The following is a 144,179-nucleotide window of genomic DNA, read 5'->3' as shown; positions in this document are numbered from 1 at the left end:
CCCCAAACCTGTCCCTCTGAGTTACATGTTGGTTCTGGGATCGAGATGCTGACCTCTTCTGCTCCTCGGACCTGCTTGATCCATCCTGGTGCCCTGTGTCTGGTTGGAGTCTCATCACATCGCTCCTGTGGAGGACAACCCCATGAGGACAGTTGAAAGTCACACCTGGAGGATGCTCTGGACTCTTACAGTAATGCTTTTATGGCTGAGAACTACAGTTGACTTGCTAACTTTAGGACTGCAGTTGTCATGAACAGTTTTGCACTCAAGCTTCCATCAGTGAAGAGTTTATAACATCAACGAAACTGACTTCATGTTAGTCATGTTGTCTGTTGTTGCCCAAATGAGGATGGGTTCCCTTTTGAGTCTGGTTCCTCTCGAGGTTTCTTCCTCATGTCGTTTGAGGGAGTTTTTCCTTGCCACCGTTGCCACAGGCTTGCTCATTGGGGATAGATTAGGAATAAAATTAGCTCATGTTTTAAGTCATTCAAATTCTGTAAACCTGCTTTACGACAATGTTTATTGTTAAAAGCGCTATACAAATAAACTTGGCTTGAATTAGCTCATGTTTTAATTCATTCAAATTCTGTAAAGTTGTTCTGTGACAATGTCTATTGTTAAAACCGCTATACAAATAGACTTGACTTGAATTCTTCAAGGGCCAGTTTTATCGCAAGTACCTCCCGATTCCCCCGCATCATAATTCCTTTCTGCTGATGAGAGTTTCTTAGAAAAGGCTACTGGATGAAGTTTCTGTTTCTCCCTGAAGCAATGGGATAGGACTGCCCCTACTCCCATGTCAGAAGCATCTACCTCCAGGGTGAAGGGCTTGGAAGGATCAGGTTGCTGTAAGATGGGAGAAGAGGTGAAGGCTTGTTTGAGACAACAAAATGCTTCTTCTGCCAAGGGGTTCCACTGAAGGTGTTTTGGTCCCTTCTTGAGTAGTGCTTTCAAGGGAGCGGCAATTGAGCTGAACCCTCTAATTAAACCGGTGATAGAACTTTGCAAAACCCAGAAAATGTTGAAGGTCTTTAATGGACGTGGGTGTGGGCCAAGACATAACAGCAGAGACCTTGGATGAGTCCATACTCACTCCCTCGGCACTGATGATGTATCCTAGGAAGGAGATACACTTCTGATGGAACTTGCATTTCTCTGCTTTGATATAGAGATGGTTCTGAAGCAGGCATTGGAGAACTGTTCTTACATGCTTTTGGTGACTTTCCTCGTCTGGAGAGTATATCAGGATGTCATTGATATATGCAATAGTATATCTGCCTAGCATGTCCCATAGCACATTGTTAATAAGACGCTGGAACATGCTAGGCACCAAAGAAAGGCCATACGGCATTACCCGGTATTCAAAATGGCCAACGGTAGTGCTGAATGCAGTTTTCCACTCATCGCCCCTTTTAATCTTGATGAGGTTGTATGCATTACCTAAATTGAGCTTGGAGAAGATCTTTGCTGATCTGAGGTGTTCCAGGCCTGTGGGAACAAGAGGAAGTGGATAAGGGTATTTCACTGATACCTGGATCAATCCCCTGTAATCAATATATGGGCATAGACCCCCGCCTTGTTTCTCCACAAAGAAGAAGCCAGCTGAAGCTGGAGACTTAGAAGGATGGATGTAGCCCTGCTTGAGGGCCTCCTGAATGTTCTCCTCCATAGCTGTTTGTTCCTTCTGAGAAAGAGGATAGATACACCCATGACAACATTCGGGAATGTTGTCCAGAGTGTCAGGTTGAGGGCTCTCCACAGAGGTGGAGGTGAGAGTTATTTGAGGATGAGAAATGCAGCCTTGAATGCATGTGGGTGACCACTGTAGAATGTCTTTGTTTTGCCACGAGATCAAGGGGTCATGAAGCTGGAGCCAAGGATAGCCAAGGATGAGATTGTGACTAATGGTGGTGGTGACATAGAGTGAGATGAGCTCAGAGTGGATGGCACCCACTTGGATCCATAGAGGAGCTGTGCATAAGGTGACAAAACCATTGCCTATTGGTCCTCCGTCGATGGTTCGAATGCTGAGCGCACTTTGAAGAGGGGTTGTTGGCAAGTTGAGCTTCTGAAGGACTGAGTTGCTGATAAAGTTCCCCTCTGCACCGAATCAATGAAAGCAGAGAGGATGTGGGTAGAAGCCGCCAACTTTAACAATACTGGAACCTTGAACAATTTGGAATTGAACTGTCTTATTGGACTTACATTGCATGGAGGACCCACTGTAGGAGATGAATGGGAAGGATAAATGGGACAGTGATTGAGCTGATGTTCAGGGCTCCTGCAGTAGAAGCAAAGCCCCTCCTTTCTTCTCCTAGCACGTTCAGAGCAAGTTAACCGGGTGTGTGAGACATCCATGGCAGAACTGTCCTCCATGGCTGGATCCAGTTTTCCACTCTCCTGTAGGGAGGGTTGATGAGCCAGGAGATTACCAAGATGAATCGCAAGGTCAATGAGAGAATCCAGCGTTAGTTGTTCATTTTGGCAGGCGAGTTTCCTCAGAATCTCTGGATACAAACCTTGGCAAAATACAGCTTTCAGAGCAGGATTATTCCATCCACTAGCGGTCAGAAGCGTTCTGAATTCCAGGGCGTATTCAGCCACACTTCTGAAGCCCTATGATAAGGTGAGTAAACTTTCACCTACTTCAATCCCCTCGGGTTCATGGTCAAAAACCCTTTTAAACAGAGTGAGAAATTGTTCATAAGACTTAGTCAGCTCGCCGCCCTTACTCCAAACTGCACTGGCCCATTGGAGGGCTTTGCCCATAAAAAAGGAAATAAATTTAGCAATCTTGTGCTCATCAGACATGCTAGACATAGCAGCGAAGTACATGGAGCATTGGAGAAGGAAGCCTTTACAGGCGAGAGGATCTCCAGCGAATTTCTCTGGAGCCGGAAATTTTAGCACTGGGCTCGTAGATGACTCAGAGCGTATTACGAGGGCCTGTGACATCACAGTTGCTAGTTGGGCCATTCTTGTGTTGAGGTCTCCTAATAGGTGTCCTTGGGCATTCAGAGCAGTTTGCTTTGCCTCTTCCGCTACATCCATGGAGGCAAAGTACCCTGTCATGGTGCAGGCACTTACGGATGTATGTGCAGAAGATTAATGGGGAGTAAACAGTGATGGAGCCAAAACATGAGATGAGAATCAGAGTCTAGGTTTCAAGTCCTTTTAGCATAATCTTGCCAAATAAACAGAATGTAGAAATCTTTTTTTTCTAATAGCATTAGCTACCCAATACGGTTTCAAGTTTGAAAAGAGTTTGCTAGCATGTCAGGTGGAGCTTCATTGACTAGCTAGCTTAATGTTAAACCACCATTATGGCACAGGATGTGTTCATTTTGTGAATTCATATTTCTGTCTTTGGTAATGGCATTAGGTTTTGTAAGCGCTGTGGCAATAATACAATGATGTGTTGACAGAAAATGTACTTTTAATACTTAAGTATTTTTAAAAGCAACTACTTCAGTACTTTAACTAAAGTAAAAATTTGACTGTACAACTTTCACTTGTATCGGAGTAACATTTGACCAGTGGGATCTGTACTTTGTCAGTAATCCCAGTGTGAAGGAGCAATCTACAAACACTCAGGACTACAATTCCCATGACACACAGCACCCTCTGTCCCCAGCCTACTGAACTACAGCTGTCACGCATTTCCTTAATCACCGCTTACACTATTTAAGCCGCTCATTCACACCACTCCAGTGCGAAGTATTGTCCTGCCATTTCAGTACATACCGAGTCTTGTATCTTTTCTGACTGTCTCGAGCATTTCCTGACCTTTTGCTATTTCCTCTCCATTTTTGCTCTTTGTCTTTTCCACGTCACATTGTTCGCCGATCGCCTGACCCTCGCTAGTTTACTGACACCAATTTCAGTCACACATTTTGGCTTTGTTGACAGTCTGCTGATCTGCTTCCTCCACGCATACATCAGTAAGTGTCTGCACTCTCACAGGCTACTTCACCATAATGGATGTAGCAGAGGGTTCTAAACAGACTGCTGTAAACACACAGGAGAACATCAACAGATGCTCGCCGACCTCAACACTCGGATGACGCAGCTCACATCTGTGATATTGCAGGCCCTTCTAGCACACTCTAAGCCTCCTCCTAGCCCAGCACTTCAACTCCCCACTCCAGAGAAGTTTGCTGGAGATGTCATCGCATGTAAGGGTTTTTTTACTGCAGTGTTCGATGTATTTTTCCACTTTGCCACATTTATTGGAGGAGTACAAGATAGCAAAATTTGTATCTTTTCTCTTGGGCAAAGCACTTCGCTGGGCCACTGCAGTTTGGAATAAGGGGTGAGAGCAAACCAAGTCCTATGAACAATTCCTCACCATGTTTAAAAGGGTGTTTGATCATGAACCAGAAGGGACAGAGGTTGGAGAGAGTCTTCTCGCCAGTTCCCAAGGCTCCAGAAGTGTTGCTGAATATGCCTTGGAATTCAGGACATTAGCAGCTACCAGTGGGTGGAACAATCTGGCACTGAAAGCGGTCTTTCGCCAAGGCCTACATCCAGAGATCATTAGTAAGCTGGCTTGTAGAGATGAGAACCTCAATTTGGACTCCCTCATTGACTTAGCTATTCGACTCAACCAATTGTTAAAGCACCAACCATCTATCCACTTCAACAGCAAATCTGCCCAGTCTATGGAGGATGGTTCACCCATGGAGGTCTCACGCACCCATCTAACCCACACTAAATGCACTAGGTGGCACAAGGAGGGGTTATGTTTCTACTGTGGGAGCCCTGAGCATAGCATCCGGCAATGTCCCGTACAACCAGGCCAAGAGACCCCAACAGAGAGGCTTGTAAGCTCCACAAGTCTGGTGAGAAAATTCAGTTCTAAATCCTTTACCATCCCAGTCTTACTCAAGGTAGAGTCCTCCACACATGTCTTATCTGCCTTTGTTGATTCAGGGGCAGAAGGGAGCTTTATCAGTAGTGCCATTGTGCAGAACCTTGACCTACCTACCACCCCCCCTGCACAGCGCACTCAGTATCAAGACCATCAATGGAGGACCCATAGGCGATGGACTGGTCACCACTCACACACAACCAGTACAGATTCAAATAGGGGCTTTACACCAAGAATTCATATCACTCTAAGTAACCACCACCATCAATCATGACATCATCCTTGGCTATCCCTGGCTGCAGCTACATGATCCATTGATTTCATGGCAAAACAAGGAAATTCTTCAATGGTCACCCACATGCTTCCAGAACTGCCTCTCTCTCCCTCAGATCAGAGTAGTTTCTACCGCCATAGAGAGTCCCCAATCTGACTCATCTCATCTCATCTCATTATCTCTAGCCGTGTTATCCTGTTCTACAGGGTCGCAGGCAAGCTGGAGCCTATCCCAGCTGACTACGGGCGAAAGGTGGGGTACACCCTGGACAAGTTGCCAGGTCATCACAGGGCTGACACATAGACACAGACAACCATTCACACTCACATTCACACCTACGGTCAATTTAGAGTCACCAATTAACCTAACCTGCATGTCTTTGGATTGTGGGGGAAACCGGAGCACCCAGAGGAAACCCACGCGGACACGGGGAGAACACGCAGACTCCACACAGAAAGGCCCTCGTCAACCACAGGGCTCAAACCTGGACCTTCTTGCTGTGAGGCGACAGTGCTAACCACTACACCACCGTGCCGCCCCCCAATCTGACTCCATAGACAATATTCTGGATTGTTACTTAGACCTTGCAGAAGTCTTCAGTAAGGGGAAGGCCTGCGGGTTAGCTCCTCACAGGCTGTATGACTGCTCGATTGACTTACTGCCAGGTATGTCTCCTTCACGTGGTCGTATTTATCCCTTGTCCCAAAAGGAACAGGCAGCCATGGAGGAATATATTCAGGAGACTCTCAAACAGGGATAGTCACCCACATCGGCTGATTTCTTTTTTGTTGAGAAACAAGGAGGTGGACTGAGGCCTTGCATTGACTACAGAGGCTTAAACCAGGTCACTGTAAAGTATCCTTATCCTCTTGCCCTGGTTCCAGCAGCTCTTGAACAGCTTCGATCCACTAAGATAGTTTCAAAGCTTGATCTAGGAAGTGCAAACAACCTGATCTGAATAAGGAGGGGTAACGAATGGAAGACGGCCTTCAGCACGACCGTGGGGCACTTTGAGTACTGGGTCATGCCGTATGGCCTTTCTTTGGCACCCAGCATGTTCCAGTGCTTCATAAACAACATGCTATGGGACATGCTGGGCAAATATGTCATCGCCTATATCAACGATATCCTGATTTACTCTTCAGATGTCCAGAGTCACCAGGAACATGTCAGAACTGTTCTCAAGTGACTGTTAGAGAACAACCTCTATGTAAAGGCCAAAAAGTGTGAGTTTCATCTAAACAAGATTTCCTTCCTTGGCTATGTCATTAGTGCTGAAGGAGTGTGCATGGACTCCTCCAAGGTAGCAGCCGTCATGTCCTGGCCTACACCCAAGTCTGTAAAGGAGCTCCAATGATTCCTAGGCTTTGCAAACTTTTATCGCTGGTTCATTCAAGGTTTCAGCTCTCTAGCAGCTCCCCTAACCACACTGTTGAAGAAGGGCCCTAAGCGCCTACAGTAGAACTCTGCTGCTGAGGAAGCCTTTGGTCGGCTTAAGCTTGCATTCACCTCAGCCCACATACTCCAACACCCTGACCCCGCTAAGCCTTTCATCATGGAAGTAGATACATCCAACACTGGGGTAGGGACCATCCTGTCACAATGCTTTGGGGAGAAACCAAAGCTACACCCCATAGCCTTTTTTTCTAAAACATTAACTTCAGCAGAAATGAATTATGATATGGGGAACAGAGAGCTCCTCACTATTAAATTAGCCCTCGAAGAATGGCAGCACTGGTTAGAGGGAGCCATGCACCCCTTCGTCATCCTCATGGACCACAAGAGCCTTGAGTATCTCAGAAAGGCCAAGAGGCTAAACCCCAGGCAGGCCAGGTGGGCATTATTCTTCACCCAGTTCAATTTCTCAATTTTTTTTCTGTCCAGGTTCCAAAAACACCAAGGCAGATGCATTATCCAGAACTTTCAGTCCTTCTCAACAAGACTCTAGCTCTCATCCCATCACACTGTTTTGTGCAATCCATCACCTGAGAACTGGGCAAAGAAATAAGCAAGTCTCAGCCCCAGACCCTCCTCATTCATCTCCCACCTGGTCTTCTCTATGTGCCCAAGCACCTACACAGTCAACTCATCACCTGGGATCACTCATCTCCTGCCACTGGATATCCCAACAGCCGACGTACTCACCAAATGCTAAGAAACAGGTAGTGGTGGTAGAATATCTCATCTCATCTCATTATCTCTAGCCGCTTTATCCTGTTCTACAGGGTTGCAGGCAAGCTGGAGCCTATCCCAGCTGACTACGGGCGAAAGGCGGGGTACACCCTGGACAAGTCGCCAGGTCATCACAGGGCTGACACATAGACACAGACAACCATTCACACTCACATACACACCTACGGTCAATTTAGAGTTACCAATTAACCTAGCCTGCATGTTTTTGGACTGTGGAGGAAAACGGAGCACCTGGAGGAAACCCACGTGGACACGGGGAGAACATGCAAACTCCACACAGAAAGGCCCTTCTCGGCCACGGGGCTCGAACCCGGACCTTCTTGCTGTGAGGTGACAGCGCTAACCACTACACCACCGTGCCGCCCCGTGGTAGAACATGTTGTCCAAAATCAATCAGTTCATCACCTCATGCTCCGAATGCACCCAAGCAAAGGTCCTGGGATACCAATTCTGCAAAGACCCTGGTCACATCTGGTGATTGACTTTATCACAGATCTCCCAGCCTCTCAAGGGAATACCACCATAATGGTAACTATCGATCGATTCTCAAAAGCTCTGAAACTCATCCCTTTACCCGGCATCCCCACAGCTTCTCAGACCACTGAGCTGTTATTTCAACAGGTCTTCCAATACTATGGCATCCCTGAAGATATAGTCAGTGACTGGGGTCCCCAATTCATCTCACAATTCTGGGCAAGTTTCATGGAAAGGTTGGGAGTATCAGTAAGTCTCATGTCCAGCTACCACCCCCAGTCTAATGGCCAAGTGGAGAGAGCAAACCAGGAGATTGGCTGCTTCCTAAGAATATATTGTATGCGCAACCAGGGGGACTGGGTGTGCTTCCTATCTTGGGCCGAGTATGCACAAAACTTGCTCAAACACTCAGCCACCCAGCTAACACTGTTTCAGTGCAAACTCTGCTACCAGCCGCCCTTGTTTCCCTGGGATGACGCACCCAGCCAAGTACAGGTGGTCAATGACTGGCTTTGATAAAGTCAAACCATCTGGGAGGAGGTCCACCAGTGTCTGGAAGCAGTCAGCGCAAAGTACAAGGAGTATGCAGATAAACATAGAGGTGAGACTCCCGACTTTCTCCCTGGCAACAGGGTGTAGGTAGCCACAAAGAACCTGAGAGAAGTGAACACCTGCAAGAAGCTCTAGCCATGCTACATCAGGCCCTTCAAGGTCTTGCGCCAAATCAACGACGTGTCATACCGTCTTGAACTCCCACCTCACTGTCGAATATCCCCTACATTCCACATTTCACACCTCAAATCTGCTATCCCAGGGCCCCTTGCCCACAACTCACCAGACCAGGAACACTCTGCACTCAATCTTGAGGGAGACCCAATCTACCAGGTAAACAAGATCCTTGACTCCAGATGACAAGGAGGCCAAATCGAGTACTTGGTAGATTGGGAAGGATATGGACCTGATATGGAACAAAGTTAGGTTAAGTCCAAGGACATTCTCGACCCACTCTTGAAGCAAGAGTTTCATGCCCAGTATCCTAACAAACCAGCACCCAGAGGTAGAGGTTGTCCTAGAAAGAGTGTAGTTCCCAGAGGTAGCTCCTCGGGGGGTTCTGTCAGTAATCCCAGTGTGAGGAGCAGACTACAAACACTCAGGACTACAACTCCCATGACACACAGTGCCCTCTGTCCCCAGCCTACTGAACTACAGCTGTCACGCATTTCCTTAATCACTGCTTATGCTATTTAAGCCGCTCATTCACACCACTCCAGTGTGAAGTATCATCCTGTCATTTCAGTACATACCGAGCCTTGTATCTTTTCTGACTGTCTTTAGCATTTCCTGACCTTCTGCTATTTCCTCTCCATTTTCGCTCTTTGTCTTTTCCACGTCATCTTGTTCACCGATCGCCTGACCCTTGCTAGTTTACCGACACCAATTTCAATCACACGTTTTGGCTTTGTTGACAGTCTGCTGATCTGCTTCCTCCACGCATACATCAGTAAGTGCCTGCACTCTCACATTGGCTTAAGTAATGAAGTTGGGTACTTTGTCCACCTCTGGTCATTTCATCCAACTTTACATGAATATCAGAGACTTTCTTGACAAAAAAATCATCCATTTCATTAGCCAATTGCAAATTTTCTTTAAAAGGCAGAAACAAGGCATCATTATCCTGCTTTAATAATTTCCGTGTAGCATTGAACAGATCTCTTTGATTTGAACAGTTATCATCAATAAAACTTGTATAAAACTGCTTATGTGCCTCATTCATTAAGTGAGTAGCATGGTTCTTCTTCACCTTAAAAATAGCTAAATCAGAAGAACTCCTTGTACAACGGCATTTGCACTCAGCCCTGCTTCATTCTCTCCTAGCATCTTGAATCTCATCATACCATGGTACAAGAGGTCTAGCTGTGATGGTCGTTGTCAAAAGTAGTGCATGATGATCAAGCACAGTAGATAAGGTGTTATTATATAATTCAACCAGATCATTTAGATCATTAGGACTATCTTGACAAAGAGGCGAGCAACGCAAATCATGCATGTATGATTCAATGTCAATTCCCTTAATTTCCCTGTAAGAGATTTCCTTTCTAGTGACTGATGGCCTCTTCATGAAAAGATCACAAATCACAGTAAAGTGATCGGAGAAAAGATAATCAGCAACAGGTGTTGTGGAAATCAACTAATCAAATTGCCTTGTGATTACCAGATCGAGAGTATGACCATCCACATGAGTAGATTTATCAACATGTTGCCGTAAACCCATGGATTCCAACAACTCCAACAGGTGTATGAGATCACCATCACCACAAACATCCACATGAATGTTAAAATCCCCTATTATCAACAATGGCTCTGATGACATAACAACTGATTCCAAATAGCATGTAAACTCATCAAAAAATACACTTGTTGTGACTGGATGATCAGAAGAGTAGGGTATTTGATTAAAAAAATCACAATCCTCAGTCTACGAGAGCTACATTCCACAGTCCATTCCAAAAATTCAAACAACGTTTTCTCACCAGCGTCCACTTTCTTGACATGCAAAGAATCTCTGACGAGAAGAGCTGTCCCACCTCCTCTACCACCCACACGAGAATGATCAACCAGTTTAAATCCAGGTGGGATAGCTTCAATTCGATGAGTAATATCACGTGAGAAAACCAAGTTTCCATAACAGCAAACATATCCGCTCCAGTTGTGGCAGCATAACAAACAAAATTAGCCGACTTATTCTTAAGTGATTGTGCATTTAAATAACACAAATTGAGCTGATCAGACTTCCCACAAATAGCTGGTACTTGTAAAGGCTGCTGAGGAACAAAAATTAATTTATTTACATTAACACCAGCACCCATACGCGGTGAAATGAAGCATGTCGAGGTAATTCTATCCAAAATAACAGCTCTAATTCTTCTGCGACCAGCTCTCTTCCCACTAAATTTCAAGATTCCAAAATACTTTAATGCCTTAAAAGTAGACATAGACAGCTTGAGGAAACTTGATGCACGTATGTCCATCAAATGGCTTCAAGAATATGAAATCACTGAAGCAATTGAAGTAGTTTGTTCATGATAGTTATGCAGATTTGGTGACCTCAGCATAGCTGGCAGTAGAGTTAAAATCCAAAGTTTGAGATAACACAGGCCCCGGAATAGTGGAAGTATTGACAAATACAGTTATATCCAGAGGCAGGTCATGGCCAGGAATCGCCAAAGATGTGAATCCTCGATTAGAAGGCTTGTTGAGCACTGTACTCATTTTGCTAAAACCAGTTGAATTAGTTAGCTTGAGTTTAGCAACTCGAAGCCGAAGTTGACATGAAAACTCAGCACAATGGCCAGAATTTCCAATATAAGTACCCCAATATTCCCACTGACAGTTACATTGGTATTCAGATAAATTCTGAGCGTATTTTCTTAATATAAGAGAATAACGTAAAAATAAAATCAATCACCGAAACAACTGAAATTTCATGGCAGCCATTTCTGGCGCCTGCAGTAGACACATCCCACTTTTGACTGAAACTGTCCATATACATATATAAAGCAGCAGCAATGGACAGATTGGAATGAATTCAGTCAGCATACATTGTGTGATGTTCCACTGTATAAAACACAGCTATAACTATTTTCTTCTGTGGCTATTAAAAACAACATTTTCTCAGTTAGATTTATATTTGCTCCAGTATCCATCCTAACCAGTAAATTTAGATCTGAAAGATGTTGATTGCATTGTGGTTAGTTGTTCAAATGTATGCACATCAATTGAACACTGGATTCACAATGCACTGTGGGTAAATAAATTGTGCAATTTTCATGGAATATAAATGTTGTTTCCACAGTCACTAAAAAGGAGTCACAGCCAAATATTCACTCCTGGAGCAATTACTGTACTAGAACCCATATGACCACAAATTAGATATTGTCCTCCCCCCAAAATCATCTCATCTCATTATCTCTAGCCACTTTATCCTTCTACAGGGTCGCAGGCAAGCTGGAGCCTATCCCAGCTGACTATGGGCGAAAGGCGGGGTACACCCTGGACAAGTCGCCAGGTCATCACAGGGCTGACACATAGACACAGACAACCATTCACACTCACATTCACACCTACGGTCAATTTAGAGTCACCAGTTAACCTAACCTGCATGTCTTTGGACTGTGGGGGAAACCGGAGCACCCGGAGGAAACCCACGCAGACACGGGGAGAACATGCAAACTCCGCACAGAAAGGCCCTCGCCGGCCCCGGGGCTCGAACCCAGGACCTTCTTGCTGTGAGGCGACAGCGCTAACCACTACACCACCGTGCCACCCCCCCAAAATCAAATCAAATCAAATCAAATCAAGTTTATTTGTACAGCGCCTTTAACAATAAACATTGTCGCAAAGCAGCTTTACAGAATTTGAACGACTTAAAACATGAGCTAATTTTATCCCTAACCTATCCCCAATGAGCAAGCCTGTGGCGACGGTGGCAAGGAAAAACTCCCTCAGACGACATGAGGAAGAAACCTCGAGAGGAACCAGACTCAAAAGGGAACTCATCCTCATTTGGGCAACAACAGACAGCCTGACTATAATACTAACAGTTTTAACAGGTATAACCCTCAACTGTCCTCATGGGGCCGTCCTTCACAGGAGTGGGGCGATAAAACTCCGACCAGACACAGGGCACCAGGATGGATCAAGCAGGTCTGAGGGGCAGAAGAGGCCAGCATCTCAATCCCAGGATCAACATGTAACTCAGAGGGACAGATTGGGGGGGGGGAAGAGAGAGAGAAAGAAAACACATTGTTAGGTATGCCCTAAAAATGACAAGTATTAAATCTGTGTGGTAGGCTCACAGAGACGAGAGTCTTTACATCAGGCATAACACACAATGGCATGTTAATATGGTAAAAAATATATCATGACCTGCTCTGGCTGGATGCTTGATTGGGTGATGGGAGCACACTCCTCAGCAATGATGAGATGCAGATGGGACCCTAAGGGCTGGCCAAGACAATTCAGTTACATTTCACCGGGTCTGGGACATGCGACAGAATGTCTGACGGCCGATTCCCTGCAGGCTACGATAGCCAGTCGAGGTCTCCACCGTCTCCACCAAAAGATTTCCTGTTGACTCCATGTAACTCAGAGGGACAGATTTGGGGTGGGGGGGAGGGAAAGAAAACACAGGTGGTTAGGTATGCCCAATGTCACCTGAATAAGTAGGAACAGTACACATATTGCACCGAGTACAAGCAGGGACTCCGGCAACTAACTATGACAGCATAACTAAAAGGGGAGAGCCAGAAGGTAACACAGGCATGAGGGAGCCCCGGGACATAAAGCAGCCAGCCACTACACTGTCAACAAACTCGAGTGAGCAAGCGAGTGGGGACTGACAGCATCCATACATCCCAGTTTACCAAAACACTCTATGTCTGAGGACCCTCCAGATCTACTCCTTTACCTCATAAACACCATTAACAAAAGGCTTGACTAAACAGATATGTTTTCAGCCTAGACTTAAATGCTGAGACTGTGTCTGATTCCCGAACATTACCTGGAAGGCTGTTCCATAACAGTGGGGCTTTGTAAGAAAAGGCTCTGCCCCCTGATGTAGCCTTCACTATACGAGGTACCAGCAGATAGCCTGCACCTTTTGATCTAAGTAGGCATGGCGGGTCATAGAGGAGCAGAAGTTCACTCAGGTACTGTGGTGCGAGACCATTTAGTGCTTTAAAGGTCAATAGTAGTATTTTATAATCAATACGAAATTTGATTGGGAGCCAATGCAGTGTGGATAAGACAGGCATGATGTGGTCATATTTTCTAGTTCTAGTAAGGACTCTTGCTGCTGCATTTTGAACTAACTGGAGCTTGTTTATGCACTTATTGGAACATCCAGACAGTAAGGCATTACAATAATCCAACCTGGAGGTAACGAAAGCATGGACTAGTTTTTCTGCATCATGCAATGACATTAAATTTCTTATCTTTGCAATATTTCTGAGATGAAAGAAAGCTATCCGGGTGATGTTATCAATGTGAGTTTTGAATGAAAGACTGGGGTCAATAATCACTCCGAGGTCTTTTACTGCTGCACGTGAAGAAACAGAAAGGCCATCCAGAGTTACTGTGTAATCAGAAAACTTACTTCTAGCTGTATGTGGTCCTAGCACAAGTACTTCAGTCTTGTCAGAGTTAAGCAGAAGGAAATTAATAAGCATCCAGTGTCTAATGTCCTTAACACATTCCTCAATTCTATTAAGCTGGTGTCTCTCATCAGGTTTTGCAGAGACATACAACTGTGTGTCATCAGCATAACAGTGGAAACTAATACAATGTTTACAAATAATATCGCCCAGAGGTAACATATATAGAGAAAAAAGCAGTTGACCCAAGACAGAACCTTGTGGAACACCAAACTTTACCTCAGTCCGTCTAGAAATATCACCATTTATATCAACATACTGATAACGATCAGTTAGATAAGACCTGAGCCAGGAGAGGGCCATTCCCTTAACTCCCACAACATTTTCTAGTCTATCCAGAAGAATGGAATGATCAATGGTATCAAATGCTGTACTAAGGTCAAGCAACACAAGTAGCGAGACACAGCCCTGATCAGACGCCAACAGTAGGTCGTTCACTACTTTAACCAGTGCTGTCTCTGTGCTATGATGAGGTCTAAATCCTGCCTGATACATTTCATGGATGTTATTCCTATGTAAATATGAGCATAACTGCTGTGCCACAGCTTTTTCAAGGATCTTGGAGATAAAGGGGAGGTTTGATATTGGCCGATAATTGGACAGCTGACAGGGATCAAGGTCAGGTTTTTTAATCAGGGGTTTGATAACTGCTAGTTTAAAGGATTTGGGTACATAGCCAATCATAAGAGAAGAATTTATTATTTTTAGAAGTGGTTCAATTACTCCAGGCATTATCTGTTTGAATAGATGTGTCGGTAAGGGATCTAGTATGCAAGTTGAGGCTTTTGATGTAGAGATTAATGAAAGTAATTCAGTTTCTTTTAGGGGAGTAAAACATTCTAACTGATGATCTGATACAGTTATATTGTTAACTACAAGGTCACTTTGATTGTCTAACCTTAAATTAGTAGTTTGAATTTTTTGTCGGATATTCTCAATTTTGTCATTAAAAAAATTCATGAAGTCGTTGCTACTACATACTGCAGGTGTGCATGTGTTGATAGTGGACTTATTCCTGGTTAATTTTGCTACAGTATTAAATAGGAATCTAGGATTATTTTTGTTATCTTCTATTAGGGAGGAGAAATATGTTGATCTCGCAGCACTAAGAGCTTTTCTATACTTCAGGAAGCTCTCCTTCCAAGCTAATTTGAACACTACCAATTTTGTTTGACGCCATTTTCGTTCCAATTTTCGAGTGGTCTGTTTTAATGTGCGAGTGTCATCATTATACCAGGGTGCTAATTTTTTGTCTCTGACCATTTTCCTTTTTAGAGGAGCTACATTATCTACAGTATGGCGGAATGTTGACTCTAAGCATTCAGTTGCCTGATCAAGTTCTGCAGGGGCTGACAGTGACCCAGTCAAAGTTGACAGCTCTGGGAGATCATTTATAAAGCTCTGTGCAGTAGTTGACATGAAAGTATGTTTAATACAGTAGCGTGGTGAAGTGCATATATTATTACTCAGACATATTTTGAATGAGATGAGACAATGTGAGATAACTTCAGACTGTGGAAGTATGACTATATTGTCTACGTTTAATCTGAATGTTAGTATTAGATCAATGGTGTGACCACCATTATGGGTAATTACTTATTCCAAAAATAGCCAATTCTAGAGGAGAATGCTTACATATAAATGGCATTTGTGCAGTGCATGGCTATTGATTAAAAAATCCTGAAAACATTTGTGCATCACAATCACAACTGTTGATTTAAGGGGGGAAAAAGCACCGGTGGTTTTCTAGTTAATGTAAATCAAAATCCAAGATTACCCATTTTGCACCAGACATTGTAAGCCTGTGAGCACTGCATTTATTTATGTATTGCTGTTCTGGTACGTGTTGTATGCATAATATGTGTTTTCTAGTAGGAAATAATACAAAATACAGATATCCAGTATGTTAACCTATAGCTATAAAGTAGCAGCACATGCTCTGGAGTTAATTAAAATTCAACCCAGACAGCAGAGAAATCACGGCCACATGGACATGTTTAGGTGTATAAAGGCATAAGGGCCATGGCAAGTGTATTATGGGTCATGGGTGAGCAGCTACATTTAAAGTTTTCAACAGCAGCCCCAAATTATAGTCAATTCACTAAACCTCAAGTCCTTGTCCGGTCTCGAGTCCCCAGTGTTCAAGTCTGAGTCAAGTCTAAGTCATTAAAGAAAATTATCGAGTTTAGTCCGAGTCGAGTCCACTATTGATCCGAGTCGAGTCCAACACTCCAACCGCACCATTTGACAGTGGCTGTTTTAGCGCCATTAACATTAGTTTGTTCCTGAACATGACATATGAACAGGTGAATGTGCATTCTCTTTGTCAGGGAGTGTGAAGTATTCTGTCAGAGATGGTTGAGAGATGGATGTAAGTGCAGAAGGTGTGTTTATTAATACAAGTGAAGACAGAAACAATCCAGAATGGCAGGCAAAACAGTGAAACAGGCAATAGGTCGAACGAGACACAGACAGGCTATCATAATGTTAATGTCTCAGCAGAATCAAAGACAAGACCCAGGAAATCAAACAAGGAAATAAGGCTCGGTAATGTGTCAGCAACGCAACTCAATACTTTGCAAAGTAAGTGCATTTTCACAGTTTTTATATAAGCACGTTGATTGCGCCTTAATCCTGTGCAGGTGTGAGTTGTTTACAGTGCATGCGCAAGAGTCTGCTTGGCGCATGCGCTGTCTGGAGTGCACCAGAGAGTCTATCTGATGCACATACCAAGGCATGCAGGTGTGAAACTCTTGCACGAAATTAGTACAAAAAAGAATGTAGATATAAATATCTCATGCCAAATTATTATGGCATGTTACAAAAAATAAAGAAAAAAAATCCGAGTCCTCATCTCCAATTTACGAGTCCTAATGCAGCTATAATGCACGAGTCTGAGTCCAAGTCCGAGTCATCAGTGCTCAAGTGCAAGTCAAATCACAAGTCCTTAAAATTAGGGCACGAGTCGGACTCGAATCCAAGTGGCCCAGTTATTAACATATTTGGATGTACTGGACTCGAGTACTACAAGCCTGCCCAAATGCAACAAATGATTATGAAGCATTTAAATTTTGGGCTAAAAGTGGCCCAGTTATTAACATATTTGGATAAATGTATTGCCATTATTGTGTGGCAAAACTGTATGGTCCAGATGAAGTGGTAAGTATAGGGATCACTTGGCCATTGCTCATTACATATGAGACAAAGTTGTTAAAGTGAATGAAAGAATGAAGAAAAATCCCATTGCATTAACAATTTTTTGTGGCCATATACAGTTGTAATGGATGTTTATAATACGTTCAGTATAGATATTTCCATTAGTAAACCACATGTCCATATTTTTTTTTCTATTTCTACCACATGCTGCATATTTTTTTTTCTTGGTAGAAACAACACAGAATAAAATTTTCAAACTACAGTATATTGAAAAAAATAGTAGGTTACTTCATTAATGCAAGTATTGTGCAGACTTTTTTAACTGACCTTAAACTTATCCACTTTTCTGCCTTTCTTTTCATGAGTTCATACTTTGGGCTGGAGATGGGCTGACTGGTTAAATAAAGTTTGATGATTTTGAGATCATTTTTGAAAATGGGCATAAATTTAAATAACATGACAAAGAAAGCAAAAATAAATACAGCATTACTTATAACTTGTACTGTACAAATGTCTAAGGAAATACTGTAAACCAAAGATGTTTCTGGAAAGGTCATTTTTTGGATGTTTCTGGAAAACGCATCAAGTCAGATATACCACTTTGTTATCAAATATTTAAAAGAAACAGAAATAGCTAAGGGCGGCACGGTGGTGTAATGGTTAGCACTGTCGCTTCACAGCAAGAAGGTCTGGGTTTGAGCCCCATGGCCGGCGAGGGCCTTTCTGTGTGGAGTTTGCATGTTCTCACCATGTCCACGTGGGTTTCCTCTGGGTGCTCCGGTTTCCCTCACAGTCCAAAGACATGCAGGTTAGGTTAACTGGTGACTCTAAATTAACCATAGGTGTGTATGTGAGTGTGAATGGTTGTCTGTGTCTATGTGTCAGCCCTGTGATTACCTGGCGACTTGTCCAGGGTGTACCCTGCCTTTTGCCTGTAGTCAGCTGGGATAGGCTCCAGCTTGCCTGCGACCCTGTAGAACAGGATAAAGTGGCTAGAGATAATGAGATGAGATGAGAAAAGAATATAGGTATTTCCCCCCAAAAAAATCTCCTGTTCCACACTCCAGCCCAGTTGGTGGCAGTAATGCACCTTTAAGTTGGTTTGCCAAAAAAATAAATAAACAAACAAAAAAAGCTCTGTTTCTCAAAATCCAGTGAATGTGGATAGAATAAAACAGCTATTCCACTCAGTTTCATCATATACACACACACACACACACACACACACACACTGTGTGTGTGTGTATATATATATCAGGGCTTTGAACCGGTTCAAGGAACGAAAACGAAAACCGGGAACTTTTTCTATTTCACATGGAACAGAAACGAAACCAGAAACTTTATTTTTTATGTTCCGGAACAGAAACGCTTATTAAAAATAATGGTAACCAGTTAATACCAGTTTTTATTTCGTTCCTCAAAGTTTCCGTAGCCTACAAATAAAAAAGTAATTCTTCTCCTGCACAAGTTTCTATGACCCGCTGGGGTTCACTTCCTGTGTGACGTTCACTGACTGAATGGAGAGAGCGCGAGGGTGGACTACTATCACATCTCCACATCTTAAATAAGAGGTAAATATTGCAGTCTGTCGTTATTCGAAAACGTCAATTTCAAACACGATATCAATATATTTGTCTACGTTAATGAGAGGCTCGCGAACATTAAATGACGTTAACCTCTGTTAGCCTATCAATGCATAGGGCCTGACTAGCCTTTGGCAACACACTAAACGAATTATCTTTCATTTTTGGCACTTTTTCTGTTTGTGTAGATGGGAAGACATACTGAGAATCCAAATTGCCAACATTTGAAATAATAATTGTTTTGAATTATTTCTTGTCTTATTTAATGAAGGTTGTAATAGAATTAGCCTACATTTGGCTTAAGCTGGATGAGACAGAGACATAATTTTATAGCCATTTGTTAAACAGCTGACAGGGAACATAATTAACCATTCCGGGAACGAAATTTTTTTTGTTCTAACCGGTTTGGGAACGGCTATTTAATGGTGGAACCCAAAACCGGAAACGTTAAAATTCCGTTTCTGTTCAGAACGAACCAATAGGAAAAAAATTCTGGTTCAAAGCCCTGATATATATATATATATATATATATATATATATATATATATATATATATATATATATATATAAAAAATATTTTTTTTCCTTTATTGACACACAAATAGGCATTTAGGACAGCATTTATATTTGGGGGAAAAAAGGTATCAGGCACGACTAAGACTTTTGCACAGTGCTATAGCTGACTGTGCTGTAAATAATAGAGCTATTCTACTTTCACTGTATTTGAATGGATTGCTACACATTTTAAACTTCACTTAATTTTGCATAAAAAATGCATGCGCATGTCTTCACAGCACAAATAAAAGGAGAATTCTAGTGAAAATGAAAACTCAAGTGTACATAAAAGCCTTCAGTGATAATTGGTAGTTGTTTGTTCTCATTTGTTACAGATAAAATAATTACGTCTGTTGTACTGAGCTCATATTTGGGTGAAGTCATCTATTTATGTTGAAGAGTTCTCATCTCATCTCTAGCCGCTCTATCCTTCTACAGGGTCGCAGGCAAGCTGGAGCCTATCCCAGCTGACTACGGGCAAAAGGCAGGGTACACCCTGGACAAGTCGCCAGGTCATCACAGGGCTGACACATAGACACAGACAACCATTCACACTCACTTTAGAGTCACCAGTTAACCTAACCTGCATGTCTTTGGACTGTGGGGGAAACCGGAGCACCCGGAGAAAACCCACGCGAACACAGGGAGAACATGCAAACTCCGCACAGAAAGGCCCTCGCCGGCCACGGGGCTCGAACCCGGACCTTCTTGCTGTGAGGAGACAGCACTAACCACTACACCACTGTGCCGCCCCATGTTGAAGAGTTGTAATCTAAATATGTATATACACAAAACTACACTTTAAGTAATGGACAGAGTTTACAAAGCTTCACTTGAAGTCTACACGAAGAACAGGTTCAAAATCTGTAAATCAAAAGGGTTTAAATTACCACTGCACAGACAAATCAGTAACCTGTCACTTGTTTCATGTCTCCACCTTCTTCACTGCATTCACTGCAAAAAATGATATCTTAGCAAGTGAATATATCTTGAAAATAGTTGAAACGATCTAGAATTTCCTATTAGAAGAATACAAGACACAAATTCTGAGATTATTAAACCTAGTTCTAGATTGCAACCTACTTATTCTAAGATGTCTTATCAAGTAAAAATATCTGCCCATGCAGTAAGATAATTTCACTAGTATTAAGTAATTTTCTCCTCAAATTCAGTTTTCAATTTTTTGCATTGTTCATCCTCATTTATGCCCACAAGAACAACAATCGACAAAAAATAGGTTGGTATCCTATAAAAATAGAAATAAGCTGATGTTATTGAGCAAATAAACTTTGAACTAGAATACTTTTATCTAAAATGGAAAGAATGAAAACTGAGTCATTATTATGAAGGTTATTTTCCAGAAAAAGATGTTGATGGACAACATAATATCATGATGCTAATATCTGCTGTCAAATGTGAAACTGGAACTAAACCCTTGGGTTAGCCTTCCACAAGATTCCCACAATACATTCTCTCTGACAAGAATTTGTGCTCATTCCTCCCAGAAGAACTGGTGAAACAGAACTCAGGCAGGTTTGTGGGCCTTCTTGCTCAGACGTGCTTTTTTTAGTTTAGTCCAAGACTTTTCTCTGGGATTCAGGTCAGGGCTTTGTGATGGCCACTCCAATCTACTTTCATGTTGTTGGTTTTAAGCCATTTTTATGGTTTAAATCTTCATATCTGTTTTCTAAAATATACCAGTCCCCCTTCCCCACAACATGATCCTGCCACCTCCATGCTTTACAGTAGGGATAGCATTCTTCAGATTAAAAGCATCAATTTCCGGACTCTTCCAGATTGTTTAATGAGACAGTAAACTTGAAGTATGTAAACATTTGACCCACTGGAATTCATATAATGAATTAAATCTGAAATAAATATGTCTCTAATCAATTGTTTTTAATTTACCTCTGATGTGAATGAAGTAGAGGCCCTAATTGACTTGTCCAAAGAAATATATAGTAAACATATAATGTGTGGAGTTGAATGTACGATACAGTAGTTGAATGTGAGATTGAATATATTTAACCTGGTTGTATGTAAACTTTTGGCCTCAATGGCACCTTTTCTACTGCAATGTAGTAACAAGATAAAAACAGAGTAGGGTAACTCAACACCAAGTCTAGTCCTGATTGTTATCTATTTATATACCTGAAATATCCTTAAAAGAAAACCCATTTTTAAAATTCAGTTATGAAGATAGCTTATTATATAAACTAATGATTAATTTGAATAATTGAAAATAAGGAGCTCACACAACTAAGATATCCATCTCCAAAAGTCAGCTTCTATGCAGAATGGACAATTTCATGGAGGCTGCCATTGAAAATATTTTAACCAATCAGAACCCCCCCGATCGTTTCCGGCAGTGCTCTGACATCATTTGGGCACAAGACATGGAAGCTCCACATAGCGAGTAAGACTTGAAGCTACCTTTGGCTGGAGATTATTTAATTAAAAGTTTACATGAAAAAAAAAGAAATTCCATTTCTCTAGCAAAAAAGTGGAGGGGGAAAGATAATAGTGATGTCACTGATAAACAGTGAGGGAATAGTGAACAGCTGATCTACTCCTATGTGACTGAATGGGGGAGGTAACTTTTCATATTTATATCCCCGGTAAAAGTAGTGCTGCCATGACAGCCTCATTCTGTAGACTGTAACCTTGCTAGACTACCTACAAACAGATCTGCATATGATCTGACTTACCTAAATCTGTCCAAGAGGCAAGTGCACGAGTTTTTACACATTCCTGGCAGCATAAGCACTCGTTAGCACGCTTAGTATGCTCTCGACTCATCTCATCTCATTATCTCTAGCCGCTTTATCCTGTTCTACAGGGTCGCAGGCAAGCTGGAGCCTATCCCAGCTGACTACGGGCGAAAGGCGAGGTACACCCTGGACAAGTCGCCAGGTCATCACAGGGCTGACACATAGACACAGACAACCATTCACACTCACATTCACACCTACGGTCAATTTAGAGTCACCAGTTAACCTAACCTGCATGTCTTTGGACTGTGGGGGAAACCGGAGCACCCGGAGGAAACCCACGCGGACACAGGGAGAACATGCAAACTCTGCACAGAGAGGCCCTCGCCGGCCACGGGGCTAGAACCCAGACCTTCTTGCTGTGAAGCGACAGTGCTAACCACTACACCACCATGCTGCCTGCTCTCGACTCATTCTTGAAAAACTTCATCAAGACGTCACCAGGCTAGCCTACTGTAAGTATCGTGGTAGACAGTCCAACCCCTGCGGCAATGCAGAAAGAGGGTAAACAAACACTGCTTTACGCAGCTCATGTGCTCGGCACATTTTGAAGAAAATTGTTTCACTCAAACAACTCGGATGCATCGAGCATTAGGAATACCGTATAAGCCAGCGCTGAATCCAGATGCGGTTCCCATAATCTTTGGCCAAAAAGTGGATAAGACAAATGAGACAACACAGTCAGTAGTCCGCAAAAGAGAACTTCAAAGGGTAATAAAACACTTTTTATGGCTTCCCTAACTTTTTATTAAGTGTGATATGTTATTTTGAGTTCCTTTGGTCATAAACATAATAATTGCTGATGCAGCTAAGCGGCTTGATGTTTGTTGGGTGTCTTGCTTTGATTTAGTGCTGTCAAAAAAGCCTTGGTAATGACTAACTAAAACAACTCTATAAATATTGTTCACTTGTGTGTAGCTAATTGATATGGTAATGCTTGTTTTTCATGATTATCATTGTTATTCATGTCATTGTCTGAAATACTCAAGGAAATCAGTGAAGAAATGTCACTGGCGCTATGGTCCATTTTGTCAAATACAGCCGTGTATTGTAAGTGACATCACACTTTACGTAAACCATTCAGAGTTATTTTAGGTATAGAGGAATTTGTTTGTGGAATAGCCGACCTTGATCACTGCAGTCTAGTCAAATACTTGATAATTTTAAGAAACAGCTGAAACAATTTTTATGGAGTAAATTCCAAACCTAGTTTTATGATGTGTATATAACTAATTTTTAATCATTTTGGTGCTATTTCTGTAATCTACTTGTACTCTGTGATAATTACAATTAGCATTTTTTTTTGTTTATGACTTTTTCATCATTGTTTATACAATTGTGTCGATTTATTATTGTCTCTTATATTTTATTGCTTCCTACCGTCATCAAGAGGACCACATTGGAAATAAGTGTATTTTATACTTTGTGTTATCCTCAGTGCTATTTATACTGTATCTTTTACATGTATGAATTTTACCAAATAAATCCATACCAGCAGCTTGGGTGTTTCTGGCAATATTTCCGCCTTTTTTCATACAAGTGCATCCTGCTGTAATGTTCACATGAATCCTGTATTGAGGTATTTCACTCACGTGACCAAGTCATGTGATGCTGCCATTTTGGACGGCACGGCTCGAATCAGTTTGAATGCGAGGAAGGCGACAAACGAAAAACATAAAAGAAAAAGGAGCGAGATGCAGAAAACACCTTCACTATCCAGCGACGTAGGGCATTTACAGGGTGAGCAGAGGGAGAGGTATTTGCAAAAATTGAGGTTAGCAGGCTTAGAGAACGACGTTTACCTGCTTCCACCAGGATTGTTCACTGACATACGGAAGTACACGAAGCCCTCGTCTTTACCTGACTTCGGCCCACATGATCTGTATACCTATGTCGTTAAAAACCCATCGCCATACACAGGTATTGATCTGAAAGCGTATACGAGTTTGGATACCTACAAATATTTTGTGTCAGGCTGGGTAACATGCCTACATCAGCGGGTCGTCCCTGGAGCCGGTGGTCACCATCTTATTACAGCTAAGGTTTGTTCACATTTTCATTTACTTTCGGTCCTCAGGATAAACAAAATGTTATTAAATGTCATTGAAATAACTTCTTAGTCTGTTGAGACATGGCCCGTTATAAATTTGCTGTTACCAGACAATGACCAAGAACTGTATTATTAGGGTCGGTGTAGTTGTAGCAGTGTATTAGCAACTAGCTGTTAGCACTAGCTAATGTCAACAACATCATAGCTGGTATGTTACTGTAGCAATGTTTACATTCAGTCATTTGGATGACTGTTAAAACCTTTCAGTCTCAAGTTTTTCCTTTACTGGATTTACTAGTTTACTGAGCTAGCGCGCTCAGGCAAGCTGGGAGCTAGCGCGCGCTAGCCTGCCGGCGGCTGGCGCGCGCTAGCTCAGTAAACTAGTAAATCCAGTAAAGGAAAAACTTGAGACTGAAAGGTTTTAACAGTCATCCAAATGACTGAACGTAAACATTGCTACAGTAACATACCAGCTACTGTTGTTGACATTAGCTAGCTTGACGTTCAAAATGGCGGACACTGGGGCGTCACGTGACCCTGTGACGTCAGGTGAAATACCTCAATAGTAAAGCAGTGTTTGTTTACCCTCTTTCTGCATTGCCACGAGGGTTGGACTGCCTACTACAGTAATTACGGTAGGCTAGCCTGGTGACGTTTTGAGGAGGAAGCTTTTCATGAATGAGAGCAGGCTAAGCGTGCTAACGAGTAGTATAACACAGTTTCAGCCTCGTTTTACAGGTAAAGAGTTCAGGTTTCTCCATAAGTCAGGGTTGCAGCTCATTAATACACTATTTCAGATGTATAGTGAAAAAATCGACATTGTCACCTTAGTAGACCTTTCGCTTTGCGTGCTAACGAGTAGTATAACACAGTTTCAGCCTCGTTTTACAGGTAAAGAGTTCAGGTTTCTCCATAAGTCAGGGTTGCAGCTCATTAATACACTATTTCAGATGTATAGTGAAAAAATCAACATTGTCACCTTAGTAGACCTTTCGCTTTGCCCCTTTAGTACTGAAGAGCTACACTTAGCCTTGCACCCAAATGATGTCACGCATAGCCCTTCCAACAGGTAACATGGCAGCCTCCTAGTGGCATTAGAGTAGCGATACAAAAACGCTCACAGCTTTCTTATAAATGGTCAAACATTTCTTACAGGCTCTCAATATTAGAAGCTACCAACCCATGCATGTATTTACTTTACATTTTCTATTCCTTTAAAATACACTTCAAAGAAGAAGAAAGCCATTAAAGAAAAAGTATTTCAGACATTTGACCTTTCTTTGACCTTGACCCTGTTTGGATGAAGTCCATCAAATCAGTTCATCTTCTAGTTACAATAATAATTCCCTATTAATCTGACAAACATTCAACCACTTGTTCTTGACATATTGTGCATAATGAGCATGTCGGCAGACAGATACACAGAGAAATGATGGACAGACAGACGGATAAATGGATGGACACACAGAGGCACTGGCAACCCACAAATGTAAAAATAACTTGATATGAAAAACTTTGACGAATAAAACGAATTATATTTTATATGACCAAGTGTAAGTACTGGAAAATCAATATAATTATAATGGATACAATCCAGACTGTGTGTGTGTGGTGTGTGTGTGGTACATTTGAACAAATGAGCATGTAAACAAATCAGAAAGCTCTGGGAGAGGTCAGGCCCTTTCGACCAATCACTGCTCACAGTCACCGCCAAGGTAAATCAAGCGTGGGACATTCCAAAGCCTAATTACCAGGTACATCTCAGCAAAAAAGAAACATTTATGGGTAATTATCAGCAGGTGGGGTACTTAATATGGTGGACTAGTGGCCAAAAATGATTTATGCAATTTTTGCCAAGCCAGAAAAACAACCAAAATTGTTTTTCTTGGAGATGAAATGCGATAAATGCATTGGCCCAAGACCTTTGCTTCCATTGCTGATGAGGAGCTGCATAATAGCTTAGAATTGTAATGATATTGAGAATTCTTGAAAAAGGTATTTGTCATGAAGAACAAGATGTTGATATGAAAACAAATGGAGATCATGTCATAGTTTCATCTTTCAAGATGAGTGTGCTGTAAAGAAGAGGAACAGTGGGGATGGTTCCAGGGGCCCAAGCAGAACACCAAATATTCAGAAGAAGGTCAACTACTGGGAAGAATTCCAATGATATGCCTGTTTCATCTCAGCAATCTGATTAATCATTATTATTCTGCCCATGTGATTAACATGGGCAGAATAATAATGATCAGGGATGCAACAGTACTGATATGAGTATTGCATATTGCTCCAATACCATGACCATTTATGCATACTTTGTGCTAATGAACAGACACAAAATGAGTGAGATCTGGACATATTTCATGATTGATGTGGGCAATCAAAGCAGGCAAATCATCGTGAAAATCCCAGGACCAGGTGATACAGCATCTTCCTACAGTATAGGTGACCTGATAAAACATCTTTAACAGAAAACTTAACATGAGGATTCAATTAGAGAAATTAATTAAAGAGTAGTCTAAAGACCACCCTATAGTCCTTACCTAGTGTTTTGGTCTTACAGCTATACAGAAGCACTTTTTCAAACACTGTGCCAAAACTTCAAGAATCCGGAGATAGCTTTGAAATTCTTGCAAGAATCTGGATCATATCTGGAGGACATCTGGAGAAATTTTCACAGTGCCATGATCAGAGAGTACCCAATATGGATTTCATCACATATACTCACTGGCCACTTTATTAGGAACACCCATACACCTGCTATTTGATGCAGTTCTCTAATCAGCCAATCCCTTGACAGCAGCACAGTGCATAAAATCATGCATATACAAATCAAGAGCTTTCTCTTAATGTTCAGTTCAAACATCAGAATGGGAAAAAAATGTGATCTCTGTTACTTTCACTGTGGCATGGATGTTGGTGTCAGATGGATTGGTTTGAGTATTTCAGAAACTGCTGATCTCCTGGGGTTTTCACGCACAACAGTCTCTAGAGTTTACACAGAATGGTGCGGGGGAAAAAAACACTGAGTGAGCAACAGTTCTGTGGGTGGAAACAAATGCCTTGTTGGTAAGAGAGGTCAGGGGAAAATGACCAGATTGGTTCGAGTTGCCAGGAAGAATATTGTAACTTATATAATCATTCTTGGCGGCACGGTGGTGTAATGGTTAGCACTGTCGCCTAACAGCAGGAAGGTTCTGGGTTCGAGCCCAGTGGCTGACGGGGGCCTTTCTGTGTGGAGTTTGTGTGTTCTCTCTGTGCCAGTGTGGGTTTCCTCCGGGTGCTCCGGTTTCCCTCACAGTCCAAAGACATGCAGGTTAGACTAATTGGTGGCTCTAAATTGACCATAGGTGTGAATGTGAGTGTGAATGGTTGTTTGTCTCTATGTGTCAGCCCTGCGATGATCTGGCAACTTGTCCAGGGTGTATCTCACCTCTCATCCATAGTCAACTGGGATAGGCTCCAGTTTGCCCATGACCCTGCACAGGATAAGCGGTTATGGATGATGGATGGATGGATGGATGGATGGATGGATGGATAATCATTGTGCAGATACACAGAACCTTTATTTTTAAATAAATTTCTGAGTGGATAGTATCTCCATCCTTGACTCTTGCATGCTGCATAAATGGGAATAAAAAAATATATATTTTTGAGAGTTAAAATCGACCGCAAAGTTGGCATTTGATCTGCCCCACTGAGCCAGCCATGCCTGAGTCCCTGACGTCACTGCGGTAACCGGTTTTAAGGCCGAGGCCTTTTACAGCTATAGACCAAAGTCATATAAATACAAATTTATGGTGAAAGTAAGAAATACCATTACCGACTTGCTCAACTAAGACTGATTTGACTTCATTGATTGTGGGTTGACTCTCATTAAAACAGGATAGGTGTTATAACTTATGCAACATCCATGTACATGCATGCATTTTCACTGATAAAATGTAAAAGGCTAATTAAATAATCAGATGAACTGAGACAATCACATTCTGAAACAAATTAAATAATCTTATACCGGTAACTTAAATACACAATACATGTTACATGTATTAATCTAAATGCATGTAAAGAACGTGTTGTTTTTGTTGTTTTATTATCCAAATGAGAGTCGGAGCTTACCTGTCTGTGTTCTTGCTTCTTGAAGGCAAATCTTGAGGGTGATTGTTTTGAAACAATCTGACTTTCAGTTGTTCGTTCAGTTCTCCGTTCATTCACTTCTTCCACATAAGGGCGAGATGGCAGCAATATCTACTTTAGAAATAAGACGGTTGCTACACTCATTCTCTCCATACTGTGTATTCCACCATTACTGCTCAGCTCAGGCAATTACTAAAACCCAGGACAGAACGGGATGTCACCGGTTTTAGCAACAACCCTCAGCTCATGCTCCAGGAGGACTGGTGCAGCTGAACTCACACACATCACATCACATTATCTCTAGCCGCTTTATCCTTCTACAGGGTCGCAGGCAAGCTGGAGCCTATCCCAGCTGACTACGGGCGAAAGGCGGGGTACACCCTGGACAAGTCGCCAGGTCATCACAGGGCTGACACATAGACACAGACAACCATTCACACCCACATTCACACCTACGGTCAATTTAGAGTCACCAGTTAACCTAACCTGCATGTCTTTGGACTGTGGGGGAAACCGGAGCACCCGGAGGAAACCCACGCGGACACGGGGAGAACATGCAAACTCCGCACAGAAAGGCCCTCGCCGGCCCTGGGGCTCGAACCCAGGACCTTCTTGCTGTGAGGCGACAGCGCTAACCACTACACCACCGTGCCGCCGTGCAGCTGAACTCACTTTAAAAAAAAAAAACTTTCCTTTTCTTGTTTTATTTTTCTTTAATTGTTGGGACTGCACCCTCTTTCAATACGGGCTTATAGCCAACGCTCCTCAACAGAGCAGAGGTTTCTTACAAGTCTTCAGTAAAATGTGCAGAGCAGAGGAGAGACCACTTCATAGGTGCCCAATGTGCCTGTGAATTTCTCACAAAACGCATCTAAATCTTTGCAGTTTGAACATTCTTGGGCCATGAATGCAACGTAAATCCACCTTCTGTCATGTTGCTGCACCGGCCAAAAACACATCTATGTGGCATAAATTAGCTCAAAATGGAGGATCGGAGTTGCAGTCAGCTCTGTGTTTTAGTATAGCAGAAATGGCAATGAGACTGATAGACTTCCTGGTGTGACATTACGGACGTCAAGGTCATTCACTCAGACCGCTACCTATATAAATCACTTTAATCATAAAAATTACTATTAGATTTATTGTTAATGCTTAAAACTATTCCTGTGCCATTCTTGAGGTCTTAAGGCATTTATAAACAAAAGTGAGGCCATGGCTCTGAATATATGCTTTTACATCCATGGTGAGCAGAAAAGCATCTCAGCATGCAACAGCAGAAGACCACATTGGGTTCCACTCCTGCAATTGATAACAGGAACCTTAGATTCAAGAACAAGTTCCCATTAAAATGGCCAGTGAATATTTGGGTCAGAGTTTGAAATATCTCCCAATTCTGGGGTATTTTGCACAGTGAGACAAAACCCATTCTTCTCCAATGCACCCTTACTCAATCCAAGGTCATTAACATATTAACATAACTAGACAATACATTTCATTTTAAGTTAACTAGCTAATTCTATAAGAAACAAGCAGTGGATGTGTATGGATATGCATTGGCCATTATATCCAACCAGGAAAGATAAACAGAGCTAGACAAAATGTTTCAAGATGCCCTTGATTGATTAATATTAAATATGTTTCTAATTTTCATACCACTATTGGTATCAATATCAGTGAGTAACAGAAACCATGTACTTGTACCCATATCCATGCATAACTAATAATGATGTCAGCAATGATGCTATACTGTATGTAGCTTGTGGAGTTTAAGTTATGTCATAGACTTAACACACAAATATTTTTTCCCTTTTTATTCTTGTTCTTGGCACACATGAACCATATTGCACCATTATTGGTAATGCATATGCAATAAGTCCCTGATGTGGGTGGAGTACAGAAGCATGGCAGGCAAGAGATGACATTCACACACACTTTTATTTTTCTTTCACTTTTCAGCTTTAACGTCTGTTTAGCCACAGATAGACACATCCACACACACAGCTGTGTTCTGGTCTGGGGAGAGTCCTTCTTTCTTCTCTCTCCCTCCTCTTCTGTCCTCCACCATCACTGCAACACACACACACACACACACACACACACACACACACACACACACACACAAACAACATTAATTGACAACAGGTGTATTGACTTTGTCACTCACCTTCCCTGGCCCCACCCTCCATTCACAAACTTATGCTAAGCCATGCCCTGGCTGCTACATACCCCCACCACCCAACTCAGGCCGGGGTGCTGTCCGGCCTGCAGCAGACCCCCCCCCCCGATGGACCAGGAAGTCCGCCACCACCATCTGTGCCCCCGGCTTGCAGACCACCTCGAATTTAAATGGCTGGAGGGTGAGATACCAACAGGTGATCCGCTCATTAGCATCTTTCACTTGGTGGAGCCACTGGAGGGGCACATGGTCTGAACAGAGGGTGAAAGGGTGCCCCAGCAGGTAGTATCAGAGAGTGAGGACCACCCACTTGATGCATCGAGAGCTTGTGGCTGATGTACAGCATGGGATGTTCCTCACCCTCCACCTTCTGGGACAAAATGGCCCCCAGCCCTCTGTCCAATGCGTCTGTCTGCAAAATAAAGGGGAGAGAGAAGTCAGGGGAGTGTAAAAGTGGCCCCACACACAGTGCAGCTTTTACCTTAGAGAAAGCCTGTTGGCACTACTCCATCCACTGGACTGGATCTGGTGCTCTCTGTTTAGTGAAATCAGTCAGCAGGCTGGTGACATCTGAATAATTAGGTATGAACCTACAATAATAGTCAGCCAGCCCCAGGAACTGTGTCATTTCCTTTTTTGGTCTTGGGCCTCAGGCAGGCCACAATTGCTGCAGTCTTGTCAATTTGGGGACACACCTGCCCATGATCCAAGTGGAAACCCAGATACCATACTTCCACCCACCCAAGTGCACACTTTTTCGGGTTAGCTGTGAGACCCACATGCCTCAGTGACTCTAGGACAGCCCTAAGGTGTTCAAGATGGCTCGGCCAATCATTGCTGTACACAATGATGTCATTGAGGTACGCTGCCACATAGGTGGTGTGGGGATGGGGGATCTTGTCCATGAGCCCCTGGAACATAGTGAGAGTCCCAAATAACCTAAAAGGAAGCGTGACAAACTGATGTAATCCAAAAGATGTAGAAAAGGTCATTTTCTCTCGGGGTAGAGGAGTCAAGGGGATTTGTTAAATCCAGTGTCAAATAAATGCAAGCAGCACCTAACCAATCAAGCAACTCATCAATGCGAGGCATTGGGTATGCATCAATTTAGACACCGCATTGACATTTTTATAGTCTACACAGAACTGGACCAACTTGTCAGTCTTGGGTACCCAGACCATTGGGCTGCTCCAGTCACTGTGTGACTCCTTGATAATGCCCATGTCAAGCATAGCCTTGAGTTAATCCCAAACCACCTTTTTTTTGTGTTCGGGTAAGCAGTAAGGGTGGCTATGCACCCCCCCCCCGGGGGGGGGGCATTATGCAATGGCATTATGGGCATCACTCACTTGAGGGGGAGAAGACACAGACATGGAAGAGGGAGATGGGAGGGCACCACGAGTGCAATGGGCTGGCTGGGGAGGAGCAGTGGGGGAACGGGGTGGGGAAGGGATGGGGAGGAGAAGAAATGAGAAGAACCACCACCAGATGGTCATCCGCCAGCTCAATGGTGGACCCACTCTGCCATTCCTTCCAGAAGTTGAGCAATAAACTGTTCCAGTGTCACCAGGTCGATGATCCCCTCAGCATTGCAGTTGTCTGCCCTCAGCCACCACCAGCAGGCATCCCGGAGCTGTTGGCCAAATGCAAACAGCCGGCCGAACTCCTCCAACATCAGCATCCGGAAGCGCTGGCAATGTTGTTCCAGGGAGTGGCCGACATGCTACAGGATGGCTCTCTACAGGTCAGAGTATATGAGCCAGCTGTCAGCGGGGAGCTGCTGCACAGTGAGCTGCGCCTCGACAGTCAGGACCGGGAGTAGGCATGCCGTGCACTGCTCGAGCGGCTACCCCCACGCTTTGGCTGCTTGCTCAAAGAGAGTGATAAAGGCTTCTGGATCATCATGCGGGCCCATCTTTGTGAGGGTGATGTGGGGAGGATCCACTGCAGTGGCAGTTGATGCCCCCGCCGACACAAGCAGATGCCAGAATGCCTGGCGATCTTCCTGCTGGGCCAGATTTAAGGCTTCAAAGAGTTGCTCTTGCTTCTTCCAGTGTGCGTTTGTTGCAGTGACGGTGGAGGATAGAAAAGGAGGGCGAGAGCAGAGAGAAGGAATCACCCCAGACCAGAACACAGCTGTGTGTGTGGATAAACAGATGTTAAAGCTGAAAAGCGAAAGAAAAATAAAAGTGTGTGTGAACATCATCTCTCGCCTGCCATGCTTCTATACTCCACCCACATCAGGGACTTATTACAGTGGTATAGTGTGTGTGTGTGTGTGTGTGTGTGTGTGTGTGTGTGTGTGTGTGTGTGTGTGTGAGCCTGATTCCAAAAAAGTTGGGATGCTGTGTAAGACATAAATAAAAACAGAATGCAATGATTTGCAAATCCTTTCCAACCTATATTCACTTGAATACAATACAAAGACAAGTGTTGCCAGGCAAAACAAACCTTGCCCGGTAGCACTGATTATGAATATGAAGGAAAATATTGTGAAAAAATAGGTACCCTATGGGTACATGTGGTTATTGCTTATAAATAAAATTGTTTTCTGTGCTCGAAATTCTTTTTTTTTTTTTCACCAGCCAGCTGGACTAGTTACCTTCCAAAGTAACTAGCCAAACAGAAAATCAACTAGCCAAAATTTGTTCATGTATGAATTTTACTTCTGTCAAAAATAACGCAAAAGAGAGTAGTTACCATTGTTCATGACCAATGTGCATTTATTTCAAGACCCAAGTATTTTGATACTGTTGTTAAATACATAAATGAGAACAACACAGAGCACCATAATATAATATCAACAAATAATAATATATTGGAAAACTTGGCAACTTGGTGTATGAGTATTGAAAACAAATATACTTACTATCATGACTATAGCACCCAAAATATGTCCAACATGCTTTCTGTATTTAACCATTTATGAGAGAGAAAGCATTAGGGACCAGACAGGAGAGGAGATCAAATGCACTCAAACCACAGTTTATTAATAACAGGGGAAAAGGGAGTTGGGAGAATGTGTGTGAAGTTCAGTGGCAAGAGGACTGAGAGGCAGGTGGGAGCGTGGTGGTGACATTTGAGGTCTCCCATCCAAGTACTGGCCAGACCTGACCCTGCTTAGCTTCTGAGATCAGGCATTGTCAGAGAGGTGTGGCTGTAGGCTAACAGCACTTGGGTTTCAGGCAGTCTTCCAGCAGTAGTCCCTCAGCAGGCTGGAGATCAGGCGAAGGTACAGGAGAGGCAGGCAAGAGGCAGAGTCGACAGGACAGAAGGCAGATCAGGTTACCGGGGCTAGAGAGCAGACAGAGTCAGATGGAACAGAATATCATCAGGAGTCAGAGTAGTAGGAACACAGAGCAGGTTATCACGCTGGAAGTTGCAGATGATCTGACACAGAAGCTTGGGAGGACTGCAGCTTACATACACAGAGGGGGGAAGCAGGTGATCGGCAACAGCCAATGACAGCCACTGGAAGTTAATAAGAGGAAGTGAGTGCGGGCATGGCCGGTAATGCTGAGTGGAGATGTTACCTGAAGAGAGAAGCCCACAGGTAGGACCATGACAGAACCCCCCCCCCTCAAGGGACGGCTCCAGAAGTCCTTAGCCACAGATCCACCAAGACAGGCGGGAGGAGGGGGAATACCGGTGGAGGGTCAGAATTCCTCTGACTGGTCCATGTCCAAGGCCTCAGGATCTGGTTCAGAATCAGACTCAGGGACAGTAACGGTTGGCGCATCGTCATTCCGACCAGGGCCCTTTGGTCGACCCCTCCGGTTGGCTGGCTGGTACGGATGCAGGTGATGAAAGGTGCTGATGAGGGTATGGTCTAAGATTCTCCCAGCAGGAACCCACATCCTCTCCTCAGGACCATAGCCCTCCCAATCCACCAGGTATTGGAGGCCCCTGCCCCTGCGTCGTGACTTCAGCAGTCACCGGACGGAGTAGACCGGGTCACCATCGATGAGACGAGGAGGAGGAGGAGAAGGTGCAGCTGGGACCAGCGGGCTCTCGTGCACTGGCTTAATCTTTGAGACGTGGAAGGTGGGGTGCACTCTCATAGACTTGGGCAGTCGGAGCCGGACAGCAGACTGGCTGATTATCCTCTGGATCGGGAATGGGCTGATGAACCGAGATGCCAGCTTACGAGACTCCACAAGGAGGGGCAGGTCCTTGGCTGACTACCACACCTTCTGGCCCACCCGGTAGGTGGGCGCAGGCATCCTCTGCCGGTTGGCTCCAATGGAGTAGCTGGTGACTGACTTGAGGAGTGCAGCACGGGCTTGAGACCAGGTGTGGCAGCATCGGTGTGCATAGGTCAGGGCAGACGGGCAGGTGACCTCTCCCTCCTGGCTGGGGAACAGGGGTGGTTGGTAGCCATACACGCAGTGGAATGGGGACAGTCCAGTTGCTGAGCTGGTGAGGGAGTTGTGGGAGTATTCCACCCACAGCAGGTGCTCACACCAGGCCCTAGGGTTACGTGACGCCATGCACCGAAGTGCCTTCTCCAACTCCTGGTTAGTCCGCTCTGACTGGCCGTTGGACTGGGGTCGGAATCCGGAGGTGAGGCTGGCAGTGGCCCCGAGTAGGTGACAGAATTCCTTCCAGAACGAGGAGGTGAATTGTGGCCCCCGGTCCGAAACGATGTCCCTGGGCAGCCCATGGATGCGGAAGACCTGCTGCAGGAGGATCTGGGCGGTCTCTTTGGCCGACGGTAGTTTAGGGAGGGGAACAAAGTCTGCCATCTTACTAAAGCGGTCCACAATGGTGAGTATAACAGTCATCCCATTAGAAGGGGGCAGACCTGTAACAAAATCCAGGGAAGTGTGGGACCAGGGTCGCATTGGGACGGGCAGAGGCTGGAGCAAACCGGCAGGAAGCCGGCTGGAGGACTTATTCTGATTACAGGTAGGGCAGGCTCGGACGAAGTCTCGCATATCCCTGCTCATAAAAGACCACCAGAACCGTTGGGCGAGCAGGTGGTAGGTGCGAGTGGAACCAGGGTGGCAGGCTAGACGGGAGTCGTGTCCCCATTGTATAACCTGGGATCGCAGGTCTTCAGGAACAAAGAGGCGACTTGCAGGGCATGCACTGGGGCTGGGTTGGTCACGGAGGGCTTCCCGCACTCGTTCTTCGATGTCCCAGGTCAGAGCAGCAACGATACAGGGGTCAGGTAGGATGGGAGCCGGATCCTTGGAGGGGGCATCATCCTTCTGGAACTGGCAGGAGAGTGCATCAGGCTTGGTGTTGTGAGATCTGGGCTGGTATGAAAGGGTGAAATTGAATCTGGTGAAAAAGAGAGCCCAGCGGGCCTGTCTGGGGTTGAGTCGTTTGGCGGTGCAGATGTATTCCAGATTCTTATGGTCTGTCCAGACCAGGAATGGGACTACGCACCCCTCCAGCCAGTGACACCATTCCTCCAGGGCGAGCTTGACCGCCAGCAGTTCCCGGTTGCCTATGTTGTAATTGCGTTTGGCCAGCGATAGCCGGCGGGAGAAGAATGCACAGGGGTGGAGCTTGTTGTCATCCGCTGATCTCTGTGAGAGCACTGCCCCAACTCCCACATCCGAGGCGTCCACCACAATGATGAATTGCCGCTCCGCATCTGGTATCTGGAGGACGGGAGCAGTGGTGAACCGAGCCTTGAGGGTGGCAAAGGCTTCATTGGCAGCCGGAGTCCAGGTGAAGGGCTGTTTGGTGCTGGTCAAGGCGGTGAGGGGTGATGCAACAGTGCTGTAATTACGAATGAATTTCCTGTAGAAATTTGCGAAGCCCAGGAACTGCTGAAGCTTCTTCCTGCTCTCTGGTACTGGCCATGAAGTCACTGCTGAGACTTTGGCAGGGTCCATCTGGATGCTCACCTCTGCCACAATGTACCCCAGGAACCCCACAGACTTGGCATGAAACTCACACTTCTCTGCCTTGATGAAGAGGGAGTTTTCAAGGAGACGACAGAGCACTTGCTGGACATGCTGGGTGTGTTCGGACAGGGTCTTTGAGAAGATCAGGATGTCTTTGAGGAAAACGAACACGAACTTGTTCAACATATCTCACAGGACATCATTCACCAGAGCCTGGAATACTGCTGGCGCGTTGGTAAGGCCAAACGGCATCACTCGGTATTCATAGCGACCGGTGGGGGTGTTGAATGCGGTCTTCCACTCGTCTCCCTCCCTTATCTGAACCAGGTGGTAGGCATTCCGGAGATCAAGTTTGGTGAAGACCGTGGCTCCCTGGAGCAGCTCGAAGGTGGAGGTAAGCAGTGGGATAGGGTATCGGTTCTTGACGGTGATGTCGTTGAGACCCCTGTAATCGATACAGGGGTGCAGGGATCCATCCTTCTTTCCCACGAAGAAGAACCCAGTGCCGGCGGGAGAAGAGGATGGACGGATGATGCCGGCAGCCAGAGAGTCACTGATGTAGGCCTCCATTGCCTTCCTTTCCAGGGCGGACAGAGAGTAGAGACGGCCCTTGGGTGGTGCAGTGCCTGGGAGGAGATCAATGGTGCAGTTGTAGGGCCGGTGAGGGGGCAAGGAAGTGGCCTTGGCTTTGCTGAATACCTCCTGAAGGCTGTGATAACACACTGGGACATTAGTGAGGTCGGGGGCAGAGCTGGCAGGTGGAGTATGAGAGGTTAGAGTGGCGGCTCGTAAGCAGGTCTGGTGGCAGTCCTTGCCCCATTCTCTTATCGCTCCAGTGGCCCAGTCGAGGTGAGGACTGTGCTGGCGGAGCCATGGATAGCCCAGGATGAGAGGTTGGCTGGGGGAACGGGGCAGGTGAAACTGGATGGTTTCGTGGTGGTTACCAGACAGAGTCATCGGGACAGGGGCAGTGAGGCGGGTGACGGTGCCAAGGAGATGGCCATCCAGCACCCTGGCTGGAACGGGAGAGGATAAATGATGGCTTTGCAGACCCAACTGGCGTACAAGCTCGGTGTCCATGATGTTAGCCTCAGCGCCAGAGTCAACCAGGGCGGCCAGGGTGTGGGTGGAATCCGACAGACGAAGGCAAACTTGGAGCATAGGTTTCTGGCTGGTGGAGGATTGGAGGATCATTGAACCCAGCCGGGCCCCTCCTATGTCTGGCGAGCTTGGGCTTCTCCATGCGCTGATGACTGACTGAGTCTGGCGGGCCCTCTCTCGTCGATGGGTCTGGACCCGGTGGTCAGTGCGGACGGCCAGGGCGATGGCCTCATCGAGTGTCAACGGTTGTTCGTACGAGACCAATTCGTCCTTCATGTAGTCAGCCAGGCTGTGCAGAAAGGAGTCCACCAGCGCCTGCATGTTCCGCTTGCTGCGCTGGGCCAAGGTCCGGAAATCGATCGAGTAGTCAGCCACTGTACGTCTGCCTTGGCGAATACTCATCAGTCCTCCGGATGCCTCTACTGATGACAAGCCCAGGTCGAAGACCTTAATCATCTCCGCTGCAAACAGGGAGAAGGAGGCACACACTGGTGTCTGGCATTCATACTCAGCAGTCCCCCACAGGCGGGCGCGGCCAGTCAGATGAGTGATGACGAAGGCCACCTTCGCTGCGAAGGTTCTGGGCTGCAGGTCGAACAGGAAAGTCCGTGCTTGGTCAGGAAAGCACGGACTTGGGAGGAGTCACTGTCAAAACGCTCCGGACATTGGACCTTGGGTTCCGGGGCATCGAGTGCAGCAGGATCACCTCCCGGAGCTGGCAAGTCAGCGGCAGGTATGACAGGGGCTGATGCAATGAGGGGTGGTTGACTCGGAAGCACAGGGGGTGCTAGGGCAGTGAGCAGCTGGAGTGCTTGGTCCAGTCGTTGTTGCTGTTGACCAAGCTGGATCAGGGCTGCAACGTCGACAGACATCCAACTGACATCTCCTTCGGTGCGCTGCAGCCGGTCTAGGGCAGAGGGTTCAGGCGCTGACTCCATGTCTTTGTCAGATCGTTCTGTCAGGGACCAGACAGGAGAGGAGATCAAATGCACTCAAACCACAGTTTATTAATAACAGGGGAAAAGGGAGTTGGGAGAATGTGTGTGAAGTTCAGTGGCAGGAGGACTGAAAGGCAGGGATGGCTGGTGGGAGCGTGGTGGTGACGTCTCCCATCCAAGTACTGACCAGACCTGACCCTGCTTAACTTCTGAGATCAGACAGGATCAGGCGTTGTCAGAGAGGTGTGGCTGTCAGCTGACAGCACTTAGGTTTCAGGCAGTCTCCCAGCAGTAGTCCCTCAGCAGGCTGGAGATCAGGCGAAGGTACAGGAGAGGCAGGCAAGAGGCAGAGTCGACAGGACAGAAGGCAGATCAGGTTACCGGGGCTGGAGAGCAGACAGAGTCAGATGGAACAGAATATCGTCAGGAGTCGGAGTAGTAGGAACACAGAGCAGGTTATCACGCTGGAAGTTGCAGATGATCTGACACAGAAGCTTGGGAGGACTGCAGCTTAAATACACACAGGAGGGAAGCAGGTGATCGGCAACAGCCAATGACAGCCACTGGAAGTTAATAAGAGGAAGTGAGTGCGGGCGTGGCCGGTAACGCTGAGTGGAGATGTTACCTGAAGAGAGAAGCCCACAGGTAGGACCATGACAAGGAGCTTCATATTGTCTAGGGATCAGCTTGAAAAAAATAATTTATTCCATATAAATCATATCGCAGCCAAGGTCTACCCTGCTCCCACGTTTGCTTATAAGTCCTTTGTCATTTCTCCTCTTCAGACTGAGGTCGCTTTGTCCCAGTCTCTGGCGGTTTCTGTACACCTTTCAGAAAATTCCACATCGCAACGTAGCTTTGGCAGATGTAGATGTAAACAACAACAAAAACACGTGTTTAAATGGGTGACAATGTGGCCACATCTATTGAATTTAATAACGTGATGTGGCAGCAGGGGCGTGGCCAAGCGTCAGTCTGTGAATGGAGGGCGGAGTCAGGGAAGGTAAGTGGTGGAATCATTGCACCTGATGGGGATTAACCTGTGTTTGTGTATCTTCCCCAGTGACTGCACCCTTTAAAAGGAGAGAGAGAGAGAGAGAGAGAGAGAGAGAGAGCAGAGAAAGGGAGCTCTCTCCCCAACCAGAACACGTGTGTGCGTGCGCGCAGCTGGGAAGTGATAAAAGGCTGAAAAGTTAGAAATAAATAGTTCATTGAGAACTCAGTTCTGGCCTGCCATGCGCAGTAGTGAAAAAACTGACAGCCTGACTCGTACACGAGATGATTCGGAATTCTTTGGTAGTTTCCGTCCTGCCGATAAACACATCGATTAACACAGATACGGCACACGCTTAATATGTGGCAGCTTTAGTTAACGGTGTGTCTGAATCTTCGCTTCATATATATTTTTTATTTTCAACTAGCCAGCCGGGCTGGCTAGTGACAGGAATTACCCGCCAAATGAAAAATTAAGTCGCCTCGGGCGACCGGACCACTGCGAATTTCGAGCCCTGTGATACCATGTCCATACAGTAAATATTGCATATATACAGTTAGGTCCAAATATATTTGGACACTGACACAAATTTTGTTTTTTTTACATGTTTACTGAAACATATTCAAGTTATAATTATATAATGAGCATGGACATAAAGTCCAGACTTTCAGCTTTCATTTGAGGGCATTCACATTAAAATTGGATGAAGGGTGTAGGAGTTTCAGCTCCTTAACATGTGCCACCCTGTTTTTAAAGGGACCAAAAGTAATTGGACAATTGACTCAAAGGCTATTTCATGGGCAGGTGTGGGCAATTCCTTCGTTATGTCATTCTCAATTAAGCAGATAAAAGGCCTGGAGTTGATTTGAGGTGTGGTGCTTGCATTTGGAAGATTTTGCTGTGAAGAAAACATGCGGTCCAAGGAGCTCTCCATGCAGGTGAAACAAGCCATCCTTAAGCTGCGAAAACAGAAAAAACCCATCTGAGAAATTGCTACAATATTAGGAGTGGCAAAATCTACAGTTTGGTACATCCTGAGAAAGAAAGAAAGCACTGGTGAACTTATCAATGCAAAAAGACCTGGATGCCCACAGAAGACAACAGTAGTGGATGATCGCAGAATGAAGAGAAACCCCTTCACAACAGCCAACCAAGTGAACAACACTCTCCAGGAAGTAGGCGTATCAATATCCAAATCTACCATAAAGAGAAGACTGCATGAAAGTAAATACAGAGGGTTTACTGCACGGTGCAAGCCACTCATAAGCCTCAAGAATAAAAAGGCTAGATTTGACTTTGCTAAAAAACATCTAAAAAAAAGCCAGCACAGTTCTGGAAGAACATTCTTTGGACAGATGAAACCAAGATCAACCTCTACCAGAATGATGGAAAGAAAAAAGTATGGCGAAGGCGTGGTACAGCTCATGATCCAAAGCATACCACATCTGTAAAACACAATGGAGGCAGTGTGATGGCTTGGGCATGCATGGCTGCCAGTGGCACTGGGTCACTAGTGTTTATTGATGATGTGACACAGGACAGAAGCAGCTGGATGAATTCTGAGGTATTCAGAGACATACTGTGTGCTCAAATCCAGCCAAATGCAGCCCAACTGATTGGCCGGCGTTTCATAATACAGATGGACAATGACCCAAAACATAAAGCCAAAGCAACCCAGGAGTTTATTAAAGCAAAGAAGTGGAATGTTCTTGAATGGCCAAGTCAGTCACCTGATCTCAACCCAATTGAGCATGCATTTCACTTGTTAAAGACTGAACTTCAGACAGAAAGGCCCACAAACAAACAGCAACTGAAAACCGCTGCAGTAAAGGCCTGGCAGAGCATTAAAAAGGAGGAAACACAGCGTCTGGTGATGTCCATGAGTTCAAGACTTCAGGCAGTCATTGCCAACAAAGGGTTTTCAACCAAGTATTAGAAATGAACATTTTATTTACAATTATTTATTTTGTCCAATTACTTTTGAGCCCCTGAAATGTAGGGATTGTGTTTAAAAAATGCTTTAGTTCCTCACATTTTTATGCAATCATTTTTGTTCAACCCACTGAATTAAAGCTGAAAGTCTGAACTTCAACTGCATCTGAATTGTTTTGTTCAAAATTCATTGTGGTAATGTACAGAACCAAAATTAGAAAAATTTTGTCTCTGTCCAAATATTTATGGACCTAACTGTATTTACTCTATGAGGCAGTAGCCTCAAAAATGAAGCATAATCCAAAAATGAACAATTTAAAAATCACAAAAGTAAAATATACCAAATGTCTGTACTTTATATTATTCTACCTCTTACAGTTTTCAAAACTGAAACCTCCGAACTGAGGCTGACATACACACACTGTTGCCATGACTGAAACTCTTATTTCCCAGAAATGGCCTGGTGCTAAAGCTCAGTGGAACGCACTTTCCCTCTGTAATAAGCATAAACATGTCTGAAAACGATTTCTTTAGTCTAGTCCATTTTTTTCGAATGGTGAACCGAATTGTATACACTCACCGGCCATTTTAATTGGAACACACGTATGAGCATGTGGAGTGCGCGACTGTTACACTCTTACATTCTAACAGCACAATGACATAGTGGCTAGCGCCTCTATATGAGGCCATAGCCACAACAAAAAGGATTTTGACCTTTTTGGTGACCTTGACCGGATGACCCTCAAAATGTTGGAGATTGTATTTGATACCAATGCCCATCTATCCTGAAAGTTTCATGAAGATTGATCCAGCCATTTTCCCATAATATTGTTAACAAAAAAACAAAGAAGCCCAACCGAAAACAATACCTCACCCACTTACTCTATAGCGGGTGAGGTAACAAGATATTTAATGTTCAAACTGATAAATGTTTTTGTAAATATACACTCATTCAGAATTTGATTTCTGCAACATAATAGAGTCCAAAATATTTAGGGCAGGGGCATGTTCACCACTGTGTTACATCACCTTTTCTTTTACCAATATTCAGTAAGCCTTTGGGAACTGAGGACACAAACTGTTGAAGTTTTGAAAGTGAAATTCTTTCTGTGGTGACATACTGGCGACATTTGCCTCCAAACAGGCAAGTGCTCCTCACCATGATATATACTGCTGTTATATACTATTGACAAGTCTGGTTTACCTGGCAGGTTCAAGGTGTGGATATACCAGCATAGCATCTTGCCCCATATCCTCTGGCCTCTGCTGGTGTATGAGGTGACAATATAGAGATGACAGTAGAGGTGACAGCAGAGACCCTGGAGAGAAAGGTCAGCCGTTACCGCCACAGATGGCTGGGTCTGTCACGCAGTCTCAACAGTGCAGCACTGTACAGTAGGAGCAACCTGGAGGAGGAGTTCAGGGTCTCCCACACAGGAGAGACACTGGTGTATTGGGACTCCAGTGACTCCAGAGTGGCATCGGCAGGCATTGAGGTGGGGACAGGCAGGAAGTGGAGAGCTCAAGAGGGGCTGGAGCTGGCAGAGTCTCGGCTGAGACACAAAGCTCTGGTGAGCACAGTGGCAACTGGGCGTGCCGGGTTGGGAACCATCTCACAGCCTTGATACGACAAGGCCTGTTGCAAGGACAAATGCCATCTCATCCTAGAGGAGGTGCTGGCAAGTGTCGAGGAGGTGAGGACCAGCAGGATGGTGAGCATGAGGCAGCAGGGGGCATGGACAAGGTGGGAAGGAGTGCTGGAGAGGAAGCTGACCTGGAATGACCTATTCTTCTACAGCCACTCCTTTGTAATGTGTGCAGAATGTGGATTTGCATTGTCTTGTTGAAATCTCCCTGGAAAAACTGTTGTCCAGAAGGCAGCATATGTTGCGCCAATATTTCAATGTACTGTTCTGCATTAATGCTCCATCACAGAAGTGTAAGTTACCTTTGCCAAGGGCACTTACACAACCCCACACCATGACACACCCTGGCTTTTGGACTTGTTGCTGGTAACAGTCTGGTCCTTTTTGTCTTTGGTCCGGAGCACATGGTCTCCATTTCTTACAAAAAAGACTTGTAACACTGATTCATCTGACCACAATACATGTTTCCACTGTGTGATGGTCCATCCCAGATGCTTCCAAGCCCAGAGTAATCGATGGCACTTCTGGACACAGTTAACATAAGGCTTCGTTTTTGCACAGTCAAGTTTTAACTGGCATTTGTGGATGTAACTCCATATTGTAGAGCTTGACAAAGGTTTGCCAAAGTAACTCATTGCCCATGTGGTTACATCAGCTATAGATGAATGATGGTTCTTGATGCAGTGCCATCTGAGGGATCGGAGATCACAGGTGTTCAGCTTAGGCTTGTGCCCTTGCCCTTTATGCCCCAAAATTCTTCCAAATTCCTCAAATCATTTAATATTTTTATTCACTGTAGAGGGTGAAATATCTAAATCCATTCCTATCTTTCTTTGAGGAACATTTGTTTTTAAACATTTTGATAATTTTCTCATGCACTTGTTGATAAATTGGAGATCCTCAGCCCATCTTTGCTCATCAAAGACTAGGCCTTTCCTGGATACTGATTTTGTACCAAATCATGATTACAATCACCTGTTGACATCACCTGTTTCAAATCACATCATTATTTAATAGTTTTACCTCATTATTAGCCCTAAATTGCTTCTGTCCCAACTTTATTTTGGAAAGTGTTTCAGGACTGAAATGCAGGAATGAATGTGTATTAACATATGAAATGAAGTTGACCAACAAAACATGAAATATATTGGGTTGATTCTGTCTGCAATGAAATACAAGTCAAAGTAAAATTAGAAATCACTGTTTTCTTTTTTTTCGCCCGTAGTCAGCTGGGATAGGCTCCAGCTTGCCTGCGACCCTGTAGAAGGATAAAGCGGCTAGAGATAATGTGATGTGTGTGTGATGTGTTTTCTTTTTTATTTGCATTTTCCCTACCATCCCATCTTTTTTTCTGATTCCAGGTTGTATACCATCAGGTTTATAACTGTTCATATTTGTGACTCTGTACACCAAAGACTGTAGCGCAAGACCGGAAGAAGTGGAGTCGACTTGTCGCCCTATGCACAGAACAGCACAGGAGGAACTAAGTAAGTAAGTCTAAGACACCACCACAATGGCTTTGAAATGAAGCCATCAAGATGTGATTGAAGTGTAGACATTCAGCTTTAATTCAGTGGGTTTAACAAGAAAATATTGCATTAAATATTTAGGAATTACAGCCACTTTTTTTTAGAAAGCCCTTCCATTTAGGGCTACTCAGAGTCTGAATAAAGATGGTGGCATGCATAGATGCAGCGGTTCAGCGCTCTCACTTTCAGTATTTTCTTTGGTTGTTTGTGTATGTATTGTTTCTTGTTTTAACTACATTATGTCGGGCTAACAACATCTATAGTCGGCACAATCTCCTAAAAATAGGAGTTTTGAGCGAGAGGAGTGTTACAGCAGAGTTTCTCCACTCACACGACATTCTGGACGAGATAATGACGAGTCCCGGCTCTCCATGGATCACCATCCCCACAAGAGGGAAGCGGAGGCAGTGCAGGGAGAGAAAGCAGAAGTGAGACTGCAGGGCTGGCGTGCTAATGAGGCTACGGAAGCAGCCACACAGACCATCTCTTCCCAGCCTTTTCCTCAGCAATGTAAGATCACTCGCTAATAAAATGGATGAACTTAGGCTTCAGGCAGCCTCAAACAATTTAATTAAGGACAGTTACGTGCTACTCCTCACTGAGACCTGGCTACACTCATCCATCCCGGACTCTGCTATCGAGCTAGCAGGCTACACAGCACAGCACCATGACAGGACCAGCGACTACAGTAAGAACAAAGGAGGGGGACTGTGTGTGTACATCCATAGCAACTGGTGTACCAACACAGCGACGGTAGCCAGCCACTGCTCCCCAGACCTGGAGTACATGACTGTTAAATGCCGGCCATTTTACAATCCTAGGGCGTTTACTGGGGTCATGATTACTGCTGTGTACATTCCACTAGATGCTAATGCAAACTCAGCTCTCGGACTTTTACAAAGCAGCGTTAGCTTTCAGCAGAGCATGTATCCGGATGCTGTGCACATCATAACAGGGGACTTTAACCATGTGGATTTAAAAACAGTACTCCCCAAACTCCACCAGCATGTAGAGTGTGCTACCAGAGGAGCTAACACACTGGACAAGATCTACACAAATATTAAGCAGGGCTTCAGGGCCAGCCCACTACCACACTTGGGCCAGTCAGACCATATGTCCCTGCTACTAATCCCTGCATACACTCCCCTCCGGAAAACTGCACTTACCACCATCAAGACTGTTAAAACCTGGCCTGATGGAGCCTCTTAGCAGCTGCAGGACTGCTTTAATAGCACTGACTGGGATACTTTTGGGCATGAGGACCTGGAGGTGTTCACAGACACTGTTCTGTGCTATATAAAGAACTGTGTAGACATGGTCACAGTGGACAAATGCATCCGGGTCTATCCCAATCAGAAACCCTGGACGACCATGGAGGTACAGCAGCTGCTAAAGGAGAGAAACACCACCTTCAGGTCTGGAGACAGGGCTTTCTACTGCACGGCCCAAGCCAACCTGAAGAGAGGCATCAGGAAGGCCAAGGAGGACTACAGGAGGAGGATTGACAACCACCTGAACAGCAACAACAGCAGGCAAGTGTGGCAGGCAGTCCAACACCTCACCAATTATAGGCCAGGCCTCAGGGCTGCTGAGGGTGATGCTTCAATGGCAGAGGAGCTGAATATCTTCTTTGCTCAGTTTGAGGTGGAGTCATCAGAAGCAGCCATGCCACTACCAGCAGCTGGCAGCAACTTAACCCTCACAGTGGAAGAGCATGAGGTGAGGCACACGCTGAGGGCGGTTAACCCAAGGAAGGCAGCAGGCCCTGATGATGTCTCTGGGCGCATGCTGAAAGACTGTGCAGACCACCTTGCTGGGATCTTCACTAAAATTTTCAATAGGTCCTTGTCCCAGTCTACCATCCCACCCTGCCTGAAGACCTCCACCATAGTCCCTTTACCCAAAAAACCCTTCATCACCAGCCTCAACGACTACCGGCCAGTAGCACTTATGCCGGTGGTGATGAAGTGCTTTGAAAAACTAATAAGGAGTCACATTATGACATTTCTACCCCACACCTCTGATCCACATCAATATGCATACAAGGCCAATAGGTCTACGGAGGACGCTGTAGCCACAGCTCTCCACATGGCGCTGACCCACCTGGAGCAGCAGGGGAGCTACGTTTGACTTCTTTTTGTGGACTACAGCTCAACGTTTAACACCATCCTCCCCCATAGACTACTGTGCAAACTGCTGAACATGGGACTACCTAACTCAATATGTCTCTGGATCAAGGACTTCTTGTCAGAGCACACACAGAGGGTCAGAGTAGGCCCCCACATCTCTACAGCTCTCAGCCTCAGCTCCCCTCAGGGCTGTGTGCTGAGCCCCCTGCTTTACACCCTCTATGCATCTGACTGCACTCCTGTTCACTCTGTTAGGGTTTTGCTGGGATTCGAACCTGGTTCGTTGGTGTGATAATCCAGCAAACCCCCACTAGGCCACCAGGGGGATGACTCAAATGCAGAGGCATGAGGCGGAAGTAGAAAAAGTATCAAAAAGGTTTATTTACAATATGTACAAAAAATATCCAAAAAGTAAAAATACAAAAACGCTCAGAAGATATAAGGGAAAAAATAAAAAATCCAAAAGTACAAAACAAAAGCCAAAAAAACAGAAAAGAAAAGGCAAAAATACCAAAGCTCAGAAGATCCAAAAAACACAGTAACTACTAGGTCCAAAAGAAAAGCAAAATGCAAAATAAAGAACACGGTACAGAGGAAACTGGAGATAAACATAACAGCACAAAGACTCCGTGACAAGAGGACTGAACTCAGGGGGTATAAATACACAAACTAAATTGAACACAGGTGAAGGTAATCAGGACTAAACAGGCAATTAACACAAACACAAAACACAGGAACAGTGGCGGCCTCTAGAGGCCAAAATAAACATGACATGAAAAGGAAATAACAGCGGCCTCTAGAGGCCAAAACAGTCCTAGTCCTAACAGGACCCCCCCCCCCCTCTAGGAGTGTCTCCTGATGTTCCCAGGGCGATCCGGATGGGCCGAATGGAAGTCCCGACACAGTTCTTTATCTAGGACATCCCGAGCAGGAACCCAGCAGCGCTCCTCAGGACCATAGCCCTCCCAGTCCACCAGATATTGCAACCCGCCGCGGACCCGGCGGGAGTCAAGCAGGCGATGCACAGTGAACACAGTCTGACCCTGGAAGATGCGGGGGGTGGGGGGTTCCTAGGGGCAGGGGCATACGTAGATGTCAGTACGGGCCGCAACAGGGAAACATGGAAAGTGGGGTTGATCCTCAGAGTCCGGGGCAACTGGAGCCGGTAGGAGACAGGGTTCACCCTGCGCACCACCTTGAAGGGGCCAATGTAGAGAGGAGCAAGCTTGCGGTTCTCCACCCGCAGCGGAAGGTCCTTAGTGGACAGCCAAACCCGCTGCCCAGGGCGGAAAGCGTGTGCAGGTCTTCTATGGCAGTTGGCCTGAGTCTGGTTGGTTCTGGAGGTCTGTATGAGGGTCTTCCTGACCTTGCTCCAGGTCTTGCGACACCGTCTCACATATTGGTTGACCGAGGGCACCCCCGCGTCCTCCTCCTGGTCCGGGAACAGAGGTGGCTGGAACCCGAATTGGCACTGGAATGGCGACAGCTTGGTGGCCGATGACTGCAGGGTGTTGTGGGCGTACTCTGCCCATGGCAGCCAGGTGCTCCACGATGTCGGGTTATCCATAGCCAGGCCTCGCAGGGTGGTTTCCAGGTCCTGGTTGACCCTCTCCGTCTGACCATTGGACTGTGGGTGAAACCCAGAGGAGAGGCTGGCAGTGGCTCCGATGACCTTGCAGAACCCGTGCCACACTCGGGAGGAGAACTGGGGCCCTCAGTCTGAGACGATGTCCTGTGGAAGACCAAAGACTCGGAAGACATGATTAAAGATAAGTTTCGCTGTTTCATGAGCAGAGGGGAGTTTGCACAGTGGTATGAAGCGGCAGGCCTTGGAGAATCTGTCAACTATGACCAAAATGACCGTGTTACCTTGTGACTCAGGGAGACCCGTGATGAAGTCGACTGCCACGTGGGACCAGGGACGCCGGGGAATGGTCAGAGGATGCAGGAGACCCTGGGGACGCTGTCGTGGGTTCTTGGTTCTGGTGCAAACCTCACAGGACAGGACAAATGACCTTACTTCCTTCTCCATGTTAGGCCACCAGAAGTGTCTTTTCAGGAAGTCCAGGGTCCTCCGAGCTCCCGGGTGGGCGGTGAGAGGGGAAGAGTGACCCCACTGGAGAACCTTGGCCCGGGCTTGATGTGGGATGTACAAGAGGCCCGGTGGCCCTGTCCCAGGACCGGGGTCCTGGCGTTGAGCTCGTCGGACAGCCTCCTCAATACCCCAGCGGACAGGGGCCACAATCCGGGACACAGGTATAATAGGCCCGACTTCATTCTCGCTGTTAGTGGCAGAGAACAGCCTGGACAGTGCGTCAGGTTTGGTGTTCTTGGAGCCGGGGCGGTACGAGAGGGTGACGTCAAACCGACTGAAAAACAGGGCCCACCTAGCCTGTCGAGGGTTCAGTCTCTTGGCTTGCTGGAGGTACTCCAGGTTCTTGTGGTCAGTCCAAACCAGGAATGGATGTTGCGCTCCCTCCAGCCAGTGCCTCCACTCCTCAAGGGCCAGTTTGACCGCTAGCAGTTCTCGATCCCCCACATCGTACCGGGACTCCGCAGGACTCAGGCGGTGGGAGAAGTAAGCGCAGAGGTGCAGCTTTCCTTCCAAACATTGAGAGAGCACCGCACCGACACCACTGTCCGAGGCGTCCACCTCCACGATGAATGGTTGGGAGGTGTCCGGGAGGACCAGAATGGGTGCCGTGCAGAAGTGGTCCTTGAGGTCTTTGAATGCCTTTTCTGCCTGAGGAGACCAGACATAAGATCCACCTGTCCCTTTGGTAGGGTCTGACATGGGTGCTGCTACAGAACTGAAGTTCCTGATGAACTTGCGGTAGAAGTTAGCGAATCCTAAGAACCGCTGAACCTCCTTAACGGACTTGGGAGTAGGCCAGTCCCGGACAGCCAGGGTCTTGGCAGGGTCCATTTGGAGTTGGCCTGTCCGTACAATAAATCCCAGAAAGGAGACCTCGGGAACATGAAATTCGCATTTCTGGGCCTTGGCGAACAGATTGTTCTGTAGCAGCCTCTGGAGAACCTGGCGGACATGGTGGCGGTGCTCCTGCACGGTCTTGGAAAAGATAAGGATGTCGTCGAGGTAGACAAAAACGTACAGGTTAATCATGTCCCTTAAGACGTCGTTGATTAGGGCCTGAAAAACAGCTGGTGCGTTGGTGAGTCCGAAGGGCATCACCTGGTATTCGTAGTGCCCAGACGGGGTGTTAGAGGCAGTCTTCCACTCGTCTCCCTGTCAGATACGGATGAGGTGGTATGCGTTCCGTAGGTCCAACTTGGTGAAGACGGTGGCGCCTTGGAGCAGGTCGAAAGCAGTGGACATCAGCGGAAGGGGATATCGGTTGCGCACAGTGATCTTGTTCAGGCCCCTGTAGTCAATACATGGTCGGAGCCCCCCATCCTTCTTGCCGACAAAGAAGAAGCCGGCACCAGCAGGTGAGGTGGAGGGTCGAATGAACCCAGAGACCAGGGCGTCTTTGAGGTATTCCTCCATGGCCTTGCGTTCTGGCTGAGAGAGGGAAAACAGTCTGCCACGAGGAGGGGTAGTCCCAGGGAGCAAGTCGATGGCACAGTCGTAGGCCCGGTGCGGAGGAAGAACGGCAGCCCTGCTCTTGCTGAATACCTCCTTGAGATCCCAGTACTCTGTGGGAACTTGAGATAACTCGGTGAGATCAGGGGGCTCGGCAGGAGACACAGGAGAGCTAGAGAGCAGACAAGAGGCATGGCATGCAGGGCCCCATTCCACAACCTGGCTTGTTACCCAGTCTATGCGAGGGTTGTGGCGAGTAAGCCAAGGAAGGCCTAGAATAACTGGGAACTCAGGTGAAGGAATCAGGTGCAGGGATATTTATTCCTTGTGACCTTGAGACTGGAGGAAGACTGGAGAAGTAACTTGGGTGACTCTTCCATCACCTAATGCTTGGCCATCGAGGGCAGACACAGACAGTGGGACTTCAAGAGGTGCAGTCGGAATATTGATGCTTTGGGCGAAGTGAATATCCATAAAGTTCCCAGCCGCCCCTGAGTCTAACAAAGCTTGACAAGAGTGGACAGACTCACCCCAGGAGATGGAGACCGGGATGTAGATTCCTTGGCCAGGGAGTCCGGGAGAGAGGGTAGGCCCCGTCACAACCCTCCCTCGGCTGGACGGGGTGGTCCTTTTCCCAAGAGTTCGGGACATGATGCTCGGAAGTGACCAGGCTTGCCACAGTAGATGCAGCACTTGTCCCTCCTTCTGCGCTCCCTCTCAGATGCGGAGAGGCGAGTACGACCCACTTGCATGGGTTCTGGACAGTCACTGAAGGAGGTAGACGGTCTCCAGGTAGAGGTAGGGAGGCTGGGGGGGCTCAAGGCTTGGTGGCGTTCTCTCATCCTGTTGTCCAGACGAATAGCATGTGAGATGAGGGTTTCGAGGTCACTTGGGCATCCAATAGAGGCCAGACCGTCCTTGATGGGGTCAGACAGACCATGGTGGAAGGCTGACACCAGGGCACTCTCGTTCCATCCACTTACTGCTGCGAGCATCCGGAACGAGATGGTGTAATCTGCGACACTTCCTCCTTGCCGGATGGACATGAGCTTTCGGGCTGCGTCGGTACTGATGTCCACCTGATCGAAGACCCAAAGCATCTCTTCAGAAAACAGCTGGAAATCAAGGCACTCAGGTCCCTGTCTTTGCCAGATAGCAGTAGCCCAGGCTCGCGCCTTACCAGCTAATAAGGTGATCACAAAGGCAATCTTGCGGCGATCCGTAGTGTAGCTCAAAGGTGATTTGACACTGGGTAAGGAACTCTCGGCACTCACTGTGCTTGCTGTCGTACCTCTGTGGTGCAGGAAGGCTGGGTTCGCGAGGTGAAGAAGGCAGCATGGCAGAAGGCACAGGAGCAGGAGCTGGATCAGGAGCTGGATCAGGAGATGCAGGCAGAGATGTCAGCTGTGCCAGGGTTTTCCCAATTTGCTGAAGCAGTTCCTCGTGGTGAGCAAGGGCCTCACGTTGGCTGGTGAGCGTACGTCCATGAGCGTCCATGGTCGCTCCAAAGCGTGTCAAAGCTGCCGTAATTCCCTGAAGGTTGGCCGGGTAGACAGTTGAAGCAGCCTCTGCTGAGTCGGTCATGACGGAGTCTTTCTGTTAGGGTTTTGCTGGGATTCGAACCTGGTTCGTTGGTGTGATAATCCAGCAAACCCCCACTAGGCCACCAGGGGGATGACTCAAATGCAGAGGCATGAGGCGGAAGTAGAAAAAGTATCAAAAAGGTTTATTTACAATATGTACAAAAAATATCCAAAAAGTAAAAATACAAAAACGCTCAGAAGATATAAGGGAAAAAATAAAAAATCCAAAAGTACAAAACAAAAGCCAAAAAAACAGAAAAGAAAAGGCAAAAATACCAAAGCTCAGAAGATCCAAAAAACACAGTAACTACTAGGTCCAAAAGAAAAGCAAAATGCAAAATAAAGAACACGGTACAGAGGAAACTGGAGATAAACATAACAGCACAAAGACTCCGTGACAAGAGGACTGAACTCAGGGGGTATAAATACACAAACTAAATTGAACACAGGTGAAGATAATCAGGGCTAAACAGGCAATTAACACAAACACAAAACACATGAACAGTGGCGGCCTCTAGAGGCCAAAATAAACATGACACGAAAAGGAAATAACAGCGGCCTCTAGAGGCCAAAACAGTCCTAGTCCTAACACACTCTAGCAACAGATTTGTCAAATTTGCCAATGACACCACAATGGTGGGGACCATCTCGGGGGGGCAACGAGTCCGCCTACCAGGATGAGCTGGAGCAGCTGACAGTGTGGTGCAGAGACAACAACCTGCTCCTAAACACTACTAAAACAAAGGAGCTGGTCATCAACTTCAGAAAGGACAAAACGGACATACAACTCATTATCATTGGCGGAGTCTGTGTGGAAAGGGTCATGGACTTCTGCTTCCTGGGAGTTCACATTGAGAAGAAACTGATCTGGGGTGTGAATACCACAGTGCTGGTAAAGAAGGCACAGCAGAGACTCTACTATCTGAGGGTCCTCAGAAAGAACAACATCAACCAAAGACTGATAGTGTCCCTCTACCATGCCACCATAGAGAGCATCCTCACCTACTGCATCTCTGTTTGAGCTACTACCATCAGGCAGATGGTATAGGGCCATCAAAGCTAGAACAAATAGACTCAAGAACAGCTTCTACCCAACTGCCATACGAGCTCTAAATTAAACACATCAGGTCAGGGTTTACTAACCTGCTCTTAGTGTCCATGTCTTTTATTCTGTGCAATAAGGGATTTGTGCAATGTTTCTAGTTGAATGTAGTTGTGTGTGTGTGTTTGACTGTTTTTATAATTTTTACAGTGTTTTTAAGTTTTAGGTTTTTTTGTTTTTGTTTTATATTAGTTTGTTAGTTTATTAGTTCGTTAGTTTACTTGTATCTGTGAGTTTGACTGTTTTTATAATTTTTATATTGTTTAAGTTTTAGCTTAATTTAAATCCTTTTATTAGTTTGTTTTGCACTGATGAGGATTGCACTCCAGTTTCGTTGTACATGTTACAATGACAATAAAGATATTCTATTCTATTCATTTTCACAGGCTCAAAAGTAATTTGACAACCTAATATAATTTAAAAATATGAGCATCATTTTTAATACTTGGATGTGAATCCTTTACAGTCAATGTCCGCGTGAACTCTGAAACCCATGGACATCACCAAATGCTGTTTCCTCCCTAGAGATGCTTTGCCGGGCCTTTACTGCAGCTGCCTTCAGTTGCTGTTTGTTTGTGAGTCTTGCTGTCTTCAGTTTTATCTTCCATAAATGAAAAGCAACTCAGTTGTGTTGACTGGCCATTTAAGGACATTCCATTTCTTTGCCGTAAGAAGCTTTTAGCTGCACTGGTTCCGTTAAAGAAGGCCACGAAACATACTGATGTCTTTTTGTCTTTTATTGTCTCTCTCTCTCTCTCTTAGACACCGTGTAAACTAAAAGGTAAAAAACAAAATTAAGCTAACATATTCATCTGACATATTAAAAAAAACACAAACATATATACATTAAATAAATTTACATTGTTCATGCCTTAACCAATAAACAGAAATATAACCAAATAAAACAATTACCGTGTGCGCCTCAATGAAACCAGTGAAGAATATTTTCATGTTACGCAGCACACCATCTTCTTCTCAACGGCCACACCCATCTTCTACCCATAAGGCCGAGGCCGTGACCCTTAACCTTGGCACGTGACCCAAAGCCAACCAATGTTTTTATGCACATATATTTTACATTTTATACATATTATATGCATTCACAACAAACCTCTTCTGCAAACAAAAACAATACATTTTCCATAAATTTGTAACCCTTTGTTTTCTTAAACTTGTGTTGCCGACTGCTACACTCCCACCAAATTACTAGGATTTATGATGACCTTTGTGTAACATCTGAATGAATCTAGTAATTTCCAAACTAAAGTGGGCTTTCTTAGAAACTCTCAAATCAAACATAAACCTTTAACCCTCTACACATATTAATATCTCAACCAAAGTTCCACTGGAACACTTCCTAGTTGTTTTCTACAAGCACAACTAATTTATGAATAGGGCGTTCAAGAATGGTTGGGCTAATGAGTCGTTGACCCTCCTTTCCAAGCTTCTTGTTTCCTATTTGTACTTTGACCTTTCGCACTAGTCCATCCTCATCCTTACAAACATCGAGCACTCTTCCAAGTCTCCACTCATTTCGCGGAAGCTCTTCCTCTTTAAGAATGACAACATCTCCATTCTTAACATTTCTTCTTGGAGTTTGCCAGCACTGTCTGCGGGTGATGTTTGCTAGATACTCTTTCTTCCATCGACACCAGAATTGCTCTACCAGGTACTGCACTCTGCGCCACCGTTTCCTAGCATACAGATCTGCTTCTACGAATTTTCCTGGTGGAGGAAGTGGAACTGAGGATTTCAAGGTAAGTAAGTGATTTGGAGTAAGTGGCTCTAGACCTTTAGGATCGGTAATGCAGTCAGTGGTGAGTGGGCGGCTGTTTACAGTTAACATGGCTTCATAGAAAAACGTTCTCAGCGAAGCATCATCTAGTTTTCCGGCACTCTTGGAGAGAACCCAGTTCAGGACGCTACGGACTGTCCTGATTTGCCGTTCCCATACACCTCCCATGTGACTAGCACCAGGCACGTTCATAGAGAAGTCACAATGTTTTTCAGCCAGAAAGGCAGTTAATCTGTCTTTGTCTACTTCCTGCAATGCCTTTGTTAGCTCATTTCTTGCCCCAACAAAATTTGTTCCTTGATCGGATTTGATTTGTCGTACAGTCCCACGGATAGCTACAAAACATCTCAAGGCATTTATGAATGCATCCGTTGTTAGATCTTCTAACAGTTCTATGTGGACTGCTCTTGAGGAAAGACAAGTGAATATGAGTCCATATCTCTTCTGGTCTTTACGACCTTGCTTTGTGTGGAACGGTCCGAAGCAATCCATCCCACAGTATGAGAATGGTGGCGAAGGGTTGACGCGACTAGTTGGCAAGTCAGCCATTTTCTGCGTTTCTGTTGGCCTGAGGGCTCTCCTGCACACGACACATTGCTTTATGTGGTTTGCCACAACTTTGCTGCCACCAACAATCCAGTACCCGTTTGCTCTCAGCTCGTTAAGTGTTTGTCCTCTTCCTTGGTGCTGTGTGTTTTCATGGCAGTAATCCAAGATCAAATTTGTAATTACACCATGTTTTGGCAGGATAATTGGATGTTTCACGTCAAGCGGTAAGGAGGCATTTTTCAGTCGCCCTCCCACCCTGAGAACACCATCTTGCAACACTGGGTCCAGCTGAAACAATGGATGACCACGTGGCAGTTTACCATTACTCAGTAACTGTATCTCCTCGCTAAAGGCATTCCTTTGTGCCAATTTCACGAGCACGAGGCTAGCCTTTCTTCGGTCCTCCACATTTATGGGTTCCGCTGTTTTGACTCTCTTTGCCAGTCGTTGTATCCTAGCCACAACTTTCAAGGCTGTACTCCATTTTGAGAATCGTTCAAGTCTCTCCAAGAAATTGTTGTCTTCCACAACCTTTGTTTGTAGTGCTTGTGTTGTCTTGACCTCTGGGTCAGCCACCAGAAGTTCTGCGGTTGATTCTGGTGTTACAATCTCTCGTTCCCAGAGGAATTTCGGTCCAGTTAGCCAATTTGAACTAACCAGCTCTGACACCTTGAGGCCTCTTGAGGCATGATCTGCCGGATTCTGATCCGTATCAATGTAGTGCCACTGTGTTGGTTCTGTTCTTTCTCTGATTCTTTGCACTCTGTTCGCAACGAAGACATGAAATCTTTTAGCTTCGTTGTTGATGTAGGCCAGGACGACCTGTGAGTCAGTCCAAAAATATTCTTGGTTAATCTTGAGCTGTAGCTCCTCTCTTAACATACAACTGACTGCTGAGGAAACTACTGCAGCTGTCAGCTCCAGCCTTGGAATGGTTACGACTTTGGAGGGTGCAACCCTTGCCTTGCCCATTACCAAAGAGCAATGCACCTTGTCCTGACTCACCACTCGAATATATGTGCACTGGCCATATCCAAAACTACTGGCATCTGAAAAGTGATGTAGCTCAACTCTCTGGACCTTTGCCAGGTCTTCAGGGATAAAGCACCTTGGGATCTGAATATTTTGCAGATTTTGGAGGTCATTCAACCAGCTCTCCCATTGTGGCTTTAGTTCTTCAGGCAATGGTTCATCCCATCCGACACCTTTTTGACACATCTCCTGTAGTATTTTCTTCCCCAGTAGGAGGAATGGCGCCATGAAGCCTAGTGGGTCAAACACCGAAGCTATGACTGAGAGAATTCCCCGCCGTGTTACTGGTTTCTCATTCAGAGTAACCTTAAAGGAGAAAGTGTCGCTGCTTACATTCCACTTCACTCCGAGCACAGTCTGGACTGGGAGCTCATTATGGTTGAGATCCACATCATGAACTCCACTGGCTCTCTCGCTGTCAGGAATTGACTCCAAAACATCTCTGTTGTTAGAGATGAACTTGTGGAGATGCAATCTTCCATTTGCACATATGTGTTGCGCCTCTCTTACCAGTCTTATGGCATCGTCCGCAGACTCCACACTGATAAGGCCGTCATCCACATAGAAATTGTTACTGATGAAGTTGGCTGCTTCTGGATAATCCTTTTCATTTTGGCTTGCAAGATACTTCATTCCATAATTTGCGCAGCCAGGAGAAGATGCTGCTCCAAAAAGATGAACTCTCATACGATATTCCTTTGGCTCTGAGTTCGTATTGCCATTTTCCCACCACAGGAAGCGTAAGTAGTCTCTGTCATCTTGGTTTACATGAAACCTGTGAAACATCTTCTCTACGTCACAAATAACTGCTATTGGATGTTTGCGAAATCTGCAGAGTACTCCTGTCAGACCATTTGTGAGATCAGGTCCAGTTAACAAGTGATCATTCAGAGCTGTGCCCTCATATTTGGCTGAGCAGTCGAACACGACTCTAATTTTTCCAGGTTTTCTCGGGTGGTAGACCCCTTGGTGTGGGATATACCACACATGTCCTGCTTTAGGTTGACTTTCAGCTTCCTCTGCGTCTCCATCCTTGAAGACGCCTTCCATAAACTTGGTGTAGTCATCTTTGAACTCGGCATTCTTCTCAAACTTTCTTTTCAGTTGATTCAGTCGCACAAGAGCCAGTCGTTTGTTTTCTGGCAGTTTTGGACGTGTCTTAAAGGGAAGCGGCATTTCCAGGTGCCCATCTGAATCATGATGTATTGCCTCATTTAGTATTTTCATGAACTGTATGTCATCTTGTGATATGCTCTTTTCTCTAGGATTGGTATCCTTGAAATCTGACTCAAGAGCTTTGATGACCGTAGCCGGTGTCAATGGAGGAAGTTCTTTCACGGACACACGGTGACACAGACCTGTCACCTCTGATGACTTTGCTACTTGTGGTGAGCTGCCGACAATACTCCAACCCAGATCGGTTTTGACAGCATATGGCTCATCATCACCTCCTGTGATGACTTGACGAGGTGCCAATGCTCTGGAGCAATCATAGCCGATCAAGAGTCCGACCCCACAATCCATCAACTCTGGTATTTCCTTGGCTATGCAGTTCAGATGTTTCCACCTTCTGGCAGTTTCAGTGGTAGGTATGTGAGAACGTTCAAGGGGAATAAAATCCCTGGTATAGGCTGGTAGCAAGTTAATGAAGCTAGGTGAGGAAAATCCTCGAACTCTAAGACCACTTACTCTGTCACTCTGAACGATGGCATCTTTGCCAATCATAGTGGTTAACTTCAACTTGACTGGCTCTAAACCGGCTCCCATTTTCTCACATACTTCTTGGTCCACAAAGGTGCTGCTACTCTGAGTATCCAACAGAGCATAAACTAATGTCTCCTTTTCGGGTGCGCTAGTGGATGAAATCCATACAGGCATGATCATGGATGTACTCCCACCATCGCCTTTGTCCACAGAGCAAGAGAGAGATGACGTGTTCTCTTCCGCTTGCATGGCATGGGAGGAGGATGTGTCTGTAGCAGCAACAGAACGGTTTTCATGAAGTGGTGTTGGATGAGGTCTCTTACATATTCCACATGTAGCTTTGTTCTTGCAGTCCCTTGAATTGTGTCCTCTCCTAAGACAGCCAAAGCACAGGTTATTGTCATGTATGAACTTCCTCTTGTCTTCTACAGGTTTGTTGGTGAATATTTGACATTTGTGAATGGAATGAGTCTCACCACAGCACATGCATGTGACTGCACTTGATGTGAATGATGGGTTCACTTTCCTTGCTCTGTTTGAAACCTTTATGCTGTTCTCTGCAGCACTGCATTCCAGCTCTGTACTTGTCTTATCAGATGCCTTCACATTTGTGATGAATGCATTAGCCTTTGTGCGTTTTATATCCCTAGACTGCTTTTCGTCAGTGGGTTTCAAGGCATTGAGTGATGTCACAGGATTGCAAGCAATTTCTGCTTCTGTGGCCAGGAAATCTGCAAACTCTTTGAATTTGGGATATTCTTCTGTGTGTCGCAGCTGCTGTGTTACATGTCTGTTCCAGCGGGAGGTCACCCAATCAGGGAGTTTTTGTAGCATCTTTTGGTTCTCCTCACAATCATTTAACACTTGCAGGCCTTTGACATGAGGCATAGCATTACTGCAGGCTGTTAGAAAATCACTAAATTGTCTTAGTTTAACAGAGTCTCTTGAGCCAATTTTTGGCCAGTTTTTCAGCTTTTCTCTAAAGGCACGCTGGATTACAAAGTGATGGCCATAACGTGCGTTTAGGGCCTTCCAGGCTTGTTCATAAGCTTCATCGTCTTTTCTGTAAAAGGTTCCTTCTAACACAGATCGTGCCTCACCACTGATGTATTTCTGTAAGTAGAACAACCTATCAGCGGGATTTGTACAATGTCGCTCTATCAAAGTCTTGAAACTTGTGCTCCAACTTATGAATTTAAGTGGGTCTCCTGTGAAGACTGAGGGCTCAGGTGCTGGAAGTCTGCTCAAAACCATTGTGTCATGTACGGCTTGTGTTAGAAATGCATCATTGATAGTGTTGTTTGGTTGTTCATTTTTACTGTTCTTACATGTTTGATCTCTTTCCATTTGTTTAGGAGGGGCTGGAGAACAATTGTGCATTGGACTGTATGCAACTGAATCCTTCTCACAGTTCTCTCCAGAGTCAGCATCTGAGTACGCCTTTAGCTTTGCAGATATTACTTCAAGATCTCTCTGATTTTCCAGTTTTTTGAGTTCTTGCCTTTGTGCAGCAATTGCTGCTTCCATCTCAATTTCAGCCTTTTTTGCAGCAAGCTGTGCAGCACAGTCCGCTCTTTTAACTGTAAGAATTTGCTGTTCTGATGGGCAGCTTGAGCGATGACTATGTTCAGTAGATTTAGAGGCTGTTGACTTCCCAAATATGGATTGTGCATATTCTCTGTCAAGCACCATATGAAGTCTGGCACGTTCTGCCTTGGCATTAAACTCCTCTTGACCAACCTCACTCATGCGTACTTTCATTAGTCCCATTAGGTCTGTAGTTACAGCTGAGCAAGAATCCATTTTCCTTCTAATTTCAGTAGAGGGTGCCGAAAGAGATCTCACATTATCATAAAGATCCCTCACTTGTGTTTCCAGCTCTTCCACAATGTCCATCATATCACACAAGTCCTTATCTGAGCACTCATCTTTAAGTTTTGAGCGTATATCTCTAACTTTTTCTTTCCAGCATTCATATTTTGTGATGAATTTGTTCTCCTTCTGAGAAACCTCCTTTTGCTTTAGCTCCAGCATTTTTGGGGTTAACTTCTTCTCACGTGAAGATGTCCTAGGTATAACACTCTTAACGGTGGTTGAGGTGGGTTCTACTGTTACTTTATGTATTTCAATAGTGGCATGAATATCACCTATGAGTGTCTCCAATCTTTCCCTTTCAGCATCATCAGTCTGTGATTCTAATAGTTCACTTAACCTAGTCAGCTCAGCTTGTAAGAGCTCAAGTTCCCCACTCTGTGACTTTTCTCCATGATCTGACATTATGCTTACATTGGAAATGATGCAGTATCAGTAATATCAGTTATTGCTTTAACATTTGCAACCATGCAATTACTGGTGTGATTCAAACCTTAATGTTCTGTGGTTATCTAGTCAAATCTAGGCAAACCTCTTAATAACTGCTTAAAACATGCTTTAAACTCTCAGATTAAGAAAACCATTCAAACCTTGATAACAATAATAAAGTAGAAAACTTTCAGCAATACCATTAAATCAGTTACTTTTCACCATAAGCCAGTCTTAAACAAATGTCCGTTTAGTTGCAGAGGTAACACAGTCAAACCTGGTGCCGTTTGCAGTCCCGTTGTCTCCTGCTTTCCCCGCAGCGGTGAATGAATCAGTCCTGCACGCTGAGCCTGTGGTGAGGATGTTTGCAGAGCTGAATCTGATGCTGATGAACGCTGCGCTCTGTTGCTGAAGTTGCGCCGCTCTCGGCCCGACGGCAGGCGATTCCCGTGACTTTTCCCGTGTAGTCTGTCAGTAAGCTCCGTCTCCGACGTCTGCTCCGGCGACCGGCTACACGCTCCTTTGCGGCTCCGCCTCTTTATGGCTGTGCTTCCCCGCGGACCGGCGGTGCTCTGCTCTGGACTCTCGGCCGTGTTGGCGTTACGTTTACACTTTAGCTGCACTGGTTCCGTTAAAGAAGGCCACGAAACATACTGATGTCTTTTTGTCTTTTATTGTCTCTCTCTCTCTCTTAGACACCGTGTAAACTAAAAGGTAAAAAACAAAATTAAGCTAACATATTCATCTGACATATTAAAAAAAACACAAACATATATACATTAAATAAATTTACATTGTTCATGCCTTAACCAATAAACAGAAATATAACCAAATAAAACAATTACCGTGTGCGCCTCAATGAAACCAGTGAAGAATATTTTCATGTTACGCAGCACACCATCTTCTTCTCAACGGCCACACCCATCTTCTACCCATAAGGCCGAGGCCGTGACCCTTAACCTTGGCACGTGACCCAAAGCCAACCAATGTTTTTATGCACATATATTTTACATTTTATACATATTATATGCATTCACAACAAACCTCTTCTGCAAACAAAAACAATACATTTTCCATAAATTTGTAACCCTTTGTTTTCTTAAACTTGTGTTGCCGACTGCTACAAAGCTCTTGGGGGCTGTTTTCATGGTATGTTTTGTGTCATTATCCATTTGTATTGTGAAGTGCCATTCTATCAGTTTTGAAGCATTGACTGAATCTGACAGAAGGTATAGCTGTATATATTTCAGAATTCATCCTGCTACTTCTATCAGCAGTTACATCATCGATAAACCCCAGTGACACTTCCCATCATTCTAGTACAAGTTAATCTTGGTTTCATCTGTTCAAAGAATCTTGTTCCCGCATAGGCAAGTTTTCTCATCTCATCTCATTAGCTCTAGCCGCTTTATCCTGTTATACAGGGTCGCAGGCAAGCTGGAGCCTATCCCAGCTGACTACGGGCGAAAGGCAGGGTAGACCCTGGACAAGTCACCAGGTCATCACAGGGCTGACACATAGACACAGACAACCATTCACACTCACATTCACGCCTACGGCCAATTTAGAGTCACCAGTTAACCTAACCTGCATATCTTTGGACTGTGGGGGAAACCGGAGCACCCAGAGAAAACCCACGTGGACATGGGGAGAACATGCAAACTCCGCACAGAAAGGCCTTCGCTGGCTACGGGGCTTGAACCCAGACTTTCTTGCTGTGAGGCGACACTACACCACCGTGCCACTACACCACCGTGCCGCCGGCAAGTTTTCTAGCAAAGAATAATCTGGCCTTTCTGTTCTTCAGTGTTCTCATTGATTTGTGTCTTGAGGTAAACCCTTTGTATTTACATTCACGAAGGTGTCTCTTGATTGTAGACTTTGACAGTGATAGGCCAACCATCTCAAGAGTGTTCTTGACTTGGCTAGATGTTGTGAAGTGTTTTTTTTTTCTTCACCAAGCAAAGAATTCAATGATCATCTACTTTCATTGTTTTCCATGGTCTTCCAGGCCTTTTGGTGTTGCTCTGCTTGCAAGTGCATTCCTTCTTTTAAAGAATGTACCAAAGCATTGATGTGAACCTGCTAGGTCTGTTTTGTTTCTTCAGCCTAATTATGGCCTCCTTCACTTTTATTAACACCTCTTTGGACCGAGAGAGACAGAGAGAAAGAGAGAGAGAGAGAGAGAGAGAGAGAGAGAGAGAGAGCGCACAAAGATATAGACATCAATATACAGTGGTGCTTAAACAGGCAGTTATTGCTGCACAAGGGGGTCACAACAGAAACGACTGAAAGCAAAGATTCACACACTTTTGCTACTCACTGATATGTAATATTGGATCATTTTGCTCAATAAAGAAATGACCAAGTATCATTTGTTTAATTGGGTTCTATTTATATTCTCTTAGGACTTGTGTGAAAATCTGATGTTTTAGGTCATATTTATGCAGAAATAGAATAAATTCTAAAGGGTTCACAAACTTTCAAGCACCACTGTAGTATATGTAAGGGATGATGTACAGTGATTCAGTTATTATCACAAAATAAACATTGACTGGGTGATGCAAGACATGAAGCAAAGGGGACATGAATCACCTTGAAGGGGTTTATTTTGCAATAATGACCAGCTTGCTGTACATTCATCTCATCTCATTATCTCTAGCCGCTTTATCCTGTTCTACAGGGTCGCAGGCAAGCTGGAGCCTATCCCAGCTGACTACGGGCGAAAGGCGGGGTACACCCTGGACAAGTCGCCAGGTCATCACAGGGCTTCGCTGTACATTATCCCACTTATTAAAGTAAAGAACTATTTGACACAACATATTGATCTAAAAATGATTTTATTGCTTTAGCTAATGACGTAGTCCATCAAGTGCATTCTGAAAAAGAAGGAATGTACTTGCAAGCAGAACAACACTAAAAGGCCTGGAAGACCAAGGAAAACAATGAAAGTGGATGATCATAGAATTCTGTTATACTTAAAAAGACCCATTTCAGGGGTCCATGGGTATGACCCCTGGAGATTTTGTGAAAAGGCTGTTTCACATGAATTTTACTGTATGTGCAAGAGACATACCAAAACAACATGATATACAGTGCCTTGCAAAAGTATTCATACCCCTTGAACTTTTTCACATTTTTCCACCTTACAACCACAAACTTAAAAGTTTTTTATTGAGATTTTATGTGATAGACCAACACAGAGTAGCACATAATTGTGAAGTGAAACGAAAATGATAAATGGTCTTCAAAATTTTAAACAAATAAAAATCTGAAAAATGTGGTGTGCATTAGTGTTCAGCCCCCTGTACTCTGATACCTCTAAATACAATCCAATGCAATCAATTGCCTTCAGAAGTCATCTAATTAGTTAATAGAGTCCTACTGTGTGTAATTTACTCTCAGCATAAATCCACTTGTTCTGTGAAGGCCTCAGTGGTTTGTTAGAGAACACTGAAGAACAAACAGCATCATGAAGACCAAAGAACTCACCAGACAGGTCAGGGATAAAGTTCTGGAGAAGTTTAAAGCAGGGTTAGGCTATAAAAAAATATCCCAAGCTCTGAACATCTCAAGAAGCACTGTTCAATCCATCATTCAAAAATGGAAAAAGTATGGCACAACTGCAAACCTACCAAGACATGGCCGTCCACCTAAACCAACAGAGCGAGCAAGGAGAGCACTGGTCAGAGAAGCAGCCAAGAGGCCCATGATCACTCTGGAGGAGCTGCAGAAATCCACAGCTCAGGTGGGAGAATCTGTGCACAGGACAACTATAAGTCGTACACTCCACAAATCTGGCCTTTTTGGAAGAGTGGCAAGAAGAAAGCCATTGCTGAAAGACAGGCATAAGAAGCCATGTAGGGGACACAGCAAACATGTGGAAGAAGGTGCTTTGCTCAGATGAGACCAAAGTTGAACTTTTTGGCCTAAATGCAAAGCGCTATGTGTGGCGGAAAACTAACACTGCTCATCACCCTGCACACACCATCCCCACTGTGAAACATGGTGGTGGCAGCATCATGCTATGGGGATGCTTTTCTTCAGCAGGGACAGGGAAGCTGGTCAGAGTTGATGGGAAGATGGATGGAGCTAAATACAGGGCAATCCTGGAAGAAAACCTGTTGGAGGCTGCAAAAGACTTGAGACTGGGAAGGAGATTCACCTTTCAGCAAGACAATGACCCTAAACATACAGCCAGAGCTACAATGGAATGGTTTAGATCAAAGAATATTCATGTGTTAGAATGGCCCAGTCAAAGTCCAGACCTAAATCCCACTGAGCATCTGTGGCAAGACTTGAAAATTGCTGTTCACAGATGCTCTCCATCCAATCTGGCTGAGCTTGAGCTATTTTGCAAAGAAGAATGGGTAAAAATGTCAGTGTCTAGATGTGCAAAGCTGGTAGAGACATACCACAAAAGACTTGCAGCTGTAATTGCAGCAAAAGGTGGCTCTACAAAGTATTGATGCAGGGGGGCTGAATACTAATGCACATCACATTTTCCAGATTTTTATTTGTTTAAAATTTTGAAGACCATTTATCATTTTCGTTTCACTTCACAATTATGTGCTACTCTGTGTTGGTCTATCACATAAAATCTCAATAAAAAACATTTAAGTTTGTGATTGTAAGGTGGAAAAATGTGAAAAAGTTCAAGGGGTATGAATACTTTTGCTAGGCACTGTACATATCCCAAGTAGTGCAGTGGAATAGCATAAAATCATTCACTTTGTGATAAAAGCAACAAATTTGTAATCCATCAATTTGTTGTTCCAGTTTCCATTAATAAAATGGATATTTATCACTTCCTGAATGCATCTTCAGTCATGTACTAGTTATGCCACAGTTAAACAGTACTTAATCCCAATTGTTCTATGATAATTATTGCACCATTGATAGCTACTAATTGGGTAATTCCAAAATTATTATTTGTTAACAATGCCACAGAAATAATCAAGACAATCACAACTAGCTAGTAGGTATGGTCTGATTTAAAGTGGTCCGATTGTATGATGGCTAGTCTAGCTAACAGCTCACCTAACACAATGAAACCACAGCAACTCTAGGACTTTCATTCTGTTATTTGTCTCATGAGTGGTAGCACCATTACAGTAGCATACCTCCTGTTGGGAAGAGGTTGGTTGGTCTTTTGTTGCAAGTTTTTTTTTCATTTTGTATGCCAGGGATTGCTACCACTCACGAAGGGAGACAAAGATGAAGGGAGAGGAGGATGGGTTGGATGCAACCAAGTCTTAAACAGGGACGGACTGTGTGTGTGTGTGTGTGTGTGTGTGTGTGTGTGTGTGTGTGTGTGTGTGTAGGGGTGGAGGAATGTCATTCTTGCTTGCAAATTACATTGAATGGAGAAAACCAACCACTTTATTACGTTTTATAGCAGTTACCCAATTTTTCATTCATCATGACGATATGATTATTTGGGGGAGCTGTATTTTACCGGTTTTGATTATTTGGGGTTACAATCCTCCTGTAATTTACACCCATGCATGCACACAAGGCATGTGGTTTTGTTTTGTTTTGCTTTGTTTTGTTTTGTTTCAATCTTTGACTGGCCAGTTTTGGTGAACCTGTGCCCCTGTTGCCTCAGATTCCTCAGAGTGTAACCTGATGTGGTCTTCTCCTATTGTAGCCCATCCACCTCAAGGTTCAACATGTTGTGTATTGTGAAATGCTTTTCTGCTCACCACATTGTGAAGAATAGTTATTTGAGTTACTTTAGCCTTCCTTTTAGCTCAAAACAGTCTTGCTATTCTCCTCTGACCTCTCACAACAACAAGGCATTTTCACCTGACACTGCATGTTCATGTTTTTTTTTTTTTTTTTCACCAGTGTCTGTAAACTCTAGAGACTCCCAGGAGATCAGCAGTTTCTGAAATACATAGCCCATCCAAAAAGCAGCCCATCTGGCACCAACAGCCATGCCATGGTCGCTGAAATTACCCCCCCCCCCCCCCCCCCCCCCATTTGTCATGGTGCTGTTGCTGCTACTGGGGTGTGTGTGTGTGTGTGTGTGTGTGTTTCATACATGAGTTTATGAAAATAAATTAATTTCATATTTTAGTGAGTGCCAAGGGGGGAAAAAACAGTTTCGTTGTTTTCCCATCTTCATTTTGAAAAATAAATTAACTCAACATCTCAGCAAACATACCCACACATAGATACAAATCCAACTGGCTGAAGCTCTCCCCAAGCTGGCTCCATTCTACAGAGAAGTCACTGAAGGAAGAAAAGGCAGATAGGATTGTTCACTTAACATGCTGCTTTAGTTGAGTGCACTGGTGTCTGAAGATCTCTGTTCGAGCTGGAGGCCAGAGGAGCAGTAGGTCTAGTGTAGGGCCCTGCAGGCACTAAGGCACGAGGCCAGGCTCAGTTCTCTTTCCTCTGCCAACTTGCCTCAAACCCTGACTTAACAGCCAAACTCAACAGGGGATTGTGAGACAATGTGTGCAATTTTGCCACAGTGGCTCACTCATTCAAGAAGATTATCACAGCTTATCACAGCTGACAATGGTGTGCTGTTATGTATTTTTAGACCACTGCTTTAAATGTGTATTAAAAATGCAGACACTATAGGCACACTGCTTTTCAACTTGCATTAACTTCATTTCCCTCTGATGTCTATTGTAAGTATTATTTCCCACTACATATTGATTTTATATTTAGTATAAATACAGAGGTGATTATGGGAAATCACACATGTTGATTGGTCAAGAAATTCAGACTATTTCTCGATAATCACCTCGAGTGACTCAGCAAAATGGCAGCCAATCACTTCATCATCGTAAGTGAGGAAGAATTACAAAATATGAAAGAAAATGCTGTTCCTAAAAGCACTAAAGATGCTATGAAGTTTGGTCTAAAACTATTCAAAGGTAAGGTGGAATTGTGATTTATTTTATCAATTTCAAAACAAAGTATTTTATGTGACTTGGTGTAGATAAATGACAAGTCTGCACCATGCCTTTATTACATTTGCATGCAGCCTTTGAAGCTTGAAATAAATTATTTTTTTTAAATAATCCCCTGTGTATTTATACTAAAACAATTATCTGCCTCAGGCTCAGTGAATATTGGTGAACAATAACCTCAACTTCATTTCGGTGATTATTCACCGATATTCACTTTGCCTTCAGAGGGTAATTGTTAAATATATTTATATTCATATCTCTCACTTATTGAGAATATACTCTGACTTCTGGAACATTTGTGATATTAATCTATCCATAGCTTGAGACTGTTTTGCTTGTTTATTATTGGAAATATAACACTCAAACCTCAAACCTGGAACTTAGGTATACACAACAGGCAAGAACGTGCATGTACTTTAGTATTTATTTTGGACCAAGTGTTCTTGCCTGCATGCCCTTTTACCTGTACTCCTTTGCCCCCACGTGACTGAATTTGGTGAGGCACTGGCTCACATTACAATATCATTTTCACACATTCACCCATGGTCTTACAGCATGTCATATTGTCATGTTAAGTGGGTGGGTTTTTTGTTCCTTTTGCGTACCAGGCCCCTTAAACATTGCCCACTTTCAGTGGCACATCCTTTTTCCTGAAGACCCCCAAGACCCTTCTGAAGCATAAGAGCTTTTAGGCAGCCTGCGCTAATGTGTGGAATAATAGCTACCCCCTGAATCTTGATAGCCCCTCAAAAAGCTGTCCACGAGAGCATCTACAGCAGAATATTATCCTTCTTTTTCTATCTATTCTTGTGCACTTCCATATCTAATCTTATCTTATTATATCTCTCCCCTCCTATTATCTTTCCCTCATGTAACCTTTCTGTCATATCATTAGTGAGGTGGAGGATAATATCTCCTCACAGATATGATGGAATACTACGAAGTGAGAATAATATTACAATTATGTTGTGCTTTGCAATTACAGACAATAACACAAGAGGTCTCTCAGCAAAGAGCTTTTAAGTGAATTGTTACATCAAGGGTTGACTTACATTCCCATTATATGTGGTTAGAAAACAAGCTAACATAATATAAAAGTTACACTTTACAAAGTAGGATAAATAATTTGTCCTTTAAGAGTTTTTGGGAGTTTGTGCTGTAAGTATGAATTAAGAAGTGCATCATGTAACACAGTAAAATCCACCAGGATGGATAATTGCTTGCATCTATCTTTTTCCAAAATATGATTATAAAACAATAGCAGCAATGATCATCAAGACTGTAACTCTGCTTATTTTAATCTTTTGCTACTGTATTTTGTGATTTGTGATCCCCTCTTATGTGTAGTTCCAGTAAGTGTTCAGTGTCAAATATATCATAGGCACTCGTGTGTGTGTGTGTGTGTGTGTGTGTGTGTGTGTGTGTGTGTGTGTGTGTGTGTGTGTGTAATATTCATGTCATAAAGAGATAATACATCATACAGTACAGCCAAGCTGGAGCACAGTATAGTGCAGTAAAAAATACGGCATCCAGAACAAAACTGAAAAAGATTACACACAGCATTGAGAGTGCAAATCAATTTCAAAATCAATAAGCATTCAGAGTGCAAATCAATTTCTGTATGTGTGTGTTATTCATCTTTCTATATCTCTTAGCCTTCATGTGATACACCATGTGTACTTCAGACCTGGTGGAAAAGAGAAAAAAAAAAGATAAAAATGCATTGTAATGCAGGACAATATTTAAAGTCACTACTCTCACTTAAAAAAAACAATCTCTTTTTCTATTGATTCAATAAACAAATTCTTCATGAATAATGATAAAAATTGATGGTTGAGGGTCTGTAATAGCCCATTTCTAGCTCTGTCACTGCATTCCACTGTATAATATATTTTTTAAAATGCATAATGTATAATATAACAATAAATAACAATATGATATACAGTATAGAAGCCCTTTTTAAAGGACAAGTATGTGCAGGAATTTGCTCTTTTGTGATACTCTTTTTCTTCCTTGTATAGAGGTTTACAGGAGGCCACAGAGATCATGATGGTGTGGGTGTACTGCTGCGGAGCAGCTCAAATCACAAGCACTAAAGGATCAACTTTTGCCAGCCGTCGCTTCTGATGCCTTGTTTATTGTGTCTGTTGTAGATGGAGGAGATGTAATCCACTGTGCATCAGAGACACCAAGACAAACCCTGGCTGATTGTTTTATTGTGTGCCTTCATTCTACAGAATCACAGTGAAAGATTTCTTATTTCTTTTCAGTGATGAGACACTTGCGTACATAAAATGAATGGTGTCTGTTAGGATTGCTAGGTGTTGCACTGACAATGAAATACGCTTTATAGTCTTTAACACCAGAAAGGATGAGTGTGCTTTCAACTGTTTCACCTCCTCTGTTTTCACAAGCACTGAGTCTACACAGCAAATGAAAGACTTTTTCCAAAACAACAATTTTCTCTGGAACACTTTGGGTACATGTTGCAGTTTTAGTACTTTTACTTTTCTGACTGAATTAAACTGTGTGGTATAATAATAATAATAATAATAATAATAATAATAATAATAATAATAATAATAATAATAATAATAATATTAATAATCGATTGGTCCACATTTCCAGCAGCTCTGTCCTGTTTATCGCAGCATCTCACTGATCTACAGACTGCGGAGCTGCTCACGGGTTTAGATGGACTCACTTCAATCGTGAAAGGTGTGTGAGAGCCACAAGATTGTCTATTCTCCTGGAAATGTAAATTGAGAGATTTTAACAATTTACATTTCCAGGAGAATAGACAATCTTGTGGCTTTCACACACTTTTCACGATTGAAGTGAGTCCATCTAAATCCGTGAGCAGCTCCACAGTCTGTCAGTCTGTAGATCAGTGATATGCTGAGATAAACAGGACATTTCATCTATCTATCTATCTATCTATCTATCTATCTATCTATCTATCTATCTATCTATCTATCTATCTATCTATCTATCTATCTATCTATATATTTTTTTTTTACTTGGCATCACACATACAGACATGGGTTGAGAAAATACAGAGCAACAGTGTTGACCTTTGTCAGTGTCTGCATGCAAATATGAGTGATATTAGTGTGTAGAGACAGTTTGGATGTTTCAGGTAGGAACAAGAAAGTCAAACTACAGTGAGACAATAAAAAAATAATAAAAAACACATAATGAAAATAAACAACCAACAAACTGATAAAATAATAATAACAAGAAGAAGAAGAAAGTACCAGTTAAAAGTTTAGACACAGCTTCTACTTCAGTGGTTTTTCTTCATGATTTTTATTAATTAAAAGTCACTTCATGTCTTAAAGTAATGTTGAATGTTGTTTCTCTTTACTTAGTTGTTTGGTTCTTGTTATAATACACTCTAAAAAATAATGGGGCCAGTACCGGTTCTTCAAGGCGATGCCATAGAAGAACCTTTTTCAGGGCTTCAAAGAACTGTTCATGCAACAGTTCTTTAAAGAACCATTTAAACCATTTGTTTGAGCAGTGAAGACAGATTTGTGTAAACATAGCCTATGTGCATTGACCAGCAAATGGTAAGAGAATGCCAGGCTCTGAAGAACCATTTCCAATGTGAAGAACCTTTCGCATAATGTAATGGTTCATCACAGAGTTTTGACTCTCCATGGAACCATCCAGAGATTTGAAGAACCACTGAAGCACCTTTATTTTTTAGAGTGTACTGTATGGATTATTACAGTTGTGGTGTTGAATAGGGCTATTTACTGATATTATTTTTATTATTTACTACTTACTGTTTGATCTCAAATGCATTAAGAAGACAATAAATTAATCCACTAATTGCCTTTTGATGAGGCACACCTGTTAATTGAAAAGCATTCCAGGTGACTAGCTCATGAAGCTGGTTAGGATAATGCCAATAGTGTGCAAAGTATCATCAAGGTAAATGCTGGATGCTTTGGAGAATCTAAACTATCAAACATATTTTGTTTTTAACACTTTAAATAATTTCACATATGTTAGATATGTTATTTCATAGTTTTGATGTCTTCAGTATTGTGTAGAGAATGTAGAGTCAAAATACAGAAACAAAAAATACTGAATGAGTAGAGTCGGGGTGTACAAACTTTTGACTGATGCTGTCATTTTCTCCCACATAATTCACACCCCAGAGGGACAACTGAAGAATCCTTAGTGTGTGATTATGAGCTTAACTGTAATCAGCAGCACTGATGTGCAACTGCAGATAAAAAGATTTATACTATAGGTTACTGCAAATAAATAGAAAGAAAGAAAGAAAGAAAGAAAGAAAGAAAGAAAGAAAGAAAGAAAGAAAGAAAGAAAGAAAGAAAGAAAGAAAGAAAGAAAGATTAATAATAGTAATAATAATGAGAGAGAGAGAGAGAGAGAGAGAGAGAGAGAGAAAGTGTGTGTGTGCGTGCGTGCGTGCGTGTGTGTGTGTGTGTGTGTGTGTGTGTGTTGGATAATTGTCGTTGTATACTAAATAGAGGTTACAGGTGATGGTGTGAGGATATTTTTTTTAAACCCAGAGAAGAATAAGGTGTGTGAGATAAAGAGATAAGATTGTGAGGTGTCAGTACTGTTTGCTCCTCCCCCACCCCCCGAGTCACTTTCAAACTGAAGTCAGAGATACTCTGCTCTACACTCACAGATTCCTCGGCTCTGTGCGCTGATGTATTTCCGGTCCAATGCGCGTTTGGGGAAAGTGGTGGTGGCGGCGAGCGGATTTCAAACCTGAAATAACGTCTGCGACTTGAAAACAGATTTTAAGTGTGTTCCTGTACGGGGTAAAATAATGGAAGTTGGTGGAAAGAGTAGAGCTACTCTAAATTCTGTTATCACGTGGGGAAAAAATGTGTATTCAGTTTTAGTAGAAATAATTTTTTATCGTCTGTCATCATTGTAGATAATAATAATAATAATAATAATAATAATAATAATAATAATAATAATAATGCGTGTTATTGTGATTGATTGATGGATATATTTATATATTTGGCCTGAATGATACGTAAAATCATTTTCTTTTTCTTTACAGACTGTAGAAATTAGAACCAAGTAACAAAATATGGGAATTTTATCTTCCTGCCCGTATTATGCGCAATAATAATAATAATAATAATAATAATAATAATAATAATAATAATAATGCTGTGTTGGGGAGTCTCCATATCCTTGGGAAAGTTCTTGGTGGGTTTGACTAGGCAGCGCTTCCTGGGAGCTAGTCCCATTCGCTGTCTGGGCTGCGTGTAGAGGGGGCAAGGGTCCCTGAGCTGATGATGCACCATACCAGCCTGATTGCAGGATCACCCGACCCCTCTCTGCTGCGCTTTTTACTTTAATCTGTATAATAATAATAATAATAATAATAATAATAATAATAATAATAATAATAATAATCTATTTAACACCGCTCTTTGCACCTTGTAAAAATTACACGACAAATAAAATGAAATAAAATACAATAGCCTAACAATTAAAAAAGGGGATTTTTTTTTAAAGAAACTCTGATGCACCTGAAGCACCCTGTTGTATAATGAGAATAAAAATTAGAATAAGCTATTAAAGGTTTGTTAGATTTATTTTTCTTTCTTTCTTTCTTTCTTTCTTTCTTTCTTTCTTTCTTTCTTTCTTTCTTTCTAAGTATGTAGTTGAGGAGTGTGTATACATATCAGAATCTGATGAAGTATGCTGTCGAGTTCTGGGATTCTGTCACTTCCCCAGCTTTATTCATTCAAATTTTCACGAATTATATATATATACACATTTAAAAAAAACTCATAAGGTTTAAAAGGAAACAATTTCCAAGCAGATACACATCTAGTAAATAAAAGGTCGCCTATGAAACGGTGAATTTACAATTTCGAAACTCTAAATTGTCTGATGGCTCAGTGCGTACACACACGCACACACAGGAGGAAAGAATTCACGCGCCGCACAATGTCGAGTTGCATAAACGCGTGTGCTGACAGTTTATGCATGGTTCAGATGCTGAGCTTAAATTATGTTTTCATTGATGACCGAAAGATTCGACCTCCGAAATTCTGACTTTTAATCAGGTTTTCTATAGACCGTGATTAAAACCTAACACTCAATCATATTTACTTGAAAACACTTTTCATATGACAGGATGGAGATGATTAAACATCAGCCTGTAGTTGATGTTTTAGAGATTTGAAAAGTTTTGAAATATGATCAGTGATGGTGGAAGAAATAGCAAGGAAGAAAAGTCCGAGTCTTTCATATATCTATATAGTTTCTTATATATATATATATATATATATATATATATATATATATATATATATATATATATATATATATATATAGTTGAGTAATACAGGTGACTTTAATTACCCCCTGGTTTTCTTTGATGCCTTTGTTGGTCACTGGGTGTCTGTCCACAGCGGAGAAGTTCAGTGTTTTGTATTCCTCTAAATCCACTGCTCTGCTCTTATTGGTAGCTGAAGTCGTTGCATCACGATGATCATGACGCGCGTCTTCCTGCTTCCTTTATTCGCGTCTTAAAGTCGATCTTGTCGGTGTGAGCGCGCGCTACAGCCTCGCCTCGTCCTATTAGTGAATCGCTGAGACCGAGGACAGTTTCCAGGTAGAGAGAGAGGAGAGGCGCACAAGAGCTCTCTCTCTCTCTTTCTCTCTCTCTCTCTCTCTGAGAAATGACAATATTCATGCAGGAGTGAGCAGCTCTCTCGCTCTCTCTCTCTCAATCCTGTTCCTCTACTCCAAAGAAGCTCATGTTCAGAGTAAGTACAGTAGCTTGTCCTATCCGTGCAAGTTGCCTTCTCTCTCTCTCTCTCTGTTCCAGTTTAGTTGATTATTTATTTCATGTGCAATGTAAACCTACCGCTTTATTAGTAAATAATTCTGATGCATTAATTGATGGTTTACTGCGAGGCGAGCGCGTGACATTTGAAAGAAACGTGTCCAGTCTTAAAGCTGTTTCACAATGTAGCCTAAACAGTGTTAAACCAATGTACAGTGTCAAACCAATCGCTCAACTAATGAAGACTGTACATTTGCCAGCCCTTTATCTCCAAGCAAGAGCCTGTTTTGAATCATTGCGGCTTTAATGTCTTGGCCGGTTGCGCGGATTGTGGCGTCCGTGTGGACCTTTTGAGTGTGCATATGTTCAGTATGCGTTTGCTTTCAGTTTGCGTGGAGCGCTTTTCAGTTGCTGGTTCGTTTTACTTTGTTAACAGTTTGCATAGTCTATGTGACAAACAAACAAATAAATAAACAGTGTTGTAAGCATTGTTGTTTAAGGTTGCGTCATTACGCATGGACAAAACGTGATCGTGTTTATCACGCTGTAAAATGTAGTGGGAGTAAAAGTGACTACTGAGGGACTGGGGGACATTCCCAGTGTCCGGGGTTGATTTGCTGAGAGTCGGTGTGCAGGTGGACAGCTGACAGTGTATTTATCTGACATCCTGCACATGTGTTTCCTGTTTGTTCTTCAGAAATAACAACAATGAAATATACTTGCCTGATATTGTGTTGTTTATTTCAATTTGTCATATTATACGCCACTGTAACTATTACTTGACTTAAATATTGTACTCACATTGCACTATCAGTCAGCTACATTAATCTGATATCAAATGATGAGAACTTTTCTTTGAACTGAGGACAAGTTGTGGGGCTGTTTTTCTCTTTCAATCAGCATTTTTTTTTTTACTGGAGAAAAACAAACTGATTATTTAATATTTTAGTGTCCTATAAAACAGGAATGGAACGACTTTATGCATTGTGTATCAAGTGTGTAAGAGTGTATCAAGGAAGTGGCTTGGCTAAATATGATGGTGATGTCTAAAAAATATATATAATTAATTTCTTTGATCAAATGAAGACTTGAACGACACTTTTTTAAATTAATTGATAAAATAGTTTTAAAGTACAGTGAATATACATTTTTATCAGGCCAAATCAACGTCATGAAAATATGTCTTGTTTTATGTTTAAATAAAATTATTAGCTGAAAAGTAAATGGAGACGATCAAGTGAGCGTTTTCTGTTAAACTATACAATACGTGATCCTGGTGTTTATGTCAGAACGCTCAAGTGATATTTAAAAATGTATTTTATCTGTAAAAACATGTCTTCTTGAGTATCACATTAAAAAGGCATGATACACTTAATGATAATATGGTTAAATATGTATGAATTATGTCCCTGTAATGTTGTGTGACGTAGAAATAACTTTATTCAAGCGATTATTGAATCTTTCTTCCCCTCACCTGTCTCACAGGGATCTCAAGCTGTGTCCAGCTGGCAGGCTTTTAAAATGGCGTAACAACATTTCCAGTGATGCCGGACCATGACAACGCATCCCTCTTAAACAGACAAACTAAGAGAAGAAGAGTTGACATTGGAGTGAAAAGGACTGTAGGTACAGTGTCTGAAGCTTTAGCACATTTAAAAACAAGCAGATTTAGTGCCATGAATCCCCACGGAGCTGAGCAGGATGTCAACTGTTCAGTGGTGCAGCACACAGACAGTGAGAAGTCCAATGTGCTTCACAAGCTGCTGAAGCGGGCCAACTCTTATGAAGACACCTTAGTGACCTTTCCTGGGGCCACCATCATCTCCCAGCTGCTGAAAAACAATTTAACCAAAAATGGGGCAAACGAATCTGACTTCCAGAGCAATGGTCTCTCCAGGACAGGCTCAGAGGTCCACCACGAGGATGCATGTAGCAGCTCATCACAGGACAGCCCTCAGGAGTGTGTGTCCCCTTTCAGCAGGCCTTCCATGGCAATATTTGACAGTGATCGGTTGACAGATGAGCACTTGAAGGCTAAACGCGCCAGAGTGGAGAACATAATCCGTGGGATGAGCCACTCTCCAAATGTCATGCACCGTATAGGTGAGTCTGAGCGTGACGGCATGCCCCAACCCCTAAGCCCTCGAGAAAGTTATAGGGAAAATAAGCGTAAGCAGAAACTACCCCAGCAGCAGCAGAGTTTCCAGCAACTCATTTCTGCTCGCAAAGAGCAAAAGCATGAGGAGCGCCGTCATCTCAAACTACAGCTCGAGGACATGCAAAAGCAGCTCCGTCAGCTCCAAGAAAAGTTCTTTCAGATTTATGAGAGCACTGATTCTGAGAATGATGAAGATGGGAACCTCTCAGAGGACAGCTTGCACTCTGATGGAATGTACAATCATATCTCTGACTCTGTTACAAACCGCTCAGAAAATGAGATGTCTGACCTAGACCCAGGACATTTCTTGGACCCAGCCAAGTCACTTATTTGTGAGCAAACCATGATGACTGACGGAGAGAAGCCCAAACGGGAAGACTCTCGAGGAAAAGGTCATAGATCAATGTCCATGCGTGCAGAAGGGAAACAATTAGCAGAAATGCTGAAACAGGAACTAAACACCGCGGTGACCCAGGTGGTGGACACAGTGGTAAAGGTCTTTGCAAAAACCCTGTATCCACTTCCCCAGGACTTCCCAACTGTGCAGACACCCTCTGACCACTTTGTAGGGAATCGCGAGAACCGAAACTTTCACACTACTAACCAGCGTTTACAGTGCTTTGGTGATGTCATTATTCCCAGTCCCCTCAGTTCATTTAGCAACATGCGAGTGCCCAACTCAAATGACCAAACAGAGGCCCTGCCTCTAGTGGTGAGAAAGAACTCCACAGACCAGCCTGGATCTCTACCCACACCTGCAAATCACCACCCTGGTCTTCACCCATCACCATTATCCTCAGCTATGGCCTTCAGTCCTCCATCCTTCCGACATCCTTTTCCTCTTCATATTATGGGTTATCCTTTCCAAAGCCCTCTCGGTGCCCCAAGTGGGCCATATCCAGGCAACGACAGATCTTCTCCTGAGTCTATGGACCTGTCCAGAGAAACCACTAGCCTACGGACCAAGATGTCATCCAACCATCTGAGCCTCCATCGTCCTATCTCACCAACACATCCAGGAAACCCTGAAGGCCTTTCAATATCTCTCATCAAGTCTGAATGTGGGGACCTCCAAGACATGTCTGATATTTCTCCATATTCAGGAAGTACAATATCCTTTCACGATAATTTATTCCCTGACACATTCATGTATTATGCGGTTGCTATTTTTTTTTAGAACTACAGTAATTCTTCTCCTTGATTATTTTTGCAATTTACAAATGTACTGTAAATGATAAATCTGTATAAACAAGCTTCAGAAAGTTTGCCTGTAGAATTTACAGATTTTATATACAAGATATTTTGTAGGATGGTGAAAAATGATTAAATGGCGATTTGGCTTGAAGAATTTCAATCTATGTTTAAATCCCGTGTTTATTCATGGTCTAAAAGAGTTTATAAAGGAGCTCTCTGCTTGGGGCTTTTAAGTGTGCACTATAGGGCAAAGTGCTGAAAAGCTTTGCCATGACAAACATACAACCCATCTTCTCTATTCTCACATTATCATAGAGAGACTCACAATTCCCCGCCCCTTTCATCACAGGCCATGCGAGACTTTGTACATAAACGCTCAAAGCAAATCATATTTCAAAGCCAGGAAGTAAAAGGCCAAGTGCGATCCTTTGCCAAACGATCTTAGCATCTTGTGTTTTGAAAGATGAGAAAATATATCTGCCAGGGAGTGAGCATTTTGTTTCAGAGAGATTTTGTAAACCTTGTTTTCACTGTGCTTCCCCTTAATTCACATCTAGTGCTTCAGAGAATATCTGCAAATTGTTGTATTCTTTCTGATCATGAAGAGCTCACTATAGTCGAAAGCACTTCCAGCACTAATAGCTGTTGCCTGGCAGCAGGTCCTTTCTTTTCATCTTTCTCTTTTTTTCAGATGTGAACAGGTGTTTGCAGGTAGCTGTTTATCTTTTATCCTTTCCTTCTTTACAATCTTTTTTTAACCAAAAAGCTGCTGGATGTCTAACAAGCTTCAGCTATCTATTTTTGTTTAAGAATCAATAGAGCTGAAAGAGTAGTTCGGATATTTGTGATTATGAATTATAGATTAATTTCTATCAAAATCTAAATCTAACTTTGAAGTTTGAACACAGAATTAAAATGTTATTATTATTATTATTATTATTATTATTATTATTATTATTATTATTATTTGTCCTCATGCACATGTTATTAAGCAGCAGCAACATCTCAATATTTGCAGAACAGGACTTAAAAAAAAAACTTTATACAGATCCCTTTGAATGTCTTTGACATTTTTATCCTGGACTGAATGATGCTCCTTGTCACGCATCCTCTTTGCATCTCAAGACAAACAGCCTCGTTCATGTTGCCTGTAAGATTTGCATGTAGAGAAAGAGAACAGCTCTGACACGGTGCGCTTGTAATCAGTTGTAGTCTAATGCACTCGACAGAGCTGAAGTCAGCTGATTTCCGAACAGTCATTGCTACGTCTTTTACTTCAAAGCACAGACCTCATATATGTTAAATAAATATGAAAGTTTTTTTTTTTTAAAGCATGCACTTACCTGGTCATTTACTTTGTATTCATTATTATAATGGGAATCATCTTTATTTAATCATCTATTTTTCCACTCAGTTATTAAAAGAAAGCTTTGTTTCCCCATACTATTTATTTATTTTTAATAAAATGCTAGGTTGAGCTGTCTAATCTTTCATGTTGATGAGCAGATGTCTAGCATTAATTTATGGATTTATCATCCCTATGTTTTCTCTCCTTACACCTGGCAGATGGATCAGATTTCAGCAGTTATAGTCTCCATTTCATGCAACACTGTGAATCCAAATCCAAATTCAGAAAAGACCAACGATGCACACGATCCATGGTTCTGCTGTTTTTCCAGTATCTCATTTGTCTGTATAATGCTCTCACCCTTTCCCCCAGTCTCCTTCATATTCATGTTTGCATTATTTCCTGGCTGACCTTGTTAGTGGCCGGGCTTGTTTTACCCTGAGTCGGGTAATGTTTACCTGCTATTTTGTCATTGCACATATTTGCGTATCCTAGAAACAGCTGTGTGGATGAGAGGTTTCCTTGTAGGAAATAGGCTTTTGTTGATGTAGTTGTTCAAGACATTAATGCTCTATGTCAGAGTATTAGATTTTTTTTTAGATTAAATAATGAGAGTAGATGGAAATAAAGCTCCTTGACCAAGACAGGTGATTACACTTGCATCTGGTAAGCCTCAATACTTAATTAAGGGTTTTTGGGGTTTTTTTTAGCATTTTCAGATGGACATTATTCCAAAGGAATGATGATTGTGAAGCTAATAATAATGAAGCTGATGATTGTGTTTCCTAGTACTTTATACTCCTAATATGAGCCAATTTGTATTCCTGTACTCATTTGTTTTTCTACTTCATTTGCTGTGTTTTCAAGAAATGCTTTGAGAAGAGGCCTTCACTTGAGGAGCCATGCTTCTGAATAGGCCTTCACACCTCTCTCTCTCTCTCTCTCTCTCTCTCTCTCTCATCCTGTTACCCAGTCATTCATTGCTATTCTTTGTTGTATAGATTATGACAGATGGCAGAAGAGAGAAGCCTAGTGCTCTTTTCGTCTTTCCTATCAGCTTAATGGAGGGAACACCTCCTCTCCTCACCTTGTACAAGGAGGATGTCGGTCAACATGGATTGCATGAAGATTTCCTGCAACACAAACGGCATCAAGTCAATTTCAGTGTACTTATCATGGAAATCTGAATTCTTCATGGCCTTTTTGGTGGATGTAATGCATTCTGTCATTCTAGACAGTTCTGTTTCACGCCTGTACTGTGAAATGGAAATTGTAAAAAGTGCCACACTGACTACATAAACTGACTTGAAGGCACCACAGTGATGAATTAGTGCCTCCACTGCACATCACAAGGAGGAGGTAGGCCTATGTTGATCAAACCTCTTAATTGACCTTGCATGTGTTCATTGATTGAGCCCCACATGCATCTTCATTTTGATTAATTATAAAGCCATTAATCTGTCAAGGAAATGGCATGGAGAGTCTACATCGCAGATGTGGCTAAAGCTGGAAAAGCTGGTGACACACTGGCTGGGCCAAGAGCCTGTAGGGGCAAAGAGTTATTTGGTTGTTAGGAGTGAAATGTAATGGGAAGATAGCTGCAGAAGATATGGCTCATCCTGGGACTCGTCACAACACCCATTTGCTTATCAAACTATTTAACTATTTATCTAGAATGGACAGGCAATGCAAATTCTACATAAATAGAGTTTTTTTATTAAGATAAACAAGCATGTATTGGGGTGGCACGGTGGTGTAGTGGTTAGTGCTGTTGCCTCACAGCAAGAAGGTCCGGGTTCGAGCCCCGTGGCCGGCAAGGGCCTTTCTGTGCGGAGTTTGCATGTTGTCCGCGTGGGTTTCCTCTGGGTGCTCTGGTTTCCCCCACAGTCCAAAGACATGTAGGTTAACTGGTGACTCTAAATTGACTGTAGGTGTGAATGGTTGTCTATGTGTCAGCCCTGTGATGACCTGGCGACTTGTCCAGGGTGTACCCCGCCTTTTGCCCGTAGTCAGCTGGGATAGGCTCCAGCTTGCCTGCGACCCTGTAGAATAGGATAAAGTGGCTAAAGATAATGAGATGAGATGAAGCATGTATTGACTAGTAATGGTGACAAAAAGGACTGGTCTTCTTTCTGGACTGTTTAGGATCTTAATGAATGGGTCGGGGAAACAATAAGGGTTTTTTTTTGTTTGTATTGTATTTTAGTATTTTTCTGCATCTTTATCTTTGACTCAGTATTTGCAAGTACACAAAGTCTATTTCTTTCTACATTATTTTAAAAATACTGTAAATGCATATTCTTTTATATTAACACACTTTCCTTGACCACTAACTCTGCAAATCCAAGAAGGCTTATCTCCTAACCACTTGAAGAAGGCAAAGCTGATGTTCTTCTACACACGCTATCCCAGTTCCAACATGCTGAAAATGTTCTTCTCTGATGTGAAGGTGAGCATTTCTTTAACCACATACACTATCATGAGCTGTGGTACATTTGATAGGTTTTGAACAGATGGTCAACTCTCCCGTCCTTCTTTCTCCCAAATAAAAAAACTGGCTTTAATCTCCTTGAGTAGGTCAATATTAGAGAGCTGAGGCTGAAGCCCCATCTTTCCTTTCACTTACGTTCATTGAGAACATGGCTTGTGAGAAGAAAAAAAAGACTAAATTACTGGACTATTAAGCGCTTGGTGGCCGGGCCTTTGCCCATGGGGCCCGGCCGGGCTCAGCCCGAAGAGGTGACGTGACTATTAATAGCCATTTAATAGTTATGGTCCTTTAATGGGTTCCAGTTTACTCACTTTTAACCCCTATTGATAAACTCATGATGTCAGTTGAATCAGGGATAGAAAATGCGGATTAAAAAAAGCAAACAGCATTTTTTTTTACTTTGCTTTCAAATGTAATATGATGTATTATAAAAAGCAAGAGACAATTTCAAAATGAATAATAAAAAGTAAATATGATAACATCAGTGAGAAGATGGCAAACACCGAAATGCACATCTGATAGGAGTCTAATATATTGCTGCGTGAGTTTTCCCTTTGTAGTTATAATTATCACAATCATTGCAAATTTTTCTTAAATTAATAATACAGCTTCCACCCTCATTATTCAGTTTGGCAGCTTATAAAATAGCACTTGATTACAAGTAAAACAATTATATTGCTTTTGTAATTTTTTTTTTTTTACATTGTGCACTGAGAGTTAAATGTGAATTCACAAGATAGTAAACTGAGGTCATGAAATCATAATGTTTGTGAGATGTCAGATATTTATTTTATCACACTTTTAATTAGCTATTTTGAGTGATCTAATTAAAATAAAATAAGGTTTTGGTTAATTCAGTGTTTTTTCCTAGAAGAAAATATGCTCACAGTTTGAAGGATAAACTGACCAAGCCCTCATCTGCTACATTTCTAGCTCACTTTAACTTAAAAAATAATTTTATGCATCAAATTTTCACTCCTGAAGATGCAATGTCTCTGATTACCATGCTTTTTCCTTTGATGTCTTTGATGTCTTCCATCAACTTTGAAGGGAAGATCCTATTCATTAATGAACCATGCAATATTTATGTATTTTATATATTCCATTTAATTGTAGTTCATATTGGTCTCAAATAACATTCCATAGTCATCATTGAAATGTCTGTGTTTTAGCTAAACTCAACCGAGTGCGTAACTCTCATGTAACAAAGTGAATATTTTTAGAATTTTAAGAATTATGTGGATCTGAAAGCTCTTTGTACCAAAGTTATGTAATCACATTGTCTTTTTTTTACAGGTCATGACCTTCTTAATAAACTACATGCTAAGTAATTCTAAAACAGTGTTGCAGTGCTGGGAACGATTAGTACTGAGTGAGAAAGTAAATGAGGAACAATATGCGGCATGTGTTTTATGGATCAAAAAGTGTGTATACTTGGTGATTGTGCATAAATTACTGACTAATTAAATGGAATAAACTCATGAAAGCTGTAGGAATAACTAATTAAAAACTGTATTTAGCAGAGGGGTGGCATCTTAATAGAAAATAATGACTCGGAGAAATAGGTTCCACAGAAATCATACTTAATGGAGTCATGAAAAGAACACAGTGTATATATATATATATATATATATATATATATATATATATATATATATATATATATATGACCAGAGTGTGTATTTATAGAGTATGCATTCATTTTAAAATTTGTTGCATTGAAAACAGTTAAACTGAAAACAGACTGGTGTAGGGGAAATGGTAGGTTATTAGGGATGTAAGGGAATATGAGTTGAAACATTAAAAAATACTTTAAACAGCAGTAAGCCATAATAAATGAAAAAGTCAATATTTGGTGTGAGACGACCCTTTGCTTTAAAAAAAATAGTAGTCTCAGGTACAATGAGTGCAGTTTTATAAGGAAATGAGCTGTAGGTTTTACTGAGCATCTTGCAGAACCAGCCACAGTTCTTCTGGACACTTTGACTGTCACACTCATGTCTTCATTTTGCAGCAAAACCCAGTAGCCTTCATTATGTTTCCTTTTTTAATCTGAAAAATGCACTCTTATGTAATATGCTGCTCAGATACAAACATTTTTTTTTCTGTAACATTTAATTTTGTGCTAGAAAATGAACATTTGGAACTCTAGAACTCTAAAATGTTTTTGTACTGACTCAGTAATGTAGAAGTCATAAAATAGAAATTTATAAAGTTTGTATGAAAAAAATAAAATAGGGTGCCTAAGACTTTTACACAGTACTGTATATGGGGCACCTAAATGTAAAGCAATGAATATTCTTTTCTCTCTGGGTTTTTGTGAACATTTGAGGCCTTTCTGACACATTTAAATAGTGATGTCAAATAACAGCTTTAAATTTCTGTATAAATTTTCATTATAGATATAAACCTTAAATGTTAATGTTAAAAATCAATATAAGGTTAAATGTAAGTGTTAAATATAAATCTAATTTTTAAATGTAATTGTTAAATATTTCATCCGTATGCTAATTGGCCCCGCCCTCTCGGAGTGTGTGTCACTTGGAAAACGTAGCACCAGTAGGTTTGTCAGGTTTACACCCTGCTGAACTAGTTTTAGATCAAGTTTGGGGGCATAAAAAGTAAGTCTGCTGGTGTTATTTTTGTGTAGGTTGTAAACAATCTGTGGCTTTAAAACAAGCTCTTGTTTTATACAAATAACTGGAAGTGAATTAAATCCATTTTTGTAAACATACAGTATGTTATGGTAAAGTGAAAATCTGCTTTAATGTGATTTATGTGTCTGAGAGAGTGGGGGCAAATATACATTTATAGTTAACATTTACAATTATAAACTATATGGCCAAACGTTTTTGGACCCCCGATCTTCTCTTATGTCCTCGTTGAACATCTCATTCCAGATTTATTCCCTTTTACTGTTAAAATAAGCTCCACTCTTCTCTTCTGAGAAGGCTTTCCACTAGATTTTGGGGCGCGGCTGTGGGGATTTGTGTTCGTTCAGTTCAGCTACAAGCACATTAGTGAGATCAGACACTGATGTTGGGATGTTGAGGCTCCAGTTCCAGTTCATCCCAAAGGTGTTCAGTGGGGTTGACTTCAGTCAGGGCTCTGTGCAGGACAGACTTTTGGTCGTATACTGTATTTAAGATTTGATCTCTGCACTGATATGTAAATATCAAGTCTTTTTTTTCCCATCAGCTGTGAAAAATAAAATTAGCTGTGCCATGCATGTGTGTGGTAATTAAGGGTGTGATTGTCACCAATTAACATGGAGTACGCACTCAAATACAAAGAAAATCACCAATTCTGAAACTTTTGTCAATCAGTTTGGTTTACGAACATGTTGACAAAATTGCTAAAATTATAGTAATATTTAACGAAACAACTTTATGAAAATGCTGATAAATGAGATCCACAGAGAAGACAAGAAACTCTACTAGAAATCACTCTAGTGTCTGTAAACATGAGGAGATCGAACAAAATACTTTTTTAGTCTTATAGTCTTAGTAAAACTAACAATCTAACACACTTTTGAGTTCAAGTCCAAGTTACAGCAGGAAAGTTTCAGTAAATGTAATGCTTCTATGGCAGATCTTCTTCCTCTCTCACTTTCTCATAGTCACACCATGAACACAAGCTGAAAGATGCCTTCATAGTTAACATGAGAACATAAGAATGGATTCCTGACATTTTATAATGAAAGCCTTATGTGGTGATAGTTCTGCTGATCACAGTAGGAGGAACAGAGACTGTCTGAGCAGAAAAAGAGAGGAGCACATTTTACAGGACTGACACAGGGCGGCACAGTGGTGTAGTGTTTAGCGCTGTCGCCTCACAGCAAGAAGGTCCGGGTTCGAGCCCCGTGGCCAGCGAGGGCCTTTCTGTGCGGAGTTTGCATGTTCTCCCCGTGTCCGCGTGGGTTTCCTCCGGGTGCTCCGGTTTCCCCCACAGTCCAAAGACATGCAGGTTAGGTTAACTGGTGACTCTAAATTGACCGTAGGTGTGAATGTGAATGGTTGTCTGTGTCTATGTGTCAGTCCTGTGATGACCTGGCGACTTGTCCAGGGTGTACCCTGCCTTTCGCCCATAGTCAGCTGGGATGGGCTCCAGCTTGCCTGCGACCCTGTAGAACAGGATAAAGCGGCTACAGATAATGAGATGAGATTAGATGAGGACTGACACACTGCTATGTTATCACACTAAGGGTTAGAACTACGTAACTGTTATATTTCTTTAAAAATTCTTATGAAAACATTATTTAAAATAATTTCCATCATTTCTGAAGTGTTTTTGGACAGTTTAAGCATCCCAGCTTCATTCATCCCAGTGTACTTTTCCCATTTTCGTCCCGTGATTGTTTGTTCGACCAGCAGGTGAAATGTGCTGAGTGCTGAACGCGCTGACTCATCACATTCCAGCTCATTCATATTTGGCTACACTGCATTTTAAACCTCCAAACAATGCCATTCTTCTCTGTGTTCCCCTTCATGTAATCCCTCAGTCATTCTAGAAACTTCAGTCTGACTCGTCTGCAACATTTTCTTCTGGGATCATATCATCTGACAGTGAAAAGGCTCCAGTAATGTTGTGATGTTCTTTTTATATTGTGAAACAGGGCTCTCTCTGTGTGTGTGTGTGTGTGTGTGTGTGTGTGTGTGTGTGTGTGTGTGTGTGTGTGTGTGTGTGCGCGCACGCGTGCATGCATGCATGCATGCACACACGCACATTTTTATCTACTACTGAGAACCAAATGTCCCCACAAGGATAGTAAAATCTGACAATTTCAACCTTGTGGGGACATTTGGATGGTCCCCACGAGAAAATCACTGTTGTGATTTTTTTTTTAAACACAAATTAAAAAAATAAAAGAGCCAAACAGTTTCCTTTTCATTACTGAGGTTAAGGTTAGGGTTAGGTTTAGGTGCAGGCACAGCATTAATTAAGTGCAATAATAATTGTCAATGGAAGGTCCTCACAAGGATAGTGAGACAAACGTGTGTGGGGGGGGGGGATAGGCAGCCCTGAGTTCCACAGATCGTAGTATATTATATTAATCACACATCAGATGGCTGTTTACATGTAATTCTTATGAAACGGATTCAGTACATGTTTTGAACTTATGCAAACTGCAGCATGTCAGTGATAATTTAATTATTTTTTGTGAAAAATCTTGTCTGTGGCACTTTAAGGACCTTTTGTGAAGGCGCTCTCTCTCTCTCTCTCTCTCTCTGTCTACCTCTCTCTCTGTATATCTCTCTCTCTCTGTATCTCTCATTCTCTCTTGTTCTCTCTCACACATTCTCTCTTGTTCTCACTCTCTTGTTCTTTCTCTTATTCACTCATTCTCTCTCTTTCTTGTTCTCTCTCTCATTCTCTCGTTCTTTCTCTCATTCACTCTCGTTCTCTCATTGTTTCTTCTCTCTCTCTTTTGTTCTCTCTCTTGTTCTCTCTCTTGTTCTTTCTCTCATTCACTCATTCTCTCTCATTCTTTCTTGTTCTCTCTCTCGTTCTCTTTCTCTTGTTCTTTCTCTTGCTCACTCTCTCATTTTCTCTCATTCTTTCTTGTTCTCTCTCATTCTCTCTCTCACTTGTTCTTTCTCTCGTTCTCTCTCCCTTGTTCTCTCTTGTTCTTTCTCATTCTTTCTTGTTCTCTCTCCCTTGTTCTCTCTCTCATTCTCTCTCCCTTGTTCTCTCTCATTCTCTCTCTTGTTCCTGTTCCCTCTCTCTCTCTCTCTCTCTCTCTCTCTCTCTCCTCCAGCTATTCTCTGTCATTATCCAAGCACAGTGTCAAGGGTTTACGTTTTCCGTCCATCTACCCATCTATCCGAGCCTCTTGTTAGTGCGATATCTCAAGAATGTTGCTTCTAGAATTTAATTTTGGGATTGATATAAACAGAGTCAAGGTCACAGCAAGGTTAAATGTCTGAAATAGATTTTCTGCAAAAGCTTCCTTCCTCTTTGGAGTATATTTTCGGGGGTATTTGAGGATGTGTTGGTGGCAGAGGAACCCCCATCGAAGCCATTGGCATTGAGTTGTACTTGTTAATTAATACTCTGGGAGGGGAATGTAGTGAAAGGTTTAACTTTTTTATTATTATTTAACTCGGTGACGAGGTCATCTTAGCTGTTCTGAACATTTACACAGCAAAGCTGATCTGTTTTATACACATTAGTGCACTTTAGCCTCCATGTCTGTGTTTCAGGGTGGCTGTGCTCACACATAGTCTAAAGTACACTTATGGGTATCATACAGGTTGTTCAGGGAAATTATGCAGTATTCACACAAGGCTTGTCATCGTGTTGTTTTACTGGAGCAAACTGCACATTAATGTCACAATCACTGGACTTGAAATGAAGCGGTTTCTTTTCCATTACTAAAATCTTTGAATTCTTATTCTTTTGTATAAAACAATTAAAATGTAGCACAACCAACTCACAGGCTTTTAATTTAATTTCACCTTTCCAGTTTCATTCATTTTACACAATTATAATTTCTTCCTCTGAGGTAGTTTGAATTTCTGTGCCAGGCATGAATTCATGCCTCGAAAACTATGACCGCTTGAGGACATGTCTACCTTGGGGTCAATTAAAAAAAGTGTTTGTAGAATTGAATATCTTGGTCACTGGTTCAACTGCAGTCTCATTTACTTAATTTAACAAATAATTGAAATATATGCACTTATTAGTATTAGTGAAACATTGCATGAATACTGTATCTGTATTATGAACAATACAATACATTGTAAAATCTGTGTCTGTTTTCTCTGCAAAGTTCAACCGTTGCATCACGTCTCAGCTGATCAAGTGGTTCAGCAACTTCCGTGAGTTCTACTATATCCAGATGGAGAAGTTTGCTCGGCAGGCCATAAACGATGGCGTGACTGATACAGAGGAGCTGACAGTCAGTCGAGATTCTGAGCTCTATCGTGCTCTCAACATGCACTATAACAAGGCCAATGACTTTGAGGTAAGCTCTGTGCATGTGTACGTGTCCTTAATGAACAGCATTTATGTGTGAAAAGCTTTTTTTTGTCTGGCTATATTTCTCTCAATATTATCAACATTAAAATGTATCACTTAAAGAAAATCTATGCATACAACTGAAATGTTAGAATAATGTTTAAGGACAGGAAATAAATTATTTTCATGAACGCCAGCATTTTCCTGTTATTCAACATAAATAAGCCACTTCTTCTAATGACAGTGTCAGAGTCCAGGCACTTACGGATGCAGGCGAAGGGGAGACCGAGGCTGAGTAAACTGTCAGACAAATCAACGTGCAGGAAACAAAGTCAGGAAACAAGTGAGGGTCGAGCGATCAGTGAACAGGGCAACATAGATAAAGCAATAAAGTGAGGTCGAGACTAAACGGAAATACTGGTCAAACACAGAGAGACAGGGAGAAATCAAATGGCTTGGTATGCTAGTAGAGAACACTGAATGATACTTTGCAACTACATGGAGTGAGAGCTGAGCTTATATAGGCGATGGGGTAATTGCTAAATGAGATGCAGGTGGCGTAATTAGTAATCAGGTGACAGAGGACCCTGTGACTCTTGGGGTTTGTAGTCCGAGTGGCCATGTTTGGAGGCTGCTCCGAACTCATGTTTTCAGTGCCGTTACTGACAGAAACACCCTTCCCCCAAGGAGCTCCCTCTGGGAGCAAGTAACTTTCTTGGTCGCCCTCTTCCTCTAGGTGTGGGCTTGTGGGTGTGTTGGCTGTGGAACTCTTGCATGAGGAGGGGGTCTAGTATGTCCTTGGAGCTCACCCAACTTTGCTGTTCTGAGCCATAGCCCTCCCAATCTACCAGGTGCTCCAGCTGACCTTGTGTGAGATGGAAGTTTAAGATCTTATTTACCTGGTAGATGGGTTTCCCCTCGGTTTCAGGAGAGGTGCGCTCTTCGGAGGGTGTATCCATGGCTAGGGGACCTTGTATGACAGGTTTTAAGCAGGAGACATGGAACGCTGGTGCCATTCTGCTGTGCGGTGGAAGTTCTAACTTGTAGGGCACTTCATTTATTCTGCGCAGTACCTTGAATGGGCCAATGTACAGTGGTGCTTGAAAGTTTGTGAACCCTTTAGAATGTTCTATATTTCTGCATAAATATGACCTAAAACATCATCAGATTTTCACACAAGTCCTAAAAGTAGATAAAGAGAACCCAGTTAAACAAATGAGACAAAAATATTAAACTTGGTCATTTATTTATTGAGGAAAATGATCCAATATTACATCTCTGTGAGTGGCAAAAGTATGTGAACCTTTGCTTTCAGTATCTGGTGTGACCCCCTTGTGCAGCAATAACTGCAACTAAACGTTTGCGGTAACTGTTGATCAGTCCTGCACACCGGCTTGGAGGAATTTTAGCCCATTCCTCCATACAGAACAGCTTCAACTCTGGGATGTTGGTGGGTTTCCTCACATGAACTGCTCGCTTCAGGTCCTTCCACAACATTTCGATTGGATTAAGGTCAGGACTTTGACTTGGCCATTCCAAAACATTCAGTTTATTCTTCTTTAACCATTCTTTGGTAGAACGACTTGTGTGCTTAGGGTCGATATCTTGCTGCATGACCCACCTTCTCTTGAGATTCAGTTCATGGACAGATGTCCTGAGATTTTCATTTAGAATTCACTGGTATAATTCAGAATTCATTGCTCCATCAATGATGGCAAGCTGTCCTGGCCCAGATGCAGCAAAACAGGCCCAAACCATGATACTACTACCACCATGTTTCACAGATGGGATAAGGTTCTTATGCTGGAATGCAGTGTTTTCCTTTCTCCAAACATAATCCTTCTCATTTAAACCAAAAAGTTCTAGTTTGGTCTCATTCGTCCACAAAACATTTTTCCAGTAGCTTTCTGGCTTGTCCATGCGATCTTTAGCAAACTGCAGACGAGCAGCAATGTTCTTTTTGGAGAGCAGTGGCTTTCTCCTTGCAACCCTGCCATGCACACCATTGTTGTTCAGTGTTATCCTGATGGTGGACTTATGAACATTAACATTAGCCAATGTGAGAGAGGCCTTCAGTTGCTCAGAAGTTACCCTGGGGTCCTTTGTGACCTCGCCGACTATTACACGCCTTGCTCTTGGAGTGATCTTTGTTGGTCGACCACTCCTGGGGAGGGTAACAATGGTCTTGAATTTCCTCCATTTGTACACAATCTGTCTGACTGTGGATTGGTGGAGTCCAAACTCTTTAGAGATGGTTTTGTAACCTTTTCCAGCGTAATGAACATCAACAACGCTTTTTCTGAGGTCCTCAGAAATCTCCTTTGTTCGTGCCATGATACACTTCCACAAACATGTGTTGTGAAGATCAGACTTTGATAGATCCCTGTTCTTTAAATAAAACAGGGTGCCCACTCACACCTGATTGTCATCCCATTGATTGAAAACACCTGACTCTAATTTCACCTTCAAATTAACTGCTAATCCTAGAGGTTCACATACTTTTGCCACTCGCAGATATGTAATATTGGATCATTTTCCTTAATAAATAAATGACCAAGTATAATATTTTTGTCTCATTTGTTTAACTGGGTTCTCTTTTATTTAGTTTTAGGACTTGTTTGAAAATCTGATGATGTTTTTGGTCATATTTATGCAGAAATATAGAAAATTATAAAGGGTTCACAAACTTTCAAGCACCACTGTAATGTGCTTGCAGTTTTTTTACACATGTTAGGTTCCCTTAGGTCCCTTGTGGAGACCCATACCCAATCTCCTGGAGAGTAACCTGGGTTCTTGCCTCTGTGCTTGTCTGCATATTTCTTATACTTGGTATTTACCAGTTCTAGCCTCTGGTAGCCTCTCCTCCCACACCTGCTGGCTTCTTTGGAACCAAGTATCAACTGCCGGAACTGAGTGGGTGAATTGTCCCATGGAAACAGGGGGGTTGGTAGCCGAGCATGCACTGGAAAGGTGTTAACTGAGTGGTGGAGTGCTTGAGAGAGTTTTGTGCATACTTGGCCCATGGGAGAAATTCTGCCCAGTCTTTTTGATTTCTCATGCGAAATATGCATAAGAAGCAACCCACCTTCTGATTGGCACATTCCACCTGCCCGTTAGACTGTGGGTGATATCCGGATGTGAGACTTACTGATACACCTAGTCTGTCCGTGAAACTAGTCCAAAGACGGAAGATGAATTGAGGACCCTGGTTGCTTAGTGGAACACATGATTGAACATCAATTTGGCTGTTTGGAAAGCTGTTGGCAGACCTGGTAGTGGAATGAGTCGTAGCACTTTGGAGAATCAATCAATGATGACCATGATGATTGTATTACCTTGAGATGGTGGTAAATCTGTGATGAAATCCATGGCTATATGTGACCAGGGTCTCTGAAATACTGGGAGAGGGCATAGTTTCCCAGCAGGTGGGGCATGTGGTACCTTAGCCTGGGCATGCACTGAACACGAGGAGAAGGCAAAATGATTTATGTTGGAGATCATGTTCTCCCACCAATATTTGCTTTTGATGAGTTGGCATGTGTGGTGACTGCTGGGATGACCGGTGGTGGGGGAAGAGTGGGCCCAGGTGTTGAGTCTCCCTCTGAGTTCAGGTGGGACATGAAGGAGTCTGGGGGGGGCATTTCTTGGGGGGGGTCTGGGTTTATGACTGCTGGATTTCCTTGTCAATGTCCCAAGTGATTGCCTTTACAAAACACTCTGGTGGTAGTGTGGGAATTGGTTCAGAGGTGTGGGATGAGGGGTTGTAAATTTGGGAGAGAGCATCCGCTTTGGTATTTCTGGAACTGGGGTGGTAGGATATTGTGAATTGGAAATGAGTGAAGAACAGGGCCCACCTGGCTTGTCATGGGTTCAGGCATTTAACAGTCTTCAAATACTTTAGGTTCTTGTGGTCAGTAAGGATTTTGAATGGGTGTGTGGCACCCTCCAGCCAGTGTCTCCACTCTTCTAAGGCGAGTCTGATAGCTAGGAGCTCTCAGTTACTAATGTCATAGTTCCTTTCTGCAGGTGTGAGTTTCCTTGAAAAGAAAGCCACTGGGAGCAGTTTGTTTTTCTCCCTGATATGCTGTGATAGCACCCCTCCAACTCCAGTTTCAGATGCATCTATTTCTACAATAAATGGCTTAGTAGGGTCTGGATGCTGTAGAATGGGGGCAGAGGTGAATGCTGCCTTGAGAAGGTTGAAAGCCTCCTCAGCTCCTGGGCTCCATTGGAGGCGATGTGGTCCATTCTTTAACAGGGAAGTTGGGGGGGCAGTGATAGTACTGAAGCTCAGAATGAATCACCTGTAAAAGTTTGTGAAGGCCAGAAAACATTGTAGCTGTTTAACCGATGTGGGAGTGGGCCATGACGTGACTGCTATGACCTTGGTCTGGTCCATGCTTACTCCCTCAGAACTGATTATGTATCCTAAAAATGAGATCTAATTGACATGGAATTCGCATTTCTCTGCCTTGACAAAGAGATGGTTCTCAAGTAGGCGAGACAGTATGGACCTGACATGAGTAAGATGGTTGTCCTTGTCTGGGGAGTAAATCAAGATGTCAATGTACGCTATCACGAATTTCCCCAGCATGTCTCTTAACACATCATTTATTAGGCACTGGAAGATGCTTGGTGCCGAAGAAAAGCCATATGGCATGACCGAGTAGTCAAAATGGCCAGCGGTGGTACTAAAGGTCATCTTCCATTGGTCCCCCTCACAAATATGTACCAGGTTGTAAGCACTGCAGGGTCTAGTTTAGAGAAAATCTTTGCTGATGTCAGTTGTTCCAAGGCAGATGGTTCTAGTGGGAGTGGATAAGGGTATTTAACACTAATTTGATTCAGTCCTTGGTAGTCAATGCATGGCCGGAGGCCTCCCCCCTTCTTCTCCACAAAGAAGAAACCTGCAGATGCTGGAGAGGTAGATGGTCTGATGTGACCTTGCTTCAGTGCCTCTTGCACATATTCTTCCAATGCAGATTGTTCTTTTTGGGACAGTGGGTAGATTCTGCTGCAAGGTGGAGTCGTGCCTGGGAGGAGGTCGATAGCACAATCATAAGGGTGATGCGGGGGTAAGCCACATGCTTTACCTTTGCTGAATACTTCTTTCAGATCAAGATAGCAGGTAGGGACTTTGTCCAGAGAATTGGCATAGGGCTCTCCACAGAAGTAGAAGAAATAGTGACTTGAGGAAGCTGCAGACAATTTTGAAGACAAGCAGGAGACCATTGCATAATGTCCTTTCTCTGCCAGGAAATTAAGGGGTCATGGAGTTGAAGCCAGGGGCACCCTAAAACGATGTCGTGATGAGCTGCTCGGGTGATGAGCAGGGAAATGTGTTCAGAATGGAGGACCCCCACCTGAACCTGAAGAGGAGCTGTGCATGTGGTGATCAGTCCATTTCCAATGGGATCCCCATTGATGGTCCTTATTTTGAGCAGTCCCTGTAGGGCTTCTGTGGACAGGTTGAATCTTTGGATGACCACACAGTTGATAAGATTCCCTTCTGCCCCTGAGTCTATGAGTGCAGAGAGGACATGGGTAGCGTCTGGCAGTTTCAATAGTACTGGTAATTTAAGACATTGGGTTTTAGGGCTAATCACAGGACTCACCGGGCTGGGTGGATTGCATACTTGGTGGGCAGGAGCTCCTCTGGGTGGGTGGACAGGGCATTTAGCGATTAGGTGGTTGGATGGTTGGATTCACTGCAGTAGAAGCATAGACCTTCCCTCCATCTTCTTTCACATTCTGATTGCTGTAACTGTGTACAGGAAACCTCCATGGGCATTGACACGTCTGTGACATGAGCTGGAGAGGTGGATGGTGACATTGAGGGTCAGTTGGATATTAGATAATCTAGGTGAATCGCTAGGTCAGTGAGGGTGTCGAGGGACAGGTGTTCATCATGGCAGGCCAGTTCGCTTAGTACCTCTGAACGCAGTCCATGGCAAAACATGACTTTTAAAACATGGCAGCCAGTGTGAGAAAATCCAGGGCATACTCAGTGACTCTTCTACCCCCCAGTCCTTGAAAATGGTTCCTCCAGGAACGATGACATTTCAGTTGTCAAGACAACGGAAAAACTAAAATACAAGAGCATTTTGTTTTGTGCACAAGAGCATTGTGACGTATCTTTCTGTTTTTGTATTTTAGTTTTTCTGTTGTCTTGACAACTGAAACGTCATCGTTCCTGGAGGAACCATTTTCAAGGGGTCAGTCACCAAAGGGTTAATGGATAGGAGGTTCTCTCCAACTTCAGTTCCTTCGGGTTCGTGATCAAACACTCTTTTGAAAATTTCTAAGAAGCGATCATAGGATGTGGTAGATTCACTGCCATATCCACACACAGCGCTGGCCCACTTTAGAGCTTTGCCTGTGAGGAAGGTGAGGAATTTGGTGATCTTCTGTTCCTCTGAAACCCTGGAGAGTGAAGCAAAATACAAGGCGTGTTGGAGAAGAAATCCTTTACAATGTGATACTTCACCTGAAAACTTCTCTGGTAGAGGAATGAACTGCACTGTGACATTGGGAGCTGCGGGGCATGGTGAGAGGGCCTGCGACATGACAGCAGCGAGCTGAGCTATCCTGGTGTTTACATCACAAAGCATCTGCTGATGTTCTCCCAGCAAGCGCCCCTGAGCGTTGAGTGCAGTCTGCGTCAACTCCTCTCCTGCATCCATCGGTGGTGAAGTATCCTGTCAGAATGCAGGCACTTACGGATGCAGGCGCAAGGGAGACCGGGGCTGAGCAAACTGCAGACTAAGCCGAATCGATGTGCAGGAAACAAAGTCAGGAAACAAGTGAGGGTCAAGCGATCGGCGAACAGGGCAACATAGATAAAGCAATAAAGTGAGGTCAAGACAAAATAGAAATACTGGTCAAACACAGAGAGACAAGCGGAAATCAAATGGCTTGGTATGTTAGTAGGGAACACTGAATGATACTTTGCAACTACATGGAGTGAGAGCTGAGCTTATAGGCGAGGGGGTAATTGCTGAATGAGATGTAGGTGGCATAATTAGTAATCAGGTGACAGACGGCAGTGTGACTCTTGGGGTTTGTAGTCCGGAGCGGCCATGTTTGGAGGCTGCTCCGAACTCGTGTTTTCAGTGCAGTTACTGACAGACAGTACTAACCATATGACTGACTTAATTATTTTATCTGAAACAAATAATAACAAACCACTACGATGTTTCCTGTATGTCATAAGCAAAGTACAAATACTGATTACACCACAAAAACAAACAGTATAACATTGGGCAATACTGATTAATCTATTTCCTTCATTATTTACATTGATTCTGTTAAATATGCGACACACTGCATATCATTATTTGTTTTTATTTGTGATGTAAATCAGAAAACTCCAAACAACTTGCAACCAGGAACCCATTCAGTGCTAAAGAAAATTCCATGAACCCTGTCAATACAGATTTACTGTATATCATGAACTTAATTTAAATATTCCATCCATCCATCCATTATCCATAACCACTTATCCTATGCAGGGTCATGGGCAAGCTGGAGCCTATCTCAGCTGACTATGGCGAGAGGTGGGGTACACCCTGGACAAGTCGCCAGGTCATCGCAGGGCTGACACATAGAGACAAACAACCATTCACACTCACATTCATACCTACGGTCAATTTAGAGCCACCAGTTAGCCTAACCTGCATGTCTTTGGACTGTGGGGGAAACCAGACGCAGACACCGGGAGAACATGCAAACTCCACACAGGAAAGCCCTCGTCGGCCACTGGGCTCAAACCCAGAACCTTCTTGCTGTGTGGCGACAGTGCTAACCACTACACCACCGTGCTGCCTAATTTAAATATATAATGGAATATATCATCTATTTATTCGAGCTTTCTTTTCCTTCAGAACATTAGATCCAATTTGACATTATTTATCAAACTCCATACTTTAACATGTAAATAAAGGATGGGCAGTGTTTAGGACGAGGTCTTCTGATTGGACAAGCCAGCATTCTGAGAGCATCCTGACTGTACAGTACAACATACAGAAGACTTTTTCAAATGTACTGAATAAAGCGACTGAAAGACTTAGATGAAGGAAAAAGGTTAGCCCTGTGCTGACGTGTTAACTCTGAAAATAACCTTACTTAATAATTGCATTAATCTGACTTTTGTAGAGGGCGGCACGGTGGTGTAGTGGTTAGCGTCGCCTCACAGCAAGAAGGTCCGGGTTCGAGCCCCGTGGCCAGCGAGGGCCTTTCTGTGTGGAGTTTGCATGTTCTCCCCGTGTCCCCGTGGGTTTCCTCCGGGTGCTCCGGTTTCCCCCACAGTCCAGAGACATGCAGGTTAGGTTAACTGGTGACTCTAAACTGACCGTAGGTGTGAATGTGAGTGTGAATGGTTGTCTGTGTCTATGTGTCAGACCTGTGATGACCTGGCGACTTGTCCAGGGTGTACCCCGCCTTTCGCCCGTAGTCAGCTGGGATAGGCTCCAGCTTGCCTGCGACCCTGTAGAAGGATAAAGCGGCTAGAGATAATGAGATGAGATGAGACTTTTGTAGACCTTTGTGTTTCAGCTGAAATTGGAGTAAATTTTTCCTGGGTTTTTATAGTGCTTGTATCAGATGCTAGGTGGCATCCAAATAAATTAAAATTTAGTTCCAAGATTTTAAGTATCAAAGCTGAAGCTTAATTTGATCAAGACATCTGTGAGCGAAATTTTGAATATGTGCCATTAGTAGATATAGTACAAGCACTCTGATGTAGAAGAAGGAATCTTTAGACCAATTAGGCTGCAAGAGATTGATTATGTAGTTTAGCTGTGTTGCAGTACAGCATCATTCAATACCGTGTGATTATGATTGATATTACTGCAAGCTGGTCTAGTGGTTAGTGTCTTGACCTCTCAACTGGAGGATCGTGAGTTACACTCACAGTCAGGTCAGACCAAAGAAGATCGTAAAAATGGTGCCTACTGCTATCTGATGAGTATGGAGTCAAACTCTCGCGGTTACTAGAGGACCAGTTCCTCACTGTAACCCTAGCTAGAAATAGAGCTCAGCGCCACCCAGTGCACCTTAGGGCCCAGTTAGTACAACTCCGATTCCAAAAAAGTTGGGACAAAGTACAAATTGTAAATAAAAACGGAATGCAATGATGTGGAAGTTTCAAAATTCCATATTTTAACCAGAATAGAACATAGATGACATATCAAATGTTTAAACTGAGAAAATGTATCATTTAAAGAGAAAAATTAGGTGATTTTAAATTTCATGACAACAACACATCTCAAAAAAGTTGGGACAAGGCCATGTTTACCACTGTGAGACATCCCCTTTTCTCTTTACAACAGTCTGTAAACGTCTGGGGACTGAGGAGACAAGTTGCTCAAGTTTAGGGATAGGAATGTTAAACCATTCTTGTCTAATGTAGGATTCTAGTTGCTCAACTGTCTTAGGTCTTTTTTGTCGTATCTTCTGTTTTATGATGCGCCAAATGTTTTCTATGGGTGAAAGATCTGGACTGCAGGCTGGCCAGTTCAGTACCCAGACCCTTCTTCTACGCAGCCATGATGCTGTAATTGATGGAGTATGTGGTTTGGTTTTGTCATGTTGGAAACTGCAAGGTCTTCCCTGAAAGAGACGTCATCTGGATGGGAGCATATGTTGCTCTAGATCCTGGATATACCTTTCAGCATTGATGGTGTCTTTCCAGATGTGTAAGCTGCCCATGCCACATGCACTAATGCAACCCCATACCATCAGAAATGCAGGCTTCTGAACTGAGCGCTGATAACAACTTGGGTCGTCCTTCTCCTCTTTAATCCGAATGACACAGCGTCCCTGATTTCCATAAAGAACTTCAAATTTTGATTCGTCTGACCACAGAACAGTTTTCCACTTTGCCACAGTCCATTTTAAATGAGCCTTGGCCCAGAGAATACGTCTGCGCTTCTGGATCATGCTTAGATACGGCTTCTTCTTTGAACCATAGAGTTTTAGCTGGCAACAGCAGATGGCACGGTGAATTGTGTTCACAGATAATGTTCTCTGGAAATATTCCTGAGCCCATTTTGTGATTTCCAATACAGAAGCATGCCTGTATCTGATGCAGTGCTGTCTAAGGGCCTGAAGATCACGGGCACCCAGTATGGTTTTCCGGCCTTGACCCTTACGCACAGAGATTCTTCCAGATTCTCTGAATCTTTTGATGATATTATCACTGTAGATGATGATATGTTCAAACTCTTTGCAATTTTACACTGTCGAACTCCTTTCTGATATTGCTCCACTATTTGTCGGCGCAGAATTAGGGGGATTGGTGATCCTCTTCCCATCTTTACTTCTGAGAACCACTGCCACTCCAAGATGCTCTTTTTATACCCAGTCATGTTGATGACCTATTGCCAATTGACCTAATGAGTTGCAATTTGGTCCTCCAGCTGTTCCTTTTTTGTACCTTTAACTTTTCCAGCCTCTTATTGCCCCATCCCAACTTTTTTGCGATGTGTTGCTGTCATGAAATTTCAAATGAGCCAATATTTGGCATGAAATTTCAAAATGTCTCACTTTCGACATTTGATATGTTGTCTATGTTCTATTGTGAATACAATATCTGTTTTTGAGATTTGTAAATTATTGCATTCCATTTTTATTTACAATTTGTACTTTATCCCAACTTTTTTGGAATCGGGGTTGTATTAGGACAGGAGACTGCCTGGGAAGACCAGGTCCTGGCACACACAGGAGGGTTGTAACAAGATTATTTTCTCTTTCTTTGACTCTGTTGATTCATTCAGCCCATCCTGGGAATAACGAGCTCCATCTGGGCAGCACGGTGGTGTAAGTGGTTATCACGGTCGCCTCACAGCAAGAAGGTTCAGGGTTCGAGCCCAGCGGCTGGTGGGGGCCTTTCTGTGTGGAGTTTGCATGTTCTCCCCGTGTCTGCGTAGGTTTCCTCCGGGTGCTCCGGTTTCCCCCACAGTTCAAAGACATGCAGTTAGGTTAATATGGGCAGCCTTGGGCTGGGGTGCCTTTGAGCAAGACTCCTAACTCCCAACTGCTCCCTGGGTGCTGTTAGCATGGCTGCCCACTGTTCTGGGTATGTGTGTGTGCACATGTGTGTGTTCACTGCTTCAGCTGGGTTAAATGCAGAGAGGAATTTCACAAGTGTGTGATGAATAAAGTTGTGCTTTCTTTCTTTTCTTTCTTTCATACACGCTGGATAGAAAACTTCATTCACAACTAGTGGCAATTAATCCACCTTTAAGCATGTTTTTAGAAGGAAACCAGAGAACCTGAAGGAAACCCACATGAACACAGCCAGAACAGGCCAAACTCTACATGCACAACGCGACTCATTGTGTCACGTTTCCACCCCGTCTTCTTTCCCTCAGTACATCCATCAGTGTGCTGTACTGTGCAATAAGATTTCTTCCAATCAGAGCAATGGAAGCCCATCTGTTATTTGTATTTTTAAAGCATGAAACCCTTCAATAAAGACAGTAAATTAATGTTAAAATAAACATTAATTTAAACAATATCTGTTTCATATATAGCATAGTTAAATATATTTACAGAGATTGCATTAGAAATTATGGACAGTACCCGAGCTAGGTTTAGGTTTGTCCTGTTGTTCACAACCAAATATTGAACTCTATGCTCACATCATTTCGCTGACACAACCTCTCCCCCATCCCCCACATGCCTTCTGTTTCATTTAGAGCAGATCGAAGTCAAATTATATTAAAATTGCAGTTATATAAGGAATGCACCTACTGAGGCTTTGCAAACAGGAACGTATTAAGGGGAGGTGTTCCCGATTTCCATACATCAGTATGGGATTTGCATGGCTGGAGAAGAAAACGCATGGTCCTGTGAATAAGACTGTTGTTGCAAGAGGAGCTGAAGTGAGGGAGAAACTGATTTGCATTGTAAGAGCAGGCTGAGCAGGTGTGCAGCCAGGTCTCTATCACAGACCACTCATTTGCTTTTCCTTTTTTTTCAACCAGGGAAATTTATCTTTAATGCAAATCAAAGAAAGAAAGATAAACTTGCCTGACGTGAGCACTGTGTGTATATCCTTGCAGCTGAGATGTCTCTCTCTCTCTCTCTCTCTCTCTCTCTCTCACACACACACACTCACACACACACTTCCTGTGTAATGCAACAGTCGTACAACGAGTCATCAATTCAGTTCAGTTCATTTTTCTCTTCCACTTCAAGTGCAGTTCCACTTCTGGAGAAATACTCTTTATTGTGCTTATGTCTGAGCTGTATTTCATCTGTCAGTGTCTGCTAGTAATGTACTGTGTCATGTTTATTCAAATATTATTTTTTGTCACTGGACCTTTTACTTGTCTCTTCAAATAATTTCTCGTCCTCTTTCTGCTCTTCCATTGTTCTTCCGCAAACTGCTAAAAACAATTCTTACAGTTCTCCAGAAAGAAGGACTGGTTCCTAAGGGTTATATCCCAGAACTGAATCACATGTATGACCTGCTGTGACCCGTCGAGGCCTGGACTCCACAAGACCTCTGAAAGTATTCTGTGAAGGTGTGACTGGCACTGAGACGTTAACAGCAGATCCTTTAAGTCCTGTAAATTGTAAGTCCAGCACATACCACAGAAGCTCGATCAGATTGAGATCTGGAGGCCAAGTCAACACCTTGAACTCTTTGTCTTGTTCCTCAAACCATTCCTGTTCCACCTCGCAGCTTACAGGACTTAAAAGATCTGCTGCTAATATCTTGGTGCCAGTTACCACAGCACACCTTCAGAGGTCTTGCAGAGTCCGGGCCTCGACGCGTTTGAGCTGTTTTAGCAGCACAGTAGGCTAGAGCTTTTAAAGCAAACCTTCATTAGCTCCTGGGAAGTGTTGCCAGGTTTCATTAAAATTTCCACAACTCAAAACCTACACAAAAAGACTTGGGACTAGTCCAGAATGTTCAAGCGTAGGAAAAGGTGAATGCAATGTTTCTTTTTTTTTTCTTTTTTTTTTTTTTTGGGGGGGGGGGGGAGCAAGTAAACAGTGGTGAGCATTTCTGATTTGCTGTGTACATCTTGTGTTATATTTGATGTTATTTGCTGTATATATCTGATGTTATATCTGATGTTATATGCAGAACCTGGCAACCCTTCTTACAGAACTTAAAAAAAAAAACTAAATTTATTAAAAGCAAGTTCATTTGCGTTGGGGATGTACTATTTGTTTTTCTGTGGGTTTATTTATTTATTTGTTTTGGTCAGTGTCTTGCTCCAGTATCCACACCTAAACACTGATCTCCAATCACCAAAATAAAATAATTTTCTATCATAATTTTGGACAAAAAGAAAATGCTTTTATATTTTAATCCCTTGCTCCATCTACTGTAGTTGACACAGACACGTCCCGTTCCCAAAGCAGCGTCATTGCTGGAATGTCTAAAAATGTATTTATTTGGCTAATTTTAAAAACATTACTTGCAAATGTATCGTGTATATTTCTTCAATGTTATTAGATGATCATTCTACATTAATATAAAAAAATCCTCTTTGAAAATCATACAGTAAAATGCAACTTAAAGGACTCCAGTTTGACACAAAATATGGGTTCCAGCTTTATGGACGATTCTCATCATGTTCCCAGTGAACCTTCCTTATCTTTGTGGAATGTAACAAACCCCCAACCTGAAGTAAAACGAATAGAATATTATTAGCTGTCTGTTGTTATCAACTGTAAATAACAGCTTCTTGTTCTAACAAAGATGTTTGTTTCGCAGCAGCTTGCTTCGTCTGCCACATGAGACAGAAGATAAAAAGTTCCACAGGTATTACTTTTTTGGGCATTAAACTGATACAGATGCAGATGATGCCATTGTGTTTCACCCCTAATAAACAAATGAAATGCTCTGCTTACACAGCTGACAAAGGACTATACTCTGTTTATACAGTGGACATAAAAAGTTTACACACCCCACACCCCTATTAAAATTGCAGTTTCCTGTGGTGTTAAAGCATATATGCAGAGCCATGGCCTCACTTTCATTTATAAATGCTTTGAGACCTCAAGAATGGCACAGGAATAGTTTTAAGTGTTAACAATAAATCTAATATAGTAATTTTTATGATTAAAGTGATTCATATAGGTAGCGGTCTGAGTGAATGACCTTGACGTCCGTAACGTCACAGCAGGAAGTCTATCAGTCTCATTGCCATTTACGCTATACTAAATCACAGAGCTGACTGCAACTCTGATCCTCCATTTTGAGCTAATTTATCGCCATGCCACATAGATGTGTTGCTGGCCAGTGCAGCAACATGACAGAAGGTGGACTTACGTTGCATTCATGGCCCAAGAATGTTCAAACTGCAAAGATTTGGACACATTTTGCGAGAAGTTCACGGGCACATTGGATGGCTATGAAGTGGTTTCTCCTCTGCTCTGCACATTTTACTGAAGACTCGTACAAAACCTCTGATCTGTTGGCTATAAGCCTGTATTGAAAGACGGTGCAGTATCAACAATTAAATAAAACTACAAGAAAAGGAAAGCATTTTATTTATTTATTTATTTATTTATTTATAAAAGGAAAGTGAGTTTAGTTGCACCAGTTTTCCCAGAGTGAGCCGAGGGTTGTTGGTAAAACCGGGGATGGAACGGGACGGGACATATCGCTCGTGCAGTGACCTCCCCGCAGTTATTGGTAAAACTGGTGACATTCCATTCCGTCCTGGGTTTTAGTAATTGCCTGAGCCGAGCAATAATGGCAGAGTACTCAGAAATGGAGAGAATGGAGAAAGAGTGGCGCAGCCATCTTATTTCTAAACTGGATATTACGTACTGCCATCTCGCCCTTACGTGGAAGAAGCAAATGAACGGAGAACTGAATGAACAACTGAAAGTCAGATTGTTTCAAAACAATCGGCCACAAGATCGACCTTCAAGAAGCGAGAACACAGACGGGTAAGCTTTGACTCTCATTTGGATAAAAAAAAACAACAAAAACAACACGTTCTTTACCTGCATTTAGATTAATACATGTAACTTGTATTGTGTGTTTAAGTTACCGGTATAAGATTATTTAATTTGCTTCAGAATGTGATTGTCTCAGTTCATCTGATTATTTAATTAGCCTTTTATGTTTTATCAGTGAAAAATGCATGCATGTACATGTATGTTGCATAAGTTATAACACCTATCCTGTTTTAATGAGAGTCAACCCACAATCAATGAAGTCAAATCAGTCTTAGTTGAGCAAGTCGGTAATGGTAGTTCTTACTTTCACCATAAATTTTTATTTATTTTGGTCTATAGCTGTCAAAGGCCTCAGCCTTAAAACTGGTTACCGCTGTGACATCACTCACTTAGGGATTGCTGGCTCAGCAGGGCAGCTCGAATGCCAAATTTGTGGTCAATTTTAACTCTCAAAAATATTTTTTTCTTCAATTCCCATTTATGCAGCATACAAGAGTCAAGGATGGAGATACTGTCTACTCAGAAATTAATTTAAAAATAAAGGTTCTCTGTATATCCTTTAAAGGACCTTTTGCTTATAATATAGTATACACACTTTTTAAGTGAGAATATAGCAACTTAGCACATCTGGATTTGGCTATTTTGTCCATGCTTCCTTGCAATAATGCTCCAGAACTATCAGACTGTGAGGGGATCTCCTGTGCACAGCCCTCTTCAAGTAATTCCACAGGATTTCAGTAGAATTTAGATTTGGTCCCTGGCTGAACCATTTTGTTGATTTTCTTCTTCTTCTGAAGCCATTCCTTTGTTGACTTGGATTTGTGCTTTAGGTCACTATTGTGCTGGAAGGTGAAATTTTACTTTTCTTCTTGAAATAGTTTTCTTTGGTTTCATGCCAAAATAATTTGGTATTTGGAGCTATCCATGATTCCTTGACAAAATGGTCTTGACTATAGCCTCAGGCCCTGCTGCACAGAAGCAGCCCCTGAACATGATGCTGCTACCACCACCATGCTTCACTGTGGGTATGGTGTTCTTTGGATGATAAGCTGACTTGTTTGTGTGCCTCATCTCATCTCATCTCATCTCATTATCTCTAGCCACTTTATCCTGTTCTACAGGGTCAGAGGCTATATTTTAGAATTATGCCTGAAAGATTCTACCTTGCTCTCAGATCACAACAGATTTTGCCACATGGTTTTGGATGATTTAGTTACTTTCTTGGATTTACTTGGATGCCCAACCTCTTGGGTATAATTTTAAACCCTATTCCTAATTATGAAATTCTATTACCTTATCTTTAACCTCTTTATAATGGTCCTCATCTTTATTTTCATTCCTTATCTTCAGACTGACAGTCTCTTCAATGACAATTCAACTTATAACACAATAAAGTGTGCCAAAACTGAAGGAGTCTGAATACTTTTCAAAGACTGTGTGTGTGTGTGTGTGTGTGTGTGTGTGTGTGTGTGTGTGTGTGTGTGTGTGTAAATTTAGATTCTGTGCATATATATATATACTATATACAACCCCAAATCAGAAAAAGTTGGGAATGTCGGGAAAATGAAAATGAACACTACATTACAGCTAGTAATGAGGTAAACAATTAAATAATTATGTGATTTGAAACAGGTGATGTCAACAGGTAGTTACAATCATGATTTGGTACAAAATCAGGCTCCAAGAAAGGCCTAATCTTTGAGGAGCAAAGATGAGCTGAGGATCTCCAGTTTGTCAACAAATGCATGAGAAAATTATTGAAATGTTTAAAAACAGTGTTCCTCAAAGAAAGATAGGAAAGGATTTGGATATTTCACCCTCTACTTTGCACAATATCATTAAACCATTTAAGGAGTCTGGAGGAATTTTGGTGAGTAAAGGGCAAGGGCACAAGCCTAATCTGGACACCCATGATCTCCGAGCCCTCAGGTTGCAGTGCATCAAGAACTGTCATTCATCTACAGCTGATATAACCGCATGGGCTCTGGATTACTTTGGCAAACCTTTGTCAAGCTCTGCAATACAGAGTTACATCCACACATACCAGTTAAAACTTTCTTGTGGAAAAAAGAAGCCTCATATATTAACTGTGTCCAGAAGCACCGTTGACTTCTTTGGGCTTGGAGGCATCTGGGATGGACCATCACACAGTGGACATGTGTACTGTGGTCAGATGAATCAGTATTCCAGGTATCTTTTGTAAGAAATGGACGCTGTGTGCTCCGGACCAAAGACTAAAAGGACCATCCAGACTGTTACTAGCAACAAGTCCAAAAGCCAGGGTGTGTCATGGTTACCTTTGCCAATCAAAATTGAAATGGGGTTGTGTCAGTGCTCTTGGCAAAGGTAACTTAGAATTCTGTGATGGAGCATTAATGTAGAAAAGTACACTGAGATTTTAGAGCAACATATGCTGCCTTCAAGACGACTTCTTTTCCAGGGATATTTCAAAAAGAAAATGCAAAACCACATTCTGCACGGGCGGCACGGTGGTGTAGTGGTTAGCGCTGTCGCCTCACAGCAAGAAGGTCCTGGGTTCGAGCCCCATGGCCGGCGAGGGCCTTTCTGTGCGGAGTTTGCATGTTTTCCCCGTGTCCGCATGGGTTTCCTCCGGGTGCTCCGGTTTCCCCCACAGTCCAAAGACATGCAGGTTAGGTTAACTGGTGACTCTAAATTGACCGTAGATGTGAATGTGAGTGTGAATGGTTGTCTGTGTCTATGTGTCAGCCCTGTGATGACCTGGCGACTTGTCCAGGGTGTACCCCGCCTTTCGCCCGTAGTCAGCTGGGATAGGCTCCAGCTTGCCTGCGACCCTGTAGAAGGATAAAGCGGCTAGAGATAATGAGATGAGATGAGACATTCTGCACACATTACAAAGGTGTGGCTGTGGAAGAAGAGGGTCTGTCCCCTCTGTCCTCAATAGAGAATGTGTGGAGAATTTAGAAATGAAAATATGACAACGACAATTCCATACCGTTGCACACCTTAAGACCTGTTTACAGGAAGAATGGGACAAAATAACACCTGAATGCTTCATCACTTGGTGTCTTCAGTCCTTAAACATCTTTTAAGTGTTGTGAGAAGGAATGGCAACATTATAAAGTGATAATGCTTTAACATCCCAACTTTTTCTCAAATGTGTTTATTTTGAAAAAAACAAACAAGCAAGCAAACAATAAAATTAATGAGGTAAAACATCAAATAATGTGCTGTTGTATTGTTTTGAGTGAAATACAGGTCATTTGTAAAGATTATTTACAAATCATTGTTTTCAATTTTAATTTCAATTTCAACATACCATCCCAACTTTTTCCAATTTCAGGTTGTCGTATAGCGTGTGTATGCTTTTGATTGGGAGATTACATAAGATTTTTAATTTTGCAGCACAATTCAGCTTTGTTGGTCAAATGGTGTTTTCTGGCCAGACAGCTGAGGTCTCTGATTCTCAGGAACAGCTTTCACACTTGCTATATCACATCACAAGCACTATTCAAAAGCTGCAAGAGTGGTGGGGTTCTAAGGCCTCAATGGAATAAGGAGACATTTTCATGACAGGTCTTGGGAAGGTCTAGTTTTTCACCTAGAAAATCATTAAAGACTCGTCTGTCAAAGCCTGTTGAGTGTACACTTAGTTTTCCCCAAGTTCCCCCTCTCCTTCCCTGTGTTCCTCCTTCTTTCCCTTCCCTCTCCCAAACTAGTTTGAAGTGTGCACTCACTCTCATTCTTTCTCTCTGAGATCTTAAAGCCTATATAAAAAGAGTCAGTAGCTGTATCCCCATAGCAGATGCACACAAGCCTCACGTTACAATAGATGAATATTTCTCTGTATTTCCTTTTTCAAAACACCTGTATGCTATTTCAGATCACATAAATGTATGAGTCTTTGATCAGTTCTATCTTACCACCACAAAATTATAAATTATTCCACATCAGCAACAGCTCTCCCTCTGTCGCATGAGCCACTGATGTTTCTCTCGTTATATCAGTAGCTTCTCTTGTCCTCTTGCCTTGTGTGACCTACTGCAGTGATTGTAATTATTAATTATCAATTATTGTAAAAGTTCAGAACTTATTTCTGTGTCGATAGCTCACTGATATATACTGTAAATAGTCATCATTTACAGTGGTGCTTGAAAGTTTGTGAACCCTTTAGAATTTTCTATGTTTCTGCATAAATATGAACTAAAACATCATCAGATTTTCACACAAGTCCTAAAAGTAGATAAAGAGAACCCAGTTAAACAAATGAGACAAAAATATTATACTTGGTCATTTATTTATTAAGGAAAATGATCCAATATTACACATCTGTGAGTGGCAAAAGTATGTGAACCTTTGCTTTCAGTATTTGGTGTGACTCCCTTGTGCAGCAATAACTGCAACTAAATGTTTCCAGTAACTATTGATCAGTCCTGCACACCAGCTTGGAGGAATTTTAGCCTATTCCTCCATACAGAATAGCTTCAACTCTGGGATGTTGGTGGGTTTCCTCACATGAACTGCTCACTTCAGGTCCTTCCACAACATTTCGATTGGATTAAGGTCAGGACTTTGACTTGGCCATTCCAAAACATTAACTTGTTATTCTTTTTTAACCATTCTTTGGTAGAATGACTTGTGTGCTTAGGGTCGTTGTCTTGCTGCATGACCCACCTTCTCTTGAGATTCACTTCATGAACAGATGTCCTGACATTTTCCTTTAGAATTCGCTGGTATAATTCAGAATTCATTCTTCTATCAATGATGGCAAGCTGTCCTGGCCCAGATGCAGCAAAACAGGCCCAAACGATGATACTACCACCACCATGTTTCACAGATGAGATAAGGTTCTTATGCTGGAATGCAGTGTTTTCCTTTCTCCAAACATAACACTTCTCATTTAAACCAAAAAGTTCTATTTTGGTCTCATCCATCCACAAAACATTTTTCCAATAGCTTTCTAGCTTGTCCATGTGATCTTTAGTAAACCGCAGATGAGCAGCAATGTTCTTTTTGGAGAGCAGTGGCTTTCTCTTTGCAACCCTGCCATGCACACCATTGTTGTTCAGTGTTCTCTTGATGGTGGACTCATGAACATTAGCCAATGTGAGAGAGGCCTTCAGTTGCTTAGAAGTTACCCTGGGGTCCTTTGTGACCTTGCTGACTATTACACGCCTTGCTCTTGGGGTGATCTTTGTTGGTCGACCACTCCTGGGGAGGGTAACAATGGTCTTGAATTTCCTCCATTTGTACATAATCTGTCTGACTGTGGATTGGTGGAGTCCAAACTCTTTAGAGATGGTTTTATAACCTTTTCCAGCCTGATGAGCATCAATAACGCTTTTTCTGAGGTCCTCCTTTGTTTGTGCCATGATACACTTCCACAAACATGTGTTGTGAAGATCAGACTTTGATAGATCCCTGTTCTTTAAATAAAACAGGGTGCCCACTCACACTTGATTCTCATCCCATTGATTGAAAACACTTTACTCTAATTTCACCTTCAAATTAACTGCTAATCCAAGAGGTTCACATACTTTTGCCACTCACAGATATGTAATATTGGATCATTTTTCTCAATAAATATATATAAGTATAATATTTTTGTCTCATTTGTTTAACTGGGTTCTCTTTATCTACTTTTAGGACTTGTGTGAAAATCTGACGATGTTTTAGGTCATATTTATGCAGAAATATAGAAAATTCTAAAGGGTTTACAAACTTTCAAGCACCACTGTATCCCTGTTCTGGCACTGGTTCAAAAGGATAAGCATAGAGAGCTACTGCTGTGTCTGTAAAGTGAACAGTCAGTTCTTGAAGTTGATGTGTTGGAAGAAAGGAAAATGGGCAAGTGTAAGGATCTGAGTGACTTTGACAAGGGCCAAATTGTGATGGCTAGATGACTGGGTCTGAGCATCTCCAAAATGACACATCTTGTGGGGTGTTCCCAGTGTGCAGTGGTTAGTACCTACCAAAAGTGGTCCAAGGAAAGACAACTGGTGAACCGGCAACAGGGTCATGAGCACCCAAGGCTCACTGATGCATGTGGGGTGCAAAGGCCAGCCTGTCTGGTTCTATCCCACAGAAGAGCTACTGTAGCACAATTTGCTAAAAAACTGAATGCTGCCTATGACAGAAAGGTGTCAGAACACACAGTGCATTGCAGCTTGCTGAGTATGAGGCTGCATAGCTGCAGACCAGTCAGAGTGTCCATGCTGGCCCCTGTCCAATCCCAAAAGCATCTACAATGGGCATGTGAGCATCAGAACTGGACCATGGAACAATGGAAGAAGGTGGGTGGTTTGATGAATCATATTTTCTTTTACATCATGTAGACAGCCAGGTGTGTGTCACTTACGGTACCTAAGGAAGAGGTAGCACCAGGAAGAGCTATGGGAAGAAGGCAAGCCAGTGGAGGCAGTGTGATGGTCTGGACAATGTTCTGCTGGGAAACCTTGGGTCCAAGCATTCATGTGGAAGTTACTTTGACACATACCACCTACCTAAACATTGTTGCAGATCAAGTACACCTTTTTATGGCAAAGATATTCCCTTTCAGCAGGATAATGCACCCTACCGTGTTCAAGATGTTAGCTTGGGCCAACTCCCCAGCTTTCAGTCTGATTGTGTGTCTATGGCATGAGCTGGACAAGCATGTCTTATCCATGGAGACCCCACCTCACAACTTACAGGACTTAAAAGGATCTGCTGCTCATGTCTTGGTGACAGATACCACAGCATACCTTCAGAGGTCTTGTGGACTATATGCTGGGTGCGATTTGCTGGGGGGGATGGTGGGGATCATCCCCCCCCCCCCCCCCCCCCTCTGGTTTTTATCTCTGCTGAAAAAAAATCCTCAGGGACAACCCCGTCAATAAAACAAACAAACCAAAAAAAAAGTTGACATGACAGGCATGTTGTGACACAGTTTTTTATGGTCTACATTGCACTCACTTTCAAAATGACCCGAAGTGGCAGCTTTGATGTTCACGAACGTCCCCAGCAAATAGATACATTGTAGATAATAACAATATCCAGGCTGGACGACAACGGTGTGCTTGCTGCGTGTGCTGCACTGTGCTCCTTAAGCTGGCTGAAGGATGAAGGCGAGCGCATTCTGTTTGGGGAAGACAAACTTGTCAGAATTCAAAAAACCCTGGCAGCTGAGGTCTCTGACACCGCTCTGCTGCTGAAAGAATTTCGACAGTACAAGTTCAACGGAGTCCAAGGAGAAAATCTCCTCAACTTGCTTTCTGTCGTCTCCACGCTTCCCGTATCAACAGCAGAGTAAGAACGTGGATTTAGCGCCATGAATCACATCCTTACTGATGAGCGCAACAGAATGAATGTATCCACACTGAACAGCCTTCTTTTCCTCGCTGTCAATGGGCCAGACGTGCGTTCCTTCCCTGCTGAGAAATTCGCAGAAATGTGGATTAAAGAAGGGCGAAACGCAGCGGATAGCGCACCAACGGGAAAGCAGAAAAGGCCACATGAACTGCGCCATCAGAGCAAACTGTTCATTTAGTATTCATGTATTTTAGTGATTTTCGAGTCACTGTCCATTTAATCCGGAGGGAGAGAAACATCACAGCAACGCGACAAGCAATGCGAACTTTGTTGTGTGTTAGTGTTCGTGTATTTACAGTAGTCAGAGAGATAGGAAGATGAATTTACTATCTCTGGTTTAGTGTTTGTTTTCATTTAGTGTTATTCATTTGATATCATCGGATGTTATTGAGCTGTTAGCCTATTGTTACCTTAATTTTGTGACATTTCATGATTAAAAAAAAAAAACCATCCCCCCTTCTGGTTTTTTGACAAATCGCACCCTGACTATATTTGTATATGTATATATATTATATGGACCCGAGTGTTTTACTGACAAAAACACCACTCGTATTTTTCATGGAGAACCAAAACCATGACATAAATCTCTGTCATTTATGAGGAAATTGATGAATTGTTTTGATAAATTTGGGTACTTTTTGTTTGCGAATGTGTCTATATAATAAAAAGAAAATCACATGTTGGCTTGAAGATATGAAGTTTATCTTCTCATGTTGAAAAACTTACATTTTTCATATGAAATACATTGTGGATCTGAGTGACATATTTAAATAATATTGGCTGGCTGTTTTTCATGGTATATCAGATATATTCCATTCAGCTAGCATGATATTGAACTTATCTTTGACTCTTTCAATATCATGCTAGCTGAATGGAATATATGTGATATACCACGAAAAAGAGCCAGCCAATATTATTATTATTATTATTATTATTATTATTATTATTATTATTATTATTATAATACATTCCTTTCTGGTGTTCAACACATCTTCCCCTTTCAAAATTCTCTCAAAATCTTCTCTATTTAATGAAGCAAATCTAGCGGCCATGTTTCTTCACAAATTGTCACAGTTGCTCACTAGCGCAAAAGTTTTACGTCTCCACTGTGTGACATCATGTTGTCTTGACAACCATGCAATATCAAACCATATTCAATGCTCATTCTCCATTAGGTAGACTGACATAATACATGTAGGATAAGCGATATGCTAACAATATTGCATGCTATAAAACCAAATGAATGAAACCCGCTAGAATGGAATAGAATGCATGTTTTTATTCCATCGTAAAAGTGTCCTGTACTGTATGTGTAATAATTCCCAATATTTCACTCTGATGATGTCACTCTTAGTGTTTTCCCACTGACTAGACACGCGTTGTCAAAATGGTGACCCAGTTCAAAATTAAAATTCTTTTGATTAATTTGCGTATTTTTTTGTGGATGTGTCCATGTAATATAAAGAACATTACATGGTGGAGCTCACTCATGAAATATATTCACCACTCAAAGATAAACTTCATATCCTCATCCTATATATAAAATTGCTTCATTGTTTGTCCTATAGCCCAGTTATTACTATATTTCACTCCTGAGAAACCTTATTTAAGTGATAATTCGTCTTTTGATCTTGTTGAGAAAGTTGTTTTCTGGGCTTTTATGATCTTCTCATAGTATCTCTTATACTGTCTCTTATAATATAAAATGGTGTTTTTCCTTGTTCTGGTTGATCATTGGCAGAGCTGATTTAGAGAACTGTAACCCGTCTTTACTGCATCATGTATGCTGCATCATATTTTTTAAGTGTGACACTGTCACAATGGGCTCAGCTCACCGACCCAGTATCAATCAGCCTTTTTGCAGTCATATTCCTCTTGCCCTGAAGTGTGTCTGCTTACTTGAGTTGGCTCTCAATTTTAAATGTTGGCTGCCATGAGCTAAGATATTAGTATTTATTGGAATTTCCTTTTAATTGTTTAACTTGAATCATACACTTGGTGTAGCCTTCCACAAGTTCCTCACAATACTATTCTGGAATTTTCTCCCATTCTTCCTGACAGAGCCAGGGTGTTCTTGGGCCTCCTTGCTCAGACATGCTGTTTCAGTTCAGTCCACACATTTCCGATGGGATTCAGATCAGAGCTTTGTGATGGCCAATCCAATTCTGTTACAACTTTGGAGGTTTTCTTGGGTCATTGTTCTGCCAGAAGATTCAGTTGTGACCATGTTTTAACTTTCTGGCTGATATTTTGAGGTGTTGCTTCAATATCTCTAGATAACCCTCCTTCCTCATGATGATTTTATGATGTGTACCAGTCCCTTTTCCAGCAATACAGCCCTTCAACATGATGCTGCCACCCCCATGTTTCACAGTTCTTTGGATTAAAAACCTCACTCTTTTTTTCCTCCATGCATAGCACTGATCATTATGAATAAACAGATTAGTTTTTGTTTCATCTGACTGGAGAGCACGTCTCCAAAAGGCTGGTGATCACCTGCAACCTTTTTGTGCTGGTTTTAGGGTGGGGGCTTCTTCCCTGCATGACATCCTTTCAAGCCATGGTGATGTAGGATCCTGTTAATGGTATGTCCATATGTATCGGTACCTGGTGCCTCCAACTTTTTGACCGGTTACCCTGTTGTCCTCTTAGTGGTCAAACTTTTGTGTATGTGTGGTCCAAAGGTTTTTATATTTCTGTATAATTGTTTATACAAATGCTCAGTTGTTATTCTGGACTTGTGGCAACACTTTTTTTTCTGAGGTCTTGACTGAGTTGTTTGAACTTTGGACTGTGTAAAGGATAGTCCAAAAAGCCATGGTGTAAAGGGCAAAAATGTCAGTGACTCTAAATACAGCCACAGATGCACTCTATCTACATGTACAATATTGTATCTTCAGCATATAAGTGTATGTAAACTTTTGGCCTTGACTGTACAATGTGAAAGCTCTGCTGTTTTGTAAAACAGTGAACTAACAATTTCAATCTTTTTTTTGTCTTAAATTGACTAAGAGGAGTGTTGGAAACATGATACTGTTTGCAAACTAAAAGATACGCCTCATATTAAATTATTAAATATACATATCTGTGAACATGGTGAAAACAGAGGTGGTCTATGGACAAGAAGCTACAGTGGTCAACTCCTGAATATTATCTTTCAAATTAAACTGGAAGATATATTTCATTTATCACACTTTAGACCGACTCTGTCAAAGTGCTGAGAGTTTGTGTAGGAACGATCCAGTCAGTATAACCCTGGAAGAGAAAGCCAAGTCATCTCCTTTAATAATTAACCTCAATCAGTAAACCATTGGAAAAAAAAATTGAACAACTCAGGGAACATGGGAACATGAGAGAGAAAGAAGAAAGGAATGGTATGAAGGCAATTCTTATAAATAATAGTCAGGGAGATGTCTTAATGTATCCATTCTAACTTTTAGTGCATTTTGATTTAACTGATTAAGTCCTCATTTGGACTTCTTGCTCAGAATGAAACACTCTCCACACAGTCCTCGTTACTCCTCTCTGACCTGACCATGCAGTCCTTCGTTTGTCTGACAGTTATTGGGAGTTAAGTCACTCATCAATCAATATTTACTCAGTAAACATAGGGACTTGGGAAGGCAGGGTTTGTTTAGAGAGACCAAGCATACTCGGAGGGTGAATGAATACAGGGGTGAAGTGTTGGGGCCACACATCTCATCCCCCCCTCCCCGTATTTTATCCCACACCCCTCCCTGAGCTTCTCATCTTGCATTTCTCAGTAGAGCAGTGACAGAATACATGCTTTTCACAAGGTGGCCTCTGTGCAGTCTTATCGAGGCAGCTGTGACGCTGCTATCTTTACACTGCCAAAGACATGATGAGACAGAAGGCCTGGCATTGGTGGCTGTATCCCATGCTGTAAACACCCAGATTTCATCTATCTGCAACAGCCAAATGAGTTCTCTATTTGTACTCAAGGAGTCAAGCTAATAGTGAAAAGGAGGATTAAAAATAACACACAGATAGAACAGTGGGTTAGATAGTGTGACTAGTACACAGTGTACAATGTGGTCTGTGGTTCCTCTTAGGGACAGTTAACTCCAATTAACAGTCACCTGTTTAACCTGAACCTAATGTCTTTTGCTTTCAAATGCAGGTGGCCCTTTCAGTGTCATGAAGACGGAGTATAAAATACTGCCTGGTGCACGGTTTAACAGTACAACAGAGAGGTCACACAGGCTTATTCCACACAATAGCTATAACAAAAGCACAACAGCTGATCTGTGAGAGGCGAGGAGGTGACAAAACAGTTAAAGAATGCTGCTGGCTAGAGGCTAGCAATCAGCAGATGTAGACAAAGGGTTTTGTGACAAGAATAACGCACCCTCTCTCCCTTTCTCACACTGTCCTTCTCTCTAACTTCTTGTAGTCAAGAGGCTACAAAAAAACCCAATACTCTTTTCTCCTTGATATTGTCTTCTGTTTCACAGTTTGCGTTTTACTGACATTTTATAGCAAAAACGAGAGCTAAATTCCATAATGCAATCCATAGATGCAAAAAAAAAAGAAAAAAGTTACTTTTAGGTCATAAGTCAAGGGTTAAAACCTGACTGTAGACAAAACCTATATATAATTCATTTCTGTACATAATTGTTAGTAATTTTAATATTATTGCAACTGCCATTTATAGTGTGAAACGTAATGACAAATGATTAAGAACATTTTGAAATCACTGGGTGACATAGGAATACAGCAGGAAGTGCTGGTGCCTCACAGCTTCAGGGTCCAGGATTCAATCATTTAACACAATCTGCTGGTGTCTGAGTGGGTTTTAGGTTGCAGTGTTATATGCAGTGTTCTTGGTCTTTTAATGATCGTCTGCACAGGCAGTGACCAGGCACAGGGTGGCACAATTGGACAAAGTGGTTTGGTTAAAATGAATGCTTACCAATGGGTTTCCTCTCAGTTTGTAGTAAACGTAGAGAAGGATTATGAAACTTAAACAGAAGCGTTTGGAATTTGTTTTATTCACAAGCGTTGGTGTGACAGAGCATGTGGAAAAAATCGCTGGTGGAAACCTGTCTGTTCTACAAGAGACACAGCTGAAAAGATTCTTTTATATTAAAGTTTGGTTATATAATTGGTTTATTCATTGTATGATTTTTAAATGCATAATGTCAGCTGTGGGGCGGCATGGTGGTGTAGTGGTTAGCGCTGTCGCCTCACAGCAAGAAGGTCCTGGGTTCGAGCCCCGGGGCCGGCGAGGGCCTTTCTGTGTGGAGTTTGCATGTTCTCCCCGTGTCCACGTGGGTTTCCTCCGGGTGCTCCGGTTTCCCCCACAGTCCAAAGACATGCAGGTTAGGTTGACTGGTGACTCTAAATTGACCTAAGTGTGAATGGTTGTCTGTGTCTATGTGTCAGCCCTGTGATGACCTGGCGACTTGTCCAGGGTGTTAGGGTGTACCCCGCCTTTCGCCCGGAGTCAGCTGGGATAGGCTCCAGCTTGCCTGCGACCCTGTAGAAGGATAAAGCAGCTAGAGATAATGAGATGAGATGTCAGCTGTCTGATTCATTTACTAACTGCAGATGAATTACACAACTGAATTCGCCACTGATAATTTGGTTGTATTTGGTTAGTAGTTGGGTAAAATGCGAGCAAGACTTTTCTAGATTCACTCACAAGGTACGAAAACACTCAATACCCAGCTAACAATTTTTGCTTCCCAGAACATTCCGGGAACATTTATTTATTTATTTATTATTATTAATTTTTTTTTTGGTTATGAGAACGTTCTTTGAAGGTTTGTTTGGTTTGCCAGGAAAGTTTGTTTTTCGTAAATATAACATTATATTATGTTCTCCTAATGTTTGTAATGTGGGACGTTTGGAGAATGTTCCCGTTTGGTTATATTAACGATCCACTAATCTTTGCAACACAAGAAACCTTTGGAAAACCTTATGACAATGTTCCAATTTGGTTTTCTAAACGTTATAGGAATGTTCCTGCAACTATCACAGAAATTAGATAAATTGTGTTTGTTTATTTTATTGGGTAAATTAATGAATGAAATTTTTATTTATTTATTTGTTTATTTATGTACATACAGTGGTGCTTGAAAGTTTGTGAACCCTTTAGAATTTTCTATATTTCTGCATAAATATGACCTAAAACATCATCAGATTTTCACACAAGTCCTAAAAGTAGATAAAGAGAACCAAGTTAAACAAATGAGACAAAAATATTATACTTGGTCATTTATTTATTGAAGAAAATCATCCAATATTACATATCTGTGAGTGGCAAAAGTATGTGAACCTCTAGGATTAGCAAACTGTGGGTGGTAAAAGAGAGCAACTGGACTTGCTTGAAGATTCTTGAAGACATTTCACCTCTCTTCTGAAAGGCTTCTTCAGTTCTGTCTGACTAATAGGAAGTATCAGGTATTTATCCTCTCATGGATGAAAAGCAATCCTAAGGTGTCGTTAAGTCATCCTGTTGGTGTAGGTCACTGGGGGCTGGATGTGAACAGCCTAGAGAGTCATTGGGGTGATCAATGGGTTGTTGGTTCTCTCTGTCCTCCTGTGAGTCACTGAAAACAGCTGGGTTTTGGTATGCATTCAGTTGTCTGGGAAGTGTGCCAAGGACTGCATTGTAGGTGGCTGATAAATGGTGTCTTAGACCACCACCTCTGTTCAGTGATGGTCATTCCAGGTTGACAAAATGGCTTCTTTAACTCCTCGTGATCCTTTCTAGCCAAAATGTGTATGTTGCAATCCTGAAATGAGTGTCCTTTGTTGTTAAGATGAAGATAGACAGCAGAGTCCTGGCCTGAATCCAGTGCAAAAGCACCCCCCTCCAACCTTATCATCCAAGAAAGGAGGGCTCTTACATTGCTTCAAAGAGACCGGAACATCACCATCCCTCCTGCTGACAAAGGGAGATGCACAGTGGTGCTAAACACAGCAGACTACCACTCAAAGATGACCAGTCTCCTCAGCGACACAACCACCTTTGAAACCTTGAGGTGGGATCCCACCAGTTGTTACAAAAAGAAAGTTGTTAGCTGCCTGCAACAACTAGAAAAGGACCAAGCTGTCAACCAATCTCTGTACTACAGATTGTACCCTGGGGAAGCTGTTCCTCTCATATACGGACTCCCCAAGATTCACAAGGAAGGAGCTCCACTCAGACCTATCATCAGCAGTATAAACTCTGTCACCTATAACATTGCCAAACACCTAGCCACCATCCGGGCTCCACTTGTTGGAAACATGCTACATCACGTCAAAAACTCCCAAGATTTTGCTACTAAAGTTGCAGACCTCAAACTAGACTCAGATGAAACCATGGTTTCCTACTATGTCACTTCTCTATTCACCTGCATTCCCACCACAGAAGCAGTCAAATCTGTTAGAAAACGACTCCTTCAAGACAGCACCTTACTGGATAGAATGAACCTCACCACGGACCAGATTTGCACCCTGCTTGACCTCTGCCTGAGCACCACCTATTTCCAGTTTAATGAAAGTTTCTACAGACAGAAACATGGATGCACCATGGGATCATCGGTGTCCCCTATTGTGGCCAATCTATACATGGAGGAAGTGGAATATAAAGCTTCGACCCCTTTTTCAGGAGTTGCTCCCAGCCACTGGTTCAGATATGTGGATGACACCTGGGTTAAAATCAAAACCCATGAGGTGGAAGCCTTCTCTAAGCACATCATTGCAGTGTATATCAACATCAGTTTCACTCGGGAGGACATCAGTGGGAATAATCTGGTTTTCTTGGATTGTGATGTACACATTAGACAAGCCAGAAGCCTTAGCATTGAGGTCTACTGGAAACCCCCACACACAGACCAGTATCTTCTCTTTGACTCACACCACCCACTGGAACACAAATTGGGGGTCATTAGGACCTTGCAACACAGGGCTCAGAACATTCCTACAACAGTAGAGGGAAAAGAGAAGGAGCAAAATCACATCAAGAAAGCACTTCAGAACTGCGGGTATCCCAACTGGGCTTTGTTCAAGAGCAGAAAAATGAACATAATGGACAAGGAAGATAACAGGAACAAATGCAAGAACATTGTCATTCCCTACATTTCTGGTCTATCTGAGAAACTCAGGAGGATCTTCTACAAACACAACATTACAGTACATTTCAAACCCAGTAACACCCTGAAGCAGAAACTGGTCCACCCTAAGGAGATAATACCCAGACACAAACAGGACAACATAGTGTATGCAATTCAGTGCAGTGAGAAATGCACTGACTTGTATATTGGGGAACCAAAACAACCGCTTCACAGGCTCATGGCTCAACACAGGAGAGCCAGTTCCTCAGGCCAGGACTCTGCTGTCTATCTTCATTTTAACAACAAAGGACACTCATTTCAGGATTGCAACATACACATTTTAGCCAGAGAGGATAGTTGGTATGAGCAAGGAGTTAAAGAAGCCATTTTTGTCAACCTGGAACGACCATCACTGAACAGAGGTGGTGGTCTAAGGGCCCGTTTACACAAGGACGCTGTCGGGTAAAAACGACTAAATATTTTATCAGAAGTGCCTTTCGTTTACACGAGGACGGCGTTTCCGAGGCTGAAAAACGGATAAAATTGAAAACGCCTTCCAAAGTGGATAAGTTTAAAAACGGCCCCCGTTGCGTATCCGTCTAAACTACCCAATACGTGAAACTCTGCTCGGATCTGCTCACGTCGGGTACACGCTTACGTCATACATGTGTCATATACTGCACATGCCAGCCCGGGAAGTAAGAAAGTAAGTAAAGAAGTAAGAGCATGTCTGATTACATCGATCCAACAGACCTTCAAGCTGCTCTGTGTTTTAATGCAGTAGATGTGTTTTCCTGCTCACCCGCCCAGCTGGAGCTCCTCAGTTTGGTGTCGCCAAGTCACACGCACACGCGCACACGCGTGTGCGTGCACGCGCGCGCCGCCTATTCAAGCCGCTCGTGAAACCATAAACCCGAGACTGAAAACAAAACTAGCAGCCGAACGGGTTTATTTTGCTGAGATGGACACTGCCTTTTCTCTTCTTCACCGAAACAAGAGTGAGTGTTACTTAATAAAGGCAGATTAAAAGAGTTTCGGTTTGCTCCTGCTCCTCCCTCGAGCACTACAGTACCTCAGCCGGACCGGTGTTCTGTAAAGTTATCCTAGCAAGTTCTCATACAGACCATTTTATTATTCAAAACAAGTCATTACAAATTATTTGACTCGACCAATACGCACAAAACATAAAAATCGGCAAATGCGTGAAATTCTCACCGATTTTCTATCAGCCCAGCTGATCGGTGGGACAAAACTACTGTTGAATTTTCCTACCCTCCTGGATTTCGCGCATGCGTAGTAGGCTTGGTAGGATAACTTGACAGAACAGCGGCGCAGATGTGCAGATCAGACAAGACAGAAGACGTTGCGCATGCGTGCAGACATAGCAGAGACATTTATGCGTCACCGTATAGACGCAGATTTCCTCCTTGAAAACGGTCGTGTAGACGCGGAAAAAAGTGAGAACAAAAACGGACTTTTGCGTTTTTGTTTTATACCGTCCCCGTGTAAAGTGGGCCTAAGACACCATTTATCAGCCACCTACAATGCAGTCCTTGGCACACTTCCCAGACAACTGAATGCACACCAAACCCCAACTGTTTTCAGTGACTCACAGGAGGACAGAGAGAACCATTGATCACCCCAACAACTCTCTAGGCCGTTCACATCCAGCCCCCAGTGACCTACACCAACAGGATGACTTAACGACACCTTAGGATTGCTTTTCATCCATGAGAGGATAAATACCTGATACTTCCTATTAGTCAGAAAGAACTGAAGAAGCTTTTTGGATGAGAGTTGAAACATCTTCAAGAATCTTCAAGCAAGTCCAGTTGCTCTCTTTTACAACCCACAGGTGTTTTCAATCAATGGGATGACAATCAGGCATGAGTGGGCACCCTGTTTTATTGAAAGAACAGGGCTCTATCAAAGTCTGATCTTCACAACACATGCTTGTGGAAGTGTATCATGGCACAAACAAAGGAGGTTTCTGAGGACCTCAGTAAAAGCATTATTGATGCTCATCAGGCTGGAAAAGGTGACAAAACCGTCTCTAAGGAGTCTGGACTCCAACAGTCCACAGTCAGACAGACTGCATACAAATGGAGGAAATTCAAGACCATTGTTACCCTCCACAGGAGTGGTCGACTGACAAAGATCACTCCAAGAGCAAGGTGTGTAATAGTCGGCGAGGTCACAAAGGACCCCAGGGTAACTTCTAAGCAACTGAAGGCCTCTCTCACATTAGCTAATGTTAATGTTCATGAGTCCACCATCAGGAAAACACCGAACAACAAATGGTGTGCATGGCAGGGTTGCAAGGAGAAAGCCACTGCTCTCCAAAAACAATATTGCTGCTCATCTGCAGTTTGATAAAAATCACATGGACAAGCCAGAAGGCTATTGGAAAAATGTTTTGTGGATGGATGAGATCAAAATAGAACTTTTTTGGTTTAAATGAGAAGCGTTATGTTTGGAGAAAGGAAAACACTTAATTCCAGCAAAAGAACCTTATCCCATCTGTGAAACATGGTGGTGGTAGTATCATGGTTTGGGCCTGTTTTACTGCATCTGGGCAAGGACAGCTTGCCATCATTGATGGAACAATGAATTCTGAATTATACCAGCAAATTCTAAAGGAAAATATCAGGACATCTGTCCATGAACTGAATCTCAAGAGAAGGTGGGTCATGCAGCAAGACAATGACCCTAAGCACACAAGTCGTTCTACCAAAGAATGGTTAAAGAAGAATAAAGTTAATGTTTTGGAATGGCCAAGTCAAATTCCTGACCTTAATCCACTTGAAATGTTGTGGAAGGACCTGAAGTGAGCAGTTCATGTGAGGAAACCCACCAACATCCCAGAGTTGAAGCTGTTGTGTATGGAGAAATGGGCTAAAATTCCTCCAAGCCGGTGTGCAGGACTGATCAACAGTTACTGGAAACATTTAGTTGCAGTTATTGCTGCACAAGGGGGTCACAGCAGATACTGAAAGCAAAGGTTCACATACTTTTGCCACTCACAGATATGTAATACTGGATTATTTTCCTCAATAAATGAATGACCAAGTATAATATTTTTTGTCTCATTTGTTTAACTGGGTTCTCTTTGTCTACTTTCAGGACTTGTGTGAAAATCTGATGATGTTTTAGGTCATGTTTATGCAGAAATATAGAAAATTCTAAAGGGTTCACAAACTTTCAAGCACCACTGTATGTGTTGCATGTATGTATGTGTAAGGATAAGGACAAGGCTGTTTGAGGAGAAAGATATTTTTATTGTTATTCCAGAACATGTTGTACATGAAAGGGAACCAAATGAGATGAGGGCAATAATAAAACCAAGAAGAAAGCACACAATAAAACACAGAGGCCATCCATCCATCATCCGTAACTGCTTACCCTGTGCAGGGTTGCGGGCAAGCTGGAGCCTATCCCAGCTCACTATGGGCGAGAGGCAGGGTACACCCTGGACAAGTTGCCAAATCATCGCAGGGCTGACACATAGAGACAAATAACCATTCACATTCACACCTACGGTCAATTTAGAGCCACCACTTAGCCTAACCTACATGTATTTGGACTGTGGGGGAAACCGGAGCACCCAGAGGAAACCCATGCAGACATGAGGAGAACATAATATATAGATTTAGGCACTGCCTAATAGAGGAGCTCCCATCTGTTTCTGGGTTGTAGAATTTTCTTATCTCATAGCCAGCCTCTTTTGTTTTATTTCTTTACTGTTATAGTTACTATACTGTTTCCTTATATTGTACAAAACATACACAGAAAGAGAATAGCTCTGGCCTAATGAGTAGAGTCAGGGAAGTGATTTTATTTACAAATTCGATTTCACCATTGCTGAGACAAGAATACAAAAAAAAACATATTGGAAAAATAATATCATATTGAAAACAAAATATAGTACAATGAATATGCTGCCTGGTATGAAAACCCAGGATAAAAACCCAATGGGATTAAAAACTCCTGGGAACGTACTCCTCATTCGAATGCAGTGCATGTAGCTCCGAGGATAAGAGCTTTGACTTTGAAAAGATGATAGTTTGGTTAAAAAAAAAGTGCAATTGAGGAAATATTTAAAACACTCAGCATCGGCATTATCAACATACTAATATTAAGAAATTGTGTTATGAATCTAGAAAGACCATTAAAGAGTTTTCTAGAGTTATAGTTTGTTCGTATAAGATCAACATATTTTTTTAGAAGTGTGCACGTTTTGCATGAAGGTCTCAGGTCCTTATTACATGGTTATCAAAATGAATAACGCACGTAATACCGTATGTTGAGACAGAATTAACTCATCAGAAAACAACTCGATGGGGTTACTCACTACTCAGCTGTTGGGTGTCCTGTGGTGGCAGGCACGCACGCACAGGACTGAAACCATCAGAAAACAACTCGATGCGTTTATGTATCCACACTCTATGACTATGGAGCTCCGCTCGCGTGGGCCAAAGGCCCGCACAGGAGCTCCGCTACAAACTCCACACAGAAAGGCCCCCGGCAGCCTTTCTGTGTGTTTGAAAGTTCTGTTTTGTGTTTGACACAAAACAGGCAATAGTTTAATTCAAAAAAGAAAACAAGCTGAAACTGTTATTTGTATAGTTATCGTGCTATCTTTACATGGTATCCACGATTACTGATTTAGAAATGTGATGTCATTTTTGACTGCTTCTTCGTAAAAAGAATCTCGATAATAAAAGGAATTAATGTGGGAAGACAGTTGGGGTTCAGGGGGCTGTGGATGAGTTGAAACACCATCACGGTTGCACCACCTACTCTGTTCTTTTATTTCTACTCTCACTGGGCCTCTGGATATAAACAGATTTATTTGTAAATCGTTCACAGGAGCATTTGCACAAACAAGTTGGTCTTAAAATAATAATAATAATAATAATAATAATAATAATAATAGCTGCAAGCAACGATGAGGGTCTCCGGTTCCATGACCCATCACACGTTTTCATCATAGAATGCACACGCGTCTGAGATGTAAGACAAAAGCCTGGGTGTCTGATGTGTGTGCCACTAGTGATGAGTTTTTAGGCAATGGAGTCATTACTGTCCAGGCCCAAATGGTGGTGCTATACCAAAGGGTCACTTTGGGCAGGTAGATATCATCAGAACCACGATATCCTACAGTATAACCTGTGAAGTTTGAGCCATATCAGGCAATGCATGGCAAATTTATGACACATTTCCTGTTTGCATGGCGTAACATATAAATGTATTGTTTCTCCATTTCAACATCTTGCAAGATATTACAAATCCCTTCACAATTCAAAATCAGTAACATCTTGACATCACGTACACCAAACATGGCATGAATCTAACAAACCACCTAGGAGGAGTATGTCAAAATGTAACATGTGTCAAAATGCACAGAATCAAAAATAACTCACTTCCTGTTGAGTATGGCTAACACAATGTATATTATAGTTTTGTTCATCCTGGGGCACCCCACACAACTACCAAATTAGACATGGATAGGTGAAATTATATATCAGGTAGAAGTCTCAATGACATGTGGGGGCATTATGGAGTCCCCTGGACACACCCGGGGCCAAGCCTCTATCCCTGAGTAGCAGTGGCCAGGACTGATGTGTGTACCAAATTTCATGAGTTTGAGTTTTTAGGCAATGGAATCATTCCTGTTTAGGTTCAAATGGTGGTGCTATATCAGATGGTCACTTTGGGCATGTGGATATCATCAGAACCATCATATCCAAGAACCTCTGAAGTTTGAGCCATATCAGGCAATGCAAGTTGAATTTATGACACACTTCCTGTTTGTGTGGCGAAACATATAAATTTATTGGTTCACCATTTCAACATCATGCAAGATATCACAAATCCCTTCGCAATTCAATTGGATAATACAATGTACATTTCAGTTTTGTTCATCTTGGGGCAACCCACACACCTGCCAAATTTGACATGGATAGGTGAAACTATATACCGGGCAGGAGCTTCAATGACATATGGGGGTGCTATGGAGTCCCCCAGACACAGCTGGGGTCAAGCCTGTATCCCTGAGTAGTGGTGCCCATGGCTGATGTGTATCGAATTTCATGAGTTTTCGCCCATGGGAACCACCTCAAAAATGGCAACGCGTTGAAGAAAAATAAGAATAACAAGAATAATAAGAATCTGTACAGAAACAGTAGGGCCTTGCACCTCCAGTGCAGTGACCTCTGGTGGACACCAGAGGCCTTGCACCTCCGGTGCTCAGGCCCTGATAATAACAATAATAATCTCATCTCATTATCTCTAGCCGCTTTATCCTGTTCTACAGGGTCGCAGGCAAGCTGGAGCCCATCCCAGCTGACTACAGGCGAAAGGCAGGGTACACCCTGGACAAGTCGCCAGGTCATCACAGGGCTGACACACAGACACAGACAACCATTCACACTCACATTCACACCTACGGTCAATTTAGAGTCACCAGTTAACCTAACCTGCATGTGTTTGGACTGTGGGGGAAAACGGAGCACCAGGAGGAAACCCAAGCGGACACGGGGAGAACATGCAAACTCCGCACAGAAAGGCCCTCGCCGGCCACAGGGCTCGAACCCGGACCTTCTTGCTGTGAGGCGGCAGCGCTAACCACTACACCAATGTGCTGCCCCATAATAATAATAATAATAATAATTATTATTATTATTATTATTTAAGGTCCCCATCAGTCATTGACATTTTGCATAGTTGTCTCCTGGCGAGGCGATGGCCTCTCCAAGCATGGCGATCCTGGGCAAACTGGTACTAGGACTGACTGTCAATCCCAAAGAGGTTAAGGTCTTCTTTGGTGCAGTCCTTCCATCTTTTACGGGGTCTACCCCAGAGCGCTTTGCATGTTTGAGCTCACCAAAGAGTAGCTGTTTGGGGACTCTAGAGTTATCCATCCTGGACACATGGCTGAGCGATGCTACCACTTGACATTTGAGATCTGCCTGAGGGATCTTTGGTGGAACACTTTGAGGCAGCATACAGTGGGGCCAAAAATTATTTAGTCAGTCACCAATTGTGCAAGTTCTCCCACTCAAAAAGATGAGAGAGGCCTGTAATTTTCATCATAGGTATACCTCAACGATGAGAGACAAAATGAGAAAAAAAAATCCACAAAATCACATTGTCTGATTTTCAAAGAATTTATTTGCAAATTATGGTGGAAAATAAGTATTTGGTCAATAACAAAAGTTCATCTCAATACTTTGTTATATACCCTTTGTTGGCAATGACAGAGGTCAAACGTTTTCTGTAAGTCTTCACAAGGTTTTCACACACTGTTGCTGGTATTTTGGCCCATTCCTCCATGCAGATCTCCTCTAGAGCAGTGATGTTTTGGGGCTGTCGCTGGGCAACACGGACTTTCATCTCCCTCCAAAGATTTTCTATGGGGTTGAGATCTGGAGACTGGCTAGGCCACTCCAGGACCTTGAAATGCTTCTTACGAAGCCACTCCTTCGTTGCCCGGGTGGTGTGTTTGAGATCATTGTCATGCTGAAAGACCCAGCCACATTTCATCTTCAATGCCCTTGAATTGGATGGAGGTTTTCACTCAAAATCTCAGGATACATGGCCTCATGCATTCTTTCTTTTACACGGATCAGTCGTCCTGGTCCCTTTGCAGAAAAACAGCCCCAAAGCATGATGTTTCCACCCCCATGCTTCACAGTAGGTATGGTGTTCTTTGGATGCAACTCAGCATTCTTTCTCCTCCAAACACAACAAGTTGAGTTTTTACCAAAAAGTTCTATTTTGGTTTCATCTGACCATATGACATTCTCCCAATCCTCTTCTGGATCATCCAAATGCTCTCTAGCAAACTTCAGACGGGCCTGGACATGTACTAGCTTAAGCAGGGGGACACGTCTGGCACTGCAGGATTTGAGTCCCTGGTGGCGTAGTGTGTTACTGATGGTAGCCTTTGTTACTTTGGTCCCAGCTCTCTGCAGTTCATTCACTAGGTACCCCTGTGTGGTTCTGGGATTTTTGCTCACTGTTCTTGTGATCATTTTGACCCCACGGGGTGAGATCTTGCGTGGAGCCCCAGATCGAGGGAGATTATCAGTGGTCTTGTATGTCTTCCATTTTCTAATAATTGCTCCCACAGTTGATTTCTTCACACCAAGCTGCTTACCTATTGAAGATTCAGTCTTCCCAGCCTGGTGCAGGTCTACAATTTTGTTTCTGGTGTCCTTTGACAGCTGTTTGGTCTTGGCCATAGTGAAGTTTGGAGTGTGAGTGTTTGAGGTTGTGGACAGGTGTCTTTTATACTGATGACGAGTTCAAACAGGTGCCATTAATACAGGTAACGAGTGGAGGACAGAGGAGCCTATTAAAGAAGTTGTGACAGGTCTGTGAGAGCCAGAAATCTTGCTTGTTTGTAGGTGACCAAATACTTATTTTACCGAGGAATTTACCAATTAATTCATTAAAAATCCTACAATGTTATTTCCTGGATTCTTTCCCCCCATTCTGTCTCTCATAGTTGAAGTGTACCTATGATGAAAATTACAGGCCTCTCTCATCTTATTAAGTGGGAGAACTTGCACAATTGGCGGCTGACTAAATACTTTTTTGCCCCACTGTATATGGTGGACTAAAGTTGGCCATTTTTCAGATCCATAAAGAAGCGATGGTAGGACTATAGCATTGTATAAAGTCAGTTTGGTAGACAGAGAGATACCTGTCTTGTTGAAGCACCTAGACCATAGGGTGTTGAAAGCTGCTGCACCACGGGATACTCGTCACTGGATCTCCAAGTCAAGGGTTGCATTGTCTGATAAGTTGTCTCCAAGGTATGTGAAGGTTTGGGCATGCTTCAGCTGAGAACTGTCGATTGTGATGGCGGATGGTTGGTCGCAATTAACATGCATGCCCTCTGTCTTTGCCTTGCTGATCATCAGTCTCCATGTTCTGCAAGAGTTGTTCAGTGAAGTGATGCCTTCCTGCAGGGACTGCGGGGTGGTGTTGGCCAACACAGCATCATCCACATAGAGGAACTCATCTAGCTTTGCGACTGCTGTTGACTTGGCTTTCAGCCTCTGTAGGTTGAAGAGTTTGCCATCGAGCTTGTGCTTGATTTCCACACCAAAATCTGGCATTGATTTGTGGGCATGGCAAAGGACAAATGTGAAGAACAGGATGAACAGTGTAGGAGCCAGGATGCATCCTTGGCGCAGGCCGTTCATCACCTCGAATGGCTCAGTGAGCTCTCCGCTGATCAGGACTCTTGCTTCCATGCCATCATGAAAACTTTGAACGATACTGACTATTTTAAGAGGGATTCCGATCTTCTGCAGAAGTGCCCACATGAGAGGTCTGCTGACCATATTGAATGCCTTTACTAAGTCAACAAAGATTATGTGCAATTCTTGGTGGTGTTCTCTGCACTTTTCCAGAGTTGACGTATGGCAAACATCATGTCACTCATACTGCGAACACCCCTGAAACTACACTGTGCCTCGAGAATGTGCTTCTCGATGCAGGGCCAAACCCTGTTCAGGATGACGTGGGCAAATAATTTGCCGATAACAGAGAGCAGTGTGATCCCTCGGTAGTTATCGCAGCTGAAACAGCATTGCTTCTTGAAAATGATGATGATGTTTTTTAAGTCTTGTGGCACTCTCTCCTCCTTCCAGATGGAGAGAAGGAGGTCATGCAGCTCTGTAAGCAGGGCTGGGCCACCTGCTTTGAGAACTTCTGATGGTACACAATCTGGACCTGGGGCTTTGATGTCAGCCAGGTAGTCAAGGGCTGACTTAACTTCGCCAATGGATGGAGGTGTTTCCAGTTCGCTGAGCAGCTCTTCCTGCAGTATCTCATCGAGGACACTAGGGTTAGCTGTTCCTAGTTGTTCCTAGTTGGTTCAGGAGGTTGCTGAAATGCTGTTTCCAGTGAGCTAAGATATCTTCTTTTTCGGTCAGCGTATTGCCTTGGTCATTGTTGATGGGGCTGATGCCGCTTTGGCGCCATTGGTAAATTAATTTCACCACATGGATAAAGGATCTGGAATCATGCCTTTCAGCATGTTGTTCGATTTCCTGGGCACGGTCATGCCACCACTGAGTTTGAAGGCGGCGCAGCTCTCTTTGGTAGGTGTTCCTGGCTTGCTGATACCGTTGTCTATTTGCTGGGGTGTCACTCCCAAGGACCGCCTGGAAGGCAACTTCTTTTGATGCAGTAACTTCATGATGGTGGGATTGTTAACTTCAAACCAGTCCCAATGGTTACACTTTTGGTAACCAACAGTGTTCTTGGCACTTGTGTAGAGAGTATCATGAAGTTTTTCCCATTGCTGTTCGAGGGCCTGGTCTCCAGTTTGAGTGGTTGACAAATTATGTGAGATGGAGTCTTGTAGCTTCTTAGCCACTGCGGGATCTTTCAAACGGCTGATATTGAGCCTCTTTGGCATGCTGCTCTTCCGCTTTTGCGCTGATATGTGGAAGCACAGTTTCATGCGAGCACACACCATTTTATGGTCTGTCCAGCAGTCAGCACTGCGACGAACTCTTGAATCTATGACGTCACTTTTGTAATGTTGTTTAACAATGATGTAATCAATGAGGTGCCATCTTTTGGATTTTGGGTGCTGCCATGTTCCCTTATGGGTGTCAGCATGGGAGAAAAGTGTGTTGGTAATACACAGGCCAAAACTGGTGCACAGTTCCAGCAACAAGGTACCCCGTTCGTTGGCATCACCAAGACCGTAGTGGCCAGTTACATTTGGCCAAGCTTCTGCATTCTTTCCTACACGGGCGTTAAAGTCACCAAGCAGGAAATCTCTGTCCAGTCTAGGAATTGCTGATAAAACTTCCGACAGTTGATCATAGAACAGAGCTTTTTCTTCAAACAGTCTCTTGTAGGTTGGGGCATAAGTGCTTATGACTGTGGCAGTAATTTTGTCCAATTTAATTCTCATACTCATCACCCTGGAGCTGATTCCCTTCCAGCTTAACACAAGCGGGTGGATGAAATTCTTCAGCACAGTGGCAACTCCTTCAAGCTTAGTTTGGTCAGGTGGTCTTCCTGAGTGAAGGAAGATGTAGTCTCCCTCTGTGAATTCGCCTTCGCCTGGTATTCGGCACTCACTGAGACAAGCAATGTCGATGTTGAGATGCTTTAGCTCAAAGGCAACTAAAGCTGACTGGTGCTCTGGAGCCTGGTGCTTGGATGTTGTTGCATCAGACAGAGTCCAGATGTTCCAACAAGCTAACTTAACTTGTTGTGGGCCCTTGCAAGTAGATCTGGGCTGATCAGGACCACAGGGTCCACAAGGCTTTACCCGAGATCCGTCATGTTTGCTGTTTTGCTGTCCAGATTTATGACACAGGTGTTGGTGATGTAGTTGCTGAATAGGTGTTATTGGGTCTGTAGCAGGTTGAATTACATTGCAAAGGGTTGCTAGCCCCGAGCAGTGCGCAAGCAGGCTGCTCTCTTCCATTTGCGATCCCCAGTGGGTAGATTGTAGAGTGGAATAATAATAATAATTATTATTATTATTATTATTATTAACAAAAAATCTCTACAGAAAAAACAGGGCCTTGCACCTTCAGAATGACTTCCAGAAATGCTTTTAAAAACAGCTCTTCGTGCTAGTGCAGGGACTGATTATACCATGGAGAAGATTCTGTGAAACTCAGTCGGTTCAATTCCCTAGATCAGCAGGAATGGCTTAAGTGCCCTTGAGCAAGGCACCTAACCCACAACTGCTCCCCATGCTGGTCTGAGTATGTTGTACATCACTCTGGATAAGAGTGTCTGCTTAATACCTGTACTGTAATGTAATTTTATATTATTGCCATTAATTAAATAATATGAAACACAAAAATATTACAAAAGAAATGTCACCAGATAAATGGAGGATGATCCGTCTGTTTGTAGCCATGAGCTGTAAATAAATTCCTCAGCTGAATATTTAGTGCATAAAACACTTATGAGGAAAAGGGTGTTGAAAGACTGGGATGATTTTTTCAGCGGATGAAAGCTGAGGATGGAGCTGTGCTCTGCCCCATCCCCATTTTATGTGACATTCATTTATCAGCCAAGAGTGTTTGGCAAGCCCTTTGCCTACAAGAGCTGTCCCAGTGACCACTAACCTTGGTATGTCCTGACACTTGTGATGAGTGTCTGCAGAACACAGTAGGCAAGCTGGCTGCTATGTCAAGTCTTTATTGTGTACTGCCAGGGACGGGGACAGTCAGGATAATCAAACAAAGAACCCTGAAGACTGTATACCTCATCAGTGGAGAAGGAAAATGAGACCCTCCTCCCATTTAATCCCCATATAATCATGCCATAGAAAAAAACAGGAGAGGAACACAGAAATTATTCTGCAAACTGTCAACGAGAATATAAATATAGTCATAAAAAAGTGTAGTGTAATTTAAACCATTGAAACAAGCAACTAAGTTGCTCATAAAACTACAACCTTTTCTGGTTCTAATAGTACCAATTAGGACCATGTAGACGCTTTCTATTTTGTGTTACAATGTTAAGTATAGGGGTGTGTGTGTGTGGGGGGGGGGGGGGGGGGCAGTGCGCAATTACCGTTATTTATTTTTTACTAAAATCACCGTATCTGCATTAAAAGATTTTTTTTTTCAAAATCCCAAAACCTGTGATCTTCTTCCGGAATCCCTTTACAGACAGCTGATTTTAAGGTGAATTGAAACTGTTTGAAATTTTAAGGTAAAGTCTCTACAATAATCACATCACTCCCTGTTACAGATGGGAATTAAATAAATGCAATAAAAAAAAATTTTTAGATTGTAGGTATTATATTTAAAACTGTATGGATGTGCCAGAAGCCAAACCATGCATGCAGGGCATTCTCAGTCAAAAGGGATTAATGATCCAAAAGTGGAGTCTGGTCCATTAACACAAGAACTTATTGCCATGTTTGTGTACAGCAAACAAGCAAGTTATTAAAACCAAGAAGTACACTCAAAAGAAGTGGCTATAGAAACCCCTCAATTGGATAGATCCTTACATGCTAACAAAGAAGGATTTTTCCTATGAAAAAAAATTACTAGCTAAATTTGACATTAATAGAATAAATATTGATTATATTGTAGCCGTAACTAAATACAAAGACAATAGTTATACATACGATTAACTAAATTAATGTGAAGATAATTAACAAATAATCAACATATATTAAGTTTTTTTTTAAAGATTGTATATATTTATAGTCTTTTGTATTTGTAATTATTTGTATCTGTATATGCACGACCCCACCAGCTCTGCTGATCAACTTATCGTGTTTAAATAAACTTATTTATTCATTCATTATGAGTTGAAAAATTATCCATCTGTTGAGTTCCCCAATATCTCAGACTACCTGGTGCTGCAGACATCATTCTACACAGACAAACAGATGAAAACCTGGAAGAGCATGGAGGCATACAACTTTTTATATGTGGTTGTGATCTGGGGATCAGAACACTACAAGATAAATCCTGGATCATTTTTGTCTGGGTAAATAGGAGTTTCTGGACTTTTTGTCTGCGTCTTTGCGATGGTCGGTAGGACGCTACAAGTTTTGGTATCGGATGTAAACAAACGACAGCTGCTCGATTCCCAGTCCTCCCTGCTCTTCTCTTCCAGCAGGAATCACAGATCCATATGATTTACCCACAAACATATTTATTTATAGTGTAAATATGTTTTAAATACGTGTAAATGTGTGTGCGCGTGCGCGTGCGGTTAAATGTAGAGGAGGAATGTGACAAAATAAAGGCTTGTTCATCTTAATTTACCCACAAATGTATTTATTCCACTTGAAAAGTGTTTGGCAAACCAGCTACCGGATTTGGGACACTACAACATCCTGAACTATTTAGCATTTGACTTCAAACTTGAAAAAAATTTGCGGCCCACTAGATGGTGCCAATGGGCCACGGGCCAGTGGTTGAGAAACACTGTCTTAATGCCAGTTTTTTCGTGGCATTTCTGGCTTCGTCTGCATTGCAAAGTGCGGCATGTTTTTAATGATTTTTTTTTTATTCCACAACAAAACTAAAACCAAAGTATACTTCCAGGAATACATTCATGTAATGGCGGACTCAAAAAGCCAAAGTTTACCAACTAAAAAGAACATGTTCCCGGTCTCATATTAAAACACAATTTAGAAAGTAAGCTATTTAACATGTCTAGTTTTATAAGGTATAATTTCTAGGGGTGATGTCATTTTCATAAGACTAGCACTTTAAATCAGAAATTAACAAAGGAGACACAGCTGAAACTTTCTGACCAACTTTACCAATATTAGAAGAAATTCAGAAAAATATAGAGATAAGTTAGTCATCAATATTTCAAATCTGATAAACCTCAATGTAGATTTGTGATTATGCTAAATAGTAAAAAGATCCCAATTAGCATCTATAAATGTTAATAAATATTGCAGTGAATGTTCTACTGCGATTTCATGTGTATATACAGTGCCTTGCTTTCATGTGGGGTGACCATCCCCCATCAAGCGCGTCCCCAGGTGGTGGATTGGGGAATGGCCATACAATAGTATGGCTAGCTGCGAATAGTACCATCCCCTCAGGTTTGGCAAATAAGCAGTCGTGAACCAACTGGCGGTACTACCATCAGAGCAGGTGGATAAGATGTTGGCACCATCTGAACCGCTTAAATGCCTATATTGCTCAATGACGGTTTTACCTGGAGAGTTGGAGCCACCACAAAAGCTCCACTCAGCCTGCTGTACATCACAGCATAGGCAGACTTTGACAGACCGAAGTTCTGGCATGAGGTTACAGCATGCAGGTCGGCTGGTCGTCTTGGGATCTCTCATGCCACCAGCTAGTAGGCCTGTGTGTGAAGATGGTGAGACCGGTGGATTCATGCAGCCCCCTTCTCACCCAGATCTAGTCGGTGCACAGGTTTTTTGCTACATGCAATCTAGTGTGAACACCTTGCAACAGACCACTCTCTTTGGCACTCTATCATACATCAAGGTGTCTTGCACTTTGAAGAGGAAAGGACCATTGCCAGAACTCTGAGACAAAGTGCAAGACATGCCAGATTACAAAGAACACCTTTAGGCCCTGGTGATGGCATACCCTGCCCCACGTGTGGCAAAATATGCACGTCTGAATTTGGACTTCAGAGCCGTCAGAGGTCTCACCAACCCGACACTGACACAAGTAGCAAATGTCATCGTCAAACACAACGGAGCACCATAAGCAAGCAAGTAAACAGTGCCTTGCAAAAGTATTCATCCCCCTTGGTGTTTGTCCTGTTTTGTTGCATTACAAGCTGGAATTAAAATGGATTTTGGGGGGTTAGCACCATTTGATTTACACAACATACCTACCACTTTAAAGGTGCACATTGTTTTTTTTTATTGTGACACAAACAATAATTAAGATGAATAAACAGAAATCTGGAGTGTGCATAAGTACTACCTCATTCTGCGGACTGTAACCTTGCTAGACTACCTACAAACAGATCTGCATACAATTTGACTTAAATCTGTCCAAGAGGCAAGTGCACGAGTTTTTACACATTCCTGGCAGCACAAGCACTCGTTAGCACGCTTAGCATGCTCTCAACTCATTCATGAAAAACTTCATCAAGAAGTCACCAGGCTAGCCTACCATAATTACCGTAGTAGACAGTCCAACCACCGCAGCAATGCAGAAAGAGGATAAACAAGCACTGCTTCACGCAGCTCGTGTGCTCAGAACATTTTGAAGAAAATTGTTTCACTCAAACAACTCGGATGCACCGGCATTAGGAATACTATAAAAGCCAGCGCTGAATCCAGATGTGGTTCCCACAATCTTCGGCCAAAAAGCAGGCAAGACAAACGAGACAACATGGTCAGTAGTCCGCAAAAGAAAACTTCAAAGGGTAAGAAAACACTTTTTATGGCTTCCCTAACTTTTTTATTAAGCGTGATATGTTATTTTGAGTTCATTCATTCATTCATTATCTCTAGCTGCTTTATCCTTCTACAGGGTCGCAGGCAAGCTGGAGCCTATCCCAGCTGACTACGGGCGAAAGGCGGGGTACACCCTGGACAAGTCGCCAGGTCATCACAGGGCTGACACATAGACACAGACAACCATTCACACTCACATTCACACCTACGGTCAATTTAGAGTCACCAGTTAACCTAACCTGCATGTCTTTGGACTGTGGGGGAAACCGGAGCACCCGGAGGAAACCCACGCGGACACAGGGAGAACATGCAAACTCCGCACAGAAAGGCCCTCGCCGGCCCCGGGGCTCGAACCCAGGACCTTCTTGCTGTGAGGCGACAGCGCTAACCACTACACCACCGTGCCGCCCTATTTTGAGTTTCTTTGGGCAAAAATGTAATAACTGCTAATGCAGCTGAGCGGCTTGATGTTTGTTGGGCGTCTTGCTTTGATTTAGTGTTGTCAGAAAAGCCTCGGTAATGACTAACTAAAACAACTATAAATATTGTTCACTTGTTTGTAACTAATTGATATGGTAATGCTTGTTTATCATGATCATCATTGTTATTCGTGTCATTGTCCGAAATACTTGAGGAAATCAGTGAAGAAATGTCACTGGCGCTATGGTCCATTTTGTCGAATATGGCCATGTATTGTAAGTGATGTCACACTTTACGGAAACCATTCGGAGTTCTTTTAGGTATACAGGAATTTGTTTGTGGAATAGCCGACCTCGATCAGTGCAATCTAGTCAAATACGTGATCATTTTAACCCTTTGATGCAAAACATGGGTCAAAAGTGACCCGGCTGAGTTTTTATCTTCTATATCTTTGCAATAAATTAATTCCATCATTCAGTATTCAAGGTATTCCTCAATTAACTTGTTTTTGATCATCATAATCCTTATTTTATTTTTTCCTTTCTTACTTTTTGAATAAAAACCCTTTTTGTATCACTACCCTTCTAATGCACAACATGGGTCAAAAACAACCTGCATTCATTTTCCAGGTTATTTTATGTATGGCTGAGTGTTTCTATGATATACTTTTGAAATAAATTCATTTTGTCATTTACTTTTCCAAATAGGGCGGCACGGTGGTGTAGTGGTTAGCACTGTCGCCTCACAGCAAGAAGGTCCGGGTTCGAGCCCCGTGGCCGGCGAGGGCCTTTCTGTGCGGAGTTTGCATGTTCTCCCCGTGTCCGCGTGGGTTTCCTCCGGGTGCTCCGGTTTCCCCCACAGTCCAAAGACATGCAGGTTAGGTTAACTGGTGACTCTAAATTGACCGTAGGTGTGAATGTGAGTGTGAATGGTTGTCTGTGTCTATGTGTCAGCCCTGTGATGACCTGGTGACTTGTCCAGGGTGTACCCCGCCTTTCGCCCGTAGTCAGCTGGGATAGGCTCCAGCTTGCCTGCGACCCTGTAGAACAGGATAAAGCGGCTACAGATAATGAGATGAGATGAGATGAGACATTTCCAAATATGCAGTAAATATATTGTTTTTGTTTAGCACAAATCATCATTTTTATTTTTCCTTTCTTAAGTTATGAACAAGCACAGCTTTTGTAATTCTACATCAAGTTTACACACATGGGTCAGAAACGACCCACATGCATTTACTACAGCGTTTGGTGGGAACTGTGAATTGTGCTTGTGTCAGACATTTCACAGCTCAGCACAGCGCCCTTTGCCCATCTAATACATGTAAGTAATGTTTTTCAATTGTTCTAACATTACCTTAGAAAAAAATTGATTATGTTTAGGTTACCTTGAGAGTGAGTAGATTACTTGTCAGAAAGTTACAAGTAATTACTATTAGCTACCTAGCTGTTGACATATTCTACTTTAGTTAGCTAATTTTATTGTAGTTGGCTTAGCTAACTACATAGTTAATAAATAAATAACTGGCCCCATTCACTGCTAAAGTAATTACTTGAAACAAATTATTATTATAGTATTAAGACATTTAATTTTAAATCACACTTGGATGACCCATGTGTAGTAATATAAAAAGTATTTTTGTTCATAAAGTAGGAAAGAAAAAATTAAATTAATGATTTGTGGTAATTAAAAACAAGATATTTAAAGAATACTTGGAATATTCAATCATAAAATAAATTGATTTCAAAAGATAGAGCAAAGAAAAACTCAGTCAGCATGAAATAACCTGGAAAATGAATGCGGGTCATTTTTGACCCATTTTGTGCATTAGAAGGGGCATGCATATGTTTTGCATCAAAGGGTTAAGAAACAGGTGAAACAGTTTTTATGGAGTAAATTCCAAACCCAGTTTTATGATGTTTATATAACAAATTTTTAATAATTTTGGTGCCATTTCTGTAATCTAGTTGTACTCTGTGATAATTACAGTTAGCATATTTTTTGTTTATGACTCATCATTGTTTATACAATTTTGTCTATTTATTATTGTCTCTTATTGTTTCCTGCTGTCATCAAGAGCACATTGGAAATAAGTGTATTTTATACTTTGTGTTGTCCTCGGTGCTATTTATACTGAATCTTTTTACATGTATGAAATTTACCAAATAAATCCATACCATACCAGTAACTCAGGTGTTTCTGGCAATATTTCTGCCTTTTTTCATACAAGTGCATATTCCTGTAATGTTCACATGAATCTTGTATAGTAAAGCAGTGTTTGTTTACCCCCTTTCTGGCTTGCCGCGGGGGTTGGACTGCATACTACAGTAGTTACGGTAGGCTAGCCTAGGGACGTCTTGATGAGAAAGTTTTTCATGAATGAGTGGAGAGCAGGCGGCATGGTGGTGTAGTGGTTAGCGCTGTCACCTCACAGCAAGGTCTGGGTTCGAGCCCTGTGGCCGGCGAGGGCCTTTCTGTGCAGAGTTTGCATGTTGTCCGCGTGGGTTTCCTCCAGGTGCTCCGGTTTCCCCCATAGTCCAAAGATATGCAGGTTAGGTTAACTGGTGACTCTAAATTGACTATGAGTGTGAATGATTGTCTGTGTCTATGTGTCAGCCCTGTGATGACCTGGTGACTTGTCCAGGGTGTACCCCGCCTTTCGCCCGGAGTCAGCTGGGATAGGCTTCAGCTTGCCTGTGACCCTGTAGAACAGGATAAAGCAGCTAGAGATAATGAGATGAGATGAGTGGAAAGCATGCTAAGTATGCTAATGAATAGTATAACACATAGTTTCAGCCTTGTTTTACTGGTAAAAAGTTCAGGTTTGTCCATAAGTCAGGGTTGCCGCTCATTAATACACTATTTCAGATATATAGTGAAAAAAATCAACATTGTCACCTTAGTAGACCTTTCGCTTTGCCCCTTCAGTACTGAAGTATACACTCAGCCTTGTGCCCAAATGACGTCACACATTGCCCTTCCAACAGGCAACATGGCAGCCTCCTGGTGGCATTAGAGCAGCTATACAAAAATGCTCATAACTTTCTTATAAATGGTCAAACATGCCTGAAACTTTTCTTACGGGCTCTCAATATTACAAGCTACCAACCCATGCATGTATTTACTTTGCATTTTTTATTTTTTTAAGTATGTGGCTTAGCCACCAGAGGCAGTGTTTAACCTGGACATCCTCTGGTGTGCGTGTGCACCATATCAAAACCTCCCACAAAGCCAGATAGTCAGATAGTGGGTGATGTGAGAAAACTGTGCTAAGGGAGACCACACTTGCCAGTGGAATAAGAGGTGAGAGGTGTACTGAACAACAGAACAGTTAGTAGCTAATTTGTTGACAGTGCACAAATGATGACAATAAGGTTAGAAAGCTAACAGTGGAACCCAGCGTAGTTTGTAGCGATTCAAAAAAGCATATAAGAACACACAAGCCACAGTATGAAGAGATAATGATAGGAGATAAGGAGATGATTGGAGTCTCTTGCCTGATTTGGATTATAAGTTATACATGTAGCTCTAATTGAACAACTTGATTTGACTGAGTATCCTGTATCCTATTTTTGAAACAAGCTGTTTCAAAAATAGCTCGATAGTTCCAAAATACAACATGGTATGAGTAAAGTAAAAGGAACTAAAGTAACATTGTGCTGGTTACTTATAGTAAGTACTAACAGGTGAAACCGTAGCAATAATTTCACTCAGTATTTACTTGACTCTGGTTGACTGGTTCACTCCGGTGCTGTTACTGTAGATTGGTATTCGTTAACAAATTGAAAAATTTGCATTTTTCCAAACAGGATCTTTCAGCTTAGCTACATAAAGCATGAGCCCAGGGAGAGTTACATATGAACTCGATTTATGTCATGAAATATGCTGGACAATTTTATATAATATAACAAAGGATAATCAATATGCCGATTATTATACGATAACAGAGCACTAACTGAATATCCTAAACCACAAAACATGCATCAAAAGCTAAGTTAATGGTAAAGAAGTCTTAGTTGTTTTGGTATATTTTGAAAGGCGTCCCTACAGTTGCATCAATCACTGACAATGCGGCAATGTAAATTGAGACTTAGATGTTGAAATTTCAAATGGACAAGAGCTATGAGCACTGTAATTAAAAGCCAGTCATTAACTCACACATGCACACACTTAACAAGAGATAAGAAGCTGCATTAGTGATTTACAGTCAGGTTCATAAATATTTGTACAATGACAGCATTATTGCTATTAGTTGTTTGTTGCAGGATACTCAGTCAAATCAAGTGAAAGGTGTAGGAATTAAAAAAACTTTTCATCTGTCAAACCTATCATCACCCACCATCACCACCCTTTAAAGGACCAAAGGTATTTGGACAAGCTAACAAACAGAAAGTAAATTGTTGTTTTTAATACTCGGTTGGAATTCCTTTTCAGTCAATGACTGCCTGAAGTCTGGAAACCATAGACTTCACCAGATGCTGGATTTTTTCCATAATGATGCTCTGCCAGGGCTTTACTCTAGCTGTCTTCAGTTGCTGCTTGTTCCTGGAGTGTTCTGGGTTCAGGTTTGCTCTAAGAATATGACATTCATGCTCAATTGGATTCAGGTCAGGTGATTAATTTGGCCATTGCAGAACATTCCATTACTTTGACTTGGGTTGATTTTGAAGTACACTCCGGGTCACCATCCTTCTGAAATGTAATGCACCATCCAGTGAGTTTTGATGCCTTTGGCTGAACCTGAACTGATAATATATCCCTATACACTTCAGAATTCATCCTGCTGCTTTATTCAGCAGTCACATCATCAATAAATACAACAGCAGTCGTACACGCCCAACGCCATAAGATGCTTCAGTCCATGAGCAGTTCCTTCCCTTTTCCATATACTTCTCTTATCATTATTCTTCTACAAGTACAGTTTTATCTGTCCATAAGATGTTGCTCTATAACTGTATGGTTTTCTGGCAAGCTTTAATTTTGTTTTCCTGTTTTTGAGACTTACCAATGGTTTACATTTTGTGGTAAACCCTCTGTGTTTAGTCGGGTGAAGTCTTCTCTTACCTAATGACTTTGACACAGATACGACTGCCTCCTGGAATGGTGTTCTTATTCTGGCTGACTACTATGAAGGAGTTTTTCTTCTTTTGGCATTTCTGAGCACCCAACAAGAACAGGAAGGCTGAAGCCCTTTCAAAAGTACATGAGAGACAACCCACTAAGATGGAAGAAGACATCTTACAGAATGTTGCATTTTAGCTCTTATCATCTGGGACTTCGACAAGGAGATTCAATGGGCACAAGAGAGATCCTACATTTAAGAAGAAGAAGAAGCCTTTATTTGTCACATGTACACTGAAGCACAGTGAATTTTGTCCTCTGCATTTAATCCATCTGAACCTGTGAACACACGCACGCACACACACATACCCAGAGCAGGGGGCAGCTATGCTACAGCACTTGGGGAGCAGCTGGGAGTTAGGTGCCTTGCTCAAGGGCACTTCAGCCCAAGGCCACCGTATGTTAACCTAACTGCATGTCTTTGGACTGTGGGGGAAACCAGAGGAAGCCCACGCAAAGAGGGGAGAACATGCAAACTCCACACAGAAAGGCTTCCGTTGGCCACTGGGCTCGAAACCAGAACCTTCTTGCTGTGAGGCGACAGTGCTAACCACTATACACCACTGTGCTGCCCAGATTTAACATCTGTCAAAATGATAAAGTGTATGTTCCAATATATGTGCAAAAATAGGTTCCCAGTATGGGCTTATTTCCACTGTATATAAACAGCAAATTTAAACCCAGTTATTTGTGAGGTTTTGTAATTTCATTTCAATTTGCAATTCTGACTTTTTCTGTTTATCTTCTTGTTTTTGACCTTTTACTTCCTCCTATTTCTGTTTGCTCAATTGTTTGACCTTTTTCTTGTTATTTGACTAAAATGTTCCTCACTACTACATCTGACTGCATCTGCTTTCTTGACAAATCTCCAATGGTGGTCTTGGAACATGTTACCCCTTTGTTATTTCCTACTATTATGTATATTTTTCTTATGTCTCTTGGTGGTACTGTTGTGTTTGGTTCTAAAATAATCTGTCATCTATTAAAGGAACTAAAAAGCAAAGAGTAAGTTAGTGATTTTTTTTACATCTAGGCTAAAAACATTGAACCTTCACACACTTCATGACACCATACATGTCCTTTGTTAAGTTAATTAGGGTATCTACTCTTTAATCCTATAAAAGTTAATTTCCAAATAATAGCTAAGAGAAATTTATTTTGGCTTTTATTTTCAAAATCAGATTTTCAGTGGATCAGAAAAGTTTACATACGCTTTGCTAGGCACAAGCTTCTCACAAAACTCTGCCTGAAATTTTCCCATTTCTCTTTACAAAATCAGTGTAATTCATCTTGGTTTTGGGCCTCTTTACTCAGTTCAGTCCATCATTCTACACATAAACCAACAATCTGTGGTGAAATTAACTCAACACATGTTCTGTCATATTGTGACCCAGCACTGGATTTCAGAAAACCACACTGGAGTACATTTAACTCTAAATGATTTCAAATGCATGCAATCATTTTTTGGCAGAGCAGGTCTACTTTGGACTCGGGACTTGGTTGCCCCTCCTGCCTTATTTGGTATATTCATTCATTCATTCATTCATTCATTATCTGTAGCCGTTTATCCTGTTCTACAGGGTTGCAGGCAAGCTGGAGTCTATCCCAACTGACTATGGGCGAGAGGCGGGGCACACCCTGGACAAGTCGCCAGGTTATCGCAAGGCTGACACAGAGACAAACAACCATTCACACTCACATTCACATCTACGGTCAATTTAGAGCCACCAATTAACCTAACCTGCATGTCTTTGGACTGTGGGGGAAACTGGAGCACCCAGAGGAAACCCACACAGACACGGGGAGAACATGCAAACTCCACACAGAAAGGCCCTCGCCGGCCGCTGGGCTCAAACCCAGGACCTTCTTGCTGTGAGGCGACAGTGCTAACCACTACACCACCGTGCTCTCCTTATTTGGGATATTATCCAGCTCTATTTTATTTTGCTTTGGCGACTTGGGGCATGCAATTGAAACTTAATATGTTTATTAATGTCATTGTCTCCTTGTGTATCAGCAGGTTCCGGAACGATTTCTGGAAGTGGCGCAGATCACATTACAGGAGTTTTTCAGTGCTATTGTGGCAGGCAAAGATGTTGATCCTTCCTGGAAGAAGGCCATATACAAGGTCATCTGCAAGCTGGACAGTGAGGTCCCAGAAATTTTTAAATCTCCCAGTTGTCTGCAGGAGCTTCTGCATGAGTAATAACTGCTATTGACTAGTACTTAACGACTTCACTCTCCCCCAAATCTGTATGAAAAGTAAGGTAGCATTTTTACATTTATAAAATTCCAGCTAATTTGTTGGCTGTTTGTGCTTCTTTGTCTAAAAAAAAAATAAATAAAAAATAAAAGTCTGATAGTTTTGACTGCATTAATCTTATTCAACTCCTTGCTTCTATCTGTATAAAGGGTGTTGCTATATTTACCACATGATGGTAACTAATAGATGGTACCCAAGAAATCCCTCCGTTTTTTTGGGCATTTTGTGAATGGTTTGCTTCATGCCAGGATGTTTGCAATGTGTGATTACATTTTGAGCTGTATAGATGTGATTATTATTTATGAATAATATAATAATTATTATTAATGTTATTAATGCTTGCAAAAACACTTGTGGTATTCTTGTTTCTGTTAGCATTGCTGAATAAATTATTCTTTGAATAAAAAAGAAGAGAGTACATTTTTAGGTCTATTATTCAGCACTGGGCTGGCTAAAATGCTACTGTGTTTACTTTTACAGCATTGGTACTAAACAAGGAGACCTTCTCATTTACTGTTTTTGTTGTTGTTGTTGTTTGGTTTGGGTTTTGGTTTTTTTTTTCCACAGAACTAAGCAACACAACCATTTGATACCAGCATCAGCCCAGTTGGGTACTTTTTCACTGAGACTCTTTTAGCAACTAAAGACATTTATCCCATTTACTCATGCAAACATGTATAATATATGTAAAATTGCATACACTCACTGGCCACTTTATTAGGAACACCCATCCACCTGCTGTTTTATGCAGTTATCTAATCAGCCAATCTCTTGACAGCAGCACAATGCATCAAATCATGCAGATACAAATCAAGAGATTCAGTTAATGTTCACTTTAAACATCAGAATGGGAAAAATTGTGATCTCAAAGTGTAACTTTCACTGTGGCATGGGTGTTGGTGCCAGATGGACTAGTTTGAGTATTTCAGAAACTGCTGATCTCCTGGGGTTTTCACACACAACAGTCTCTAGAATTTACACAGAATAGTGCGAAAAACAAAAAAACATTGAGTGAGTGACAGTTCTGTGGGTGGAAACAAATGCCTTGTTGATAAGAGAGGTCAGAGAAAAATGGCCAGATTGGTTTGAGCTTCCAGAAAGGATATAGTAACTCATATAATCACTCTTTACAACTGTGGTGAGCAGACAAGTATCTCAGCATGCAACAGCAGAAGACCGCATTGGGTTTCACTCCCGCAGCCAAGAACAGGAATCTTAGAATCAAGAACAAGTTCCTATTGAAGTGGCCGTTGAGTGTATGTAAACAGGCTATAGATTAATAGAGAAACACCAGCTCACAAAAGTCAAACACATTCTAAGGCTGAACACAAGGGATGACATACTAAATATAAACCTCATTTTTTCATTCAGTAGACCACTTTGTACACACCATCAATCATCATAATGTTGGATTATATTATATTTGTATGTGTATTCTAATACTCTTGTAAATACATACTTTTTTAATTACATGTGCAGGTTTTCAGTGTAACCCCCTTGCAGGGAGTTTTTTGGAATTGACACAGGTAATGTCCAGAAATTGTGGCTGAGGAAAATGTGATTTTCAAACTTTAAGTGCAATAATTTCTAAATCACAATAAATATCACTTTTAAGCCTATAAACCTAATTTGCTCTGGGAATCCCATGTATTGGAAAAATCAATTTAATTAACTGAAATTAGGTCCACACTAATTGTGAGAGAGGGGAAAAAAAACCTGGTGATTGAGTGTACAAGTACAAGAAGAGATAATAGTAATTCTGATACCAGTCTAATAAAATAAAAGTTTTCAGAGGGTATGCTATTATTTGCCAATCTGTCAGCAGTGCCCCTTTATATATATAAATATATAAATTGATTTTTGGGAAATATTCACATTAAAATATTGAAAATGATATAGGGAAAAAGCATTTGACATAAAATACAGTACAGTGGTGCTTGAAAGTTTGTGAACCCTTTAGAATTTTCTATATTTCTACATAAATATGACCTAAAACAACATCAGATTTTCACGTCCTAAAAGTAGATAAAGAGAACCCAGTTAAACAAACAAGACAA

At 42.5% G+C, this 144,179-nt stretch overlaps 2 protein-coding genes across 6 annotated transcripts; one reads left to right on the top strand and one right to left on the bottom strand.

Moving 5' to 3' along the window:
- Positions 1-53,500: 53,500 nt before the first annotated feature.
- Positions 53,501-55,135, bottom strand: LOC132893771 (uncharacterized). The gene is made up of 2 exons (XM_060932904.1): positions 53,723-55,135; positions 53,501-53,584 (listed from the first exon to the last, which is right to left on the bottom strand). Exon 1 carries the CDS (start codon positions 55,095-55,097, stop codon positions 54,168-54,170), a length of 930 nt encoding a protein of 309 aa, XP_060788887.1. The 5' UTR covers positions 55,098-55,135; the 3' UTR covers positions 53,501-53,584; positions 53,723-54,167.
- An 18,533-nt stretch (positions 55,136-73,668) lies between these two features.
- prox1a (prospero homeobox 1a) lies at positions 73,669-142,470 on the top strand. Of its 5 annotated transcripts, none has more exons than XM_060933535.1 (6): positions 73,669-73,902; positions 75,408-77,193; positions 80,966-81,071; positions 87,886-88,080; positions 101,809-101,856; positions 141,877-141,924. In XM_060933535.1, exons 2-5 carry the CDS (start codon positions 75,467-75,469, stop codon positions 101,830-101,832), a joined length of 2,052 nt encoding a protein of 683 aa, XP_060789518.1. In that variant the 5' UTR covers positions 73,669-73,902; positions 75,408-75,466; the 3' UTR covers positions 101,833-101,856; positions 141,877-141,924. The 5 variants fall into 5 exon arrangements, with proteins under 5 accessions (XP_060789518.1, XP_060789519.1, XP_060789517.1 ...); XM_060933536.1 differs by having other exon boundaries at positions 101,812-101,856; positions 141,877-141,919; XM_060933534.1 differs by lacking the exon at positions 101,809-101,856 and having other exon boundaries at positions 141,880-142,470.
- Positions 142,471-144,179: the final 1,709 nt, after the last annotated feature.

This window comes from Neoarius graeffei, chromosome 11, assembly GCF_027579695.1.
Source record: "Neoarius graeffei isolate fNeoGra1 chromosome 11, fNeoGra1.pri, whole genome shotgun sequence".
Classification (NCBI taxonomy): domain Eukaryota; kingdom Metazoa; phylum Chordata; class Actinopteri; order Siluriformes; family Ariidae; genus Neoarius; species Neoarius graeffei.
This window is presented reverse-complemented; position numbering and strand designations above follow the sequence as displayed.

What these genes read in the sequence shown, in the direction of transcription:
- LOC132893771 (XM_060932904.1), bottom strand. Translation starts at nt 55,097, where the DNA reads ATGGATTGCTTCGGACCGTTCCACACAAAGCAAGGTCGTAAAGACCAG.
- prox1a (XM_060933533.1), top strand. Translation starts at nt 75,467, where the DNA reads ATGCCGGACCATGACAACGCATCCCTCTTAAACAGACAAACTAAGAGA. An exon ending in CCATATTCAGGAAGTACAAT is followed by an intron (nt 77,194 to 80,965) that starts ATCCTTTCACGA and finishes AACTCTGCAAAT; the next exon opens with CCAAGAAGGCTTATCTCCTA. An exon ending in TGTTCTTCTCTGATGTGAAG is followed by an intron (nt 81,072 to 87,885) that starts GTGAGCATTTCT and finishes TTCTCTGCAAAG; the next exon opens with TTCAACCGTTGCATCACGTC.